The sequence below is a fragment of the Dromiciops gliroides genome, chromosome 2, assembly GCF_019393635.1.
Source record: "Dromiciops gliroides isolate mDroGli1 chromosome 2, mDroGli1.pri, whole genome shotgun sequence".
NCBI classification, from domain to species: Eukaryota; Metazoa; Chordata; class Mammalia; order Microbiotheria; family Microbiotheriidae; genus Dromiciops; species Dromiciops gliroides.
This window is the reverse complement of record NC_057862.1, coordinates 698,496,019-698,637,935: the sequence shown is the minus strand read 5'-3', so window position 1 is coordinate 698,637,935 and position 141,917 is coordinate 698,496,019. Positions and strand designations below refer to the sequence as shown.

The 141,917-nt window shown below is 49.3% G+C and overlaps 2 protein-coding genes across 5 annotated transcripts; one reads left to right on the top strand and one right to left on the bottom strand.

The window, feature by feature from the left end:
* The first annotated feature begins 38,694 nt into the window (after positions 1–38,694).
* On the top strand, positions 38,695–107,942 carry LDAH (lipid droplet associated hydrolase). Of its 4 annotated transcripts, none has more exons than XM_043988948.1 (7): positions 38,695–38,763; positions 49,740–49,896; positions 52,765–52,911; positions 66,189–66,361; positions 93,962–94,205; positions 104,806–104,888; positions 106,491–107,942. In XM_043988948.1, exons 2-7 carry the CDS (start codon positions 49,743–49,745, stop codon positions 106,680–106,682), a joined length of 993 nt encoding a protein of 330 aa, XP_043844883.1. In that variant the 5' UTR covers positions 38,695–38,763; positions 49,740–49,742; the 3' UTR covers positions 106,683–107,942. The 4 variants fall into 4 exon arrangements, with proteins under 4 accessions (XP_043844883.1, XP_043844885.1, XP_043844882.1 ...); XM_043988950.1 differs by having other exon boundaries at positions 38,761–38,889; XM_043988947.1 differs by lacking the exon at positions 38,695–38,763 and adding an exon at positions 40,300–40,437.
* Positions 107,943–131,752: 23,810 nt separating this feature from the next.
* GDF7 (growth differentiation factor 7) lies at positions 131,753–136,462 on the bottom strand. Its single transcript, XM_043990215.1, has 3 exons — positions 136,021–136,462; positions 132,617–132,741; positions 131,753–132,574 (listed from the first exon to the last, which is right to left on the bottom strand). Exons 1-3 carry the CDS (start codon positions 136,460–136,462, stop codon positions 131,753–131,755), a joined length of 1,389 nt encoding a protein of 462 aa, XP_043846150.1.
* Positions 136,463–141,917: the final 5,455 nt, after the last annotated feature.

Sequence of the window (141,917 nt, the reverse complement as noted above, 5' to 3'; positions counted from 1 at the left end):
AAGCAGAATTGTTCCAGCATGGTAGACATTTCCAGACAGAAATGGAAGCCTGCAATGGGGTTTATGCAAGGCCACAAAGGGTTAATCTACTTATCCAACAGATGGAGATAAGCTTCTTTCCTAGCCCTGAGAATTCACCTGATCTAAACTCCATTGAAAACTTATAAATAATGGTCAAGGTCGGACTTGGGAAAATGTATTCTTATTTTAAAAAAAAAGAAATGACGAGGAGGATTATTTCAGAAAAACCTGGACTCGTATGAACTGATGTATAGTAGTGAAGTGAGCGGAAACTGAAGAATGTTGTGCACAGTAACAGCAATATTGTTTGATGAACTGTGAAGGACTTAACTATTCTCAGCAGTACAATGATCTCAGACAACCCCAAAGGACTCATGATAAAAAATGCTATCTGCCTGCAGAGAAAGAACTGATATCTGAATACAGATTGAAGCATACTACTTCTATCTTTCCTTCTTTCTTTCTTTCTTTCTTTCTTCCTTTCTTTCTTTCTACCTTCCTTCCTTCCTTCCCTCCTTCCTTCCCTCCTTCCTTTCTTCATCTTCTTGCACAAAATAACTAATATGGAAGTGTTTTACAAGATTGCACAACAACAATCTATATCAGATTTCTTACCATCTCAGTGAAAAGGAAAAAGAGGGAGGGAGGGATAGAATTTGGAACCCAAAACTTAAAAAAGAAAGTTAACATTTGTTTTTACATGTAATTGGGAGGAAATAAAATATTTTTAAAAAGAAAAGGAAAAGTAGACGCTTCATCAAATGTGTGCTTAAAATTTAATGAGCTAAAGATGTAGATTCAAGATGAAAATTAACAAACATGTGTCAAAATCTTGTGAATTCGATGCCAAATCATATAAAAATAATACTGCAGACAAGGGAGGACACATTGCACATAAAAGATGTAACAAGTTGTACGATTTACTGTCCAAATTTTTAATTGTTTTACTGGGTCCCATTAAATCTTCACTGAGCTGTAGGTGAAGTCCTATACTCAAGTTAGAAAATCACTGACCCAAGGACAAGATTGAGAAGATGCAGCTGGAAATGAGTTCCTTAAAAAAAATTACCTGGGAGTTTTAATGAGCTACCATTGTGAGAGGGGAGCCCAACCGAAGATGGAGAGGAATTAAGAGAAATGTAGTGCCCAGGAATGCAGAGATGGCGGCAGGGCTTACTTCTTCAGTTCTTGGGATTGGGTTCCATCGTGTGACAGCACATTTTAGGCAGGACAGCGCTGTTGAACGTCCTGGGTCAGGCCTATGGAAGGACTGGATCCTGAAACATTGGGCATTTACCCTGGATAAAAGAGAACTTGGGGAGGAGCTGCTAGCTGCCTACAGTAGTCAAAGGCTGTCCTGTAGAAGAAGCATTTGACTTTATTCTTGGCCCCAGAGAGCATTGCTAGGAGCAACATGGCAGATCTAGGTTGGATGTTCTGAAGAACTTTCTAATAATTAGAGCTCTTACAGAGAGGAACAGAGACCTTGGGAAGTAGCCAGCTTCTGGTTACTAGGGCTCTTCAAGAGACAATTAGGAGGTAGAGTAAATAGAGCAGGAGTCAGGATGACCTGAGTTCAAATCCTGCTCCAAACTCATAATGTTTGTGTAACCCTGGGAGGTTTGTCTCAGTCTCCTTATCTAGCAAATGGAGATGATCATAGCCCCTCACTCCCAGGGTTCTGGTGAGGACCAAATGAGATGACATTTTCAAAGCCCTGAGAAGTGCTGCCTCTCATTATGAACATTATTCAAGAGAAGGTGGGATGACCACTTAATGGAGACATTGTAGACATTCAGGTGGGGACGGGGTGGGGGTGTGGACTTGATCACCTCTGAGCTCTCTTCCTGCTCCCAGATCCCATGATCCTCCCAAGTTCCTGTGAAGAAACAATCCAGCTAATTGCCTGCAGTCCAGATGGCTCCCATCTGTCGGAAGAGGGTTCTCGGTCTACCTCCTCCCCCCGGGCAAGCCTCCTGAAGCCTCCTTCTAGCTTGAGACCACTGCTGGGGGTGAGCAGCCTCTCTCTACAGCTAGTGGACTTTCACTCCATTTGGTATATATCACTCCTTTGATAAACAGGATGATGGGGACAAGTGAACTAGGGAAGTCACTGCCTAGGCCAACTCCTCCATTCCTGGGCTGTGTGTATTGCTGTGTACGCCGTGTAGACAGGTGGAGGGCCAGCCTCAGCGGCAGAAAGATCTGGGTTCAGGTTTTGCCTCTCTCCCATCCTGGCTGGGTGCCTCTAGGAAAGCTCTCAGGGCCTGGCTACTCTCCACACAGTAACCTGCAAAGGAGACCACTCAACAAGCACTTGTTGGGCACCTCCAGCTAGCAGAAGTGAAGCTGAGCTGCAAGTCCAGGCCTGGCTCGCTGACTCCCCCTGGGACACATGCCATTTAAGTTACTTAGCACCTTAATGCCAGGAGCTCAACATGCTTCTTCACAAACATTGTTTAATTTTTCTTCATTTGAAAGAAAGAAAGAAAGAAAGAAAGAAAGAAAGAAAGAAAGAAAGAAAGAAAGAAAGAAAGAAAGAAAGAAAGAAAGAAAGAAAGAAAGAAAGAAAGAAAGAAAGAAAGAAAAGTGTTGGCAACATGCAATTTAATAACTACTCCACATGCTTCCAGTGCCATTCCACTCTCACCCATTTTTCTGCTCCTTCTCAGCAGTGTGTTTCACAAGAGCTTATTTTTTTTTACAGCAACCACAAGGGGAGATAAGTTATGAGAGTGGGAAGTCAAGGGCTCAAGGGTGATGTCACAAGAGGCAGAAAGCTGAGCCCTGGGGCAGAAGACAGCCCAAGATCTGGAGCCTCGTGTCCATAATTGATTTGATTGTTCTGTTCCATTGCTATTCGGTGTTGAACTTCCCAGTGATTATTCCAGGCACAGGTGGCAAACTTCCCCTAGAGGTGGGCTGAGACTTTGGGACCCACAAGCTGCTACAGCCAGAGAAGCTCTCTGCTGGTGACTGAGACCATAACCAGCACTTGTCTGAATGCATGACACCAAGACAGCAAGATGGCAGGAGTCAGCACAGCAGAGATGAGACCAGAAAGCCTGGGACTCCCACCTATTGAGAATCCCATTAACTGGGGAGGTACAGGTGAAAGACAGTTATTTCCCTCGACTTTTCTTGGCTTATAGTTTGTGACCATGAGATGGAACCAGAAATATCTTCCTTTAATCCCTTCAATGGGCTATGGGTAGGTCTTCCCTTCCCTTCCCACAAAGATGGGAGGCCAAGTGGGAAGCCATTTAAGGAGATGATTGGAGGCTGTCTTTTGGGAGTCTATTCTCAGGCACATTACAAAGAAGAACTGAGGTGGGTGGCTCTGATGATGTGTTTCCTTGCTGGACAACTAATATAATGCACTGTTCTGGAATGTCTCTGCAGGTCGACTACTGTTGTATGATGGCATAGCACTTGGATGTGACCCAGCCCATTCCAAGATGGCTCCTCTGAGCCAAGCTATCCTCATTTATGCATATTTATTATATTAGATAATAATAGTGTAAAGGTGGGGCCAAAATCACCTCCTTTAACTTTGATGCCTTGTAATCATAACCTAGTGTGGACTAGACCAGTCTACTGCCCTGAACCCATCAAAGCAAACAATCTGGATTGATTAAACACACACACACAAAAATGTGTGAGGGGCTGAGTCACACCCTAAACAACTTGTATGAAAGGGAAAACCTATCTTGGAATTTGGGAAGAAGGGGTTTTGAGCATCTGGGTTTCAAAGAGGAATAAAAATGGGGCAAAGAGAGGGGGGAGCTGTGGTAGAGAAGGGAGAGATTGAGGACAGTCATCTTGGAGGGGCTCTTTCCCCAACCTCCCCTCTCAAGATCTACCTATCCACAGGCCCTGTATCTGCTACTGTGTGACCCAAGTTTGTCCAGTAAACTGAATTTTACCTCTGCCACCAAGAGACCAGGGATTAACTAGAGACAGATCTCAATGTAAGGTTAGGCAAAGGGCCCGACCTCTTCCTAAATTGTTAGGAATTCTCCTGTAGGGGCTCAGAACAACTGTGCCTGAACTCATCACTTTTCACAAAAATAAACTCCATAAAGCTGAAGAGGAGACTACTAAGTGGACCTCAGGGGCCATTATGTTGCCCATGAGGCTTAAGATGAGCTAATGGTTGTAACAGTGTTAACAATACTATGGGGGGCAGCTAGGTGGTGCAGTGGATAGAGCACCAGCCCTGGAGTCAAGAGGACCCGAGTTCAAATCCGGCCTCAGACACTTGGCACTTACTAGCTGTGTGACCCTGGGCAAGTCACTTAACCCCAGTTGCCTCAACAAAAAAAAAAACAACAAATAAAAAAAAAACAATACTATGTAACATTCCCTGGAGACCCCAAATCATTGCATCAAAACACCCACCTGCTGACCCTTTATCCCGAGCTCTTTCCAGGGTCCCTATGCTAGTATATCGGAGGAGACTGTCAAAGAAGGCACAAGAACAATTCCAACTCCAGAAGCTGAGAGCTGGCCAGCAAGAATCTCTCCCCTCCGGGCCCCTCTCTCTGGAGCTGTATCCGGGCTTGCCCCTGGTCCATGACTTGACGAGGACAAAGGGGGGAAATGGGGAAGTTTGCTTCCCCTCTGCTTCCCCTGCTGTGCTGCCAGAGACCCCCTGGGTGACCTGTCCCTGAATTCAGTCTTCGCCATCACAGGTTATCCTCCGTTTTGGTCAGCTTGCTGCTAAAGACCAAGTGGCTTCTGCTGCTGCTGATTGTGCTGTTTATTTAGGGGGAGATGGAGAAGTCCCAAGCCTGTGGCTCACACCTAATTACCAGGACTTAATGAAAAGAGGAAAGGAAAAAATGACACAGCTTGGACAGCTCGTTCACATGCTGCTGGCCTCATTTCTCCTCTTAGTAAGCCCAGATATCTTTGTCATGGGGAGGGGAGGGGACAAGACATCTGGAAGGTGGAAAGTTCCAGCAAAGCTAAATGAGCCAGGTCAAACAAGGCTTTTTATTTTTATTTTAAAATGTCTGTTTTATGATGGACTCAGGAACAATCAACAAACACAAGCGTTCCAACTTCAAAAAAGAACAAGAAAGACGCTTGTCTGCGACACCGCGACCTGCTGTGAGCAGCCCAGGCTTTGTTTGCGAAGCACGTGTGAAATTGAACAAGCCAGTGCCGTGACCGATTTGCAGTCTGTGGCTGCTTCTGTATATTGAAATGTTTCATTGACGTCCTTTGCGTCTCAGCTACGCCCCATCCTGCAACACCGCAGCCCACTCCCCCAAGTCGGAGAGTCAAGCACAGCGCCCTGGTATGATCGTGTTGGCCCAGTCGGCCTGGGGCTCCTTCCATCCCGCCAGGTGCACTCCATGCATGGGCAGGCGCCCTGTGAAGTAACAACTGGACTCTGTCTTGTTTCGAGGCCTGGAGCCTCTCAGAATTGTTTTTCTTTCTTTTATTGTCATCCTCATGACATTATTCCTCCGGTTTTATTCCCATGCCTACATCAATTCATACAAGACAGAGGGACCTTTATGAAAGTGTGAGCGTGCCTCAGGGGATGCCGTGGGCACTGATTGCTTTGGTTCCAACTTGACCCTGTAGACTTGGAGAGAGCCCAGTACTGAGCCCAGTCTCGCCCCTCCCTGAATGAGAGAAGGGCCTCTGTAGCAAGCCCAAAGTGGCTTTGAAGACCTCCAAGCAGGGAGCACTCACCACCTCTCTGAGTAGCTCATTCTTCAGTGGCTCAGCTCACATTGTTCAAAGGTGCCATAGTCATGGTTCATTCTACTTATGGGTCCAAGTCAAGTGAGCATGCCAGAGCACTGGACAAGCACATGGCTTTCAATGTAAAGCATGTCACCCACAGCACAATGTCGAGAACAATTCATGGAAAACAGGACACTTTCCAGGGAGACTGTTTAGATCATAATGCTTTGGCCTCACCTGAAACTCATCATCTCTCCTAGATGGAGGTAAGTATGGCTTCCAAATTAAAGGAGGGGCACCAAAAAATTGAATTGTTCCTTAATGTATACAGATGACATCAAGCTATATAAACAGCTCCTCCATCTTATGAAATCCTTCTCCAGTGGCATCCAGTTGTCACTTGGCCTCAGTAAGTTTAACTTTATCAACAAGAAAACGATTGAGATTGAAGACTTCAAGATTAAAGCCAGAACTCAAATTGAACCAGTGAATGGAAGTGATGTCTACAAACACCATGGACTCCTGCAGGCAAGGTATGAAGTATAAACATACCACAAAGTAGACTGAGACTGAAAACATTGTTAGAATGTTGAAACCTCTGTTGAAAGAGAAGAATGCACTTAAAATCACTACAGCAGGGGCCGCTAGGTGGCGCAGTGGATAGAGCACTGGCCCTGGAGTCAGGAGGACCTGAGTTCAAATCCAGCCTCAGACACTCGAAACTTACTAGATGGGTGACCCTGGGCAAGTCACTTAACCCCAATTGCCTCACAAAAACAAACAAACAAACAATAAAATCATTACAGCAGTCTCAGGACCAACCTTAATGTAGACCTCCAGAATTATCAAATGGCTGTAATAAATTTGAAAAAAAAAAAAAACCTTAAAAAACACATAAAATACTAACAAAATGTGGGGCCCATCACCCTGAGTCAGCTTATGGGAAGATGAACGCTTGCTTCCATTCCAAAAAGGACAAAAGGATTGATATTTATTCTTAGAGCACATGAGAGACAGGTTAAAAACCCAAGAGGAACACTTTCAGAATGAGCAGACCTTGCTTCAGCAGGCAATAGCAGAGTCTGATAACAGCCAAATGCCACAGGGTTGGTCAAATGGAACTGGAAGCGTCTCACCTCCCTTACAGAGCTAATGAAACCCTTTAGATCCAAAACTGGAATCAAGAGGCCACCTGTGGGTGACATCCCATGAACTGAGTCAACAATGCAGCTCGAAAAGAAACAAATAACTAAATATATGTGTGTGTATATATGTCTGCATTGTATGCATACGTGCATGTATATGTGCATGTGAGTGCATGTGTGTCTGTATGCACGCATGTATGTGTCCTGCATTTTCTTATCTATTGACTGTGTTGTATCCTAGTAGAATATATTAATTTTTACCTAAAGTAAATGCTCATGGAATTGAATCGAATGTTCTTAAATTGCTCCAAAGAATAAGGCATCCTTTTTCATTTAAACATTATCCAATTTCTCTTCGTGTCAGGAAAGCCAAAGTCTCCCTCACCCCCAGACCACCTTTCTGGCTAAAGGCTTTCTGGATGCCTTTGGAAGGTCCCTCCTGAGTCGGGGTCTCTTGGATGTGAAGGCTGATTCTAGCAGGCCCCTTTTCTCACCAAGCTATAATCTGGACTCCTCCTTCAGGAAACTGCTTGAGGGCAGGGACTGTCTACTCATAGTTAACACTTAGTGAAGTGCCTGGCACGCACACAGTAAAAGCTTCATTATGCTAACTGCCTGGCTGAATACCGAAGTCATCAGCCATTAGACTTCTGCTCAAGAGGAAATGAGAAGCACAACCCAAGTGAATATTGCTCGGCCTGCCAACTTCTCAAAGCTCTTGGCAGGTTCAAATATACAGATTTGATCCCTGTCGTTGGGGCTGTTGTTATTTAGCATTTTCCAATAGGCTTTGCTTTTTGTCAGGCCCAATAAAAACCCAAGTGGGATGGATGAGCTGAGCCATCTTATCTCCAAGGGTGCATTCTGGGAACTGCTGAGGCTTGGATTCGAGACTGTGAAAGGGGAAGGAAGCGCTGACTTCAGACTTCATTCTCAGGAGGTCGATGAGGATTTAACAGAGAAAAAATGGCCAAGGGATGAGCATTATTCCAATCTGAAATGTTTCCTCCACCAGCTCTTTGTGTAATACAATATGATTGTTAGAAACCACATTAAAAAATTCAATCTTCTGAACCTTGTAGCTCATTTGGAAGGACAGAGTGGTTCCTGGTTTTTCTTGACTTTCTTGTGTCGGTTCTTGAACCCCCAGGCCTAGGCAGAGAAGATGGATGGCTAGTTTGCCCATATTCTCAATAAAATACAAGCATCCTAGCCTTACCAAACTGTCTGGGGCATCTCAGTGGCAAGAAGTCCCGAGATCAGACTACTCCAGGGAAGCCCAAATAAATCAGAACCTACCCAAACATCATTAGCTGAGAATCAAACTCCTCCCGGCTATACCTGAATAAACGCCTCTTTAACTGATGAAAAGCGTGGCCACTGATGGGCAGGGACTTCTTTAGAACTCTTCCATCTTCAGTTCCAAGTATTTAGGCAGGCCCCTCTCCGAAGAGTCCACCTGTGTGCAAGCGAACCTTGTTTGACTGAAAACTGAAATGAACTAATTTTGTTTGATTCGGAGCCTCGGTAAAGCTGGATATTGACATGGGAAAGGGACTGAAATCATTCCACCAGGGACGAGGGGAAGATGCTTAGCTAAGGGAAACCCACTCAACCTTTGGCTTTCTGTCAAGCGGAAGAAAAGTCCCAGAGAAGGACCGGTTTCTCCCATGGAGCTCAGTCCATTGGCCCTGCTCTCCTCCTGGGCTCAGTGGCCTCTTCAGAAACTCACTTTGGGGCATCTAATAAAGCCCTGCTTTTGTTTCAAATGTTGGGTCTGTCTGCATCTCTCTTGATCGTTCACCCCAATTTACAATGACAAATGGAGTGATGCCCACGGAGTCTCAAAGGTCAGCTGGTTCGACTCGTCTTTTTAAGAGAGGAGGAAGCTGAGGTTCAGAGAGGTTGTGCTTTGGCCCAGGTCCCACAGGTGGTAGAGAATCAGCTGGGACTCCAGCCAGAGTCCTCAGACTCCAGCTCCTTCCAACGATTCCACCCGAGACAGCCACAGGTTTTCCTTTTGCCCCTGAGTAGTGTGGGACCTCCCTGCGCCTGCCTTGGCTAGTCTGATGGTCATGAGGGGGAGCTATTGGAACTCATGTGGGGCTCCCTTCCCCTCCCCGCCCCTCCCCGCCCCTCCCCTCCCTTCTCTGGCCGCCAATGCAGGTGTGTGATCCGTGTCGAGGCCACGGCCTCTGCTGTGAACCCACTGCAAATGAGGCGGTCCGAAGGAGACCGCCCCCCCCCCACTTCCTCACTGACCTTCCGGAGCCTCCTGCACTCTCAGCACCAAGGCTTTGCTGGACCCCGAGCCTCCAAATGGTGCCAGTTCCTCCCTAGCTTCACGTTTGTGTCTCTTCTGGAGCAGTATTGGCTCCGGAGGAGGACAAGGAACAAAAGGCAAGGGTCTAAGGCCATTCAGGAATCCAGTCCATGGGGCAACAAGCATTTATTAAGCGCTTACTGTGTACCAGGCACTGTTCTAAGCATGGCGGATAGAGAGAAGGGCAAAACCAAGACTCCGGCTCTAGAGGAGCTCTCGGTCTGTCCAGTGGGGGAGAGCTCGTGTGAACAGCTCTGGACAGACTAGGCAGTGCCGGACTCCCAGGGAAGGTGCTAGCATCATGAAGGGTGTTCCAGGACAAATCTCCAGGAGAACGTGAGCCGAGCCTTGAAGCAAGCGAGGACAAACAGGGAGTGAGGAGGGAGGGCGTTCAAGGCGTGAGGAACGCTGGGTCACAGGGCGGGTCTCTGTCCTCGCGGGGCTCCCGGGCCAGGCGCCAGGAGCCAGGGCTCGCTCATTCTCCAGCACCAAAGGGCTGGGGCGGGGCAGTGTCAGCACCTGCATCCTCAGGATGAATCTGCCCCTGACAGAGAGGCCCAGTGCCAGGGCCCGAGAGGGGCTGTCCCTGTGCTAGTCCGCTCTGGTCCGAGCCTACCTGGGGCACTCACTGCATCGGGATCTAGGGGCTTCTGCTGGGCAGCAAACTGGGAAAGGGGCACAGGGCAGCCAGGTCTGGGGGAGGACTAAGCCACAGAGGGTTTGGCTACAGGAAAGGGGCACCCCCTCCTCCACAGGTTGAGCCTGGAAGGGAGAAGAGCAAGACGGGGCCTGGTGCGTGTCCGTAAATGTCTGGGGCGCTCTCACTGTCCTGGGGAAGAGATACCAAAGCTGGTCCTTTGGGGCCGGGAGGGAGGGAACCCCGGGCCCACCAGGCCCTTCTCCTTCCAGACCTCGTTTTGTTTCTCTCTCCCCTTCTCTCATTGTCTCCCTTCTGGCTTCCTTCCGGCTTATTGCTGGAGGGGAAGCTTGGGAAGGCCCCTGCACCCCTCCCCAGCCCTCCTTTTCTCCCCCTCTGCCCAATGAAACTACACACATTTCTGCATGCTTTCCTTCTAGACCGTCTTCTTCCGGGACCCATTCCCTCCTATATTCATTCCGTTGCCCTTTCCCTTGACCCATGGGCTTTCTTTCCTGCCGATAAATGAATGTGGATGGAGCCTGCTTGGCTGGAGGCCGGAAACTCTCCTTCCTGACCCCCAGCCCAAAGCCTCAGCCAGGGTTGGGTGGACCGACTGGGAGCGGCCTTGTCTCCCTGCCAGACTGACTAATTCGGCGGGTCAGAGGTTTGTGACTTGTTTCTTGTCGTTCCAAACTCTCGGTCAGGACGCCCTGCTGTTGAGTCGGCAGCGGGACCACTAGCTTCTTTAAATATTGTCCCAATGTCTGCACCGTTTACATCAATTGCATGGGAAAGCTATTTCAATGAAATCACGGTGACCATGCAAAATCTGCCTCTAAACTTTGACAGTTGACTGAGGTTGCTACTAAGTCTGTTTCTGGGGGCTTTGGAATCTCGTGCACTGGTGTGTGACTTGGCCCTCCCAGAGAGGCAGTGTGGGCCAGTGGTTAGAATTTGCTCACCTGGATACCTGTCTCAGAGACATCATTTACTGGCTGTGTGATCCTAGCCAGATTTGTTTGCCTCTCTGGGGCCTCAGTTTTGATCCCTTCCCTGTCAATCTCGTGGGCTTGTTATGAAGATCAACAGAGATAATGGCCGAGAAGGCTTGAAGTTACAAAGAGACTGATTTAGGCTCAATATCGTGAAAAGCCTTCCTGAGACGAGAACATCACAAAAGAGCTCAGGAGTTATTGGGGTCCCCCAGTGAAGGCCTTTAAGGGGATGATAGATGACCCCTTATATTGCAGAGGGGATTCTTGTGGAAGGAAGGGCTGGACTGGATGGGCCCCAAGCCCCCTCCTGCCATGGCAGAGTGGAGAAAGCAACAAGCCTTGGGGCCGGGAAGGGTTGGGCTCTAGTCCCACTGCAGACACTCTGTACTTGGTATGACTGTGGTCATCTTTTTACCTCTGGGCCTCAGTTTCCTCCCCTGTACATAGTATGCAGGCTCCATCTCAGGGCTCGTTAGAGCCAGCTGAGACTTGCTTGAGAGAAGCAACTGTTCATTTTTCCATCTGAGCATTTACACCTTGGAAGTCAGAAAACACTACAAATTGGGGTTTGAGGTGATGTCTCGCTGATTGTCTAGACTTGAGAAAGAGCCAGGGAAAATGCTTAAAGTGCAGGTTAAGTCTAAAAGTGGGTCCCGTGTTCATTTTTTATCCTGTAGCTCACTGCTGACTATTTCCCAGTGCCCAGCTCTGACCCCGCCCACTCAGGGTCAGGTTGGCTCCAACCCCCCCAGGCTCTTCCCTTTTTTCTGCCATGGGCTCAAGCCCCCATTGGTCCTTTTTTCCCCTCCCTACATTTGTTAGGGACCAGTGATTAGGGCCCCAAGCCATTGATCATCAAAAGCCTTGGGGGAGGGGGTAACCCTAAAGCCCTCCCCTCATCACGTGGTCTCACTGGACTCCATGAATGAAGGAGCGTGCTCACTCCCTCAAATACCAAATGAGATATTTGTAAAGTGCTCAGCCCAGTGCCTGGCACATAGTAGGCACCATATAAAAGTTTATTCCCTTCTCTTCTTCTTTTTCCCTCAGATGTGAATGCAGCAAAGAGACTCCCAGAGCTGACCCAAGCCCTTTCAAAGGGGCCGACAGTTACAGCTATGTGGCCAATGGAGAAGGGCCCCACCCAACCAAGCCCACTGGAACCAGTAACAGAAGGTCCGTGCATGTTCCAGGCATGAGGATTTTCCTGGCAGCGGCTCCCCAGCATCCTCCACAGAGAGACACCATGCCAGCAAGTCCATGGGAACTGCACATGTGCCAGATGCCCATGACATGTAAGCCAGAGGTAAGAGCAGCAGCTACCTCATTGGGGCTGTGGCCATTGATCGGGGAAGTTGGAGATGAGACAGCAGGTAAAACACCTTGAAAGCCTCGAAAGTAGGGGCAGCTAAGTGGCGCAGTGGATAAAGCACTAGCCTTGGATTCAGGAAGACCTGAGTTCAAATCTGGTCTCAGACACTTGACACTTAATAGCTGTGTGACCCTGGGCAAGTCACTTAACCCTCATTGCCCCACAAAACAAACAAACAAAAGAAATCCTCAAAGGTCTGAGAGCCCATGGGATTCTGTGGGCTTTGGAAAGCCCTCACAGAGTCACCTTCACACGGTGGGATGACTCTGGGGACCACAGATGCTCCCCACCTCTGGGCGGGACTCCTTCGATTTCAGGTGAACCAGCTCCAGAGGCACAGGGACCCGTCTCCAGGGCTCCAGGTTATGAAGGGCTTTCTGCAAAATCATTCTACAGGGCATGCCATGCAAAGAGCACTGCCCTGACTTTCCAGATGAAGAAATTGAGGCTCCTTTAGGGTAAAAGACTTGCCTGTGGCCGCACAGCTCACCAGGGTTGGGCTGCTTGGAACTCCAACCCAGTTCCCCGACCTCCTTCCCTGTCTGTGCTGATGGCAGGTTTGCCAGAGGAGGGGCTGGAAAGGTGAGGGCGATTTCAGATGTCCCCACCTGCACCAACAAAGGGAAAGGTGGAGGGGCCTAATCTCTGAGCCCTTTGAATGATGAGGTGTGGTTTGGCTCACCAACTGTCCCCCACAGAGATGGAAAAAATGCAGGAAATGCAAGGATCACCAAGCAGAGCAGGGGGAAATCAACTGGAAAATGAGTGATTTTATGCATTTTCTCAAGAATGAAGTTACTCGATCCAGTCCAGCCAACAGAGTAGCACTGCTTCCCAGCCCAGAGGGCAGGGACTGGGGGCGGGGCGAGCTGCTTAGAAGACTATGCCTGACTGACAGAGGGGCAAAGCCGGCCCTTCTGTGTCCCTCCAGAATGTCCCCGGAAGAATGGGAGAAGCAAGAGCTGGCTCCTGAGTGGGGCTCTTGCACAGGGGGAGGTCAGAGGAAGAGAAGGTCCTGGGGACCCTGATGAGGTGGGGGGGAGCCAGATGCTGGTGCAGACATTTCTCTTGAGGATCTGCCCAAAGGTATAGAGTGGCACCCATGACAAGGACCAGAGTTCCTATTTGAACATGGCCTCATGCCCCCTCCTCTTCTCCATAATGGTCACCTCCTCATCAACCTCCCTGTCTCAAGTCTCTCCCTACTCCAATCCATCCTCCATCAAAGGCAAACAACTGTGGAAATATCTCTGTCAACAAAGGATGGCGAAGACCACGCAGCCCCTTTAAATGTCCATGATGCGGTGATGCGGACGGCTTCTCTGACGAGGGGGCCGGGCACCACCCTCCTCACACAGATACCCTGTGAGTACTGTGGTGGTTTATCAAAGTCATGGCCTCGTGGCCAAACTGGGGCTGAGTCCTGGGCTCCCACGAAGCCCGAGCCTATAGTTGCCACCTCTCCGCCTTGGTACAATGTTCCAGAGCATGTGTCCTGCTAGCATGTCTCCTGGTAAGGAGGACTTGGGGAAAGAAAGCTCTTTTCTTTTTAAAAATGTTTGATGGATGCCATTCTTTTTTACAGACTGCCATTCTCTCCCAGTGACTCCATGCCCCCCACCATGGAACCCTCCCAAGGAACAAGAAAGCCCAGTTGAGCAAAGCAAATCCCCATGCTGGCTGTGCATAAATGTGTGTCTCAGTCTACTCCCTGATGTTAAGGGCTAAAATTCTAGCTAAACTGTCTAAAATATCTAATGAGTGGTCACCAATAAATTATAAGCTTTAGCAAGAGTTAGACTTTTAAGCATTTATTAAGGAGAATAAGAATTTGATAAAGAGAGAGAAAGGCCTAGATTCCTATCTATTAAAGGGAGAGCAGATTTCGAGCTCTGCTCTCCACCAGAGTCCAAAGGCCAGAGAGTCAGAGCGAGTGCCAGTCTCTTCCTTCCTCTTCCCACTAGCCCGAGTCACTTCCTGACGCCAAAGAAAAGACTCCTGGTCTTGCCCTCAAAGACCTTCGCTTCATGGGCGGAACTCTTCTACAGTAAGTCTCCAGCAGGTGGCGTCATTCCAATCGTTACACTGAGGACCCCAAAGATATGTTGTTACTTCATGCCTTTGCCCAGTGCCTTTCCACTCCCATAATGCCCTGCCTTGCTCCTCTCTGCCTGTCAGCACCGCACCCCCTTTTGAAGGACCAGTACAAAATGTCATCCCTTCTTGAAGCTTTCATTGATCACCCTGGTCAGAGGGGAGAGTGTGTGCAGAGGGTCCTGTGCTCCAGACTGGGAGAGAGAGGCAAAGCGAAGATAAGACATGACTCCCCCGCCAATAACTGAGCTTCTGGTCTAGTAGGAAAGCTCAGAGGTGGAGCCAAGATGGAGAAGGGAAACACCCTCTGCAAACCTTCTCTAAAAATACCTAGAAAATGCTCTAGACTGAACCCTGATTACAGGATTCACCATGTTATTCAGCAAGTCACAGCATGTTATTTCTGCAGGCCCAGTCAACAAAGAGGGACCAACAGAGATCTCTGGACACTGGGATGGAGTGGAGCCAGAAACATGTTGTGCCTAGAACACTGCAGTTCACAGGGACAGGCTGTGCACCCAGGCAAAAGGAGGTTCCAGACCCATGCCAGGGCACCTTGAAAGGGACAGGTGCCAACTGGCTGTTTTGCCACCCACTACCAGTTCTGGGTCACAGATCCAGGGCAAATTGATAAGGGCACCTGCACCTTAATGTAGGGATATGGGGGTAAAGGGGATGGAGTTTCAAGGTAGGGAGACCCTGGGCCTTGTACCCAGAAAGGAGGAAGTTGAGAAGCTAGCAGCAGTCATGTGTCTCAGACCTCAGGAGCAGAGCAGGCTCTCAGTTCCAATTCCAGTCTGTGGAGGAAAAGCCAGGGCAGGAACCCCAGACCAAAGGGAAGCCTGTAGTTCTTACTCTGATTCAGCAAGCCTCTCAACTAGCTGATAGGGCCTGAGTCCACAAGCATCTACTCAGCCCCAAAGTCAGGTCAGGAATTTTCAGACCTCATTTCAGGGAGGCAGCAACCAGACTTTGTCCTGGATCAGACCACTTTGGGAAAAGGATCCTAAGCTGTCTCTGAGATCCTGAAATAACAACCCTCAAGGTCCTAAGAAAAGAGCAGGGGGCAGCTAGGTGGCACAGTGGATAAAGCACTGGCCCGGGATTCAGGGGGACCTGAGTTCAAGTCTGGCCTCAGACACTTGACACTTACTAGTTGTGTGATCCTGGGCAAGTCACTTAACCCCCATTGCCCCACAAAACAAACAAAACAAAAAGAAAAGAGCAAACAGGATGAGCCCAGACCTCCTCTCCAGAAAGGCTGAAGAGCTCAGCCCTAACAACAAGTCCAGAGTCAGAACACAGGCTGGAAGAATGGACAAAGGGGAAAAAAACACCATAAAGAGATTTTTATGGTGGCTGGGAAGAGAATGACTTCTAAATGTCCACAAGCAAAACCTCCAAGAAAAACTCAGCTTGAGTACAGACTCAACTAGAATTCTTGGAATAGATAAAGCAAGAGTTGGTGTGTGTTTTTTTAAAGTTTTAAAGTTGTTTAGTTTGGGGAGGGGGTTGGGGGAGTATCAAGAAAATGAGAAGAATAAAAAAAAAAAATAAAAACAAAGTGAATAAGCATTTGTATAACTCTACTATATGCCAAGCACTGTTAAATACTTTTTAAAAATATAATTTGATCCTCACAACAATGAGAATATCCCTATTTTAAATCCCTATTTTACAGTTCAGAAAAGAGTTTAAGTGACTTGCTCAGTATCACATAGCTAACAGGTATCTGAGAATAGATTTGAATTCAGGTCTCCCTGACTCCAGGCCCAGGACTCTGTCTATTGTACCATCATCTGTGTACAGAATACCTGAAGAAAAAAAAATGGATAGGTAACGAGAGTTCTATAATAAAGAATTAGAAAGGGAATGAACAGCTGAGCCCAAGAGGCACAAAAGTTGCTCAGTCAACAAAGTTTCTGAAAATCAGAATTGATCAAACAGAAGCCAAGGTCTCCATGAGACATATTTTTTATTTTATTCAAGTTTTCTTGTACAAAATGACTAATATGGTAATGTTTGACATAATTGCACAGGTATAACCTATATCTTATTACTTACCACCTCAGGGAGGAGTGAGGGGAGGGAAGAAAGGAGGGAAAGAATTTGGAACTCAAAAGTATAAAGAAAAGATATTATTATTATTATTATTATTATTATTATTATTTTAAAGAGTTTTCTTATTTTTGTTTTATTTATTGGATTTTTTTTTGTTTTTCTTTTTGGTTTGTTTTGGGGTTTTTTGGCAGGGCAATGGGAGTTAAGTGACTTGCCCAGGGTCACACAGCTAGTAAGTGTCAAGTGTCTGAGGCTGGATTTGAACTCAGGTCCTCCTGAATCCAGGTCCAGTGCTTTATCCACTGCGCTGCCTAGCTGCCCTAATTTTTATTATTTTTAAAAAGACCAATCAGCTATCACTGTCAAGGAGCCAAGAAAATGGAATGAGACATTCCAAAAGGCAAATGACAAAGGTCTACAATCAAGAATAATTTATCCAGAAAAAAAGGAATCTTACAAGGAAAATCCTTGTAATCCCATGAGAAAAAAATCAATTTGAAAATATTCCTTATGACCTCCCTCCCCCCTCCCCCAAAAAAACTGGAGTTGAAAAGGAATTTAAAAATATAAACAGGGAGAAGAAGAAAAAGGTAACTACAAGAAGGGTCTTTATATGGATGAGCTGTGACAGAGAAAGGGAAGGCTAAAAGGGTTCTTTGAGAATCTTAATGTGACAAAAAATCATAGAGGCAGTCAATTGAGAAAAAAATAAAAGAAAAAATGAACAATAGCATGCTTCAGTCTATGTTCAATTAATATCAGTTCTTCTTCTGGGGGTGGATCATATGTTTCATCAATAGTCCTTTGGATTTATCTTGGATCATTGTATTCCTGAGAATAGTTGTCATTCACAGTTCTTCATCCAAAAACATCGCTGTCACTGTGCACAATGTTTTCTTGGTTCTACTCACTTCACTATGCATCAGTTCCTACAAGTCTTTCCATGCTTTTCTGAAATCATACTGCTTGTCATTTCTTATTCCACAATAATATTTCATTACCATCATATACCACAGCTTGTTTAGCCATTCTCTAATCTATGGACATTCCTTTGATTTCCAATTCTTAGCCACTACAAAAAGAGTTGCTATATTTTTGTACAAATAAGTATTTTTCTCTTTTTAGTGATGTCTTTGGGATATAAACTTAGCCATAGTATTGCTGGATCAAAGGGTAGGCACAGTTTGATATCCCTTTGGGCATAGTTCCAAATTGCTCTCCAGAATGGTTGGATATTTTCACAACTCCACCAACAGTGCATGACTGTGGTTCCTCAATATTTGAGTTCTTTCTTCTTGGTTGTTTGCAGTATTTTTTCTTTTGTCCAGAAGCTCTTCATTTTGGCAATACTATTCCTGGGAGTTTTTATTTGGGGTTTTCTATCAGGACATAATTAGTGAATATTCTTCCTTTTTCACATTGCCACTTATTCCAATATGTCTGCGAAATTTTATTTAATGATTTCTTGAACTATCTCCAGGTTTCTTTTGTTGGTTATATATCTCAAGCAATCCTGTGATTCTTAGGTTATCTCTCCTTGATCCATTTTACAATTCAGTTGTTTTTGTCAGAAGATATCTTACATATTCCTCTATTTTCTCACTCTGTGGACTTTGCTTTAAGAACTCCTGTTATCTTCCTGAGTAATTAATTTCTGTTCAGTCCATTCTGATTTCTAGAGAGTCTATTACTGGTGTAAGGTTGTGTGTCTCTTCTTTTTAAAATTTTTTTAATTTTAATTTTTTTCCCAATTACATGTAAAGATTTTTTTATTCCAACTTTTTCTCCCACCTTCCCTTCCCTCCCCCTTCCCAAGGACAGCAAGCAATTTGATATAGGTTATACACTGCAATCATGTTAAACTTTTTTCCACATTAGTCCTGTTGTAAGAGAAGAATCAGAACAAAAGGGAAAAAATACAAGAAAGAATAAACAAGAACAAGAACAAAAAAAATCAACAACAAAAGTGAAAATAGTTTGCTTCAATATGCATTTAGACTCCATAGTTCTTTTTCTGAATGTGGAGAGCATTTTCCACCATAAGTCTTTTGGCATTGTCTTGGATCATTGTATTGCTGAGAAGAGTTAAGTCTATCACAGCTGATCATCATTGTGTATCTCTTCTATTAAGCCGGTGGTCTTTTTTCCAAATGTCTTCTCCAAAACTCACTTCTTTTATTATAACTTGTTTAAGTTTTGCATCATTTCTCACATAATTCTAATTGTTCTAGCAGGTAAGCAGCTTTTTCCCCTTTGATTAGAGGTGTTTTTGTTCAGTTTGCCTCAGTTTCTTCAACTGTAAAGTGGGGATAATAATACACCTCCCTCCTGGGGTTCTTGTGATAATAATTATAAAGTATCTGGTACATAGTAAACCCTATATAAATGTTAGCTATTATTATTGTTGTTAGGAAATGATAGGAAAATAGGGTCTAATACTTCTCTTTTTTCAATCAATGAGGTTGTCATCATTGTGAGCAAAATGAATCTGATGTCCAGTCAGAAGATGTGGGTCCACAGACCCCTTCCTGCCACTCACAACAAGGAACAGTTCTACTGTGGATTAATTAGACCAGCTGGCATTAATCTAAACCTTTAATATTTTAAAATCCTTCACACCTTCCCCTATTTTGAGCCTCAAAACAACCCTCTGAGGTGGATGCTAGAGTCATTATGGTGCCCATTTTACAGGTAAGGCAACTGAGGCTCAAAGCAGTTTAGTTGTTTGCCCCGAGTCACACAGTTAGGAACAGTCAGAAGCAGAATTCTCACCTGGGTCTTCCTGACTAAAAGTCCAGTGTTCCTTGCCTCTTCTTGGAAAGATTAAATGCTGTAATGAATGTAATGATAACTCTATTTCTGTTGGGCTTTGAGACTTATAAAACCCTTTCCTCCTGTAATATGCTATATGTATCAAGTTTAAATTTGTTCTATGTGGGTTATATTTTGAAGAACTCTCACTGTTTAATTTTATCACTGGCAATGCTATACTAAAGATCAGTGGAAATCCAGCAGTTAAACAGTTAAAGAAGTAAAAAGTATCCAGAGACAACCAGAATCCAGACTCCCTGATAGCATCTTAACACTCAACGAAGACAAGATTTCAGGGATTCCAAATGAACATTTTTGTTTTTTCCTTCTGTTATTATATACACCACATGTGATATGTATCTTCTGCAAAGGCTTTCCCTCTGCAGACATTGTCAAAGCGTGAGTCCATGAGGAATTGCCCCTCTGGGCAAAATTTTCCCTTTCTCCCTTTCCTATATTGTTATTAGCATATTGTTTGTTAGCATGGGTTATGATATTGTTATTTTTTACTGCTTGATCGAGGACATACCCCATGTTTCTTAACGAAGCACGGGGGGAATGTAAGGAATTAATTGTGATTCAGGGTTTCCATGACCCCATCTTTGCTTCATCATGGTCAGACTGAAAAGATATAATCTTGAAAAGCCCAAGAGAAGATGGGTGTGTACTTGAAGAGATTATAGAACAAACAACACAAAGAACATTTATTGAGTCAAAGTATGTAACTAAAGTACCTAAACCCCCACCTATAGTTCCCCCCTGCCCACATGGGCCTGGCTAAATTATAATGGGGTCAGACCAGGGGGTATGTTGAACTAATTGGAGACTCAACAGGGCTAAGAACCTCCCTTCTGGTGAGAGAGGCAGGAAGGAAGAAAGAGAGAGAGGAGGAGAGAGAGAGGAGCTGGTGTGTGTGATGGACCTTCGAACAGAACCAGGAGAGATTGTACAGCTGATTCTCCTCGGAACTACAGATCCCAGGTGGTGGTGAGTTTGTGTTGTTGAAGCGAGGCTGGCTCTTTGGGCTAGCTGGGCTGGAGGCAAGTTTAAGGTTTGAGTCAGTTTTTATTCGAGCCAACCTGTTGAGAAGAGCTGAGGAAGCAGAGCTTATTCAAGGTACCTGGGGGCCCTTTTACCCTAGAGATTTGGATTCTAACCATCTGGGAAGTGGGTCATATTTTCCCCTTTCTCATTGTCCCTGGCACTATTAACTTCACTTGTGTTGTAAATTTGTTCCCATTAATAAAACCTGATTTGTTTGTGGAAAAGAGGCTGTTAATCTCCTTTCTTGTCAGTTTGGGAGAAATAACTAAAGAAAAGGCAGTTTGGAAGAGAGGAAACTCTGGACCTAGAGGTCTCCCATTATTTTCTGAAACTCAATATTATGGTGAGCTGCCCAATTAACTCTCTCCATACTGAATTTGGCCCATGCATTCCCAACACCCATGGAGGGAGGTAATACAAATGTTAGTATACTCATTTGACAAATGAACAAATAGGGGCTCATCAAGGCCAAGTGAATTGCCAAGGACCACAAAGTTAGTAAGTGTTGGAACCAGAATCCAAACCCAGCTCTTCCCAAGTTCCAGTGGCTATCGGGCATTTATAGCCAAACCCAACCCTTCATTTTGAGAACAAAAGCATATCCTTGGCTCTTTGGTGGCCTTCCAGAAGAGATCCTCTGCTGTAGCTCCTGCTTCCTCCACCTGGGCCACTGTTGTCCACTGCCACAGACCAGGGGATTCTTCTTCCTTCCTTTTTTTTGTTTTTTTTTGGCAGGCAATGAGGGTTAAGTGACTTGCCCAGGGTCACACAGCTAGTAAGAGTCAACTGTCTGAGGCCGGATTTGAACTCAGGTACTCCTGAATCCAGGGCCGGTACTTTAATCACTGTGCCATCTAGCTGCCCCTTTCTTCTTCCTTCCAATCACACGAATACAGTGGTATTTTTTACATACCCTTTTCATTATTCTTAGCTTCCCTATGAACATCTGCTTCATTCTGAGCTTTGGCACTCCTGTTGCTATTTTTTTTCAATTACATGTAAAGACAATTTTCAACATTTACTTTTTGAAAGATTTTGGGTTCCAAATTTTTCTCCCTCCTTTCCCTTCCCCCTCCCAAGGTGGCAAGCAATCTGATATTGGTTAGACATATTCAATAAATGTAAAACCTATCTCCACATTAGACATGTAAAAGAAGAAACAGAACAAAAGGTGGGGGGTGAACCATGGAAAAAAACCCAAAGTGAATATTGTCTGCCTCAGTCTGCATTCAGATTCCATGGTTCTTCTTCTGGATGTGGAGAACATTTTCCATCACTAGTCCTTTGGAATTATCTTGGGTCATTGCACTGCTGAGAAGAGCCAAGTCTATCACAGCTGATCATCAAACAATGTTGCTGTTACTGTGCACAATATTCTCCTGGTTCTGTTCACTTCTCTCAGCACCTGAAGTTATTTTCAAAGAACCGAGATATATACTTAGGTTAATTCTTTGTTACCTGTCCCCTTTTCCATCTTCTTTCACTTAGCCTCTCAATCTCAGTTTCATCACCTGTAGAATGGAGATAATAATACCATCTACCTTAAAGGTTTGTTGTGAACATCAATTATGATAAAATTCTTTGTAAATCTTAAAGCACTATATGAATGCTGTATATTATCTATAATTACATATTTTGAAAATCCAAGTTGCTTAGTGAATTATGTGTGAATCCATATTCATCTCTTGAGACAAATACCATTTTTCTCCATCAGAATTGTTTCCTTTTGTATCTTTAGAATTTCATTCTTCAGCATCTCTCATTCTTCCAGAGTTGCCTTCCCTTGCAGAATGTTGGTCCATGGAGTCCTACCTTGCCTTTCTCTGAACTCTTTAGTCTGCTTTGCTAAAATTGAGAGTCTGTGTCAGACTATGCCCAAATCTCCTCTTCTTCTCCATCTCGGGCTCTAGGAAGGAATGGTCACTTCTCCCATCATTCTACCCTAGCAACCAATTCTTCCTTACAGTGAGAATTAGATCATAATTAAAATTTCTCTTTTTTGATTCCTTCACTTTTGAAGGGATATTAATTGCTCTGCATTCTTTTAGCTTTAACTAACTTTTGTCTGTTTGTTTGTTTGGGGGGGGGCAATGAGGGTTAAGTGACTTGCCCAAGGTCACACAGCCAGTAAGTGTCAAATGTCCGAGGTCAGATTTGAACTCAGGTCCTCCTGAAGCCAGGGCCTGTGCTTTATCCACGGTGCCACCTAGCTGCCCAGCTTTAACTGACTTTTGAATAATTGAAGTCTCCCATCAATATTCTATCATCTGTCTGTGCCAGACTTAGGATCTCTTTCCCAAACTCATCTATTTTCTGCTTCTGTCCAGGTGATATGTAATACAAAGCCATTTCTATTTCTCTTTCCTCTTCAGCCAGATTCTCCATCAGTCTTCTCCCCTTCAGTTCCTGGGCTTGATCAATAAGCTTACTTTCTGAATATTCATGGTTATGCTAACCCCCTTCTTCTTACCCATCTGCTTATCCAAAGCCATAGACCAGTTGTGTCTTCATCCCATCATATCTCAGTGATGGGCACAAGGTCAGAGTTGCTGAGTTGCTTCCTTTTATATTCTTCTCAGCCTTAGCTAGCTGCACTCATCACTTGGCAAGAGTTTCAACTTCCTGTGTTCTAAACTATGGGGCCGAAATCCAAGTCCAATCATCAGAAAAATCACAACCTGGTGTTCACCTGCCAAATCAGGTTTTTTTGGGGGGAGTTGTTTTGCTTTCTTTACCTGCACATGAGGGTGAAAGGTGGCCCCTGGCAGCTCTTCCCAGCTTCTCTATTTAATGAGGGAGCCCAGGATACTTGCCTCCTCATTTCCCATTGGGCTATAGAACACATTCTGCTCCTGCTCCAGGTACCCTCTCTCCATCTTTCTCAGCTTCCTTTCTGTGTTATCTTTCCCATTAGAAAGGCTGTGAGTGCCTCAAGGGCAGGGACTGTCTTTGGCCTTTTTCTGTAGCCTTAGCAGAGTGCCTGACACATAGTAGGTGCTTAATAAATGTTGACTGACTTACTAATATGTGGCTCTATGGTCTGATTTTTTTCAGTTCCTTTTCCTTTTTTTCTTTCTCTTTGTAACTTTCTTCTCCTCTACAACCTCCTGACAAGTATCTGATTTCCCCTCTGCCTTTTCAGATCCTTCTCTTTTTCCCATTAAGTCCCCCAATAATCTGGAGTGTGAAGAGACTGCCCTTTGGTCACTTTGTTGTCCTTTACCTTCTCCTTTGGGTGGGAGATCAAGTTACACTTGGGACATAAAGAGTCGCCTGGCCAGAGCAGATGTGTGAACATTTGCCCACTCCATGCAGATCTCTCTACAAGCCTGTCCCTGTTCTCCAAACTGGCTGTGGGGTGTTGGTGTTTTTTCCTGTTTGCCAGTTTTTATAATTAACACCCAAGTCCTCAGTTAAGCCTCTTGAAGCCTTGGTCACCCCCGAATAGCCACATCCAACTTCCTTTCCTTAGTGTAAATAAGTCTTCAGCCACACTCTACCTGCCTTCTTCCTCTTTCACAAACATGCTTTGCCTGTCAGTTGCTTCTACTAACCTTTCTTAGCTTTCCTTACCAACTACTTTCTCTTGTTCTCATATCTTTCTCCTTGAGTCTCTCTCTAAGACCTTACTTCCCATTTTCCTTCGCCGCTCTCCTTTAACCTTCCTTCACAGAATCTGGATCTGGTAATTCTCCTCCAAGTTTTCTTCAATTCCTTCCAAATCTCTCCTCTTCCAGTTTCAATCTCTTCGCCTCTGCACGACACACCGCACAAGCCCAAAGCACAGTGTCCAGCTCCTTATTGGGTTCTGTTTGTCTCTTTTCCCATGCCTCCAACAAGCCTTCCCTAGAGTTAACAGAGGGGAATTTTTATTAGGCATATGCTAGGTAGCAACGTGTGCTGTTGTCTAACTCATTTGTCATTTTACAAAGTTATTTATTATAAACCACACTTAACATTAAGATAATCAATTAAATATGATTGATGCAACAAGTACTCAAATGGAACTTTAAGCTCATCTAATTGGATGTGCCCTTCAACAAAACGGATTGCAGCCCATCTGCCTGACTCTGCTGTGGGGCTCTTGTCCCTGGCCAGTAAGTTGGTCACCGATAAGGGGGACCACCCAGTGTGCTAGAGCCCTTCCTTGCCTTCGCCTAACTTTGTAGGCTACTAGTGGGAAACGCAGGCTGCCTGTCAGCTTATCTCCTGAAATGATGGGCCCATCTTTTTTGATCATATGGTTAGTTCTCTAATGAGATAATTTGTTGTGGCAAACATCATCCCGTATTTGTTATATGTGTCAGCCTGCTCATACCCACCATGTTTGGTGACCAGGGTAACTCAGTTAGGAAAGTTTCTAAACCAAAAGAACATTGTGCACAGAGACAGCAATATTGTTTGATGAAGAACTGTGAATGACTTAGCTATTCTCAGAAATACAGAGATCCAAGAAAATCTCAAAGGACTAATGATTAAACAAAGTATTCACTTCCAAAGAAAGAACTGATATTGATGGAACACAGACTGAAGCAGGCTGTTTTTCACTTTCTTTCATTTTTTTCTTTTATTCATTTTCTTATGTAAAATGACTGATATTGTCATGTTTTACATAATTGTACATGTATAATCCATATCTGATTGCTTACTGCCTCAGGAAGGGAGAGGGGAGGGAGGGGAGGGAGGGGAGGAGGGATAAAAATTGGAACCCAAAACTATAAATAAAAATGTTTATTACTTAAAAAAAAAGAAAAGAAAGTTTCTAAAGCAAGATGTACTCTTGGGTCTCCTCTACTCTGCTAAAGCTGCCTTTTAAAATTCCTTTTTAATTCATATGAAACTCTACCAATCCATGATGATACCTATCATATTGCCATTTATGTTTTCATATGAATATCCCTTCCTTGTATCCAAAAGAATTCAGGAACTTGTCTGATCATTCTCTTTTATGTCCCCATGAGCCTTGTCAATGCACAGGAACCGTCCGCCTAGTGGAGCTGATGAGGGGTTGGTGAAACTCCTCATAGAGAGTATTGACCCAGCCTCACCTCTCTAGCAAAAGCACCTTCAGACACGCCCACTAGCAGTGAAGAGGATGCACTCTTGCCTCCAGCTCCTCATAGTTCTGAATGGAAAGATTCATGGAATTACAGGCAGATCTAGAAGAAATGAGCATAGGGGAAAGCACAAGGAGTGAAAATAAAAGGAGGTTCCCTGGTAACCTTGGGAAGGGTGCTACCAGGCCTCAGAGAAAACAGGTCTGGATTCTAGCCCAGCCTTCCCTAGCTGTGCAACCTTGGGCAAGTCTCTTAAATTTAAAGCCTCAGTTTCCCTTTATGTAAAATGAGTGCATTAGACCAGATCATCTCTAAGGTGCTTTCCAGCACAAAGTCCTTTTTATGAATGGTTCAGTGTGGGGGAGGGAGGTTTGGGGGGGCGGGGATAGTCTCCAAATCTTCACAAAACAAACAAAAAAACAGACTCATTAAAAGGTGAGAATGAACTGCAGAGTTGAGTAATAAATGTCCCATCTTGGCTGTGCTAAGAACAAGGCCAGGAACAAGATTAAAAAACCATAGCAATCCTCTTCCCCTCACTCTGCTCTCTCCTTTTGTTCTGTCTCTGTCTCTGTCTTTCTGTCTCCCTCTGTCTCTGTCTGTCTCTGTCTGTCTCTGTCTGTCTCTGTCTCTCTGTATCTCTCTCTGTAATTGCTATCTCCCCCTCAACATAATGGATGGCCAATTTTTGCATCAAAAACCATTTTTAGGATCAAAGACTAGTGCACATTTTCCTGTTCTCTGGTATGTAAGTTATCTTGCAACATCATAGGGCCAGGAGTGTTCAACTCAAATTAGTCACTGCATTCCCTGTTAGTCTAAAAGAGTCAAAGGCCTCGAAATCCTGGAAAAAAATAACGATATTTTCAGGATTTTTTTTTTCTCTTCACTAGAGGAAGTCTTAATGAGAGACAGGCCTTCCAACAGCCCAGGGACAGTGAGAGGGCTGCGTGAAGCCACAGAAAATAAGGCTATTTTCAAATGTCAGCCCCAGCATGGAAGGAAAGCTCAGACCATGATCAAGAGAAGACAATTCCGGAGTGATTTCTTCTGAACTCGGTGATATTAGTGATTGAAATATTGTTGCTAATGATAACAATGTGGAGAATCATTACTTGGCCGGTAATAATAATGCGAATCATATGGCCCAGATTCTGTGACTGCCTTGGGCAGGGTGGTTACCAGGCACTTTGGTCTGCTAAATCGGAAGATGGGGTTTCCTGAGCCAAGGTTTGTACCCAGGACTTTGACATTTGGGTGGGCAAAGGACTGAACCCACAAGACCCCAGGGATGCTCTCTTTGTGCCATGTGCTCTGTAAAATATTGAGGTGGACAGTGAAGATAGAAAGCAAAGAACAGCTGTGGGACACAGGCCGACTCTGCAGCCGCTGAGCTGCTCTGGCTTTTCATCTCATTTCTGGAGGACTGGGGCATGGAATGTTGGGAAATGTCACAGCTTGTATTCAGATAAACGTCTGCAAGCCTAAGGGGTCATGAGATGACTTCTTGGTTTGGGAAGAGAAGGTTTATCCACTCTAACCGCAGCGTGTGTTTCCTTGCCTTTTCAGGAAACTCCGGAATTACTTTTGTAAAGAATTGTGTGGGTACAAAGTGTCTCCATTTACAAACCCTAAGAACCATATCTGTTGCGGTCTAAGGATACATTGTCCATCACCTCCAAGTGGAGTTACTATATAGTGAGTCAGGAGCCACTTTTTTCTGACTTTGAAAAGAAAATCAATTCTGCTCGTGTTCAGCACGAAGGGACTGAATCAATATTGGTTGGATTTCATTCATTCAAAAATGACTCACTCTACAATCCGGCCAAATTGGCTTCCTAGCTTTTGTCCAGAGACGTTATCCCATCTCCCTTCTCCATGCCTTTATATCAGCCGCCCTCTATGACTGGAACATCCTCTCTCGCCTTGGCCTCTCAGGATCCCTAATGTCTTCAAAGCTCAGCTCAGGTACCCCCGCTTCCATGAAGCCTTCTATAACCTCCCCAGGTTCTAGTGCTCCTTTCCCCATTGCCTTGAATTTATTTTGAGGGTACTTAGTCTATACTTCCATACACACATGGACCAAGTGCTTTCTGGGCTCACACACTCAGAGTCTGGCTAGTTGCATATCCCTCTTAGGGTCCTGGGGCACCACTGAGGAGAGGGAGTGACTTTAATGCTATTGGCCCAAGTCCCCATTCTTGGTACACTCCCTCCCTTGCTGGCCCTAGTTCCATTTAACTCCTTAACTTCAATTAGCTTTTACAAAGTATATTTCTTCTGAGAAAGAGCGAGAACAAGCATACAGTCACTTCCCCTGCACACTATCTCCCTTCTTTCTTACATAACTTTCTTTTTTTTTTTGGTGAGGCAATTGGGGTTAAGTGACTTGCCCAAGGTCACACAGCTAATACCAAGTGTCTGAGGCCGAATTTGAACTCAGGTCCTCCTGAATCCAGAGCCGGTGCTTTATCCACTGCACCACCTAGCTGCCCTCCTTCTTTCTTATCAGTATGGGGAGAATAGGCTCAGACCCAACACAGTCTCTCCATGGCCCACCTACTTTGGTCCCACCAAAGTCACAAAAGAAAGCTTGATTTTCTTACTGTTTGCCACACTGAAACCTTGTACCCCCCAATTTAGAATTTCATTTTATACTGTCTTGTAGACAAGGGTTCATCTCCCTCCTGCTGGTGGTCAGTTAGACCAAGGGTTCTCAGAAGGCAGGGACTTAATCCCCAGCTCAAAGTCTACCTTCTGTGAGGCCCCAACCCCTGGTACTTACCCCTCTAAGGCTACTCTATCTCCTTTGTAAGTACTTTGGGGGTACCTGTTATTATGTCATCTCCCCCATCAGACTGTCATCTCCTTGAGGGCTTAGCCCAGCCCACCCAATTCATATCTTTGTATCTCTAGGAAGGGGCTTCACTATGATTACATATCAGTCAATAAGCATTTATTAAGCACCACTGTGTGCCTGGCACTCGATATGTAGTGAGGGGCAGAGCTGAGATTCAGACCAAAGTATCCCCTTGCTGAGTCAGTCTCTTCTTCTGCACCTTGTTGCAGTAGCCTGTAAAGGAGAGAAGTGGGGACAGCTGGAGTGACCAGAGAAGGATTTGTGTGGGAGACTAGCCCGGAACAAGCCTTGATGTAATATCAGGATCACATGAGGCAGAGGAGAGGGAGAGGGGTGACGGAATGCAAGCCACTGGCAAGAGCATAGAGCATGGGGGCGGGTCACAGAAAGGCGCAGACACACAAGACCCCGAGGGCTCTAAGGAGCCCCAGGGAATGACAGGAGGTTTTGGAAGGGAGGAAGGGGCAGTTGTGTGATGGACAGATTGGAGAGACTGGGGCTGGACATTGGCTGGAACGATGTTGCAGCGAGCCAGGTGACGGGGTCATGACTGGAGAGAAGGGGATGGAGGAGGAGGAACGGCCACAGTCAAGAGGCACTTAAGACGCGACCAACCATTGGCTATGGGGAATGGGGACAAGGAGGTGGGCTTTCTGTTGTCCTAGACATTCTGGTGTCATTAGCAAATGGCTCTGGCCTCACTTTCTTTTAAAATGAAGGAAAGATCCACATGGTTCTCCAGCTGCATGAGCTCACCCTATGGCTGAGAGGACTCTGCCAAGCATGCCAAGCCCTGCGGTGCCTGGCACGGAGCCCAGCACACAACCTGAGATTCATAAATGCCCAAGGATTGCTTGTTTAAGGAACTCAGCACTTCCTTTTGGTGTCCTGTTCCCTGGACTCCATGTGCATAGGCTGAGATTTAGAGGAAAGAGAAAGAACAAGCTTAGTACTAGTTCCCAATCCCTTAGGCCTTCTCCTTCCTGAGTGAAATATCCTTGATATCTTCAAGCAGCCCCACTTCTGTGGCCCCTTCTGGCTGCTCTCCAGGTGGGTACTGTCTGCTGGCCAAATCCATCACTATTCTCTGAACATTCTCTGGCCTGGCTGAGGCACAGGACATCACATCTATGCCCCTTCTCCTCAAACCCATGTCTCATGGTCCAGCCTAAAATCTCAGTCACTGCTCCATGGTAGAGGAGATAGAGCAGACTGTGCCCAAGATGACAGACCTGCCCAAGTTCAAATCCTACCAGACACATGGAACCAACATCCTCTGGCCTTGCAGCCTCAGTTTCCTTACTTGTAAGAGGGGGGGTGACAACAATAATAATAATAGCTCCTACCTCATATCCAGCCTCTGACACTTGACACTTATTAGCTGTGTGACCCTAGAGAAGTCAACTAACCCCTTTTTGCCTCATTTTCTTCACCTGTAAAATGGGAATCACAATAGCTCCCACCTCCTGGGGTTGTGAAAATCAAATGAGATCTCACCCTTCATGTAAATCACCAAACACTTTCCCTATTTCCCTCAATGGCTGGAAACATTAGCCTTGTTTCTTTTTTTTTTTCTTTTTCTTTTTTTGCGGGGCAATGGGGGTTAAGTGACTTGCCCAGGGTCACACAGCTAGTAAGTGTTAAGTGTCTGAGGCTGGATTTGAACTCAGGTCCTCCTGAATCCAGGGCCGGTGCTTTATCCACTGTGCCACCTAGCCGCCCCCAGCCTTGTTTCTTAAAACTATTTGTGGGCATTTGTACCTCAACCATTTAGATGCCTGAAACTCAGTGTCTAAAATAGAACTCATTGACCTTTCTCCCAAACTCTCCCTACATGCCCTCCCAATTATTTTTGAGGGCAACACTATGTTCTCAGTCCCTCAGGATCACAACCTAGGGGTCATCCTGGATGCCTCCCTCTCTTTCTCACCCTGCCACCCCCATCCCCCAGATCTAAGCTGTGGCCAGGGTCTGTGATTTCACTGCTGCAGCACCTCTGGTCCATTTCACCTCTGAGGCATCTTTCCAATACTTCCCTTTCTCTCCTCTGACCTTGCCTTCACCCTGATGCTGACCCTCATCTCTTCACATCTGGACTATTGCTATAAGTACTGGGGGTTGGGTGTAATAAGGGGGGAGGGGGTGTCTGTCTGTCTCTCTAGTCTCTCCCTCCTCCAGTCTAATAAAGTGATTGCCCTAAAGTTCAGGTCTGACAATATCCCATGCACCCCACCCCCACCCCAACTCAGCAAATTCCAGTGACTCCCAATTGCCTTGAGGATAAAATACAAAATGCTCTTTTGGGCATTAAAATGTTTCCAATCTCCCCCCACCCCCAAATGCCCGGAGTGGGGTGATGGAGGTCTCAGACACTTAACACTTACTAGCTGTGTGACCCTGGGCAAGTCACTTAACTCCAATTGCCTTAAACTTCCAGGGCCATCTCCAGTTTTCTGTTTTCTAGTGTGTGTTTTTTTTAAACAGAAATGGGTACTGTATTTTGTCCAAAGCTTTTTCTACAAATATGTATAAAAATCACATGGTTTTTGTTATTATTAGCATGGTTAATTTAGTTTGAAGTTTTCCTAATAATAAAACCAACCTTGCATATTTGGTATAAATCCAGCCTGATCATAGTGTATAATCTTTTTTTAGCCTCTCTGCTGATATATTCTTTCAAATTTTTACATCACTGTTCCTTAGGGATAGTGGTCTATGCTCCATGGTTTTCATTTTCTGTTTTGATTGTCTTTGGTTTATATGTCAGGATCACATCTGTGTCATGGAATGATTTGGGTAGCATCCCTTCTTTTGCTATTTTTGCAAATGGTTTATATAATATTGGAATCAATTGATCTTTAAATGTTTGACAGAAGACTGGGTCCAGTGGTTTTTTCTTTTGGAAGTTCATTTTATGGCTTGATCAATTTCTTCCACTGAAATTGAGTTGTTCAAATTCGTTATTTCTTGTTCTGTTAATCTGAGCATTACATTTTTCTAATGTAATTGGGACTCCCATGGTTCACACTGACAGACCAGATACGTTATTTTCACTTCTCTCCCAGGGCTTTCTAATACCCTTAAGGTATCAGAGGTATGTTAGAGGGTGTCTAGTCTCTGCCAGTGCCTCTAACTTAACTGATACAATTTTAGGAGTCCCTTGTGCACCAGTTCCATTTAACCTCTTAACCATGGACTAGCTTCAACAAAGGGCTATTTCCTTTAAAGGTAAAGCAAGAGCAAACATTCTAACATTCTCCTTCACACTTGGAGGACACAATCCCCACCCCTGTACCACCTCGGTTCTGGGAAGGGGAAGGGCATTGGGTTCACAGCTTAGCCCAGTGCCTATTTAGCACAGTCCTATGATGTTCCAAGTCCAAAGTCCCCCGTGGTCACATCCTGGCTCCCTCGCTCCCATGCTGGGTTGACCCAACATCTGCCCTGGAATCCTGCCTCCAAGTTTTCCATGGCTTGAAGCCAGAAGCCTTGGGGTTCTACTCCTAGTAAAAGATCCATGAAACAGACCCATATCCCAAGCTCTTTCTCAGGGGCCACAGGATCTAAAAGGGAACGAAGGTAGCTTCCCTCCTCCCAGTTAGTGCTTGACTCCTATGCCATGGATGAACAGAACTTTCACTCCCTTGGAATAAGCAGAAAAGAGAGCAAGACTTTCCATCTGCTCATCTTAAAGATGCAGTCACCCCCAGCTCCACAGCCAATGGCAAAAAAAGGTTACCGCCATGGTAGGAGAGCGCAGACTTTCTCCCAGAAGTGTCCTTGTATCCTGGGTGATCTGAACATGTGTTACAGCAAATATTCCTGAATTTCATTTAAGTTTTAGGTTTGATTGACATGTGCTTGGGCAGAATAGTTTCTAAAATACACTTGATTTTTCTTTATTTGTTGTAAATTAAAAACAATTTTGATACTGGTAACTTATTTTTCTATTTTCCTCTTAATTAAATTAAGTTATGGTTTGTCTATTCTATTCTGTTCTATTGTTTATGGGTTTTTTTTAAGCATTTAGCTGCTTCTCATTGTAGTTACATTGGTTTTGTTTGTGCAAAACCTTTTTAATTTTATGTAATCAAAACTATCCATTTTGCTTCCTGTGATCCTCTGTATCTCTTATATGGTCGTGAACTCTTCCCCATCCATAGATTTGTCAGGTAATTTCTTCCTTGTTTTGTGTATGATTTATGCTTCCTTAGTATCTAAGTCATGTACCCAATTGGAACTATATCTTGGGATACAGAGCAAGATCTTGACCTCTATCTAATTTCTGCCAGACTGTTTTCCCAACAGTTTTTGTCAAATAGTTAAGTTCTTATCCCTGGGATCTTTAGGTTTATCAAACATGCAGGTACTGTGCTTGTTTGCTTCTTTATATTGTGACTCTAATCTATTCTACTGATCAAATTCCATTTTTTAGCCAGTACCAACATTTTTGATAATTACTGCTTTGTACTATAGTTTGAGATCTGGTACTGCTAGGACCTTCCTTCCCATTATTTTCCCATTATTTTCCTTGAAATTTTTTACCTCTCCAGATCAATCTTGTTACTTTTTTTCCTAGCTCTATAAAGCAATTCTCTGATAGTTTGAATGCTAAGGCACTGAATAAATAAATTAACTTTATTAATGTTGTCATTTTTATTGTGTTGGCTTGTCTTACCCATGAGCAATTCATCTTTCTCCAATTATTTATACTGGATATGCCCATGTGTCTGTGGCCAGAGCCAGTTGCCAGTGTCCAAAGATCTTTCTGTCTGACTCCCTATGTTTACCTGAGCTGCAAATACTGCTCACTGTGATTTTTTTCTTGAATTTCCCAATCAGGACTCAATTTGGGGTGTTTTCTAGGTCTTTGTGGAGGATTTTGTACTTCTTCCTGCTGCTTCACCATGTTGGATCCACTTTGTTTAATACAATTTTTATTGCATTGTGGGCAATAAAAGATTTATATTATTTATGCTTTTCTGAATTTTGTGAGATTTTATGTCCTAAGACATGATCAATTTTTGTAAAGGTGATGTGCAGAGCTAAGAAGTATGTATGCTATTTTCAATTTCTATTAAATAATGACCAAATAGCTATATCTAATTTTTCTAAAATTCTATTCTGGCCTCTAACTTTTTTCTTGTTTATTTTTTTGTTTGTTTAGATTTGCTTAGGGCTGATAAGGATAAGTTGATATCCCCCACAATAATATTATACACTCTTGTGGTGTTACTATTTCTCCTTGTAATTAATTTAATTTTAAAAAACATATATAGATGGCAAAGAATTGGAAATTGAGAGAATGCCCATCAATGGGGTAATGGCTAAACAAGTTGTGGTATATGAATGTAATGGAATACTATTGTGCTGTAAGAAACAATGAGCAGGAGGAGTTCAGAGAAACCTGGAAGGATTTACATGAACTGATGCTGACTGAGAGGAGCAGAACCAGGAGAACATTGTACACAGTAACAGCAACATTGTGTGATGAACAATGGATATAGACTTGGCTCTTCTCAGCAGTGCAACAATCCACAACAGTTTCAAAGAACTAGTGATAGAAAATGTTCTCAACATCCAGAAAAAAGAACTGTGAATTATGAATGCAGATTGAATCATACTGTTTCTACTTTTGGACTGTTTTTTTTTTTCTTTTTGTTTGAGGTTTTTCCTTTGTGCTCTGATTCTTCTTTCACAAGATGACTAATGTAGAAATATGTTTGATGTGATTGTACATATACAACCTATATCAGACTGCTTTCTGTATTGGGGAGGAGGGAGGGAAGGGGGGGCTGGAGAAAAGAAAAATGTGGAACTAAAAATCCAGTGAAAACAAATGTTGAAAACTACCCTTATATGTAATATGTAACTGGAAAATAAAAACATATATAAAAGCTTTGCCATTCAGTGCAGGTATGTTAAGTATTGGAATTGATTCATTGTCACCTTTCAGCAAAATGCTGTTTCCCTATTTATTTCCTTTAATTAAATTGATTTGTACTATAGCTTTATCTGAAATTATAATTGTTACCCTTAGTTTTTTGCATTGAGTTGAGGCATAAAAGATTTCTAACACCCCATTTTAATAATAAGTAGAATTGATATAGCACTCCAAGATTTGCAGGGCACTTTACAAATATTTCATTTTGTTCTCACAACAACCCTTTGGAGTAGATGTTATTATTATCCCCATTTTACAGATAGGGAAAGTAAGGGAGAGGGAGGTTATGTGACTTGCCTGGGGTCTCATGGCTAGTTAAGTGACATAGGCAGGATTTGAATTCAGATCTTCCTGACTCTCATTCGAATCTACTCCATTGCCTAGCTGCTTCTTACATATCTTGAGTTTGTTTCTTATAGACAATAGTATATTAGATTTTGCTTTCTAATCTATTCTGCTAATCTCCTCTTTTATGGGTGAGTTCATCCCATTCACATTCATTTATGATAGTAAATTATTTCTTTCCATCCATATTTCTCTTCTTCTTCTTCTCTATACTATTAGATTCACATTTATTTTATTACTTTTTCATTTTTTCCTCTTTAACCTTTCCCTTCACCAGCCTCTTTCCAAGCTTAAGGTTTGTTTTGCTTATAATAATCTCTCTCTGACTACCAGAAAAAGAGTAGGCAGCTTTCAAAGATATAATGTATGGCACTGCACAAAATACTCACAAACATTCAGATTGGTTTAATGAAAATGATGGGGAAATTCAGAAGCTGATAAATGAAAAATGAAAATTTCACAAGGTCTACCAGCAGAATAGTTTATCTGCCTCTAAAAAAGCAGCATTTAACTCCATCAAAAGTAAAGTGAAAGTGCAACATGACTCATGTGGAAATATGTTTAACATGATCATACATGTATAACCTATCAGATTGCTTATTGCCGCAGGGAGGGGGGAGGAGAGGGAGGGAGAAAAATTTGGAACTCAAAAATTAAAAAAATATATAAAAATATAAAAATGAATGTTGATGCCAGCAATATTGTTTGATGAAGAACTGTGAATGACTTAACTGTTTTCAGCAATACAATGATCTAAAACAATCCTAAAGGACTAATGATGAAGCATACTATCCACTTCCAAAGAAAGAACTCATATTGATGGAAGGCAGACTGAAGCATGCTATCTTTCACTTTCTTTCTTTCTTCTTTTATTTGAGTCTTCTTATATAAAATGACTAATATGGAAATGTTTTACATAATTGCACATGTATAACCTATATATGATTGCTTACTGCCTCAAGGAGGGGAGAGAGGAGGGAAGGAAGGATAGAATTTGGAACTCAGGGCAGCTAGGTGGCGCAGTGGATAGAGCACCGGCCCTGGAGTCAGGAGTACCTGAGTTCAAATCTGGCCTCAGACACTTAACACTCACTAGCTGTGTGACCCTGGGCAAGCCACTTAACCCCAATTGCCTCACTAAAAAAAAAAAAAAAAAAAAAGAATTTGGAACTCAAAACTTTAAATATGTTTGATGTGATTGTACATATATAACCTTTATCAGATTACTTGCTGTCTTGGGGAGGGGGGAGAGAGGGGAAGGAGGGAGAAAAATTTGAAACTAGAAATATTATAAAAAAAACAACTGTTGGAAACTATCTCTACATGTAACTGGAAAATAATAAAATACTTTTATAGAAAAAAGAAAACAACAAAAAAACCTTTAAATAAAATTGAGTGTTTTTTTTTTTTAAAAAAAGAGATGTGTATGCATGTGTCCAGAAGAAAGGAGATAAAAATCTTCTTGTTCTTTGTTTTTGTCAATCCACATTTGAAGCACTGTGATCATTTCTGGTCACTATACTTTAAGAAAGACCCAGTAAGCTCTAGAGGGCAACTACAGAAAGGTGAACAGGAGAGTGAAGGGGAACTGGAAACCATACGATAAAAAGGTCATCTGGAATACATGAAAACGTTTCATCCAAAAAATGAATGTTGAAAACTATCTTTACATGTAATTGGAAAAAATAAAATACTATTTAGTAGAAAAAAGTAAAGTACAAGCAAAGCTTGGAGGGATGCAGGACTCTCGACTCAGTAAGGAGGCAGATGAAATAAAGTTTGACACTGACAGTAACAACCCAAAGCACTTTGATTATGTCCTGAAGGCTATTCATGGACCAAAGACCTTTGGTGCTTGTCTGGGTTCTAGATAATGGACAATACTCTCATACTTTCCCAGTCACCAATGGAGTGAAGCAGGGCCATGTGCTTCCTGCCATACTGATGTTTTCAGTCATGTTGTCAGATGCCTTCAACAAGGATGAAAACAGCATCAAAATCAGCTACGGACGGTAAATTATTTGACTTGAAAAGGCTACAAGCCAAGACTAAAGTGGACAAAGAGTTGGCTATGACTTTTTGTTCACAAATGATTGTTCATTCAACGCATCCTCTGAGGCCAAAATGCAAGAGTATGGCTCAATTCTCTACCACTTGTGCTAATTTTGGTCTAACAATCAACACCAAGAAAACACAGGTGTTCCACCAGCCAGCACCACACCATCCATACATGGAGCCATCCATTAGAGCAAATAGAGAAGTATCAAATGCTGTGGACAAGTTCACTTACCTTGGCAGCATGATTTCCAGCGATATTCACTAGATGATGAGATTAACACCTCCATTACCAGACTAGCTCAGTGTTTGGGAGGCTCCAAAGGAGAGGTGGGAGAGAAAAGGTAATAGACTGTCAACAGAGCCATTGTGCTGACTCAGTGTTGTATGCCTCTGAAAGCTGGACAGTCTACCAGTCCCATCTGAATTGTCTTAGGAAGATTCTGACCATCACCTGACAAGATAAAGTCACTAGGGTCCTTTTGGCCAAACTGCCAAGCAACTCCAGGGCTGGCGGCGTTGTTCAAATGCCAAAAGTACACTTGCCTAAAAGACTATTTGATGGAGAACTCACACAGAGCAAGCACTCACATATAGGTCAGATGAAGCGATAGAAGGACACTCTCAAGATCTCTCTGAAGAACTTTGTGTGACATGGGAGACACTGGTGCTGTGTTCTATGAGCAAAGCAGAATTGCAGTAGCTCAAAAGAAAAGAGAAGCAAATTTGGGAACATGTGCGCTCCAAGTGCTCATATGGACTATTTGTGCCAACCTGTGCTAAATTAGCCTTCGGAGCTTGTCTGATCAGGCACAGTCAGATCCACCCCAAACGTAGTGATGTCATTTTGGCCTTCTTCATGAATGGACAGCAACCAACCTAATGATCTGACGAGAAAGGACCCCTGTTCTACACACTCTGCTTGGTGATCACTCCCCTTTATGGTCTCCACTGGGGATTTTCAGGTCTCTTTATTCAGCTTCTATCCAGGGTCGCTACACCGAGGGTCTTACAGCTCCCAGACATCTTGAACCCAACACTTCTGAAACTGAACTCATTCTTCCCCCTTCCCCTGCCCAAACGGGCTTCTCTTCTGAACTTCCTGGGACTGTCGAGGACCGCTTCACCTTCCCTTAGCCTGCTGGGATCCTCGACTCGACTCTTCCCCCTCCCCTCGCCCCCATCCAATCGGTCGTGGGTCCTGTTCCAGTTCCACAACATCTCTCCAGTGTGTCTCCTCCTCTACTCTGGCGCTGCCACCCCCGGTGCCTGAAGCCCCGACAAACCCTTGTGCTGGTCAGGTTCTCCCTTTGCTCCGACCAGTGGTCCTCTTCTGACCTTCACATCAACCTGGGAACACTGGGGGCAGAGGGAAGAGGGGGGCAGCCCCCGCCCTGCGGCGGCCTCGGCTGAGGCTCAGCCTCCAGGCCCGCTAGGATCGCTCAGCGTGATCTCCGTGGGGTCTTGGGTGCACAGCTGGATGACTCATCTCCAGGAAATCGGCAGCTCCTGGGGGGTCAGGGTGGGGGGAGGGGGTTTTCGCTTCTGCCTCGGTATCTCCGAGCGCTTAGTGTTCATGAATGAAGGTTAAGATGAGCAAACCTCTCTGGGCAGTGTGTGAAGCACCTACTATGTGCGCCAGGCATGTGCTCGGCGCGGGAGGGGGGGGGGGAGGAGGGGGGGGTGCAAGTGTGAACAAAGAAAGCCCTGCCCTCAAGAAGCTTACAATCTAATGAGCGAAGACCAAACACAAAAGGGGCAGAAGTCAGCCAGAGCTGACGCCCAGGGGAGCGCGGCCAGGTGAGTGGTGCGATATCTGAACGGGGAGCCCTCCTGGAGCGCAGATTGGGGGTTCATGGGGGCAGTGATGGGGTCATCCCCACAGCCATCTTCTTGGGGAGAAAGCAGAGAGGTCCCGAGGCAGCACAGCTCTTAGGGATCCGGTACACAGTAGGCGCTCAATTGGTGCAGGCTGGGAGTTGAATAACGGGCAAGTTCCTCCGACAGAGAGAGCGAGCAGTGCCCGGCGCCGGTTGTGAGAGGCGCATGCGCACCGGCCGCCGAGAGGACCGACCTCTCGCCCTTCGGCCCCGGCTCCGCCGCCTTCGGGAAGATTCCCCGCCCCGCCCCCTCCCAAGGCTCCTCCCCTGGCTCTTCTCCGCCCCGCCCGCGGCGACGTCGCCGAGCGCGCTGGGCGTGCTGACGTCATAGTGGGCGGGGCCCGCGACTGCGCCGGGAGCGCTCGTGGCGGGGGCGGGAATCGCTGCCGGCGGCGGAGCGGGCGGTGTCCCAGGTGAGGAGCCCGAGCCTGGTGCGGAGAGGGGCAGGGGGGATCCCGGCTCCTAGGACGCTGCTGCACGGATTAAGCGCCTACTGTGTACGCGGCAGGCCGAACCCCGGGACAGGGGCACCGAGAAAGGTGCTCCCTCGTGCACGTGACCTCCCGCAGCCAGCACTTATTAGGCGCCGGCTGTGTGCTGGGCCGCGATCCCCAGAGAACCCTCCAAGTGGGAGCCCCGACCTGGGCACACCCAGTGCCCCGGGAGGACCGCCGGGAGGGGAGGGGAGGCCTCCATGAAGCACCCCCCCTCGGGGACCTGGAGGGGGCCGTCCTGGAGGGGCCTGGGTCCCATGATGGGGGGATCTTCCCCTGTCCCCCTCCCCCTATAGAGGGGCTGCTTCCCCTTTCCTGGCCAAGGACCAAGGGGCCAGAGCCGCCCCTCCTGCCACCAGCTCCACTGTACCCCGAAGCAAGGGCGCTCAGCAGAGAGCACTTATCTAGTGCCTACTGCATGCGCACCCGGGTACAGAGCAGGGGGCGGGGGCATGGCCCTGGTCTGCCCAGTCCCAGCCACAGGAAACTTTGCCCCCGCGCACTCCCTGCCCCTTCTCCCCTTAGAGTATGGGGGGGGGCAGCCTTTGCCTCTCTGGGCCTCTCAGACTGGTGTCGGTGTCCGGCTAAGGGCCTGACTGGTCATTGTTGACTGGCTGGCTGACTGGTGGACAGATGGAGGGATAGACAGCCAGATGGACTGCCAGGGGCTGAGTGTGGAGCCCATAACCTGAAGTACCAGCCTGAGAGGGGCAAAGATTTTGTGCCTGGTGGTGGGTTCCAGGAACTTATGCAGTGCCTGCAGTATGACTGGGTGCTTAATAAGTGCTTGCTGGTGGATTGTGTGTGTATGGGGGGGGGGGGTGGAAGCACATAGTCATTTCCTTTGCAAACAGTTGCCTCCACCATCAGACTTACTCTTTCTGTGCCCCCTAGGGCTGGGAGAGGAATGGGGGCCCCCTCAGTGCACAAAAGACATCTGCACACACTCACTTCCCTGTCCTGTATTTCAGATCACTGACCCCCCCCCCTTTTAAGCCTACTTCAGAGGCAGGGGAGGCCCTTCTTACCTCCCTCTCCTGAACCCTGAAACTGCCATCTTCCCCAGCACCCCGCTTCTCCCTGACTCCTCATCCACTGGCGGCTTCCCTTTGGCCATCATTCTAGTGCCTTCACCCAGGCTTCTCCCCCCACCCTCACCAGCAGTCATACCCCCCTACCTCCTCTGGTTGGAATATCCCTTCAAGTTCGGCTGAAGCCGGACCCCTCTCAGCCCCCTCCCCTCCCGAATCCTTGGCCCACACTTTGTATTTAACTCGAGGCTTCCCTTCTGCCAGTCCATTGTAGCCTTCTTGAGGGAGGGGAGCGTTTTATCTTTGTCTTTGGGGGGGGGATCATTAAGTGCCCGCAGTGTGCCACTCACTGTGCCCAGAGCCTTACAAATGGTTTCTCACAACCTCTGTGGGAGGTGGGGGAGGTTATGATCCCCAGACAAGACCCATGCAGAGGGTATTCCTCAAAATCCCTTCTCACCAAAAAAGTCAAGTTCTACTTTGGAGCAGCTGGATAACAAAAATTGGTTTGAGGAAGGACTTTAGGCTCTGGAAGGACTCTATCTACACTGGCTCCTCTAAGGTAAGTGCTCTGGGTATTATCATCTCCATTTTATCAGGGGGGAAACTGAGGCTGGGAGTGGTGATCTGCCTAGGGCCACCCCTCTGGCTGGGAGCATTGTGAGATTGTTTATTTTGGACCTTTGGTGTCATTTCCATGAGGAAATTGGGTCTTGACCCCACTCCCTCCGGCCAGATCCAGGGCTGGGGGGGAGGGGGGGTCTTGGCCTTTTCCTTGGCCAGCCTTAGCCTGGCACAGAATGTCTTCTTGTTATAGGAATGAAAAGGCATTTATTGAGTTTGCTCTAAGGCCCTGCCCTCAGGGACCTTTCCTTCTATAGGGAAAAACAAACCCTGGTGGGGGGGTGCACTTTGGCCTGGCTTTACACAGAACCCCCATTCAGGGGCTGTAGCCCCCAGGCCTCCCCAGGGTTCCTGGCTTTAGCACTGCCTGGAAAGCTGTCAGGAGGCCGCAGCCTGCTGGGAGGTGGGTGGCGCCTGACGCAGTGCCTGGGAGGAGGTGACTTGGGGCCACAGTGTTGGCAGAGGGTGAGGCCTCCCCTAGGAAGGCCCCAGGTGTCCCTGCCTCCCCACAGGCCTCCACTGTCATCCTACCCAGTTGCTCCCTGGAGGGGAGGGGCTTTTAGATGGGGCCACTTCCCTTGCTCCAAGCCCCTTTCCCCAGCCCTGGTGCTGCTAGCACAGGCGCTGCCCACAGCGGGCATCGTCTTGGGAGGCCCTGGGGAGGGGGAGGGGAGAGGAAGGGAGGCGGAGTCCACCCCTTTTAAAGGCTGCTCTCCTGGGACAGAAGGGAGGCAGGCACTGAGGGTGCCGAGAACAGCAGCGTCTTGGTGATCTGCATCTCTCAGTGAGGGGGTATGTGTGAGGGGGGCTTATATGGGGTGGGTGGGCATGTGGTGTGTCCACTGGGTGTCTGTGCACTCACATGCATGTCCTGCCGTGGTTGCAGAAATGCGCATGGAACCGGGCTGGGCATCCCTGGGCAGAGGCTGGTGGCTGTGAGGCCAAGGGGGCTGCGGGCACCCAGTTGGCTCAGATGAGATCATGTTTGTAAAGGTGCCCCACCCTGGCCCTGGCACACGGTGGGCCCTGGCACACAGTGGGCTCTATCCCATGTTTATTCCCTTCGCTGACCAGCTGGGGACCTAACCCTAAATGCTCTTTTTTTAACCACCCCCCAGTCATTTGAATGATGACTGTTTATGGTATGAGATCTGGTGCTTGTGGGTCCCCTTTCTTCCCCCTTTTCCTTCGTATTTTTACCCTTGAGAGTGAGTCGCTGTATGAATTGTGCTCTTGTTTTGTCTAGCTCTGTGAAACATCCTGTCATTTTTATTATGTTGGATCGACCCACCTATGAGCAATTACTGTTTCTCCCTTAGATTCATCTTTCTCGTACTCAGAACCGTCTTTATTTCTGCAGAGAGTTTTCTGGAAAGACTTCTATAGCATCGAGGTGAATCTTAGGATACCCACTCTTCAGTATGTTATAGCTTCTGCAGGGATTTTGAATGTAATTTCCCATTCTGGCCCTTCTCTCTGGGTTTTGTTGGTCCTAGGGAGGCACACTGATGATTTGTGTCGATTCATCTCCTCCTGAGACTTTGCTATTTAGTGAATTGTTTGAAATAATATTTTAGTTGGCTTCCAAGAGCTAGGGCACCATATCCCTGCTACAAGGAGTCATTTTGTTTCCTCTGCCTGGTTCGTTCCCTCAATTTCTTTTTCTTGTCTTATTGCTGAGCCAGCATTATTCCTAGTGGGGATGGGGACGATGGAAAGGCCTCTAACTTTTCTCTGTGTATCATGTGCTCGTGGGTCTGGAGAAGTAAAACAGACAATCAGTTGCATTATGTGGCCTGGTCGGCCCAGTCCAGCCTCTGCCTTGGGGCATTCATTCCCACCCTTTGCTGCCTTTGCTCCTACACAGGGGGTGCTGAGGGATCCTCTACAAAGTGGTGTTACACCCCCTGTCCCCTCCCCTGGGCCCTCACTGCCGCTGCCCGGCTCAGACCCCCATCCCACCGCTCCCCCACCACCGGTCTCACCTGATGCCCCAGAGATCCCGGCCTGGCCCCTCCCACAGGTGGCCCCTCTGTCATCCTCTCTCCTTCGCTTGCCATCAGACACCAGAAGGGACGTCCAGGAGACATCTAGAATGTAACAGAACTCGTGATCTTTCCCCTCAACCCCCCCCTCTCATCCTCCCCCTCCTTCTGGCCCCCAACCCCAGGAGGTGCCCTGGGCTGCTCACCATCTCCCACTCCCCCCACATCTAAGCTGTTTCAAGGACCTGTGATTTCACCTTTGCAGCATCTCCCCAATCTGCCCCCTCCCTCCCCAAGGCTCCCACCTTGCACCTGCACTCCCTGCGGGGAGCCAGGGGGAAAGGAAGGGGTCTACCTACCTCTGGTCTGTCCCCACTCCAGTCACTAACGGGAGCTTTTTCCCCCTCTCTCCCCACCCATCCCCCTACTCAGTCCCCTTCAGTGGCTCTGTTTGGCATTCCAGGCCTTCAGAAGCCCACCCTCTCCCCCCTTGCCAGCCTCCTTACACTTTACTCCCCAGCATGCTCTGCCTTCCACCGCAGACCCACCTTCTCTCTGCTCGTCCCCCTGCCTGGCCTTGCTCTCGCTCCTCATGTCTGTCTCCTGACTTTGGCTTCCTGTAAGTGCCAACTCCAGTCCGACCTTGTCCAGGAAGGCGCCTCTTCGCTCCAGGGCCTTCTTCCTTCTCCTGTGTAGAGCTTGTTCACAGACAGATGTTTGCGTGTTGTCTCCCCCCATTGTGAGCTCCAGCCCTTCCCTTAAGATGGTAAGTGCTGACTATCTCTCAAAGGACGATATTAAGGTAAGGTCCATCTATTCTTAGGATGTCTGGGATTTTGTCAGTATGTGCCTAGCCTCACTGGATTCCTTAATAGACGTAGAAGTGGCCTAGAAGCGTGCCACTTTAGCGGTGGTCAGGTGGCACTGTCTGCCAGGGGCAAGGGGAGCATGCCTTCCTTCACTCCTCAGTGCTCTAAGCAGGATACTGGGCTTTGCCCCGGCTCCTCATGTGTCTTGTGCCCTGAGCCAGGCCCCTCACTCCGCTCGGGGAGACACAGATGAGAGCCTGCCCTTCCTGGCCCTCCAGAAGCCTACGAGCGACCATCAGGATGCAGGCTCCGAAGCCGGCATTGCCCCTCCAGCAAACCTTTCTGTGAGCGGGCAGAGGCCCTTGTGAGAGAAAGGAGAGATAGGTTAAAAAAGAACTTGGTTGAGCACACCCAACCTTGGACGCGCTGAACTTTACATCGTTTCCTTTCTTGGTGTTTAAAACAAACCACTGCAGACCTGACTCAGAAACATTTGGGCTCGGGCTCTAACACTCTCTGCCGCTGCCTCTGTGTCCACCTCAGGAGGCCGCAGACGTCCTTCCTTGTCCTTCGTTGTCCTTGGTCACTTGAGTTAGCAGCAGCTCAGCGCCCAGCCAGAATGGCAACTTTCTCGGTTTTTCCATTACTATAACCCTTCTTCCTGTTTCCTGCCCTCCCTTGTAACAGATAACTAGAATCAAGCAAAACCAGTCTGCACATTAGCCACGGTCTACCGTGACCCTCCAGGCCACTGCTGTTCTGCCAAGGAGTGGGCAGTCAGTGTCTTCCTTAGGGTTAGGATGTTCTCTGGAAGTCATGATTGGTCATTGTGTAAATTGCTCCTCTGGTTCTGCTCATTGTGTGCACCCCAGTTCTTAGAAGTCTTCTCAGCTCTCTTAGAATCCACCTCTTTCCACATTTTTATGGTGTGGCGATACCCTGTCTCAGTCACATATCCTAATTTTTGTTCAGCTGTTCTAATTTGATGGCCACATTTCCGCCTAGTTCTGTAACAAAAAGTGCTACAAAGATATTTTTGTACATGTGGGCATTTTGCCAGTGTTTCTGACCTCTGGGTTATCCTAGGAGGGGTGACAGGGTGCCCCTGAGGCATGTACAGGCTAGTAACTTCCTGGGCAGACTTCCAAAGTGTTTTCCAGTTCATACCTCTGCCCACAGTTAGTCTGTGAGCCTGTCTGTCCTCCCAAGGCTCCTGCAACTGTTGTCATTTTCCTCTCGTCATTCTTGCCAATCTCATGAGTATGAGATAGGAGCTCAGAGTTGTTGTCGTGTGTGTATCTCTAATAATCTTTTATTGTTATCGTCTGGGATGCTTATTGGTGACTCGCATTTCTTCATTTGAGAACTGCCCATTAATATCCTCTTAGCACTCTCAGCCTATTGGAGAATGATTCTCATTCATATATATTTATGTCAGTTATTTGTGAATCTCGAATCCTTTACCAGGGACGTTTTTTATGAAGATCTTTGAAGGAATTCTGTCTTTCTAAATCTTGCTGCACTTATTTTCCTTGTATGGATGCTTTTCAATTTTCTGTTAGCCGAATTACTCATTTTATCTTCTTTGACCATCTCCATTCCTCGTTGAGACAAGCCCCATCTAGCCACAGGTGTGCAAGGCATCTCTTTGTCCTCTCATTTTTTGGGGGGGCGGGGAGTAATCTTTCCTTTTAGCTCACATATCTATTGGGAGATAGTTGTTGTGTGTGTGGCATAAGATAGTAGAATAACCCTCTTGCTAGATAGTTGTGGAAGCCCATTTTCTGCCAGACTGAGTTCTAGTTTTCCCTGGAGCTTTTGTTCAATAGGGGAGTCTACCTCAGTACTTGGTGTCCTTGGGTTTAGGGAGACGAGGGAGTTTGCCTCAGTGGGTGAGGCAGCTCTCTTCTCTAGACCCCCCTCCAGAGCTTCTTATCCTTTTCAGCCTTCTTCTCTATTCACCCCCCTTTGTTAGTGTTGGTTTTGCTTACCCATCCCTGCCTTACTGCCCTCTCCTCTCCTTATTCTCCTCTATGCTCTTCCCCCTTTCTCCTCCTTCCCTTCTGTTTCCTGTTGAGTAAAACGTATTTCTGCGTGTGTGTGTGTGTGTATGTGTGTGTGTGTGTGTCCTCCTTCGACCAGTGAAGATGAGAGGGAGGTTCAAATATAACCTGCTTCCCCCTAACTCTTCCTCCTTGTTTCTATAGTCTTCTAGTTAGTCACTCCTATTATTTGGTATTATTTGATATATATTTCTCACAGGGTATTCCTTTTCTTTCTTCTTTTGTTAGCATTCTATCCAAACATTAAAAAACCACTTGCAGGCCCTCTCTCTATCTTACAGCTCTTAGGGGATGCATGTATCATCTCCCCATAGGAAAGTGTAAACTCTTCATCTTTTTAACTTACTTCCTTATAATGACTTGTTGCTATTTACCTTTTTTGTTTCTCTCGTCATCCCTTTTTTTAAACTTAAACATTTCTCTGCTCCCTTTATTGGGTTTTTTGGAAATCCTCCATTTCCCCTGCTACAGGGTTATACTCAGTTTTGCTGGCTAAACAAAACGCTTCTGAATGTTTGCTTTCTGCAATGTCCTATTTCAGCGCTGCTGCTCCTTGATAGTGGTGGCTGCTAAATACTGCGGGATTCCGCCTGAAGCTGGGTCCTTCTTCCTGGCTGCTGGAGGTGTTTCCCTTTGGCCAGGAAGCTCAGGATTTGGGCTGTGGTGTGCTTGGGGGCTTCTCCCACGAGTCGGCATCCCCACGCTGCCTTCGGTTTCTAGGAAGTCTGGACCGTTTCTTTTCTCGTTGCTTGAGAGATGCTGTCTAGGCTTTCATTTTCATTTTTTTGGTCCAGGTTTTCAGATAGCCAGCTGGACAGCTCTGCAGGTTCAGAGTCACAGAACTGCACCCCCACCCGCCAGGTGGTCTGGGACTTCTGCCCCAGGCTCAGAGCCACCGGCTGGCGCATCTCCCTATTCCCTGCACAGTCAGGCTTTGCCGTGCTGGGCCTGGGGCTCCTTCTTGCATGGGGAGGTCGTTGTTCTGTTCCTGCACACGTATGTAGCAGTTTTTGACTAGACTCCATTGCCAGGGTTCATAGACCTCACTCCTAGCCTGAGCTAGGCTGGAAAAATGACTCACTGAGGCAAAAGATGGCCTAGTTTGCCTATGCAAAACAATCAACAACAGAGAGAAGGCAGAGGTTTTCAACTCTGACCTCGTCTCTATGATCTCTGCCAAGGAGAGTGACCTTTACACAGGAAATAACAGAACAAAAATGTCTTAATAGGGACTTGATGCCCAGGGTAGATAAGGAGAACTTGGCTTACCTTGACGAACTCAAGGCTCCTGATCCAGACGGCAGATGTTGGCAGATAGCACGGCTGAGTCCCTGTCGGTGAGGAAATGGAGAGAGGAACCACAGGATAGAAGGAGGGTAAATGTCCCGATTTAGAAAATGACAAGAGAACAACAGTTTTCCAGATGTATTTTAGTAAGGTTAAATTTGATTCTGGAAAGTTCTAAAATAGAAGCTTAAAGAGAATGGGGAATGAGAGTTAGAAAAGAAAAAAGGGATTACAGAGTCATCGTGACTTCATCGACCACAGGATTAATAAACCAGTGCATTCTGGGAGAGGAGAGTTGGCTTCACTTGGATGCTTGTGTCCTCAGTGCCTTGTATGCATGGTACTGTGTCGGGACAGTGCTCAGTGAACGCTTGCTGGTTGACTGATCAGTAAATGAGAAGAATCTAGTTTATGGAGATCTGGTGAAGAACTTGATAGTGTCTCAGAGAATTCTTGTAGAGACGTGGAGCCGCTGATCATACGATTAGACAAAGTCGAGACCGAGTTGCTGTTGATTGCTCGTGCCAGTGTGACAGCAGGTCTCCAGTGCAGCACATCCGGACTCTTTTGTCCATCATCCACGATAGATGAAAAAACAACCCTAACAGCCGTGACAGCTGGTCCCACCTTGTAGAGGAAGCCTTTCCCGGCCCCTCTTCAGCCCTACACCTGCCCTCTGCTGATGAACGGTCTACTTGCCGTGCACATAGTTGGTTGCATGTTGTCTCCCCATTAGATTGTGAGCCCCTCATGACCAGCCCATAGACAGAAGGAATCCTCGCCTAACCAGCCTGAGAAGTAGAAGTGGCTCTCTGTCCTCATCTGGAGGACTGGGGTCAGTTCTGGGACCCATTGTTTAAGACGGACACTATTACGCTGGAGAGTCTAGAAGGGAGTCACCAGGGTGATAAGAGGCTTTGGGTTCATTGTTGGGAGGACCACTCGGAGGGACTGTGAGCGTTTCGCCTAGAAAAGAGAAGATTCAGGGAGGTGTGATGGCTGCCTTCAGGCACTGTGGAGGAGTGATTAACTCAATACATTCGATTCAATGAGCATTTATTAAGCACCTACTATGTGCCAGGCACTGGCTGTGCTAAGGATATTTTGTTGTTCAGTTGTTTTCAGTCCTATCTGACTCTTTGTGACCTGATTTAGGATCTTCTTGGCAAAGAGATTGGTGTGGTTGGCCATTTCCTTCTGCAGCTCATTTTGCCGATGAGAAAACTGAGGCAAACAGGGTGAAGTGACTTGCCCAGGGTCACACACCTACTTAGTGTCTGCCATGTTCTCATTTCATTTATAAAAACAGTCTTTAATTTTTAAAAATTCTCGCTTCATCTCTTCCAGAAATTCTAGTTGAATCTGTATCCAAGCCTTGCTTTTCTTGGAGGTTTTGCCTGAAGATGTTTTGGAGTCATTCTCTTCTTGTGACTTTGTGTCTTCAGCATCCTTTTCGCCATCATAGCTTTTTTTTGTGGTGGGACTCTTTTTTTGGCTTGCTCATTTTTCCAGGCATTTTCTGAGTTTACCATAGGGGCGGGCTTTTCTGGCTGCATCCCTCAGTTGTGCCCTCTCCAGTGATCACTTCTTACAGCACAGGAAGGTGCGGTTATGGTTGCCTGACATGCTGAGCCATCTCTGTGCCCAGGTCTTTGCCCCCGAAGCCATGGGGCCCCTCTTCCTGTCTTCAGCCTCCTTGGTCCTGAGATCCACAGTCATGAGGGACGGGCACTTTAGACAGTTCTCTGCGACGGTTTGGCCAGTGCTCAGCTGCACCCACACCATAGGAGTGGGCGTGGTTTTCTCTCTCCCTCCCACTTGGGCTGTTTCCACACTTTGTCATCTTTGTTGAGCGTGAGGTGAAGCCCCATAGCTTGGTTGGTTGGGTCTTTTTGGTTTTGTTTGAGGGGGGAGTATATTTCTCTTCTTGTTAAATGGGAGTCTTGTGAAGATCAAATGAGATAATGGATGTGTAAAGCAGTTTGCAGACCTTAAGAACTCCATAAATGTCATGACTAGCATTCCTTAAATATTGACCATCAAAAGCGGGGAATAGACGGCAGAGATGATGTCAGTGTGGACAGCCATGATTTCTTCCAGGAGTTCCACCAGTGTACATTAATTGTGTACTGAGGGAGCCGCAGCGTCTCACACGGCCAAAGACAACACTGGGTCAAAGGTATTTGTGGTGGTAAAACTTGATGAAGAACGATGAGGGGCAGTTGTGAGTAGAACAGTCTCATATGGATCAAGCTCTGAACATTGATGAACCACCTACTGTGCGCCGGCTGCTAGTGGGTGAGACAACAGCAAATGGATGTACAGGATTAATCAGTAATAATTCATACGGGGAAGGAGCTCCAATTCAGAGGTGCTGGGGAAGGTTTAAAAGAGCTTATCAGAACATCAAGCAACAACATCAGCCAAAGGAGAGTTAAAAAAGAAAAGAAAAGAATGAAAGAAGCACTTGTTAGTGTTGGCTGAGTGCTGGGCACACTAATACAGCCAAGTGAGGCCACCTCTGCCCTCAAAGGCTCCACCTAGGGCCAGAGTTGGAAGCCTTTGCACTTGACTGCAGTGGGGTGGTGGGGTAACACCTGTGCCTCAGGGTGACTGGCGCAGCTGCTGAGGGGAGGAGGGAGAGAACAAGATTAAAATCACAGACTTTCGGGTTAAAGGGAGGGATGGCAGCGGACGGTCCAGATGCCCATTGGTGTCCTCAGCACTTCACCGGAGGACTGGGAGCAGTGTCACAGCCCGTGCTGGGGGAGGGCAGCTGGGTCTAGGGCCCTCTGTGCTCTGTCTCTGCAGGGAGGCTGAGCATGGTGGTCCGGGACCTTTGCACTGGGGAAGGGAATGAAGGTACCTTCTCACTTGCTCCTTTTCCTTCCGTTCTTCCTCCCGCCGTTGGGATGCTCTGGTGTTGTCCTGTTCTTAGCTTGGGTGCCCGGGTTCTCGGGGAGCTCGGTAGAGCAGGGCCCCCCCCAAGCACTTTCTCTTCCCTCGAGCCAGTGTCTGCCTGAGCCATTCAGACTTATCTCGGAGTCCGGCTCGTTCTCCTTGAGTGACCTTTTTGTTCTTGCTTTTCCTCATTAGGAAATGGACGTGCAGGCAAATGAAGACGTCCCATTGCATGACGAGTTTCTGGTCTGTGGCGAAGTTGTGACCCACGTGCTGAAATGTGGGCCTTGGTCGGACCTCTTCAACACTGAGGATCACAGCAGCCCGAAGCTGCTGGTCCTCGTCGTTACAGGTGAGTGGCCCAGGAAGGTAGTGCCACACATGCAAAAGGACCGGCTTTGTCCCCGGACCCACTCTTCAATTAGATGGCTTTTGCCTGCTTCTGCAGCTACACGGCATTAAGGATCGAGGGCGTCAGGAGGCATAAAAAGTGCTCAGTAGTACCCGACAGCAGGGCTGCCTCCCCTGTTTTCAGTCTCCAAAGGAGGGTTTTGTGGAGCTTTTAAACTGGAATGATTATTGAAATTGGGTTTTCATGTGGTCTTGGGTCAGAAGTAAACCGAGGTGACCGATCACAAGTTCTGAATTGTCACATGTCCATTTAGAGGCTGGAAAGTTTCTTTGTAGATGCAGAACATACATCAGTCCCTCAGTCGTGATGACGGTTTAAAGTTGTTCTAAAACGAACTTAAAACTTTTTAATGTTTATTGTTACCTTGGGTTTTCCATCACTCTCATTTTTCATTTTTCAGAAAGCCATTTCTTTAAATAAAAACTGAAAAGGGACCTGGGGGTGCAGCACACCACACTCATATCCCCCCACCTCTCCAGGGGAAGAAGGGAGGGGCATTTCCTCCTCTTTTGGGGGGGGCAAGCTTGGTCATTAGAATTGTGTAATGTTCAGTTTATTCCTTGTTCTTTCCATTTACACGGTTGGAGTCAGTTAGTCAGTAAACCTTTATTAAGCCTCTGCCATGTCCCAGGCTTTTAATGAGGGGGAAGCAGCACATCAGAGTGGGGTAGCCTGAGAGTGGGGGGAAGGGGTCAGTATCTGAAGGTAGCACTGCTGGGGAGGAGGGCAGCCTCGGGGTCCAGCCAGGGACCCTCTAGTCAGAGGGGAGGGGCACAGGGCAGAGGCAGCTCCATGAGCCCCAGAGGTGGGAACATCTGGAGAGTGACAAGAAGTCCCATGAGAGAGAATGTCCAAGACTTCGTTATTGAGGGCATGATCTGCCCAAAAAGACGGGAAGAATAACCCAGGGCTTGTCCAATCCATGAGCCCCAACTGCTGCGGGACTCCCGGCTGATCGAAGTTAGGTTCAGAGCCATCGCTCATCCATGCCACGTGCCAGTCAGTACCAGCTGGAGACGCGTCCCATGTAGAAGAGATCACATCATCCTATGACGAGAAGGGACAAGACGATGCCTCACCTCCTACACAGGGCTCCAAGAGCAGTCGTGGCCAGGGCATAGAGGCCGTCACAGAAGATAGAACGGAGACTGGCGATTCCTTAAAGGTTCTTTCTGCATGGTTGGTGACGTTGGACTTGAAAAGGGAATGGTTACCTTGGGGAAAGTCTTGGCAGCAGTTTCTCTGATAATGGTCTCCTATCCAGCACACATAAGGAAGTGATTCAAATGGATAAGAACAAGAACCATTCCCGGTAGATAAATGGTCAAAGGAAGAAATCCAGGCTATTGAACCGCCAGGTGAATCAATGCTCCAAATGGCTAATCCTAGAAGAAATGCACATTCAAGCAACCGAGGTTCCACCTTCCAACTGAAAGATCCACAAAGACGAGGAGAGGAGAACAGCAGTTGTTAGAGAGGCTGTGGGAGGATGCGTATTCTAATGCACTTGGGTTTTTTGTTTGTTTGTTTGGGGGTTTGGGGGGGGGGGTTGCAGGGCAATGAGGGTTAAGTGACTCGCCCAGGGTCACACATCTAGTACCTGTCAAGTGTCTGAGGCTGGATTTGAACTCAGGTCCTCCTGAATCCAGGGCCAGTGATTTATCTACTGTGCCACCTAGCTGCCCCCAATGCACTTGTTTTTAAAAATATTTTTATTTAAAGTTTTGAGTTTCAAATTGTATCCCTCCTTCCCTCCCTCCCCTTCCCCTTCCCCCTCCCTAAGTTGATAAGCAGATATGGGTTATACATGCACAATTATCTAAAACATTTCCATATTAGTTATTTTTTATGAGAAGATTCAAATTAAAAAAAAGAAAGGAAGTAAAAAATAGCAAGTTGCAGTCTGTGTTCAATATCGGTTCTTTTGTTAGAGGCGGACAGTATATTTCAGTAGTCCTTTGGGACTGTCTTGGATCATTGTATTGTTGAGAATAGTTAAGTCTTTCACAATTCTTCATCAAACAATATTGTTGAGGCACTAGGTGGTGCAGTGGATAAAGCACCCGCCCTGGATTCAGGAGGACCTGAGTTCAAATCCAGCCTCAGATACTTGGCACCTACTAGCTGTGTGACCCTGGGCAAGTCACTTAACCTTCATTGCCCTGAAAAAAAAAATAAAAACAGAAACAAACAAAAAGAAAGTGACATGTTTTCAAAAAATGAGAGCCGCACATAACGGATTCATGGTTCCAGCTGTCTTCTGTCTGTAAGGTGATGATTGTGCTTGATGTTTGTCAAATATAGAATAAGAAGAAAATGAAAGATAGGCAGGGGCCGCCGCAGAGGCTTTGTAGAGGAGGGGGTGGGGCGTGGCGCCTGGGTCTTTGGAGGCAGAGAGGAAGGGAGAAGGGCCGCCCAGGGCACTGGGCCTCTGTTTTCTCCAGATAAGAGGCAAGGTCTCCTGCTTGAGAGAAGACAAGGTTCAGAGCCATCATCACGGGAGCGATGCTTTAGGAAGGGGACAGTGAAGTCTCCGTTTGAAGTGGACCCGGCGGCATGAGCTGCTTGACTTCCTCAGGGGAAGGAGAGGGATCTTGAGTTTGGCAAATCCTTGCACAAAGTGTGTTGGGACCAGATGTCTCTTTTTCTCCTGCTATTTACTTGGGGTCTGCATTTTTAGGACCTAGCCCCCTGCTAAATTAGATCATTGCCACAGGGCGTTCAGTCACTCCTTCTGTCCCCTGCGTGGCTGCTGCCCCTGCCGGTGAATCCCCAGCAACATCAATGACTGGGTCGTTCTTTTTGCAGGTAATCCGGGGATTCCTGCCTTCTATGCGGAGTTTGTGAAGGCTTTATACCTTAGCCTGGAGAAGCGCTACCCGGTGTGGGTCATAAGCCATGCCGGCCATGTTTCTGTCCCCCATGGTGCCAAGGTGGACGAGGAGAGGCCGGAAGGTAAGAGGAATGTGCAGTGATTGGTGTTGTCAGTCATAAGTGATGAGCTCCTCTGAAGGCCCAGCCCGGTGCCTCATGAAGGAAGTCTCTTAGCAGGGCTTTGGGCCGGCTCTGTCCCCTTCCTCGGGACCGCCAGGCTCACTGGCACTTCAGGGCCCTTGCGAAGCTCTGCGGGGCTCATGCGGACGGTATTGGGAAAGGCCCTGTCCTTAGTGGAATGCAGCTGCATTTCCTAGGGCCCCGGGCTGGACTCGAAGGCTTTCGGTCACTGACCCCCTGAGTGACTGGGCAAGTTGTTCCTTTAAGGAAGATGAGCGTTTCTATTTATTAATCAGTGAATCCGTCAACACTTCTTGGGTACCTCCTATGTGTCGGGCCCTGGGTGAAGCAGTGAGGGCCTATGGCACAGCCACATAGTCCTGAATCCCAGCCAAGCTCACAGCCTCCCTGGGGAGGTGTGGAAGAGGGAGAGCAAGTTCAGGATGGACATGGTGGTCTGGTCTGTGAGAGAAATCGGGGGTTCTGTGCTTTAGCCACTGGGGGCCAGGAGGATGGAGTTCATGCCCAGAAAGATCGATGGGGGCATTTTGGGTGGTAACCAGATACTCTGGTGGGTGTGGATCTCATTAGGAATGAACAAATGAATGCATCATGAAAAAGCATTCCCGGGGCATCGAGGTGGCACAGCGGATAGAGCACCGGCCCTGGATTCAGGAAGACCTGAGTTCAAATCCGGCCTCAGACGCTTGACACTTACTAGCTGTGTGACCCTGGGCAAGTCACTTAACCCCAATTGCCCCGCAAACAAACAAACCAAAAAAAGCATTCCCTAAGTGCTAAGCTCCCGGAATACAAATGCAGAGGCCACATGTGTTCGCCAGGACTCCCATTCTCATAGGAGAGACCACATAGGAGATTTCAGCTCTAAGCCAACGAGAAGGCTTTTTTTTAAAAAAGGATTTTAATTTTATTTTTAGCATCCATTAAAAAATATGGGGGGGGGTTCCAAATTCTTTTCCCCCTTCCATCTCACCCCCATCCATTGAGAAAGCAAACAATATGATACCCATTATGTATGCGAGGTCATCCAAAATATTTCCATACTGATCATGCTACATAAACAAACAAACATAAATTAATTAATTAGTAAATAAGCGGATGAATAGCAAGAAACATGAGAAAGTGAAGAAAGTCTCTTTCAGTCAGCATTTTTCATCGTGGGCCCTTTGGAATTGTTTTGGATCATTGTCTTGATCGGAGCAGCTCAGTCTAATCATTGTACAATATTGTTGTTACTGTGCGCCACATTCTCCTGGTTCTGCTCGCTTCACTTTGCATCGGTTCATGTGAGTCTTTCCAGGCCTTTCTGAAGTCATCCTGCTTATCATTTCTTAGAGCACAATAATATTCCACCACAAACATATGCCACAACTTACTCAGCTATTTCCCAGCATCCCCTCAATTTCCAATTCTTAGCCACCACAAAATATTTTGTACAAATAGACCTGTTCCTATCTCTTTGGCATAGATACTTAGTAGTGGTATTACTGGATCGAGGGTATGCACAATTTTATAGCCCTTTCCAAATTGTCTTCCAGAATGGTTGGATCAATTCACAACTCCATTAACAGGGCATTAGTTTTCCCACATCCCCTCCAACAACAGTTTTTTAAATTTGCATTTCTCTAATCCAAAGCTTCTTAAATTGTGGGTCTCAACCTCATAAGGGGATCCATAACTGAATGTGGGTGTTGCAAAAAATTTGGTAATAGTAAAAGGTTTATATATACCTGGGGTTCTGTGAAAATTTCTAGAGTGAAAAGAGGTCATGAGTGCTAAACATTTAAGAAGCCCTGCTCTAATCAGTAGTGATTTAGAGCATTTTTTCATATGACTATAGATAGCTTTAATTTCTTTGTCTGAAAACTGCCTGATTATGACCTTTGGCCATTTATCAATTGGGGAATGGCTTGTATGCTTATAAATTCAACTCAATTCTCTAGGTACTTGAGAAATGAAGCCCTTATCAGGGATACTTGCTATAAACAATTTTGCCTCAGTTTTTGTTTTCCTTCTAATTTTGGCTGCATTGGTTTTGTTTGTGCAAAAACATTATAATTTTATATAATCAGAATTATTCTTTTTTGTAATTCTCTTTAAATCTTGTTTGGTCCTAAATTTTTCTATTACCCATAGATCTGATAGGTAAACTATTCTTTGCTCTCCTAACTTGCTTATAGTATCACCCTTTATTTGTAAATCATGTGTCCATTTTGATCTTATCTTGTGTGACCTTCAAAGGGTTCAAGAGACATAATTTCTGGGTAATTTAGTCATTTTATTAATAAGACCAGCAAGTTATTCATAAAAGGATGGTCATTCGGCAGGTTCTCTTAGACCAAAGAGAGTCCTGGCACAGGGCTCACAGTTTATATACCCTTTTCAGTAAGGAACTGAGGGTGACCTCATGTCACCCTTGGACAGGGAAATTATCTTTATACTTAGGGTACAGCTGCCTTGGGCTATCTAGACGAAAGGATCTGTCTCTACCCAAGCTTGAGTAGAACTCAAAGTGCTTTCTCCAATCTTAGATTAAATTCCTTGTGAAGTTGGGTGTGGTCTGAACTAGACTGAGGAGAATTAATTCAATCTTATTATCGGTAATGTCCTTCAAGAGACTGAACTTTTTAAAATCAGGACTTTGGAAGAAGGGGAAAGCTTTGAATCTCTCCAAGATGTTGGTTATTAATAATCATTTCTCTGCCTTGGTATACGGTGAGAGATGTTGGTCTGTACCTAGTTTATGCCAAGCTGCTTTCCAGTTTGCCTAGTAATTTTTGTCATATTACTTACTGTGGTCACTTACCACTGTGTGTTGTGTATCTACTGTCTTCCCCTGACCCACCACTCTATTTCTTAGCCAGTACCAGATTGTTTTGGTGATTTCTGCTTTGTAATATAGTTTGACATAGGCACTGCTAAACCACCTTCTTTCACTTTTTTTTTCATTGATTTCCTTGCTATTCTTGGCCTTTTGTTCTTCCAGATGAATTTACCATTTTTTCTAGCCCTATAAAATAATTCTTTGGTAGTTTGGTTTTGATGTGGGATAGATTTAGGGTCAAATTGATGGTGAGTCATCCCAAAAGAATTACAAGACTCAGTGACTCAGTTTCTCAAGCTTTATTGCAACACTGTGGGTGACTACAGGGAGAGAACCAGAATAGTGGAAAGGTATCTCTCGAATAGTGAAAGAAGAGACAGTTATATTTATAGTATGGATAAATTGATTGTCAGACTCATTATAATAATCTCCTCCTTGACTTGTATTCATGAAGACTCAAGTCTGAAGTTATCCATTAGCTGGGCTCTGAATCCCTCTTGGAGCTAATATCTGCATTAGAGCTTGGGTCTTAGGCTTTTCTGTTACCCCTTTTTTGCCTCCTACATCAGTTTGGTACTGAATATAAGCAAATTAATTTAGGTAGAATTGTCATTTTTATTATATTGGCTCAATCGATTCATAAGTAATGAATATTTCTCCAGTTGTTAATTCTCTTTTCATAATTTTCTTCTGTAGCTTTCATTTGGTTTTAAAAATCATTTTTAGCTCTTTAAAAAAAAAACAACCCCCTTCTAGAATTCTTATTGGACTTCTGTCCAATCCACATTTTCCTTTGAGGCTTTTCTTGCAGATGTTTTCAAGTCACTGTCTTCTTCTTTGTTTAAGTCTTGAGCTTATCAGTCACCACAGGGGCTCATTCTTCTGGCCTGATTCCTTATTTTGGACTTTAATATTTGTGCTGGGTTCTGCTCACCTCTTGGGTGAGGTCTGACCTGAGCTGCTTTCATAGCTCAGTCTAGGGCCTACAAGGTTTCAGTGTTCTCATGAGCCAGGGAGGCCCAAGAACCTCCTCTTCCGCCACCCTGGTGGGCTCCTTCTCTGCAGGTGGTCTGTGTCAGACAAACTCGGTGCCTTGCCAGACCCTCACGACGCTGAGGTTATAGTCTGATTCATAGACTCTTGGCTGCTGAATTCCTGTGATTCTATACTAATGACATAGGTGGGAGGGGCTGAGGAGGCATCAAAGCTGTGGTTGTGACTGGTGGGAGCACAGAGAGGACCCATGAAGGACGTCATAAGGGAAAGTCTGTTCAGGCAGCACGTCCTGTGGTTGTGCCCACTGCTGTGAATGGATGTCAGGGCAGAACAACTTTGAATCCAGCCTCCTCGCTCCCCTTCAGCTCTACACCTGATCGCTCCTGCTGTGGCTCCCCACTCTCTTGGGAATCCACGGGAGCTCTGTCTCCTCTGACGTGTGATCGCATTCCCTCGGGCTTGGAATATTTCGTTGGACTCCTTCAGATGCCCTCTCCTCTGCTGATTGAGCCCTTGTCCGAGCATTGCTCCTGAGATTCCATTGCCCTTTGACTCCTCACACTTTGCCGATCCCTCGGGGGCTGGACGTCAGGCCTGGCTCCCCCAGCAGGCAGTTCCCTCCCCACTGGCCCAGGTGATGTAGCCCCCTTTGCTTCCGGCCTGGTGCAGCTTCACTTGCGGGCTGATCCAGACAGACGGTGCTCCTCCTCCAGGCGGGGGGTGGGCAGGGCTGAGGCCCAGATTAGTGGGGTGAAGGCGAGTGTGTCAAGAAGGATCCATTCGGCCCTTCTTCTGTAGCAGCACTCTACTCTGTGGGTCAGCAGCAGCCAGCACCTGGCTGAGTGGGTCCCTGGCCATGAAGCCTGGGGCCAGGCTGGCTGCCCTTCCACAACTGGGGGGCAGGGGCTAAGGGAGCGAGCTCAGGGTCAGGGTTCAGTTTTCTCTGTCGTTCATCCATTAGGTTGTTGCCTGGTTGGACTTCACTGCCTGCTGTGCATGCGTGCTTCCTGGCTACAGTGGGCATTCGGAGAGTTTGGGAGGGCCAGAGAAGGTGGTTCATGGTCACAGGGCATGGGCCTCTGACCCTGGCCTGTCAGCAAGTCTCCCATTCCTGTCTCCTCCTCTCCTCCTGCTGTCTCCCACCCCCTGGGTTCAGGCGCCCTCCACAGACGCTCTCTGCCTTTCGGTCCAGCCCCAGCTTCCTGCCAGGGTGGTCTCACTCGTGGACAGCCACTGCCTGGCCACGTCTCCCCTTCTGCTTTCCCAATTCTGATAGAAGTACCCCTGTGCTCCTGAGGCCTTCTTTTCTCGCAGTCCTTAGCCAGAGGAGGGCGAGAAAAGAAGACCTCAGGAGCACAGGTGATGAAGCCGGTGCAGGGTCACTGTGTGACCCTGGGTAGGTCACTTCACCCTGTCTGCCTCCATTTCCTTATCTGTAAAATGAGCTGGAGAACAAAATGGCAAACCCCTCTTGTATCCTGGTCAAGAAAGCCCCCAGTGAGGTCACGGAGAGTCAGACACAACTGAAACGACTGAAAAGGACCTACGAGATGCCAGGAAATCTAGTTCCAATCCAGGGCTTTCTTTACCGAAGCCTCCGACAGGCGAAAAGGGGAATAGTTAGGTGGGTAAGCAGGGGGGACATATTGGTGAAACACAAAGGAGGTCTTCGTTTGGGGGTCGGGGTGCAGCTGTGCCTGTGGAGGTGTTGGGACCCAAGAAGGGAATTGGAGCAGCATCGTCGGACTATTCAGAGGCCAGAGTGGGTGCCCCGGAAACTTGCCAACTTAGGTTTTTGAAAATGTACCAGAGGAGAAGTCTGGGCCGGCCCCGGGTGTGGGCATGAACGGGACAGCGGGGCGCCGTCCTGCTGCAGAACAAGGGAGGCCTCGAGGAAGCCCAGGGCACCAGGCGTCTTGCCTCAGGCCTGTGTTTTTAAAGGTAGCTGGGGAGAAAAAGCAGGATCAAAGTGGAGAGATGTAAGATGGCCGCTGCTTGAAGTGGGCGGGTCATGACACCAGAAACACCTGAGGAAGGGCTGTTCAGTCTTTATCTTGAGGGTGACTTTTGCTCTAGACATGACCAATGGGAAGGGATGCCCAGGATAAGTTAGGAGTCAGGACGTTGCCTCGGCTGACCTGGAGTCCACATGCCCTTGCCTGGATGGGCCAATAGAACGGCCCTTCACCTTTTAGGGATACTTGATAGATTATGCACCATATAAAAGGGACCCCCAGATTAGAGAAAGGTGAGTGTCCTGGTTCCCCCTCCCCTCCCCGCCCAAAAGAAGAAAACGAAGTCTTTCAGCGAGAATGGATGAAGCCCTTAACGTGTGTCAGGCTCTGTGCTGAAGCGTGGGGATGCCAGGCAAGGCACAAGCATGATCCCTGCCCTCAGAGGACTCCCATTCTGCGGCAGGAGAAGGCGCACACACAGCTGTGCCCATATCAGAGATAGAACGTCAGTGTACGAGGCAGAGAGGAGGCACCCAAAAGACCATAGGCCTGTGCGCTTGGCTTCGGTTCTTGGGGACGTTCTAGACTAGATCATTAAAGAGATAGGGGTGAACGTCTAGAAAGGGGTAGGATGCGGTGATCCCAGAGAGCCCTGGGCTATGCCAAGCACAGGCCCTGCCACACAATATCCTCTTGGGACAGGATTATCACTGGTAGATGAGGGGAATGGGGAGGAGATGATTGGTCTAGATTTTAATAATGTGTTTGATACGGGATCTCATACTTTTATTGTGGAAAATAACGGAAAGACGTGGATTGAGCCAGAAGATAACTCGTTGGATGGCCCGACTTGAAGAGTGTGACTGGTGGTCTCCAGTGTGGACCCCAGGGACCATGCTTGTCCCTTTGCTGCTGAACATTTCGATCAGCGACTTGGATAAAAGTCCAGATGATGACTCGCCACAGAGTTCAGAGGAATTGCTGACACGGGATCCGAAAGTCAGGACCTCGACGGGCAGGAAGGACTTTTATGGACTAGGCTAGCCCACAGATTGATGTCAGTGGTGGATTTAACCCTCGACTCTGTTGTGTTCAGAAGTTCTCACACGGCCTGTGGCTTGGCCATCCTCTGCTCTCTTCACCCATTGCGTTTCTTCTACAAAATGTCGGGCCTGTCAGAATATATGGGGGTGCCTATGTTCTAGGTTTTAGGGAACTTAGCTGTGGTTTCTAATATATTGCTATTTATAAGTTAGAGGCTATAGCACCAGTCTTTGGCATTAAGCACTTATTAAATCGTATTAAATATTAGTAAAGCGTGGCTCTGAAAGTTCAGAAGCCCTACGTTACCTAGGATAGAGAGCCAGGGGAGGGGACGTGCATAGTGTGTCTGTCTCCTCTAGAGTCCCGGGCCAAGAAGGAGAGTGAGGGGAAGAGAGAGAGTGACCCCCTCTCCCCAAGGATTTCATCCTCTCTCAGGTGGAAGCAGGTCACTGCACCTTGACCCAAGCTAATTGGCCAGTAACATTCAAGTCCATTGATTGGCACAACTTGAGGGTGGTCCATATCAGAATGAGCAGTGCCCTGCTGCTCAGGGTCTGTGAAAGACAGACCTTCTGAGGGCAAAGCTTTTAGGTAGGTGTGGGTCCAATCTCTGTTGTCCCTACTCAGAGTCTGAGCTCCAACTGACTCTGGGCTGGCCTTAAAAGAGGTCAGGCAAGGCTCCCTCAAGTCAGGTGGCCTCTGGGTCCCCATTGTTTTCTCACAAGATGAAGAAATCAAAGCTATCACTATATGAAAAAATTCTCTAAATCACTATTGATTAGAAAAATGCAAATGAAAACAACTCTGAGGCACCACCTGACACCTATCAGATTGGTTAATATGACAAAAAAGGGAAATTACAAATGTTGGGCAACCTGTGGAAAAATTGACACTAATGGTGTTGATGGAGTTGTGAACTTATCCAGCCATTCTGGAGAGCAATTTGTAACTGCCCAAAGGGCTATGAGACTGCAATACTGCTGCTAGATCTGTATCCCAAAGAGATCGTAGCAGAAGGAAAAGGACCCACGTGTACAAAAATATTTCTAGTAGCTCTCTCTGTGGTGGCAAAGAATTGGAAATCAAGGGAATGACCATCAACTAGGGAATGGCTGGACAAGCTGTGGTCTATGAATGTCATGCAATTCTATTGTGCTATAAGGAACGATGAGCAGGAGGAGTTCAGAGAAACCTGGAAGGACTGGCATGAACTGATGCTGAGGGAAAGGAGCATTGGTCACACTAACAGCAACATTGTGTGGTGACCAACCCTGACAGACTTAGCTCTTCTCAGCAAAATAATGATCCAAGACTATTCCAAAGGACTCATGGTGGACAATGCTCTTCACCTCCAGAACTACAGAATCTAAATGCAGATTGAACCATGCTGTTTCTACTTTTGTTTTTGTTTTTTCTTGTTGAAGTTTTCCCTTCTGTTCTGATTCTTCTTCCACAGGATGTGTTTAATGTGATTGTACATATATAACCTATATCAGATTGCTTGCTGTCTTGGGGAGGGGGAGGGAGAAAAATTTCGAACTAGAAATCCTATGAAAACCAAAACCAAAAAAAAGATAGTCCCTGTTGTCAAGGAGCTCAGAAAACATTCCAACAACTATGTACACACAAGCTGCATACAGGGTACACTGGAAATAATCAACAGAGGGAAGGCACTGGCATTAAACAAGATCAGGAGGGCTTCCCGTGGAAGGTGGCGTTTTAGCTGAGACTTGAAGGAAGCCAGGGAAGTTTGTGGTCAGAATTAAGGAGGGAAAGCATTCTAGGCCAGAAGAACAGCCACAGAAAAGTGCCCAGAGGTCAGGAAGTCAGAGAGTAGCCATGGGTCCAGTGTCCCTGGATCGAGGAGCACCTGTGTGGGGGGGGGGGTATAAGAAGAGGGAAACGGGGCGCTTTGAATGCCAGGCAGAGGGCTTTCTGTTTGTCCCTGGAGGTAATAGGGAGCCGCAGGAATTTCTAGAGGAGAGGAGTAACACAGTCAAATATGGAATTATGTTGATTATAGTGAATAGAGTTTTGAACTTGGACTTAACAGAGGCTGTTCCTCACATACCCTTCTTGGCAGAGAAGGCCTGACTGGCTTCCTTGAGTCCCTGACTTCCATGGGGCGGCCTCCTGTGGGGAGTCTGTTTTTACCCTCCTGTTCTTTATTCTCACTCCTTTTTTTTTTTTTTCAATTTTTATAGTATTTTCTTTTTTCTAATTACATTTAAAAAATTTTCCCCCCTCTCTTCTACAACCAAGATAGTAAACAATTGGATATAGGTTATAGGTATATATATATATATATATATATATATATATATATATATATATATATATGAGATTTAAAAATTGACTATAAGAGCATTTAACTCCCCCTTTTAACTTTTCCATTATATATCTCCCAGACCAATAAGAAAAGAAGCCTCTGAGCTTTAATGAGAGGGATTAGCCTTTATTGTTTAGACAACAAACAGGTGATACCAAATAGGGAAATAGGAAAGTAGAAATACAAATGAATAGTCTTAGATCTAAGCTTAGTCTATATTCTTTTATAAAACTCATCAAATCCCAAAACTGCCTCTCAGGCTGAAAACCAGAGTCAAACGTGTGCCACCACAGAGAACCAGAGCCCATCACCAGAATGTACCATCACCGCTAAACTCAGAAGCCTGCATGTGCAAGCCAAGCCAGAACTTCCGTTTTACTACTCAGTTTTAAGCTGGCGTCCCGGAAGTATGGCGTGCTTGGCCATGCTCTCCAGGGCAGCAGCAGGCGCACAGCTGTTCCTCACGGTCTCCTTCCCAAAAGGGCGGTCCTTCAAAAACCGTTTCGGTAGTATGCATTCAACTCTTAAATTTCAGTTAAAAGTTCTATTTTTTTGCATATATATATGCAATCATGTATTATGTAAATTCTTTTTTTTTTTCATTTATTTTTTCTTTGAATAGAGCTTTATTTTCCAAAATATATGTAAAAACAAAATTTTAACATCAATTTTTAAAAAATTTTGTGTTCCAACTTCTCTTCCCCCCTCCATTCCCACCCCCCACCCACAAGAACTCAAGCAATTCAAAATAAGTTATAAATGAGTAGTCATGGAAAAATTCCCATATTAGCTAGTTGTGAGAGAAAACAGTCAAAAAAACCAAAACTTCAGATTAAGGAATTGTCAAAGAGGAAAAGAAAAAAAAATTTTTTTAATGTGTTTCCATCTGTTTTCAGATACTATCAGTTCTTTCTCTGCAGTTGGGCTGCAATCTTCCTAAGTCCCTCAGGGTTATATTGGGTCATTGCCTTGCTGAAAATAATCACGTGCTTCCCAGCAGATCATCCCCCACTATTGCTGTTATTTTGTATACAGTACATGCCACTCTGCTTCAGTTCATGTAGGTCTTTCCAGGTTTTTCTGATAGTATCCTGTTCATCATAACCTGTATATAGTACCTTAAGCTTGACAGAGAGTTTTCTTCATAAAAGCCCAGCAAAGTAGGTACCATACATTTTGCCATTATAATCAATCATCATAACTATTTCCCTCCATCCCACTCCCTTCCCATGACATTTACTCTATCTTCTTTTTGCCTATTCCTCCTCAAAAGTGTTTTACTTCTGACTATCCTCTCCCTCGCTCTGCACTCCCTTTTTTACCCTTCCTTCCTTAGCCTCTTCCCCTCCTATTTTCCTGCAGGGTTAAATAGATTGCTCCTCCCAATTGGGTATGAATGCTATTCCCTCCATGAGCCCACTCCAATGAGATCAGGGTCCCTGAGCTAATTCTCTGTTCTAATTTTTTCTTCCTTCCTCCCTCCTCAACCCTCTCTATGAGATCAAGCAATTCAATATGTCATACTTGTGCAGTAATGCAGAACATCTTCATCTTCCTTGAAAGTGTTTTGCTTTTTACTGCTCTCTCCCCCAATCTGCCCTTTCCTCCTTCCCTTCTTCCCCCCCCCCTTTTCTCCCTCCCCTCCCTCAGGGCAAAAATATATTACTATACCTACTTGAATAGGCATGTTAGTCCTTCTTTGAGCCAATTCTGATGATATTAAGGTTCACTCACTCCCCAACTCCTTCCCCTCTTCTATTCTCCTCCATAAGCTTTTTTCTTGTTTCCTTCATGTGAACTACCTCTCCTTAGACCATCTCTCTCCTTCTCCCTCCCCCAGTTTATTCCTCCTACACCTCAACCCTATTTTAATGATGTCATCATGGATTATTTAGGTGGCACAATGGACAAAGCACCAGCCCTGGACCCAGAAGGCCCCCCAAGCTCAAATCCAGCCCCAGACCAAAGACACCCCTCCCCATCTGCCCTACAAAGAACAAAACATAAATGCTTTACAGATATCATCCCTTCATATTCAGTTCAGACCTGTGTCTTCTGAGTTTCTTACTGAGATAGTTCTTATCATTTTTAAGTATTATCTTCCCATGTAGGAATGTAAACAGTTTGATATTTTAATATCCCTCATGAAATCTTTTTCCTGTTTACCTTTTTATGCTTCTCCAGGATCTTGTATTTGAAAGTCAAATTTTCTATTCAGTCCAGGTCTTTTCATCACAAATGCTTGAAAGACCTCTTTCTCATTGAAATCCCATTTTTTCCTCTGAAAGATTATACTCAGTTTTGCTGGGTACATGATTTTGGGCTGAAGTCCCAGTTCCTTTGCCCTCTGGAATATCATATTCCATGCCCTCCGGTCCTTTAATGTAGAAGCTGCTAGATCTTGCTTTATCCTTATTGGAACTCCATAGTATTTGAATTCCTTTTTTCTGGATGCTTGCAGTATTTTCTCCTTGACCTGGGAGTTCTGGAATTTGGCTATAATATTCCTGGAGGTTTTCCTTTTGGGATCTCTTTCAGGAGGTGATGGGTGGATTCTTTCAATTTCTATTTTAGCTTCTGCTTCTAGAATATCAGGGCAATTTTCCCCCACAATCTCTTGGAGGATGGTGTCTAAGCTTTTGTTTTGGTCATGGTTTTCAGGTAGTCCAATGATTTTCAAATTATCTCTCCTGGATTTATTTTCCAGGTCAGCTGTTTTTCCGAGGAGATATTTCACACTGCCCTCTATTTTTTCATTCAATTGGATTTGCTTTACCGTGTCTTGGTTTCTCATAAGGTCACTAGCTTCCATTTGTTCAATCCTAATTCTTAGGCAGTTATTTTCATCAGACAGTTTTTTAATCTCCTTTTCCATTTGGCTTTTCACATCACTTAAATTCTTAAGATACATGAGGAATGTTTTAAGCCAGGGCAGAAGTTGTTCTAGATGGGTAAAATTAAAGCAAGTTTTTCTCTCAATTTTACTTTGTTCTCCTCTGTCACCTCAGTCATCAAGGAGCATGATTTGTCCTCTCTCCTCACCAAACCTCCCCCATTTCAGGCTGCCTTCAAGTCACTATTTTGTGGCTATACTCACTCCTTCTTGAAATGACTTGTTCTATATGCATGTTATCTAATCAACACATTCCCCCTCTGTCCTCCAATGAGAACATGGCCTCCCTGTTTTCCTCCAGTCCCCAGCATTGAATATTGCGCCTGGGTCCTCGGCGGTGCTGAATTGAATTGAATTGGGCACTGTCTATAATAGAAAAAAGTCAGAGACGGTTCTTGTCCTTCAGTAGTGTGCAGCCCATCAGGGAGATGGGGTGATTGAGGGAGGACCTGAGAGAGCCTTGACTGCCGGGGACCATGAGTGACCCTGTGTGGGCTTACTGAGGATGCTGAGGGCCGTGCATGACACATCACACAGGGGACAGTCAGTCCCCTTTGCCCTCCTCCTCCTCCTGGGTGGGGGAGCTCATGCCTCCTGAGAGGTAACCACCACCCTTTGGTCCTGGGAGCCCGCCACAGGGGAGCCCCAGCAAAGGCTGAGAGGGGGAGTGGAGCTGGGGGGAAGGAAGGGGGTGTGCTCTGGGTGGCAGACATCCTCCGTAAGGAGCAGAAAATGTGGCAGTCTGGCTGCATTGTGGCGGTCATGGAGGAAGGGAATGTGCAAGAAAGGATGCTGAACAAAGACTTAGTGTGCCCATCACTGTGCCAAGCTCTGGGATCCAGATGGGGAAGGGGGGCAGTCCACAAACTCCCACTCTCCTTGGACCCTCCTCCACATGCAAAAGAGCAGGGAGGGTGGCAGGGGCTTACCTGCCAAACGGGCATTTGTGTTTGGCCGTGGGAAGAATAGGGAGGGATCCAAGGGGAGGGCTCCTGCTGTGGGGGGGGCATGTGCCATCCCTCCCCGGCACCTTTGTGCCGGGGCTGTGCCCGTCTTCTTGGGGAAGCCCCAGGGCATGGTTGTGGGCCCAGTGCCGCAGTGTGCGGTTCGGGGTTGGTGAAGGGCCCCTCCTCTAAGCCCCCCCCCCCAAAGCCCTTTTCTGTGTTTCCTCCTCAGATCCAAGTGGCAGCAAACTGGACGAGGATGCCTTTGGACTCGAAGGGCAGGTGGAACACAAGCTGGCCTTCCTGAGGAGGCACGTGCCGGCCACCCTGAAGCTGGTGCTTATCGGCCACTCGGTGGGCAGCTACATGCTGCTGGAGATGATGAAGCGCGCCCCTCAGCTTCCGGTGGGTAGCCGCGTGGCCCTGGCATGAGCGGTAACGGTATTGGGGAATGCAGTCCCCCGATGGGGGAGAACGTGAGCCCTCTGGCTGGTGGGTGTCAGAGGTGGGATCTGAACTCAGGCTTGACTTCGAGCCCAGGAAACAGACACCAAGAAGGTGGCATGGCTCCGGGCGTCAGCCACAGTTCTGGAGAGTCCTCAGCTGGTCCACAGTGCTTTGTTTGAGCCCTTCTGGATCCCAGGCTCAGCGCTAGCTCCAAGGCCAAAGAAGAATGCCATTCCTGCCCCCCACAGCTTCCCCTCTCACAAAGTCACGCCAAACACCAATACATACGTGGGGTCAGTGACTGCGATGTCCGTGCAGCCGCTGGCTGCGGGGCTGCTCAGGAAGGGGAGTGGGAAAGGCTTCTTGCGTACAGAGCCCGGTGCTGGAGCTCTCCAGTCCCAGAGTGCCATGATGGGAAGTGGAAAGTCATTGGCACGGGCTGGGATGAGCTCGGGAGAGTTGGCTTGAGGCCCAGATGGGTGTGAGAGCACGTCTGGAAGGACCTGGGGTCAGTGTCCTCCCGAATGGCTGCTGGTGAATTATTCCGGGCACGGGCAGGAGAGGCCACGTGAATAACCAGCGGGTGCTGGTGGTCCCATATTCCTGCCTCCCATGTCAGAGCCACGTTTTCACGTGGCCTCCGTGACTATGGCTGTGCGCTGCTGTCCCTCAAGGCACTTCCCGTTCCTGGGCACCCCACGGAAGAGTAAAGCACTCCCTGTGCCTTCTCTGCATATTTCCATTGTTGTGCCCCAAAGCTGGCGAGAGGCCTTTGGGCTCCACGTCTAGGCGTGCAAGGTCAGTGGCAGCTCAGCAGAAATGAAGGTGCCAGGATGTCTGCATTGGTGTTAAGGGGGGAGGTATGTGTGGTGCGCAGACCTCGGGTTAGAGCCAGTGGCGCCTGTCAGAAACCAGGCTTTGGTCTTTCGGTGTGAGCACAGAAGCTCGCAGAATTCTCAGGAGCTGCTAGTGAGAAGAACCTCTCTGCACGTTCACCCACTTGACTTTCTGTGCTGCGCTTTATGGGTTATTTCATGGTTGTTGTGTGAGGAAAAGTGCGTTTTATCAGAATTAATGTTGTGTCATAAAGAACTGTGGGTGCTGGGTGGTACAGTGGATAGTGCGCCAGGCCTCGCGTCAGGAAGACTCAGACACTCACTAGCTGTGTGATCCTGGGCAAGGCGCTCCACCCCATTGGCCTCAGTGTCCTCCTCTGTCAAATGAGCTGGAGAAGGAAATGGCCAACAGAAGACCCAGTAAGGGCGTGGCCCATGGGGTCACAAAGAGACAGGTATGACCCCACAAGGACAGGCGCCTTGGGGATGTCGGAAAGAAGGAAAAGGCTGTCCTGCGATCACCGAGCTCACAGTCTAATGCGGGAGACGATGCAGACAAAGCCACCCAGCGGGCGAGTGAGTCAGCAGGGAGGCCCTGTGGGGCAGGCTGCCTGTGGAAAGGGCGATTTTAGCCAGGCTTCAAAGGAAGCCGGGATCAGGGTTGCGCAAGGAGAGCATTGGAGGCCTGGGGAACAGCCAGAGAAAGCCCCCCCCCCCCAGCCCAGAGATGCGGGGTCTGTTGGAGGAGCAGCAGGAGGCCAGGACAGACTGCAAAGGGAAGGGGGACAGCTTAGGAAGCTACCAAAGGTAGCCCTATGGGTACAATTTAACCCTCTTTACCCACAACTGCCTTCACAGAGAGTCGGGAAATTAGTTGTTCTCCCTAGAGCCATTTTTGCAGGAAGCACCAACCACTAAACCAGGGCTAGGACTGGCATTTGGAAGTCATAGCTTCATTTTCATTTTTATTAAAAGAGAACTTACATTCTCAAGAAGGTAAAAATGCATAGATCACATCATGGGATCCTGGATTGGAAACTACACAGGACCTTAAAGGCCATCTCTTCTAACCCCCTCATCATATACTGATGAGGAAACTGAGGCACAGAGAGGTGTTGGTCACTTGCCCAAGGTCACACCAGTTAAGTGTAAATGGCAGGATTCGAACCCAGATCTTCTGGCTCCAATTCCAGTTCTCTTTCCACTGTACCACCCTGCCTCTAATTTCCCGGAGAGAAAAAAGGCTAGAAATGGAGCCGAGAATCCTCAAGTCACTTGGCACTTCGTTTAGCCAAAAATGCTTCTGGTTGTGCTAAGAGCTACAGGCAGACGCTAAAGCTTTGAATTCGGGGAGGTCCCCTTTTTCTGCTGAGCTTCCTCCTCCAAAACTCCTTCAAACACTAGAACAAAGCCAAGGAATCATTTTGGCAGCCCAGCTCAGCATAGAAAAGACAGAGGTCTGAGATGCTGAGGACAGAGAAGTGCTCCAGGCCCCAAGGAGTGACTGTGTGCCGGAGCAGGAGGAGGCACCGGGCAGACTGAGGAGAAGACCTACGCACAGGGGTGCAGAGCAAGGAGAAAGAACAGGAGCAGAGCAGGGTGGCAGCTCCAGCTTCTAGCCCAGACCGAAGGCTGCATCCAGCAGCTGTGTAGTCCCTCAGACCACAACCCAGGTCTGGGACTGGCCAAGCTCAGACCGGAGTATCAGACTGGAGATCCCTGCATCTGATCCCTTTGATAGCACTGAAAGCTCAAAGGTGTCCGGCATGTCCCCAAAAGCCTGCAGTAATATCGCTTCCTTACCCAAAGAAAGCAGCAACAGGATGTGTAGAGGCCAGTCTTGACATCAGGCCTGGAGGCAGAAGGTGAGTTGGAAGGATGAGAATCCCACCCTAAAGAGCTGCAGGGCCAACAGAGACACCCAAGACACAGGCCCAGGAAAACATCTCCAAGCAAAGCCCCCAAGAAGAACCCAGCCAGGATTCCTAGAAGAGATGAAGCTAGAATTCTTTTTATCATCATAAAAGTATTTTATTATTTTCTAATTACATGGAGACATCATTTTCGACATTGGTTTTTATAGGATTTCTGGTTCCAGATGTTTCTCCCTTCCCTCCCCCCTCCCCAAGACAGCAAGCAATCTGATATAGGTTATGTATGTACAATCACATTAAACATATTTCCGCATTAGTCGTGCTGTAACAAAACAGGAAAAACCTCCAAAAAGAACAACAAAAAAAGTAGAAATTGTAGGGTTCAATCTGCATCTAGATCCCACAGTTCTTTTTTCTGGATTTGGAGAGCATTTTCCATCATGAGTCCTTTGGAACGATCTCAGACCATTGTATTGCTGAGAAGAGTCAAGTCTGTCACAGTTGATCAACACAATGTTGATGATACTGTGTACAGTGTTCTCCTGGTTCTGCTCCTCTCACTCAGCATCAGTTCATGTAAGTCCTTCCAGGTTTCTCTGAAATCTGCCCGCTCCTCGTTTCTTACAGCACGATAGTATTCCATTACATTCATATGTTGTTCAGCCATTCCCCAATTGATGGGAAGCCCCACAATTTCTCCCCCACCCCCCGCCTCAAGGCAGTGAGGGTTAAATGATTTCTCCAGGGTTACTGAAACTAGAATTCTTAAAGAGGAGTTGTGGAATGAGAGGGAGATCTTTGGAAGAAAGAATTGGAAAGTTTGGCACAAGAGGCACAAAATCTGCCCAAGCAACACACTCCCAGGAAATTAGACTGGACCAAAGAGAAGCCAGTGGCCCCAAGAGGCAACAAGAAATAGTCAAGTCAAAAGACTAAAGACATTGAAGAAAATGTAAGGTATCTCATAGCAAAAAAACGCTGACCTGGAAAACAGATTGAGGCGAACTAATTTAGGAATCATTGGACTGTCTGAAAGTCATTTCCAGGAAAAAGAGCCTGGCCATCATATATCAGGAGGTTGTGAAATAAAGACCCCGTAACCAGAGGACAGAGTGGGAGCAGAAAGAAGCCATGGAGTTCTTTCTGATCTGAGAGAAATGTCATAAGCAGCCAGAAAGAAATCATTCAGGTGCATAGGATTTAGCAACCACCAATACAAAGAAAGGAGCAGAGAGCTGAGAATATGATATTCCAGAAGGCAAAGAATTTCACTGAAAGCCAAGAATAACTTAGCAAAAAAACTGAGCATAAGGGAAGTGACATTCTAATGAAATGGAGGGCTTCTAAGCATTCCTGATGGAAAGACCACAGTTCTGTAGAAACTGGGGTTCCAGCACAGGAGTTAAGAGAAGCATAAAGAATAAACAATCATAAGGGACTGAAGAATGAACTCCCCTTCTCCAAATATGGGCAGATGGTACACATGTTCTCTCTGAACCCTTTCATCACCAGGGCTCCTAGAGGAAGTCTGATTAGACTGTCTAGTTGGGCAGCCAGAAGGCACAGAGGGTAGAGTGCAGGCCCTGGAGTCAGGAGGACCTGTGTTCAGATCTGGCCTCATGCATTTACTAGCTGTGTGACCCAGGGCAAGTCGCTTAACACCTCACCTCATCTGTAAAATGATTTGGAGAAGGAAATGGTAAACCATTCCAGTATCTTTGCCAAGAAAACCCTAAATGGGGTCAGAGTCAAACACGACCGAAACAATTCAACAATTAGACAGAGGGCCCAAGAGTGGTTCTGTTCCTCTTGATCTTAAAAGAAGAATTGAAAGAGAGGGAAAGAGGAGTATGGGGGGGTAGAGAGAATGATGTCACATAATTGAGGTACACAAGTAGAAGTCTGTAGAAACAAGGAAGAAGGGATGGCCGACACTTGAACCTGCCTCTCATCCACACTGGCCAAAGGAGAGAAGAATTTATGCTCACAGTAGGTACAGAAATATATTTCATTCAGCAGAGAAACAGAAAGGAAAGGGGAGAAGGAAGAATTCAAGGGAGAGGAGATTAAGGGGAGAGATACCCAAAATATTTCTAGCTCTTGTGACAGCAAAAAATGGGACTCTGAGGGGGTGCCCAGCAGTTAGAGAATGGATGAAGGAGTGAAGATTCAATCCAGTAAGTAGTTATTGAGCATGTATTCTGTGCTGTCTCCAATCTACCCTGTATAGATCTATCCTTGTTTGCATATTGCCTCCCCATTAGAAAGGGACCCCTCATAAGCACAGACTAGGTTTTTGCCTTTATTTTTAAATTTTGTTTTGCAACATTTATTTTTTTTTCCATTTACATGTAAGGGTAGTTTTCATCATTCATTTTCATAAGATTTAAATTTCCAAATTTTTCTCCCTCCCTCCCTTTCCTCTCCCCTTCACAAGACAGCAACCAATCTGGTATAGGTTATATATGTTCAATCTACAAGTGCTCTTTTTATCAGTTCTTTCTATGGGGGTGGATAGTATGCTTCGTCATTAGTCCCTGGGGATTGTCTTGGATCATTGTATTGCTGAGAGTAAAGTCATTCACAATTGCTCATTGAACAGTACTGCTGTTACTATGCTTAATGTCCTCCCAGCTCTGCTCACTTCGCTATATATCAGTTCATATGAATCTTTCCAGGTTTTTCTGGGATCATCCTGTTTGTCATTTCCTGTAGCACAATAACATTCCACTACAATCATATACCACAGCTTCTTCTCTCATTCCCCAGTTGATGGACATTCCCTTGATTCTCAATTCTTAGCCACCACAAAGAGTTGCTATAAATATTTTTTGTACAATTTCCCCCTTTTCTCTTTTTCATGATTACTATTGTTAACTTTCCCTCCATCCTATTCCCTTCCCCATGATATTTACTCTATTATCCATCTTCTTTCACCCTGTCCCTCTTCAAAAGGGATTTCCTTCTGTCTGTCCCCTCCCCCAATCTGCCCTCCCTTCTTTTGCCCCTCTCTCTTTATCCCCTTCTCCTCCTATTTTCCTACAGGGTTAGAGAGATTACTCCACCCAATTGGGTGTGTATGTTAATCCCTCCTTGAGCCAACTCTGATGATATTAAGGTCTTTGAGCCAATTCTGATGAGTGTTAGGCTCATTTACCACCCAGATTAAATAGATTACTCCACCCAATTGGGTTTGTGTTAACCCCTCCTTGAGCCAACTCTGATGAGATTAAGGTTTTTGAGTTTATTCTGATGAGTGCGAAGTTCATTTACTGCCCTGTTCCTCCCCCATCTCTTCCCCCACTCCATAAGCCCTTTCCTGTTTCATGTGGGATTTCACCCCCATGCTACCTCTACCCTTCCCCTCTCCCCCAGTGCATTCCTCTCACCTCTCAATTTTACACTAAAGATGTCATCATGGGGCAGCTAGGTGACCCAGTGGACAAAGCATCCACCCTGGTCCCAGGGGGACCGCAGCCAAAATCTGGCCTCAGACACAAGACAGTCACCAATGAATGACCCCAGGTATGTCCCCCAGCTCCAAAATTTTTTTTTTCTTTTTAAGTGAGGCAATTGGGGTTAAGTGACTTGCCCAGGGTCACACAGCTAGTAAGTATTAAGTGTCTGAGGCCGGATTTGAACTCGGGTACTCCTGACTCCAGGGCTGGTGCTCTATCCACTGCGCCACCTAGCTGCCCCCCAGCTCCAATTTTTTATGGTTCTCTAGGGTCTTGTATTTGAAAGTCACATTTGCCATTCAGTTCATGTCTTTTCATCACAAATACCTGAAAGTTCTCTTTTTCATTGAAGTCCCATTTTTTTCCTCTGAAAGATTATGCAACAGTTTTGCTAGATACATGATTCTTGGTTGTAATCCCATTTCCTTTGCCCTCTGGAATATCATCTTCCATGCCTTCCGGTCCTTTAATGTAGAAGCTGCCAGATCTTGTGCTATCCTGACTGGGGCTCCACGGTACTTGAATTCTTTCTTTTTGGCAGCTTGCAATATTTTCTCCTTGACCTGAGAGCTCTGGAATTTGGCTATAATATTCCTGGAAGTTTTCCTTTTTGAGATCTCTTTCTGGAGGTGATCGGTGGATTCTTTCAATTTCTATTTAACCTTCTGCTTCTAGAATAACAGGGCAATTTTCCCTGACAATTTCTTGGAAGATGATCTCTAAGCTCTTTCCTTGATCATGGTCATCAGGTAGACTGATAATTTTCAAATTCTCTCTCCTGGAGCTATTTTCCAGGTCAGCAGTTTTCCCCAGAAGATATTTCACATTGCCCTCTATTTTTTTATTCATTTGGATTTGCTTTATTGTGTCTTGGTTTCACATAAAGTCACTGGCTTCCATTTGTTCAGTCCTAATTCTTAGGTAATTATTTTTGTCAGAGAACTTTTCCATTTGGCTTTTCAAGCTGTTGACTTTCTTCTCATGTCTTTCCTGCATCACCCTCATTTCTCTTTCCATTTTTTCCTCTACCTCTCTAATTCTGTCTTCAAAGTCCTTTTTGAGCCCCTCTATGGCCTGAGACCAATTCATATTTTTCTTGGAAGCTTTAGATATAGGGGCCCTGACACCGACAGCTTCCTCTGAGGGTGTACCTCAATCGTTTTTATCACTAAAGAAACGTTCTGTGGTCCTCACCTTTCTTTTTCTGCTCATCTTGCCTTTCTTTTACTTGTCTTTTAGCTCCTTAAAGTGGGGCACTGTTTCCAGGCTGCAGTATCCCAAGCTTCAGAAGTCCCAGGTGGTATGATTTAAGGAGGATCAGGTTCTTCCCTCGCCCAGCCTGTTCCCTGGTCCTAGATGACCCCAGACCAACTTGCTAATCAACCAGCTTTGTGTGTTGTGGTTGTCGGCTCTGATGAGCCTGTGCCCCTCCCCCACCTGGGCCACTGCTACTCCAGCCTACCCCCTGGTTCTCAGCAGGGGTGTAAAATCCAAGTTCTGCCTCAGCACCAGCAGAGACCCCTGTAGTCTCCCCCCTGCTCAGGGCTCAGCCCACTCACCAGACTGAGCTTAGTTCCAGACAACACTGGCGCTTCAGCTGATTCAGAGGCTCTGGGGGTCTCTTTCTCTGGTGAGGCCGTCCTGGGACTGGATCTGTGTCAGGGTGACGGTGGGGCTGGGCTCGACTCCTGTCTCAGCACAGCAGCTCCCTCCTTCTGACCTTTTAGAAGATGATTTCAGCACATTCTTCTGTGGGTTTTGCTGCTCCAGGCATTTTCCTATGGCGTTATTTGGATGTTTTTTTGGAGCGATTGTGTCATGAGTTCGAGAGCTCACTGCCTTTCCTCCACCATCTTGGCTCCACCCCAAAAGTCTCCGGGTTCTTGCCTTTCACACAGTGTAGCAGATGCAGTATGTGCTTAATCATTGACACCCACCCCTCTCCTGAATTTCCCTATTTCTTAAAAGGGCCCCTTTTAGTCACCAAGGTTCTCAACCTCAGTTTACCCCGCACAGCCAGTCAGTTGCCATTCAGATTCTGCCTTCAGAACAACTCTTGAAACTGCCCCCTCCTCCAGCCCCCCAGTCCAGGCCCTAGGCCCCTCTGGCCTGGACTGGTATAAGAAGTTGCCTGATGAGCCCCCATTGAGGACTTAGAAGAAGGAAGTCATGAGAAAGCTCAGACATGCAAAGGCTTCACCTTTGGGGCTTCTCTAGAATGAGCCGTTGAAACAAGGTGGGACTTTCTGTGGTGGGGCTTTCTTTCTCCCCCCTCTGCTGTTTGGGGGCGAGTGTCATGCAAGGCATCAGGTATCATCCTTGTAACAGTCTCTTTATGTCCTGAGTGTCCCGCCTGGCCCTCGAAGGCCAGGGCTCCCTCATTACGCCCACCACAGACAGGCCTTCACTCACTCGGCTAGAAAACCACACGGAAAGTACACACCCTGGAGTTCAGGACTGGGCTTGAGGTGGCCGAGCTCCCTCCGGCCTTCACACAAGAGCTGGCTCCATTTCCAGTGGAGTGACTCTCCTCCCAGGCTCTTCCTGGAGGTACCTTGGTGGGCCTGCCACTGAGGGGTCAGCGGTCACCAGGAACTGTTCTGTGTCTTCTGCAGAGGCTCCCAGAGCCAGCAGCCTGGAATTCCTAACATGTAGTAACATTTAAGTATTGCTCCTTCCATGACTGGGCCTTGCACATCCTCTACTCCACCTGGCCCCGTTACAAGACCTGCTTCCTGTTTCTGCACTGCCTTCTGTCCATCTTTGCCAGGTGCCTGAACTGGCTCTGCTGTCCGCCCCTCCTAGAGTCTCTGTGCTTTATTCTGACATGTTGACCTTTCTGACATCTCGTTTGCTGAGCTCATGTTAAGGAACTCACTCCTTCGTCTGACAATGGCCTTGTACAGCATTGTGCTGCCTGACCAGGACCTGGGGACTGTCCCAGTGGAAGCCCTTTCACAGGTGTGCCTGGCTCTCTGAGCTCAAGGTGGGCTTCTCACAAAGAAACCTGCTGACATGCCATCACCTCACCCCTCGGGGCCAGAGGGGAGAGCTTTGCATCTTCATATGGTTAACTCAGGTTTCTATTATTGCAGTTTAGAATCCTGTGTGAATAGCCGTTCCCCCACCCTTTGCTTTGTTCAGGATGAAGAAAAAAGTGTCTTTGGCAGTAGAAATGAGAATTCCTGGAGAATTCTTTTTTTTTTCTTTTCTTTTTATTACAAAAGTATTTTATTATTTTCTAGTAACAGGTGGACATAGTTTTCAACATTTGTTTTTATAAGATTTCTAGTTCCAAATTTTTCTCCTTCCCTCTCCTCTCCCCAAGACAGCAAGCAATCTGATATAGGTTATATATGTCCAATCACATTAAATATTTCTGCATTAGTCACGCTGTGAAAGAAGAATCAGAACAAAAGGGAAAACCTCAAAAAAACAAAAAAGTAGAAATAGTATGGCTCAATCTGCACCTAGATTCCACAGTTCTTTTTTTCTGGATTTGGAGAGCATTTTCCATCATGAGTCCTTTGGAACTATCTTGGACCGTTGTATTGCTGAGAAGAGTTGAGTATCACAGTTGACCATCACACAGTGTTGTTGATACTGTGTACAGTGTTCTACTGGTTCTGTTCATCTCACTCAGCATCAGTTCATGTAATTCCTTCCAGGTTTCTCTGAAATTCACCTGCTCATCATTTCCTACAGTACAATTGTATTCCATTAAATTCATATACCACAACATGTTTGGCCATTCCCCAATGGATGGGCAGCCCCTCAATTTCCAATTCTTTGCCACCACAAAAAGAGCAGCTATAAATATTTTTGTACATCCAGGTCCTTTTCCCTTTTTTATGATCTTTTTGGGATAAAGACCTGATAGTGGTATTACTGGGTCAAAGGGTATGTACAGCCCCATCACCCTTTGGGCATAGTTCCAAGTTGTTCTCCAGAATAGTTGGATCAGTTCACAGCTCCACCAACAATACATTAGTGTTCCAATTTTTCCACAGCTTCTCCAACATTTATTATTTTCCTTTTTTGTCATATTAGCCAATCTGATAGATATCAGGTGGTACCTCAGAGTTGTTTTAATTTGCATTTCTCTAATCAATAGTGATTTAGAGCATTTTTTCAATATGGCAATAGATTTGATTTCTTCATCTGAAAACTGTCTGTTCGTATCCTTTGACCATTTCTCAATTGGGGAATGACTTGAATTCTTATCAATTTGATTTAGTTCCCTATGTATTTTAGAAATGAGGCCTGGCTGTAAAAATTGTTCCCCAGCTTTCTGCCTCCCTTCTAATTTTGGCTGCATTACTTATGTTTATACAAAAACTTTTAAATTTAATTTAATGTAATCAAAATCATCCATTTTGCATTTCATAATATTCTCTCTCTTGTTTGATCATTTTGACTTTAATTATATGGTGTAAGATGTCTGTGCCTAGTTTCTGCTATACTGTCTTCCAGTTTTCCCAGCAGTTTTTGTCAAATACTGAGTTCCTATCCCATAAGCTGGAGTCTTTGGGTTTATCAAACAGTAGATCACTACAGTCATTTACTACTGTGTCTTCTGTGCCTAACCTATTCCATTGATCCACCACTCTATTTCTTAGCCAGTACCAAATGGGTAATTCACTTTAACCTCATCTTACCTCAACCTGTTCTAGCTGGTGTTCTTTGATTTTTTCTCTTTTAATGAAAAGATACACTTGATTGCATTTAGAGATGTGAGGAAGTGCACACAATCACTTAACCCAAAACAAAAATCTCACCAGGCTGCATCGGTTCTAAATGTGGGAGCTAAGACGGTCCAATGCATGTAAACAGGTGCTGTTACCTTGTCATTCAGCATGAGGAGCCAGAGTTACTGATGTGCCCAGCACTTTAGGAAAAGCCCTTTTGTGGACCATAGTAGCATGGGTGGAGAAGACAGGATAGGCTACAACCTGTGTGACTGGAGGGGATGCTCACCCCAATTCCTAGATGCATCTGGGTACAAAATAATTTAAAATGGAGGCATTTTCCCTAAAAACAAAAAGGTTTCCTTGTCAGTCAAGTGCTCTATCATATAATTCATCTTACCTCGTCCCCCCTCCAAAATAAAAGCCTCCCGTTTCACTGTGACATTCACCCAATTGAACACATCCTCAATTTTCCTAGTCTCATTTCCTTTTTCCTCTTCCCTCTTCCTTAGGCAGCCATTTGTCAGGTCTGGTGGGTTGGAGTGTTGTAGGGAGGACATGCATACGCAGGAGGGGGAAGGACCTTGAGGCCCCGCCCAGTGAGGATCAGTTAAATTAGGTGGCTGTGTTTAGCCTTAGAAGAGATATAGAAATCACCCTTGAAACTCTGGAAAGACCCTCATCTGGAAGAGGGATTAGACCCTGGTGCTTAAGATGCTGGAGGAGCCCATTTCCCACTGAGCCACCATCAAAGGAAGCCGGAGAGAAGCAGTGGTAAGACTCACCCTCTGTTCTGGGGCTGAACCAGAAGTCAGCCAGAAGCCTATGGTCCTTCTGAGCCAACAGAGTGACCCTCAAGGCAGCCGTCCACAGCCCAGGGGCTCTCCAGGGGATCTGAAATCAACACCCTGGTCAGAGGACCTTGCAGGGAAGCTGGAAGGAGCCCCATCTATAACCTCTGCTTGGGGCTGATCAAGGACACAGTCAGGGATGCTGCCAACTTTATACTTGGCAATGACACCAGGAGGAGGAGGCAGAGACAGGCCCAGGCGCCTAGGCGTTGTCCTGCCCATCCAAAACTTCAGGAGCGTCCAGACTCCGGAGGGGGCAGGACCGAACAGAGCCTGCCACAGCCATCTGTGAATCTGAGATGGACTGGATTAGAACTCATGGACCGAGTCCCAACCCTGAATGTGAAGCCTGAATAATGAATAACAGAACAAGCCACACATGGAAATGAAAAAAGCAATAAAATCAACAAACTGTTAGTTAATTTGATTAAAAAGAAAGGAAAATCAAATTACTAGTGTCAAAAACGAATTCACAACAAATGAAGAAATGAAGACTGTTATTAGAAACTGTTTTGCCCAATTATATGCCAATGAAACCTATAACTTAAATGAAATAAATGAATATTTACAAAAATATGAAATACTCAGATTAATGGAACAAGAAATAACCCATTTTCATAGTAAGAAATTGGACAGTCTACAAATGAACTTCCAAAGAAAAAAACTCCAGAACTAGATGAATTCACAAGTGAATTCCATCAGACATCCAAAGAACAAATAAATCTAATATTACTGTAAACTTTTGCAAAAAGGATCATACCAAATTCCTTCTATGACACAGATATGGGTGAGGGGAAGAAAAGAGACGGAGGGAGGGGGAAAGAGAGAAACAGAAAGACAACAGAGAGGAAAGAAAGCTAACGAAATTTGAAATTAAATATTAGCAAAGAGACTTAACATATCAGAAAGATTATACGCTGTGATCAGGTCAGTTTGTACCAGGAATTCAAGATTGGTTTAATATTAGGAAAACCTAACCATATTCATAACAAAATAGCTGTAAAAAGGGCTTTTTGACAAAATACAGCACTCATGTTGGTTAAAACCACTAGGAAACATGGGAATAAATGGGTCTTTTCTTAAAATGATAAATAATGTATGTATAGACCCCAGAACTACCGTTCTATGTAATGAAGATGAGTAAGAATCCTTTCCAAAACAATCAGGGGTGAGACAAGGACGTCCATTCTTGCTACCTCCATCTAACAGTACCAAAAATGTTGGCTGGAGCCATAGGATAAGAAAAACAAATAGAAAGAGTAGGACAGCCTTAGCACAGACAAAGAAAAAATGATTACTTTTTACAGATGATAGGCTCCTTTCTTTCTTAAAGAACCTGAAGACTCCATTAAAAAAGTAATTGAGGGGCAGCTAGGTGGCTCAGCAGATAGAGAACTGGCCCTGGATTCAGGAGGACCTAAGTTCAAATCCAGCCTCAGACCCTTGACACTTACTAGCTGTGTGATCCTGGGCAAGTCACTTAACCCCAATTGCCTCACTTAAAAAAAAAAATTAATTGAAACAACTTCAGCAGACTTGGGGGATATATAAAGAAAATCCACATAAATCTTCAGCAATTCTGTGTCATACCAATAAAAGGAAAGAAAGTTCATTTAAACTAATGAGTTATTTTATCCATATATAACTGTGTATAAGATACTTAGAAGTCTACCCACAAGAACTATATAAATGCAGGTACTATTGTGTACAGAAATAGCCCTAAATAACTAGAAAATTATGAATTGCTCATGGGTAGGTGGGCTAAGCCAATCAATATGAAAAAATAAAAATGCTACCTAAATAAATTTCCATATTCAGTGTCACACCAATCAGACTACTAAAGAATTACAGGCAAAATTCAGCTTTATTGCAGATTCAGCTCCAGGCCACCACAGTAAAGTAAGTATTGCAATGAAATAAGGCACATGAATTTTTTGGTTTCCCATGTGTATCAAATTTATACTATACTGTAATAAGTGTGCAATAGTATCATATCTAAAAAACAATGTATACCCCTTAATTTCAAAAAACTTTTATTGTTAAAAATGCTAACCATCATCTGAGCCTTCAGCCAATGGTAATCTCTTTGCCGGTGGAGGGTCTTGCCTCAGTGTTGATGGGTGCTGATTGATGAGGGCAATGGGTGCCAAAGGTTGGGGTAGCTGTGGCAGTTTCTTAAAAATAAGACAATGATGCTCTTCCTTTCACTTTTGAACACTTAGAGGCCATTGTAGCGTTATTAATTGACCCAGTTTCAATATTGCTGTGTCTCAGGGAATAGGAAGGCTCAAGGAGATGGAGAGAGATGGGGGAATGGCGGATCATGGGACAGTCAGAACACACCCACCACTAAGTTTGTGGTCTTTTGTGGGTGCAGTTTGTGGTGCCCCAAAACAGTAGTAACAGAGGGGATAGATAGGTAGTGTCATGAAAACAATGAGCATGGAACTAGACCAACTTCTAATGACAGTGGAGGAGAGGAGGGCCTGGTGTGCTTTGGTCCACAATCAGACATGACTGAACAACAAGAGGTCTTGCCGGCCCAGTGTTGGCTATGTGTTTGATCCCTCTGGCCTAGGGACTTGAGAAAGCAATTCTCAAGGAAAGAAACCCCAGGCTATCTTCTAGCCATTGGGCAGGCGGGTGGGGTGTCCTCCAAGCCATTGCTAGAGAAGGGTAAATTGGAGCATTTCTAAGATTCTGCCTGACATTCAGCAGACGAGAAAGATAAACGATAGATGTTGAAGTGAGGAGGCTATAGGAAAACAGGGGCATCGATGCCTCACTGGTGGTCCTGTGAGTGGGTCCAGCCATTCCACAAAGTGATTAGAATTATAATAAAATGTTGTTATTATTATTTTAGTTTGTTATGTTTCATTTCTCCTCATTTTCCACTATTAGACTACCAAGTGGGGGAGGGGGGGATTTCTACATGGTTTCTACATAAAAATGCCACAAAACGGTTGTGGTTCTTAACTCTCTCCCCATAATAAATAAGTATATCCTAGCAAAAACAAATTTGAGTTGTTTTGGTCATACCTGAAAACTTGTCTCATTCTGTTCCTATAGTCCATTGCCTTTCTGTGAAGAGGTGGGAGGCCTGCTTCAGAATCAGACTTCTGAAACCCTGGTGAATCATGGCATTGACCAGAGTTCTTAAGCCTTTCAAAGTTGCCCTTTGCAATATTGAGCTGGTATAGAAATTGCTCTCTTGCTTCTGCTCACTTCACTCCTCATCAGTACATACAAGTCCTCCCAGGTTTCTCTGAATATATCTCTTACATTAAACAAAATGTTACTAAATAATATGTGCCCTTTGACCCAGGTGTACCTGTAAGACCTGTGCCCAAAACAGACCAAAGAAAGAGGGAAAAAACTATTTATTGCAAGCTCTTTTTGTGGTAGGAACCACGTCTGTCCACTGAGGAATGGATTGAATAAATTATGTATGAATGTAATGGGTGCTGCTATGTCATTGATCTCAAAGAGACCTGAAAAGATTTCTATAAATGGATGCAGAAGGAATGGAGCTAGACCCAAAGAGCTACTTATACTGTAACATCTATTTAATAAAAATGGACAACAGGGCAGCTAGGTGGCGCAGTGGATAGAGCACCGGCCCTGGAGTCAGGAGGACCTGAGTTCAAATCCAGCCTCAGACACTTAACACTTACTAGCTGTGTGACCCTGGGCAAGTCACTTAACCCCAACTGCCTCACTAAAAAAAAAAAAAAATGGACAACAGAAGATTCTGGGAAGATGGTAGAGTGGGCCAGAACACTTGGCACTGCGAATTTCCTCCACAGAAAAAGACAGAACACAGCCTCAGAGCAACAGGAATAAACTTGGGGCAGAGCAGATGTCCTCCTGGGACAATCTGAGAAGACCCCAGGAAAGACCCAACTTCTAGGGGCAGAGGTTCTGTCTGCTCAAAGCAAAACATAAATAAATAAAAACGAGCAAACAGAGGAGAAAGAATCCAATCATAGATAGCTACTATGGGGATAAAGAAGATATAGGTTTGAATTCAGAGGAAGATAATGGGGCTTAAAAAGCCACTCCTTTTTCCATGAAAAACATAAGATGGTCCCAAGCACGGAATGAGTTCTCGAAAGAACTTTAAAAAAAGAAACAAACGACTCTCCCCAGTGCTACTGAGTGAAGATCCACTGCCGTAGCCTCTCCTGTCCCAGGAACCATGGCTTCTGGAGTAAACGTGAATGATGAAGTAATCAAAGTTTTTAACGACATGAAAGTAGGGAAATCTACACAAGAGGAGGCCAAAAAAAGAAAGCAGTTCTCTTCTGTTTAAGTGATAACAAAAGAAAACAAATAATTGTAGAGGAAGCAAAGCAAATCTTGGTGGGTGACACGAGTGATACTGTAGAGGACCCCTACCCATCTTTTGTGAAGTCACTACCTCTGCATGATTGCCGATGTGCTTTGTATAATGCCACATATGAGACAAAAGAGTCTAAGAAAGAGGATCTGGTTTTTATATTCTGGGCTCCTCAATATGCACCTTTAAAAAGCAAGATGATTTGTGTTAGCTCTAAAGAGGCCATTAAAAGTACATTTACCAGTATTAAACACAAGTGGCTAGTAAATGGCTTGGATGATATTAATGATCACTCAATGCTTGGAGACAAATTGGGAGGCAATGTAGTAGCTTCACTTGAAGGAAGACCTTGTAGCAAGTAAAACTATATGTGGTCGCCTTACTTCTGTCTCAAGTTTAGGAAAAATTAGCTGGGGTTTCTAATATATTTGTTCCTTGTCATTAGAAGCTTCAGCATCAGTTTGGGACATTAAACATTTATTAAAGTATATTAAATATTAATAAAGAGAGCACACGTGGCTCTTAAAGATAGGAAAGCTAGGATCTAGGGGAGAGAGAGAGAACTTGGTGCGTGGCTCCCTTTCCATGTTCCTAAGCCAAAAAGAGCAAGTGTCTGTGCAAGCTTGCTGAGAGCAGGAGCAGAGCCCACCCATACACATTGCTCAAAGCTAATTGGCTAGCATCACTCAAATCTGTTGGTTCACTGGATTTGAGGGCGATTCAGCACAGTCATGTTGATATCAGAGCCCAGAGAACAGGTCCTCTGGTGGGAATAGGGCTTTCAGGTAGGTGTGGTTTTGAGTGAGTTAACTTCCTGACCCTGGGCTGACCTTAAGAAAGGTCAGGCCAACCTCTGGGGGAAAGGGGGGGAAGCCCCTGGAAGTCCCACAACCCCTATTATTAATAATTTTCTCACAAAACATTTAAAATAGTATAAAATGCCTGAACATATACTTGCCAAAACAGAGGAACTATCCAAAAATAAACATAAAATATTTTTATACAAATAAATTCAGATCCAGATAATTGAAGTAATATTTGCTGTTCATGGGTAGCTAAAGCCAATATAATTTTTAAAATAACTAATCTACAGAATTGTCACCCCAGTTAAGTTACTAAAAAATTCTTTTACTGGGTTAGAACAAAATAATAAAGTTCATTTGGAAGGACAAAAGGTCAGGAGCTTCAAAGAAACCAGGAAAAAATATGTCAAGGAAGTAGTTTTAGCAGTATCGGACCTTAAACTATATTATAAGGTAATAGCATTGTTGAAGTGTAAAGTGGATCGTTTTCATTATTTTAAATTAAAGTTTTCTTGTATAAGTAAAACCTATGTAGCCAAGAAAAGAAGGAATGCAGAAAATTGGGGGGGGGGGACTTTTGTGGACAATGGACATGGATGTGATTGGGTTGGAATATTGTGTAGGTGATGAGCTAATTCACCTGGAAAAGCATGGAAAACCTTGGGCTCATGAAGGAAGATGCAATTATCCATCTTCAGAGAAACGGATGACAAGTAGAAATAAGCACAACACGCTCTTACATATATGTGTAGGAGGGTCTTTGTGTCTGTATGGGTGTGTGTGCCCATACTTAATTGCAGCCTCCTTTAGGGTGGGGAAGGGGGGAAACAAAGTAAAAAGTTCTCAGTAGAGAACAAAAGAAAACCAATGAGCAGCAAAGTGGGACAGGTTTGAAAACAAGGTATTTGTTAGCTAGATTTTCTTGAAATGGAAATTTATCGTTTTATACATGGCAATGTCCCCCCCCCCCGCCCCTTCTCACTTTGTACTTAAGTTCAAGATAAAAAATAAGTTATAAAAAGAAAAATGGACAGGCCAGTTTTGAGGACTCTTACAAACTGATGAAGCATGAAGTGAACAGAACCAAGAGAACAGTTTCTATAACAAGAACACTGTAAGATAATCAACTTTGAAGGATGAGAGAATGAGGGTCAATACTGTGACCAGCAACTACCTGTGATGGAACATGTGACCCACCTCCAGACAAAGGTGGCAGATTTAGGGTGTGGAATGAGGATTTTGTGTATTCTTTAATACAGCCAATAAGGGAATCTATTTCTCTTAACTGCATATTTGTTATAAGAACTTTGTTTCTAGGAAAATAGAATTTAAAATAAGTAGGCTTTTCAAGCACCAAAGTCCACCCCCCTCCCTCAGGCCCCATTCAATGTAAGGTCCTCATCTCCCTTCACCCATAGGAGCATCAATCAGTGGAACTCCCTCCCACCTCTGGAGTAAGGTGTCCTCCCCCCTGCTCACCTTCTCCCCTTTAGACTCTTCTCTTTCTGGGTCGCTTTCCCCTCATTACTGGTCCTTGATTTGACCCCAGCACATCACTCCCTTTTCTCTGTCCCCTCCCTCCCTGCTTGTATGTGCCTTCCTGGGCTGTAAAGTTGTCCCACAAAAGCATCGCCACCCCTAGGCAGGGTGTGCTGTTTCTGTCCGCGATGCCCCCGTCTCCTTGTGCACATTTGGAAAAAGGCTTCTTTCTGGCCTCTCTGTTGTTGCTCTGTTTTATTCATTTCTGCAGTTCTGTTGTCTGGGTTGCTTGAGAGGCAAATAATCTCTCCAGGTTTGCTTTTCTTTCTTTTTTTAATTTTTTTTTTTTTTTTAGTGAGGCAATTGGGGTAAAGTGACTTGCCCAGGGTCACACAGCTAGTAAGTGTTAAGTGTCTGAGGTCAGATTTGAACTCAGGTACTCCTGACTCCAGGGCCAGTGCTCTATCCACTGTGCCACCTAGCTGCCCCTGCTTTTCTTTCTAAAAATGTTTCAAGCTGCTTGGCTTTGTAGCTTAGGTCACCCTGGGCTGAATGCTGAGCTCCAGGGCTCTTCAGAACGCACTCTTCCATTCCCTCTTCAATTTCCTAGTGAGTGCAGAGTCGTCCTGTATTGTTTGAGTTTCTGCCTCTTTGTATTTGTAGCCTTTCTCCTGATGGCTTGAAGAACTTGTTTCTGAATTGAATTGTCAAAGCTAACCACTGAACATCTTGGAGACTTCAGCCTTGGGTTGTTTCTAGGAGGCGATCCATGAATTCTTTCCATTAGGGTTTCATTTTCTATGTTCGGTAGTTCTGGCAAATTCTCTATGACTCCCTTCATTAGGATATTAAGGTGTTTTTGTCCTGTCGTGTTCTTCTGGGGGACACGTGATCCTTAGGTTGTGTCTGTGCACGCTGTCCTCAAGATCATGTGTTTTGCCGTCCTGGTGAGCAGATTCCCCGTTAATGACCTTGGGTTTTGCTCCTCTCCTCCTCGGTGGTCCTTCACTTCTGTGTATTTGCAGTCTGTCTGTTGTTCTCTCTTTGTTTCTTTGGTGAGACTGGCCCTGGCGGATTCCACTCTGGCTGTTCTGCTCACACAGTCCTCATTTCTCTTTTAAACCACTCAGGAGCAGCTCACTGTGGTCCGTGTTCTCCTCACAGTCCATGGGGTCCTTGTTCTCATCAAGCGTTGGCTCCTTTCCCTTCCTTTTACAGTCTTGATTCCTCGGTGCCTAATCTGGAGGCCACATTTCTTCTGACATCCATGTTTCCCTTGTACTTATTTGTCTGCTTATGGTCAAGGTCCCAGAGTTTTCTTTTTCCTGAGATCTTTGGATCGGGATGCCTCCTTTTCCCCTATCAGCCCTCAGAACAGAACCCTCAGTATTCTCTTTGAAGATGGGGAGCTTCCGAAGGGATGCTGCTTTCTTCTCCCCCAATAGAACATCAGTGTGGCGGCCTCCCTGTGGGGACCACGTCTTCCTAGAGCTCAAATGAACCTTCCCTTCCAGGTTTCCCTGCATTCTTTGGTTTGTCTTTCAAAGTTCCCACTTGGCTCTGGTCTATAATAAGAATGATGATGACTATTGTTGTGTTTCGATAATAAGTAGCACTTATGTAGTACCTACTTTGTGCCAGATATGGTGATAAGCACTTCACAAAGACTATCTTATGTGATCCTTACAACAATTTTGAGGAGTCGGTGCTACTGATCCCCATTTTACAGTTGAAACTGAGGCAGACAGAACTGAAATGACTTGCCCAGGGTCACAGAGCTCATGTCTGGAGCTAGATTTGAATTCAGATCTTCCTGATTTCTGTGCCCCTCACACCTCTCCTCCCCTCCAAAAATGTCCAAAAGATATTCCCTCCCTGTCCACTTCCAGGTTTTTTGATGTTGTTTATGTTGACTGATGTCCAACTCTTCATGAACCCATTTGGAGTTTTCTTGGCAGGGTTACTGAGGTAGTTTGCCAGCTCCTTCTCCAGCTCATTTTACAAATAAGGGAACTAAGGAAGGTACAAATAAGTGACTTGCCCCAGGGTCTGAGGCCAGATTTGAACTCAGCAAGGTGAGTCTTTCTGATTCCAAGTCCACTTCTCTGTGTACTGTGGCACCACCAAGCTGCCCCTTTCCCAGGATTATACTTAGTTTTTCAGAGAAAGTTGTTCTTTGTTGTAAACCTCTATATTTTGCCTTTGAGAATATTGTATTCCAAGATCACCTCCCATTTTTGTTACAAACTGCAACGTCTTGTGTGATCCCCACTATGGTCCCTTGATGCTTTTTTTTTTTAAGTATTTTATTACTTTCCAGTTACATATAAGGATGGTTTTCAACATTTGTGTTCATAGGATGTTTAGTTTCAAATTTTTCTCCCGCCCTCCCCAAGACGGAAAGCAGTCTGATGTAAGTTATGTATGTGCAACCCGGATACCTCTTGAACAGCCCCTTTCTGGGTGCTCTGGCCTTTGGCTCTGACCCTTCTGCAAATGCGTAAGCAGGCTCCCTTGTAGGAGGCAGTTGGCAGATTCTTTCTATCTTGACCCACTCATGCTAATCATTTATGATGCCTTGAAATAGGCTGCTCAGGTTTGTTCGTTTGTTTTTTTAATTGTGATTTTCTAGGAGTCCACAGTTATCACTCCTTGACCTTTTTTTCCAGTTGTTATTTTTCAATCAGATATCTTATTCTTTTTTTTTTTAATCTCAATTTTATTGATATTTCTTGTTAGCCCATGGAAGCACTGATTTCTGTTTGGTCTATTGTTTGCATGGAGTTCATTTATGGGGTAAGATTTACCACTTTGAACCCTTGGCCCAGTTCCTGGGACACAGTAGGTGCTTAATAAATGCTTATTGACTGACTCTCTTAAGCTTAGAACAGTGTCTGGCATATAGTAGGTACTATATACTTATTCCCTTCCCTTTCCCTTATCCCCATGTAATTTTTTACTATAGAACTTTTATTTTTTAAAAATCCATTGCTTGCTGTGTGACCCTGGGCAAGTCACAACCCTCACTGCCCCACCTCCCCCCCCCAAAAAAAAAATCCATTGCTTAACAATGATATCAGTAGCTTTTTTTTTTAAGCCTTTGATAAAGTGCAACACTCTTTTTGGTTGAAAAGCATAAGGATAAAGAGACCTCCATAATATGGTAAAGAGCATCCATCTAAAACCCCAAGTGGTGTTATTTGTAATGAAGAAACACTAGTGGCCCTTTCAGTAAGATTAAAGGTGAAGCGAGGATTCTCTTGTCACCGCTCTCATTGGATTTCAATCTAGAAGTAGTATCTGCAGCAATAAGATCAAGAGAAATTGAGGGAACAAGCATGGGGAGAGAGGAAACCAGATGGTTCTTTCTTGTAGATGATGTATATAATAGCTTACTTAGAGAAAGAAACCAAAAGTTTTAGCTAAAATATTTATCAAAACAGTTAACTTCAACAATAGCCACACAAATTAACCTTTCTATAGATGATGAACGAAAGCTAGCAAGATGAGAGAAAAGCAAATTTCTTTTAACGTAACTACAGAATATATAAAGCATCTGATAGACCATTTACCAAGACTCACACAGGAGTTATATGAATACAACCACAAAGCATTCTTAACAGAAATAAAGGCAAGCTTAATAATCAGAGAAATTTTCATTGTACATGGTTAGTATGCCAATATAATAAAATGACAATACTTCCTAAATTAATTCAAGAATTAAACTGCCAAATAATTCATTTATAGAACTTGAAAAGATAAAAACAAAATCCCTCTGGAGGAACAAAAGGTCAAGAATCTCCAGGAAAATAATGAAAACCAGGAGGGGGCCGGGGGGGGGCGGGGGGGGGGGTTTGAAAGTACCAGACATCTCAAATTATAAAACAAAGCCCTAATCATCAAAGCTCTGTGGTATTGGTTAAAACTGATCAGTAGAACATCTTCATCATCTTCATTGCATAAGATGAGAGAAGCAATTCAGCATAGTATCAGTGTTTGATAAACCCAAGCCTAATTCCTTGACTAGACATACTCTGACAAAAACTCAGGAAGGGCTGGAAAGCACTGTGTGCACAAGACCTGGATATAAACACGTAAATTAGAAGAGCGTGAAGGGGGCAGCTAGGTGGCACAGTGGATAGAGCACCGGCCCTGGAATCGGGAGTACCTGAGTTCAAATCTGGCCTCAGACACTTAACACTTAACTAGCTGTGTGACCCTGGGCAAGTCACTTAACCCCAATTGCCTCACTAAAAAAAAAAAAAAAAAAAAGAAGAGCGTGAAGAAGAATCCTCTCACAACGATGGAGAGGGAACGCGTTCTTGGCCAGGCAGTGGGTAGAGAGGATCATAGGAGATAATATGGAAAGCTTTGATTACATGAAAATGAAAAACTTTTGTCCAGTCAATGCAAATAAAATTAGAAGGGAAAAGAACAAGCATTTACTGAGTCTGCTATGTGCCAGATACTGTGTTAAGCAAGGTGGGTACTATCATTATCCCCATTTTATAATTGAGGAAACCGAGGCCAGTAGTGGGTAAGTGACTTGCCCAAGGTCATACCGTGACTATGTTATCCAAGACCAGATTTGAAATCCACTGTTTCTGACTCCAGGATGTTCATTCTGTTGTACCAGCAGCTGCTTTCGTTAACTTTTCTCAGTCAGCGAAGAAAACGACCTATTCAGGCAACTTCTCCAATGGAGATTTCTGTGAAAAATAAGTGAAGAGCCATTCATTACCCAGCCCACAAGGGCCAGGATGCAGATGAGCCGAGGTTCTCCAGAGTAGAAGGCCAAGGTGTCTAGAGCCTCCTGGAAAGCGTGTCCCTAATCCCTGGCGGTAAAAACCCAGATTCCAACTCTCAGAGCTGCTGCCTCACGCCCAGGGCGTGTATCGGGGGACAAGCTTGCTCCTGAGCTGCTGTTGGGGCTGTGAATTCATCCAGTGCTTCTGGTAAGGAATTTGGAATCATTCAAGGCTAGGCAGTGAGCATTTATTAAGTGCTTACTGTGTTTCAGACACTGTGCTGAGCTTTGGAGAGAGAAAGGAAGACAAAAACAACCCCTGTCACCAGAGGGCCTCTGGTGATACCACACACGCGCACGCACACACCCCTTCATCCATCACCACTAGCACAAGGCATAGGCCTCCGGAACAATCAAAGAAAGAGGCAAAGACTGCCCGGGATCAGAGGGAACCCTCTCTGTGGCTCCCGTGTAGCCTCTTTGTTCCTGACGTGCTCTTGTCCTCATCCCCTTCACTTCTCCGTCTTCCTTCGAGTCTCAAAGTCACCCCTCCATCTCGAAGCCTTTCTCAGGCCTCCTTTATCTCAGCATCACCCCCCCACCCCCACCCCCACCCCCGCCCAAACCATCCCCAATGTATCCTGTTCAGAGCTTGTTTGTACCTGGGTGTTTTGTGTTGTCTCCCCGTCCAACTGAGCTCCTAGAGAGTTGGGACTATCTTTTGCCTTTCTTTGTATCCCCAGCACTTAGCACAGTAGCTAGCACACAGTAGGCACTTAATAAATGCTTACTGGTTAGTTGGTTGTTAGGTTGTGTGCGTGGCTGTCTGCATCTTGGACGTCCCCCATTTGACTCAAGAACTGGGACCATCTTTGGCATCGATTACTGTGGCTTCCTGATAAATACTAGGGGACCAACTACAAGTACCCACATGTGCAAAGCTGTTCGTACCAGCAGTAGTCCATGCCACAGAGAGCCAAACGAATGAGGGTCCATGGGTGTAGTGCGATGTGACTGTGCCACACCTGCCAGATGAAGAAAGGATTCCATTCAGAAACACTTAGGAGGAAAGCGGTTTGTCTGATGACTTCAGCCTCATGAAGGGAAGCTGTGGGACCCTGGAGGGGGTGGAGAGGCGGCGGCCTGGAGGTGCCGTGTGAGCACGAGACCCACATTCTAGGGATGGCCCGCGTGTGGGCTGTGCCGTCTGTGCCCATTTGTCACAGCCGAGGGATTTCTCCAAGGTAGGGAAGACTTATGGGGGACAGTGGTCTCGACACAGAAAGTGCATTTGTGAAGTTTCCAAAAACTCGCCCTGGGGGGAGCAGAAGGATGGATGGTCGGGATGTGGCTGAAACAGCATCTTCTGCATGAAGCAGGCAGGGGTTTACATCTGGCCCTAGAAGGAACAGCCACAGATCTTCATTAAGCAGAATGGCTTTAAGAAGACGGACCAGAGTAGGGAAAGACAGGGCAGGCAGTCCAGGGGAAGGCTGCTGCAGTGGTGCAGGCAGAGAGGGCCTGACCTCCAGGGGCAGCTGTGCCAGTGGAGAGTGCATGGATGGCGTGGAAAATTGCTTGGCAGAATTGGCCGTGGAGTGGGCACGAGGGGGAGCTTGCCAAGCTGGGGCTGGCTACCTCTGTGGCTGCCTAGGAGTCTCGCTTTATTGGGCAGTCTGATGAGTGACGCACCCCACAAGCTTCCCCAGGGCAGAAACCGCCTCCTCTCTGGCCCCTGTCCACCTCTCGGTGCCTTCGTCTCAGCCTGCGTGAAGTGCTTTGTAGGAAGAGTCTTGGAGACCCCGTCAGTCTCCTGAATCAGATGCTTTTTATAATCAGTAAACGGCCTCCCCCAGTGGAAGCCTGGCTTTCCCAGCTCATCCCTGAGAGACCGTGGATGCTGTTATTGTATCTCTGGGAAGGAATGGCTTCTTGGGGAGTGACCATCTTTGAGGCCGAGTCACCTGTGCCACCTGAGGCCAAGGGAGGTACTGAGGGAAAGGAGCAAAAGGAATTCTTCCTGGAGAGCCCGAACATCCTTTAGTCTCCTCTTGTGAAGAAACTCTGATGGGGAGAATTGTCGAGGTGTTTGACTGCCCTCCAGAGAGAGCAGGAGGCAGAATTGGGGGCAAGGGGTCAGCAGAGGCATCGATGGACCAGTCTTTCCTACCTCCAGGGTGCTAGTTAATTGCCTTGTGTCGATCCTGCCTATGCTCGCACACGGGCTTGTTGTTGGCCTACGGGCCAACCCCGAGAGCTTAGCATACAGTGTTGGGGTGGTGACCAAGTCCTGAGGATCAGTTTGGCTTTTGTCTTTGCCATTAGTTGTCCCAGTACGACTACTGCTCAGTGCTTGGCCCGTGGATCCGTGTCATCTTCTAAATAGCTGCTTATGCCTCTTTTTTATGGTTGGATGTGCTGCTCATACATTGCGTAGACATTGACCCTTGACTTGATGTTTATTTAAGCCTGATGTTGTCATGGAACCTGTCCTCGAGTCAGGAAGACCTCGGTCCAAATCCAGCTTCAGACACTTACTAGCGGAGTCACCCTGGGCAAGTCACTTCACCCTGTTGGCCCCAGTTTGCTCATCTATAAAATGAGCTGAAGAAGGAAATGGCAAAGCAGTCCAGCATCTTTGCCTAGAAGACCCCGAATGCGATCACAAAGGGTCAGACATGACTGAAGTGACTGAACAAAACACACACACACAACACTCAACTTGTGTAAATAACCCTGCAGCAGGCCCTTGTCCATTTGTGACTCTCTTACCTCCCTAGGACGTGTCTTCCATATTCCAGGTGAGCCATTTACCAAAATAAGGTCAAAATGGGTACAGGTACACAATTTAGACATAAAGGGTGATACCGTAGGCAAATTAGGAGAGAAAGGAAAAGTTTGCTTCTCCGATCTATGGAGAGAAGAATTTATGACCCACCAAGAGATAGAGAATATTATGAAATGCAAAACGGATCATTTTGATTACATTAAATTAAAAAGGGTTTCTACAAATAAAACCGAGGCAGCCAAGATTAAGAAGGGAAGTGGAAACCTGGCTGTAAGAAACAAGGAGCAGGGACAGCTAGATGGCGCAGTGGATAGAGCACCGGCCCTGGAGTCAGGAGGACCTGAGTTCAAATCCGGCCTCAGACACTTAACACTTACTAGCTGTGTGACCCTGGGCAAGTCACTTAACCCCAATTGCCTCACTTAAAAAAAAAAAGAAAAGAAACAAGGAGCAGGCAGATTTCAGAGAAACCTGGAAAGACTTAAGTGGACTGATTCAGTGAAGTGAGCAAAGCCAGAAGAACATTGTACACAGACAGTAACAGCAACATTGTGTAATGGTCAGCCGTGATAGACTTAGCTCTTCTCAGCAATACAATGATCCAAGACAATTCCAAAGGATTCATGGTGGAAAATGTTCTCCACATCCAGAAAAAGAACTGTGGAGTCTGAATGCAGACTAATTTTACTGGTTTCTTTCCTTTTTTGAGGTTTTTTTCCCTTCTGTTCTGATTCTTTTCACAACATGACTAATGGAGAAATGTGTTTAATGTGATTGTACATAACCTATATCAGATTGCTTTCTGTCTGGGGGAAGGGGGGGAGGGGAGGGATGGAGAAAAAATTGGAACTAAAAATATTGTGAAAGTGAATATTAAAAATTATCTTTACATGTAACTGGAAAAAATACTATTAAGATTGGGAAAAAACCCCAGGCGAGCCTGGTCCCCCCCCCCGTGGAGAGTGTCTCTAGCCCTGAACTCTTCTCCTGTCTGTGTGTACAGCAGTGCCTGGCATTCCTTGAAAGCCCGCGGGCACGCGTGGGCAAGATGCTCTCATTTGGTGGTTTTTCCCGTTTCTCCGCATTGGGCGAGTTCTGGCCTCGGTCTTCATCTCGGCGGTCCCACTTGTCTGCGTGCAGCCTCCGTTAGAGCAACACGGAGCCATCTTTCACAGTTATTTTTGTTTTGTTGAAGGACGCCAGTGAGTAGAATAACTTCTTAGGGAGCGGGGGCACAGAGGACTAGAAAAACCTGTTGCTGAAAGTCATGCTGAGCAGGGAACGTTCTTTTTTTGGTGTGCTGCCCTCTCGTGGCCCCTCCTTTAATCATCCCCACTGTGTAATCGCTTTAGGAACAAATCAGCCTCCATTGCAGACATGCACGGATTCCAGGGGTTTATTTTGGGAAGTTGGTGCTGCATCTGAGGCGAGCGCTTGTGGCTGTAGAATCCCAGTGGACTCAGAATCTTGGGAATGTGGTTATCCACCTCGTGTACTTACGAAGAAGGCCGGAAGCGGCCCATTGCTCCCCCACTCACAAGCCAGTGAAGCGGAGGGGGCGGGGGGGCCAAGAGATGATGGGCATGGGATGTCTGCCTGTGCTGTGCAAAGCCCACTGGGAATGGCGCTGCTCACCACGGCTGCTGTCGGGCTCAGCTGGAACACAGCGCTCACGGTGCTGCTCTCTGGTCCTAGGTTCTCCGCTGCTTCCTGCTGTTTCCAACCATAGAGAGAATAGCGAAGTCGCCCAACGGCAAGGTGATGACTCCTCTCCTCTGCTGGCTTCGATACGCCCTTTACGTGCCCATCTACATTGGCCTTAGCTTAGTCCCGGCCAAAGTCCTGACCATGTTGGCCAGCGTGTTTCTTCAGAGGCTCAAATTGAAGAATGAAATCACATCTCGACACGTGCTGAACTCACTCAACGTGAGCTGCATTGGTGAGCAGATGACAAAGCTGGTTTGGTTTGGTTTTCTGCGTGGTGGGGGGAGGGCTGTGGGAGGCGCACTGGGCGGCCAAGGCTCGGGGAGGGACGGATGGGAGCACACAGAGGTCAGCCCTAAAACACCCCACGCGCATCCGTCTGCCCCACTCACCTTCCTCCCAGGTAAGCGGCAGCCAGGATGGGGAGCCAGGACGGCATGATCTGCGGATGGGCATGGCTGCCATGGCTGGGAGCCCCACATAAGGCCCCCCTCCCCCAGGGTTCTGGGAAGCTCTCCAGGACGGTCAGTCCCATCAGCCAGCGCGATGACGGTGCCCCCTTAGCGAGCACTTTCCTCAGTCTTCCGGCCACTCTTCCCTCCTGGTTCCCCTCCTCCATCTCCTTGGCTCCTCCAGACTGTGCCCTCTAACCCTTGGGGTCCCTGGGCTCTGTCCCGGGCCCTCTGCTCCTCTCTCTGTATGGACTCTTCCCTTGGGGGTCTCATCGACTCCCGTGGATTCAGTCTGTGAAAACGCCTCAGCCCTGACCTTGCTCCTGACTCCCAGTCTGCGTCTCCATCGTGCCCACAGCTGGACTCCGCATCCCTGCCTCCAAACCCTCCCCCCTTGCTGGGTCCTTGGTCACTCTCCATGGCATCGCCTCCTCCCTCCCCAGGGGCCGTCCTCACCCACCCCCAGATCCAGTCTGTTGGCAAGTCCTGTCCATTCCTTCTTTTGTGTGTGTGTGTGGGGGGGGGCAATAGGGGTTAAGTGACTTGCCCAGGGCCACACAGCTAGTAAGTGTCAAGTGTCTGAGGCCAGATTTGAACTCAGGTCTTCCTGACTCCAGGGCCAGTGCTTTATCCACTGCGCCACCCAGCTGCCCCTGTCCATTCCTTCTTACATTCTTTTTCTTTTTTCTTTTTGTGGGGCAATGAGGGTTAAGTGACTTGTCCAGGGTCACACAGCTAGTAAGTGTCAAGTGTCTGAAGCAGGATTTGAACTCAGGTCCTCCTGAATCCAGGGCCAGTGCTTTATCCACTGCGCCACCCAGCTGCCCCTGTCCATTCCTTCTTACATTCTTTTTCTTTTTTCTTTTTGTGGGGCAATGAGGGTTAAGTGACTTGCCCAGGGTCACACAGCTAGTAAGTGTCAAGTGTCTGAAGCAGGATTTGAACTCAGGTCCTCCTGAATCCAGGGCCAGTGCTTTATCCACTGCACCACCTAGCTTCCCCCTGTCCATTCCTTCTTCACAACATCTCTCTCAGAAGCCCCCTTCTCTCCTCTGGCCTTAGCCCGGGGCAGCCCCTTGCCCCTCAGGCCTAGCCCATGACAAGTTTGCCTCAGCCTCTCCCCTCCGTCAGCCACCAAAGGGAGGTTCTGAAGCATAGTTGTGACTATCAGTGTGATTCCCCCCCTGGGGGATCAGATGGAAACTTCTCTGATGTTCTCAGACCCTCCTACTCTCTTCCACATATCCTTCAGTCTAGACTTCGCCCTACCGAAGGGCCAGCATGTGTGCTTGCGCACTCTCCCTCTCTCTCGCTCTCTCTCACAGACACACACACACACACACTCACACCCCAGAACCCTGGCCTTCCTTTGAGCAGACTAGGCATGACTCCTTCAGCACCTAGCACTGTAACACTCAGGCTGGAGGTCTCTTAAGAAGGAAGAAAGAGAATAATTGAGGATTGCTCCCTTCCCTTGGTGGGAGTCTCTGGCGTGGCAGTGGGGAGGGCATGCTGTCCTTGTGCCAGCTGCTATCTCAGCTTCCTTGGCAGCAAAGTAGCTGCCACATTCACTGAGCAGGCAACGCAGCACTGAAGCTTCACCAGCGAGAGTCCGGCTCCCCAGAGAAACCCCTGTCTGGGCTCTGGGGAGTCTTGGTCTGTCTGGAGCCGTGCTGTCCTCATGGCCATGACCTCAGACCTCCCTGCCCCGCTCTCTCAAAGGGCCTCCAGTGTTTGCCCATTATGTCACGTCTGTGTTCTGGTGGAAATCTCACGGAAACAAATGGAGGAAGTTTGCCGGTTACTCTCATGGACGATCCGTCCTCCCTTATCTGGATGTTGGCTGGGTTTCTTCTCACATTTTTCACTGAGGAATCATTTGTAGATTCTGAAAGACTCGAGTGATCAAGATATTCCAGTCACTTGAATGCTATCACTGTGCTAACAAATCCTTCCTGCTGCTTGTGTTCTCTGTGTTCGACCCGCGTCCCCGCTGTCCAGAAGACCAGCTGTGAGGTCCCTGTGTGAGCAGGCGCCACATCTGGTGCCCAGTGGACTTGAGTGTGGGCTCAGGGATGCGGGTCTCCAGTGGAAATGCCCAAGACACGTCCCCAGGCGTCCTGGAGGCATCCAGAGTCCTGCCAAGGAGACCCCGTCACTGGGCTTCTGCCCCGAGGAGGCCATTGAGAAGAAGAAAGTGCCCCTGACACCAGTGTTTGCAGCGGCGCTTTTTGTGACAGGGAAGACTTGTCCGAGAAGTGGGTGCCCATCGATTGGGGAACAACAAAACAAACTGGGGCGTGAAGGAGCCAGGAGATTCCTGGGCTGGAAGAGATGCCATGTGAGGAAGCTGAGAACCCTGGAGAGAAGACGCCCACACTCTCACACTGGGAGGGGAGTGTGGGGCAGCAGGGAGAGCCAGGGGCCTCAGTTCAAATCCAGCCCCCGATACGTGACCTGTCTGTGTGACCCTGGACGAGTCACTTCACCCTGATGGCTTTCCGAAAGACGAACACGACGCCAGGGCAGAATGCTGCCCATCAGGGGGGGGAGGAGGTGGGGGGGTGGCAGCAGGTCGCCCCCGGCTCCCCCTCAGGGGCTGGCCGTCTCTCAGGCTTTTGTCAGTGTATCCAGTCGTTTAGGCTGATCTTCCCCTGGGGGAGCAGGAGGAGAGGGCGGGGGAGGCACACGTGGCCTTGAGGGTATGAGGCAAGGAGAGGCACAAGCCCCCCCTTGGTCCTCACAAGTAGTTGTTTCATCCGGGTGTTGGCAACCTCGGCACCTCAGATGATGTGCGGCACACAGTAGGAGCATAATCAGTGCTGCTGCCTCATCATGTGTCCTAGGTGAGGGGAGCTGGCACGCCTGAAGGGCAGGACTGTGTGATGAGCCTGGATCAGAGGCAGCAAAGCCAAGTGTGAAGGAATCGGGGAGAGAATGTGTGTCCTCCAGCCTCTCCTCCTGAGGTCGTTGTGATGGGGAGAAGCGGGGCCTTGGAGTCTCCGGAAAGGAGTGACTGAGAGCTGAGAGCCGGCCGCTGTGGCCCCACCCCGAGCACCCCCCCCCCCAAGCCTGCCACCCCTTCTCCCCCGCCGGCTCCTCCCTCCTCCTGCCTCACACCCTCCAGGGTGCGGATCCCTTCCCCATGCCCCCTTCCCAGCCCTTTGCTTTTCTGCCCCTCTACTGGCCTGGCTTTGTATCCCTGGCACTTGGCACAGTGCCCAGCACACAGTGAGCCCTTCATCATACTCGTGACCTTGACCCGGAGGCTGCTAGAAGGCAGCAGAAGAGACCTGGGTGGGGTGACCAGTGGCAGCACTAGGGAGCCCGGACAGATGCCCGCCCCGGACAAGCAGGGGAGGAGGCTCTTGGGAAAGGGGCAGTATTGGGAAAAGCCGGAATAAGTGTGAAAACACAAGGTCTGGGACAGAAGAGAGGCTGCTGGAGAAGACGAGGCTTTGGGGGTCTAAGGGGAGAAAGGCCCAAGGCTGAGAGCCACCAATGGGGAGGCCTGGCTACGCCCCACCTGCTGTGAGCTCAGCAGGAAATAGTGCTTGACAGGGTGAGCCCAGCAAGGAGGCTGACCCCAAAGCTCTCCTGTTCTTCCTGAGGACAGAGGCCGACGTGGACAGCACCTGACCTCTTCCTGGGCTGGGGTCTTTCGGTCTGGCCTGTGGGTCAGGGCCCTGGCCTTCTGGGGTCACGAGAGGCGTGGCGTTTCCGCTTTCCAGCAAGGAAGATTCTCACTCAGTTCATTTTCCACAACATCTTTTTCACGAAACTTGTTGTGAATGTGTCTCATCCCATTTCTCTGAGGTGGAAAATTCTGACGCCATTTACCCATTGAGAAGCAGCGACCTTGAAGCCTCTTGTGATAGCGTGGGAGATGGAGGCCTTGACCCAGCCAGCCACAGTGGCCTGGGAGCCCTTGGGGGCCTCTACTTCCTTCCCCCCAGGTGATCCATCCACCAGCTGGTGCAGTGTATGGCAAGCCAGGCCTGGCGTGAGGAAGACTCGGCTTCATGAACTCAAATCCCACCTCAGACCCCAGCTGTGTGACGCTGGGCAAGTCATTTCACCCTGTTTGCCTCGGTTTCCCCATCTGTAAAATGAACTGGACACGGAAATGGCAAATCCTCCAGGATCTGCCAGGAAAGCCCCAAATGGGGTCACGGAGAATCGGACACTGAGCGAGGCATTGTGGGCCACTGCACGGAGCAGGACCCACACTGGCGCCTCCCTCACAGGGAAGACCTTCCAAAGAGCCCGACACTGCTTCATCCTTCCTTACCAGGAGTTCCGGGGCTTCTTTATCCCTCTGCAGCAGCGTTCCCAGAGTCCAGGCTTCACCTCCAACTCTAGGGAGCAGAATGACCACCTGGGGTGATTCTATATACACCGTCAGTGTCCCCAAGTCAGACCCCCTCGCAGGAGCCAGAAGGAACCCTGAGGGAGGGGCTGCCCTGGCCTGGTCCTGCCCTCCCCAGCCCCCTTGGTCCGATCCGCCTCTGGTGACCATGCCCACAGCATCTCCAAGCTCGTTGTTGGCAGCGATGTCCAAGAGAAAGCGTTTTCCTCTTAGGAAAGGACCCTACTCTTTGGCATTCTTGTTTCTTTCCGCCCCAAGGAGGCTCTTCTGAAGAATGGCAGAGGTGACCTCGGTGGCAAAGGCTCAGCGGGAAAGAAAACTTCTGTTATGGTCCCAAAGAGCCCAGCCCCGAGATGGGCGAGTTCCCAGGAAAGCAGGTCCTTCCGGAAGCCGTCAGCTGACTTTTCCTGGCAGGGGGGTGAGCGCATCTCAGTGGGACTTGGCAGCAGCCTCACCCTCTGGCGGGCCAAGACAAGACGTCCTGATTGCCTTGGGCTAGTGATTCTGTGTTAGAAGAACCCTCTTGTGGGACTCTCAGAAATCTCCCTGGCAGAATTCCAGATGGGAGGGAGGAAGACTAAGCCCCCCAGCCCAGTAGCTGCTGGGGCTTTTCCGGAGGAGTGTTGGTCGTGTCATCTTGGGTCATGGAGGTCGTCTTCCTTAGGGTTTGGCCAGAGTTTGGATCTTAGGAAAACCCTGACAGTCGGAGCCCTGCTCGAGTGGGGAGGGGCAGGGGCAGGGCTCTTGTCCAGGGAGGGCAGCTTGCACGGCACAGCCTCTGACACCCCTGCCAGTGCTGGGCTCCCTCTGCGTGCTCTTACGGCCGTGGAGCTTCATTTTCCTCCCCTGTGTCAGCTTCAGAATGGCGGCGGCCCGAGGAGGGTCCCTGCTGGTTTCTCCCGTCCGTCCACTCCCAGCCATTCATCACTCGCCCACCCAATGGGACCATTGTCCATGCTGGGGTGTGTGACCGTCTCTGCTGCCGGCAACATGGGCTGGGAGGAGCCCAGGAGAGATGGCGAGAGGGGGAGAGGGCGGCTGTCATTGACCACATGGAACACTGAACACGTTTCTCCACAAATGTTTGTCGTCCAGAGTTCCTTCCTCTCGAAATGAGGGCCTCCGGACTTGACTTGGCTGGCCTTAATCCTCTCATCCCAGAGGGGCCTGCCCCACAGAGACCTTGGTCTCCCCCTGCTGATGGGAAGTCCTGGTGCCAGGTGGTGTGGGTCTGTCTGTTGTTTTCTGCCAGAGCTGGATGGAATATTTGAGGTGGCCAAGAGTGAGGGAAGGGGGTGGCCGTGGACACAAGGTCGGGGGCCCTGGGCCTGGGGTTAGCACAGCCTGAGGTCGGTTCTCTTGAAAAAAGCACACCAAGTAAGACAAAGTCACGATTCGTGTGGGAGAGCCCTAGCCATGGGAGCCCTCGGGAGAGGCGTCCTGGCAGGCAGGGCGGGTACCCCGGGCTGGGCTCTTTTGTGGACAGCCCCCAGGACGTCTCTGGATGGATGGATTGGATCCTGCAGAAATGGACTAGGCCAAGGGATACGACTAAGGGAGAAATATTTGAGGAAAGAGCCAAAGAAGTGGGCACCAAGTGACCTCGTCTCCAGGCCTCAGCCCAGGCCCCCTCTCCGGCAGAAGCCTTTCCCTCCCTCCCTCCCAGACCTGCCCTCTTAGCCTGCAAAGATCTTGTGGGCACGTTGCTCCCCACTAGGTGGAGCCCCTGGAGAGCAGGGGCTGGTTGTGCCTTTCTTTGCGTCACCGGGCTTAGCGCAGCGACTAGCACACAGTAGGTGCTCCACAAACACCAATTAGCCGACTGTCTTCTGAGAGAGATGGAGTCAGTGCCGAGGGAGGCACCTGTTCTTTGGCCACAGCCATGGCAGGAATGTGTTTGTCTTGATGACACACGAGGATGGAAGGGAGAGAAAATCGATGTCATTGAAAAAGACGTGTCATTTCTTAGAAGACAAGAAAGGCTCTGCAGGCTGAAGTTCCTGATTTCCAGAAAGGGGGAAAATGAACTTGGCAAAACGTCGATTTGGGCCCCAAACAGCGTAAACCGTTCCTTGGGACAAAGACCCCAAGGGCTCGAGCAGAGCAGGCACAGAAGCATCCGAGCGTTGGGCTTTTCATCCTGGATGCCCTCGGCCTCCAGAACTGGAGGGGGAGCGGGAGTCACTCCATGCTGGGCAGAATTAGGGCTTCCAAAGCGGAAGGATGGAGACGGCCGATCACAGCATCACTGGGCAGCCGTTGCTGTCTGTAGAGGGCTGTGGACCTGTGGGACCTTGGCCTTGTCACGCACAGAGGTGCCCTTGGAAGCTGGAGAGAGTCCACAGCCTTGGCCCATGCTCCAGGCTCTGTAAGATGAATCAAGTGAGCCGGGAGCTGACCAAGCCCACGGCTGCTCTTGTCAGGGAGGTATGGAAGCCGAGGCTTCAAGACATGGCGTGGCTTCTTTAGGGTCCCACAGCCAGCAGGTATCTGAGGCCAGATTCAAACACTCTGTGTGCACAGCACTCGGCATGGTGGCATTGGCTGCCTAGGTCAGGGATCTCAATGTGGAGATGATTCACCCTGATTGCCTTTGGCTCTCTACAGCCCAAGGCCTTCTTCAAGCTTCATGTGGTGCCAAGACACTGTGCCCACAATCCTTCATCTGCCATCCCTCCTTCTGTGGGACCAACCCAGGCTGTTCTTGGTGGGCAGGTCATTGTGGGATATCGTCCCCAGGATGCTGGCCACCCATAAAACAAAAGGAAGCGCCCCAATGACTGTCCATCCCACACACTCCGTTTACCATCTGCAGGGATGGAGGCACTCGCCATGGAAACTTCGACTACAAGATTGACAGGGGATGATGGGAAATCTTTCCCTACTTGGCATCGTGCAGACACTTGGACAAGGCCTCCGAGGAGCAGCAGGCATCCAGTTCCTTCCTTTGTGGAACTCAGGGAGTCTGGGTCTTCAGCCAGTGGACAGCGCAAAGTGTCCTAACACGCCGTGTATTCACTGAGACGTGGGCTCTGTGCCCGCCTACGCTGAGGAGAGCTCAGAACCTCTCGCTCTCTGCCGTCATCCAGGTTTGGGGGCTTTTCCCGGCTCCTCGGCTTCTTTGTCCTCTCTAAGTGTGAAGAAGGCAGACTGCTCCACTGTGCACGTGAGCGCTCTGGGTTTTGAGGCGCCCGAAGCCCTCCTGAGATGGGGTGTAACCTAAAGGAGGTGGCTGCTGCATGGGACAGGCTGTATTTGAGGGCAGGAGGCCCCTGGGTGCTCTGTGCATGCAGAAAGGACGGGGGCCCGATGCTCTGCAAGAATCCCCCCCCATTCTCTCCGCTCAGCCAGCCACGCCTGCATGCCCACCCTCCCCCACTTCCCTCCAGACAACCACGGGGGCCTTGGTCTCACCTCGCTCTGATCGCCCCTCTAAGAGCGGCCAGTGATCTCAGTAAAGCAAAAAGCTGACCGTATATTTTCATTTTCCCACCGAAGAATCTCAATAGTCCCAGAGCTTTGGAAGTCAAAGGGGTCCCAGTGAACTCTGGTCCAGCCTACACCCTCCCAAAGAGGCTACGACCCCATCGGGTCGTCCGGCCTCAGCTTCCCTGCAGGGCCGCCCATTTGTGCTGAAGAACCCTCTGTAACTTCTGCCCATATCTCCTGCTGGCCTAGGATTCTCCGCAGCTCATCCTTCAACACGCATGTGCCAAGTGCTTACCAGGAGCCGGGCACTGTGCCAGGAAGAGATGAGAGCATGTGGAACTCCACTGGAAGGCCTGGGACCACGTCCTTTGTGAGGGGTCCCTCCAGGACCCTCCGGCCCTCCTGACTGCTCCCTGGCCTTGCCTCCCTCTTCCTTTCAGAATCCCCATGTCCCCATGTGTTGGCAAGTTCCCTACCCATCCATGGTGGTCTCTCTCATTTTTCCTCCTTGTGAGGATGTGGAGTTTCTTTGGGGGGGGGGGCGGGGGGGGGATGAGGGTTAAGTGACTTGCCCAGGATCACACAGCTAGTAAGTGTCAAGTGTCTGAGACCAGATTTGAACTCAGGTCCTCCTGAATCCAGCACTGATGTTTTATCCACAGCACCACCTAGCTGCCCCTGGATATGAAGTTTCTTTTGGGGGGGGGGGGCGGGGGACAATGAGGATTAAGTGACTTGCCCAGGATCACACAGCTAGTAAGTGTGAAGTGTCTGAGACCAGATTTGAACTCAGGTCCTCCTGAATCCAGGACCCGTGTTTTATCCACAGCACCATCTAGCTGCCCCCGGATGTGGAGTTTCATGCTTGAGTGTTTTCCATCAACTGGGGTGACTGAGAGTGTGAGGTCACGGGCTCCTCTCCTTCCTCCGAACTCTGAAATCTGCTCTCCCCATTCTCCAGTGGCTAAGTGGTCAGAGGGTATGAGTGCGTTGTTCTCAAGGGAAGGACTGTAGACCCTACGACCACAGATTCACCCCCAGCATCTTGGCAGCAAGCCGCCATGTTGGAGGAGCTGAGGGAAGCAGGCTCCCTAAGATTCTGGTGGAAGTGGGTGCTGTGCTGCTCCCCACATGCTGCAGAGGACCTTTGGCTCAGCATCCTGCAGTAGCTAAGATGCCCATCGCCCCTGAGCCCTGCCAGGGGAGGCTCCTGTGGCCACCGGAATATTCGTGGTCCTCTCGGTAACCCGGGTTAATCCTGACTGTTGCTTAGACGTGTCCTGTGAGAAGACAAGGGCCTCCCCAGTGCTTGTACCATATGCTGAACATCCCGAGGGCCCCCCCATGAGTCTGCTCCTCCCCTCCTGGTTGATGTCTCCCCTGTGGCCACTGGGCCACCTTCTGCCCCACAGCCTCCTCGACTTCAGATCTGGTGCTTCTGTCCGGTGAAAACCTCAGCGCCGTCCCGGAGAGGCGGCACCCCGGCCCTTTCTGGAAGGGAGAGCAGCCACCAACGATGACGGCAGAGAGGCCAGCCTGGCTCCCTCGGTTCTGCTTGGGGTTCCCCTCCTGCAGGGGCCCGTCCAGCCTTCAGTCTCGCTTTGTACATTATCGGCTGGACGCCGTCCTGCCCAATCGGTTGTAATGTCCTCGGGCCTGGCTTCTGCTTCACTTTGTCTCCTAAGGGCTTCACCTAGGGCCTGACGTGCAGTTGGCGCTCCATAAATGTTGGTTAGCAGTCTGACAGTAGACTCTTCCTGGATGTTTGTTAGACTGAATAGAACTAAGCCTGCCCGCCCATGGCTAAGCCAGCATGGGGTGGGGGGGTACCCAGACCGAGAACACTGACGTCCGAGGAGACCGGGGAAGGTTTTCTGGAGGCTGGGGTTAGAGTCGGGGGCATGCCTTTCAGGTGACTCCGGATAGGAGCCTGGAAGGAAGGTACCAAAGGATCCCTCTGCCCCAGACACCCTGGGGCAGCCCTCAGGGCACATGGGCACACACGCAGGCACATGAACATGTATATGTCACTGACCTTGAGCGCTCGTCATTTGTGTGATGGGAGGACGGGGACCCACTTGGTGCCCCTTGGACACTTGTGGCCTTGAAGTTCCCCCATCTCTGAGCCTGTGACCCTGGCACTGCCAGGTCTCCAGCCGGGGCACTAGCACACACTTGCCACCCGAGAATGGTCTGGCTGGTGGAGAGGCTGTTCCCAGCTACTTGGCATTTGTCTGCATCTCCCCACACTGGGGTCCAAGAGCCTGCTGCCGAGCAGAGCCTGAGGACCCCAGCTCTAAAAAGCTCTCCGGGTCTCCATATTTCACCATGATCCCTTCCCTTCGTGCGCCGCGTGTTGTAGTTTACACATTTAAAGGGCCGCCCCCTCCCCGCTTGGCCATCTGGGGAGCCTCCCAGAAGGCGCAGTGGCCGATCCGAGTCACAGACAAGGAGACTTCTAGAGAGGGATGAAGGGGTCAGGGAAGGCTCCCCGGGCCCCCCTCGGCCAAGCGCCCTCGGCTCTGGGTTTGCCTTTTGCTCCAGAAAGCGTTGATTGGCTTGTTTTGTGCTTTGTGCCCCTTCAGCCAATGCCATGTATCTGGGAAGCCAAGAGATGAGGGCCATTTTGGAGAGAGACAACTGTACCATCCAGAAGCACTTACAGAAGGTGAGAAGGCGGGCCGCAGGGCGGGGTGGGACGGGGAGCTGGAGTGGCGCCTCCTTCTGGGTCCGCCTCCTCTGGTGCCCTTGTAGCTGAAGGATGTGAGTGGAACATTAAATGTGTGGTCGCCTTATTTCTGTCCCAGGTTTGGGGAAGATGAGCTGGGGTTTCTAATGTAGTTGTTACTTATACATTAGAAGCTTTAGCACCGGCTTTGGGGAAGTCTCCATTTATTAAAGCATACCAGGTGTTAGTAAAGAGAGACCAGCTGGCTCAGGCCCTTACAACAAGGCCTGTCTAGCCTGGAGCTCAGCTGGGCCTGCTCCTTCCCCCAGAGACGGACTGAGTGGAAGCTCCCTCTGTGTCCGGAGGAGAGGTGGTCCTTCCACACTGCTTCAAGCTCATTGGTCAGCATCACCCAAATCCATTGGTTCACTGGACTTGAGGGAGGTCCATGAGCAGAATGTGTGAGGTCAGAGAGCCCACACCTCAGGCAGGTGTGGCTTCCATCAGTCAACTTCAAGGGAATCCATCAGCGGTCAGTGCAGCCCACCCCCTCCTGGGCCTTTGGGCGTCCAAAACCCGCTATTCTCTCACAATGGGAAGCTGCAGTCTTGACCCTGGCCCTGCCCTGATGTTTGGTCCGGCCCGCTTCAAAGGGGTCTTGCCGGCCTTTGCCTCCAAAGGTTTTCTTCTGCTTTACAAGGCCAGAAACTTTCTGTCAGTTCAGGTGGCCCACAGAATGTCAGGTGTGGGGTGGGGCTCAAGGCAGGGGCTGAGGTGGGGCCTGGGTCGGGGGCTGAGTGGGGAAGCTGAAGAGGAGGGCCTGGGGGGGGGGCAAGGGCAGGGTGGGAATGGGGGCAGCGGGGAGGGGGCAGGCTTGAGACTTAGAGAATATCGGCCCAGACAATGTGGAAGGTCAGGACTGGGGGAAACTTGGCTGCAGTCTCCTCCGGGCCATTGAGGCAGCCGGCACACCCACCCAGTCTTCTTTCCATGGAGCTCTTGTGCCCGCTCAGAGGTGCCCGGTGCCGTGTCACCGGCAGCCTTGCTAACTAGCAGGGCAGAGTTGAAGTGCCTGCCTCTGGGCCCGCTGATAGCCTGGTGTGTGGGCAGCAGGCGGGTCTGCACCATCAGCCGCCTGCCGTTAGCCTTGTGGCGTCAGATTGTAGGAGGGTAAGTAGTGTTGGTGCCAGAAATCACCAAGGGTTGTGAGCCAGGGGCAGTCAGTGAAGCCCTGAGGCCACAGACTGTGTTTCCCCCTGTGATGGGTCAAGGCGCTCTGGGCCCATCCTCTTGGTAGATTTCTGCACCCACGGCTGGCTGGCTGGCAGGCCCTCAGCAACAGTGGGCGTCTCAGGCTCTGCACATTTCATCAGAGTAATGTGCCACTGGTGGTGATCCAGACTGGCAAGCCCAGGGCGCCTCGGAGGACTTTGGACCTGGGACATTGTTAAGGCTTCCTGGGCAGGCACCAAGTCCTCTCTACTTGAGGAGTCTTCTGAGAGTAACCCCAAAACCAGCCAGCCCGCCCCTGCCCTCAGGCCATGTGTGCTTGTGTGGACAGGGGACGGCTTCTGACTCCACGGTCTTTTCTTGGTCTTCTAGCTGACGTTTTACTACGGAAGCTCAGACGCGTGGTGCCCGGTCCAGTACTATGAAGACCTCAAGAAGGATTTCCCCGGTGGGGACATTAAGCTCTGTGAGAAGGGCATCGAGCACGCCTTCATCATGTCTTCCAACCAGGAGATGGCGGCCATGGTCGCGGGCTGGCTGGAAGATGACCTGTCCAAGCTCTAGCTGGGAGGACGGGAGCGGCGGTGAGGGGGGCTCCGTGGGAAGTGGGTAGCTAAGGAAATCTTCACCGGGTGATTCTCGTGGGGAGGGGGCAGCTTAGAAGGAGGGGCTTCCTGGAACAGAGCCCCCAGTGGGAATCTCTCCTCAAGGACCAGGCAAGCAGCAAGACTTGACTTCTCTAGGGAATGGGAAGCACACATTCCATTCCGTGACAACCCAGTGAGTAGATGCAGGACCCTCCGGGAGGGTCAGTAAAGTTCTCAAAATTCAGAATTAGGAAATAGAAACCTGTGGCTTCTTGTGTATCATCAGTGAGAATGTGTCCCATGGCGTGTGTAGGAGACGCCCCTGGGAAGCCTTTTGGGCCGGCCCAGCCGAGGGAGTTCAAAGCAGAGCCAGCGCTTACATTTTCACAGGAGGGCTCGGTCAGGCATCGCCCTGGCGGGGCTGTTTGAGAAGGTGGTGTCGGCCTGGGACGAGCCCGGCCAGGGAGTTAGGAGCTGGGGGCCCCGGAGACAGCCCCTCTTCCTCCTCAGCTGGAAAAGGAACGCTTAGGTAGACCAGGGGAGCTCGAAGACCCCTCCCTGCTCTGGAAAAGAAGACAGCGGCCGCTCAGGCCTGGGAGGCCGATGCTTGGTTTGCCTCCCAAGTGGGGAGCCTTGACAAAGGGCCGAGTGCCCTAAACTGGCCACAGAAGACCCACCTCCCCTCCTCTCTGAGCTTTGGCTCCTTGTCCACAAAACGTGGGCCTCCCCGTGCCGAGGGCTGCGCTATGACTGTAACCGTGACCCCTCCCCCTCCATCTCCAGACGTCTGTTTTCTGTCCATGTGAGTGCAGGGCTCCAAGGTTAACACGTAGTGAGGCCGGGGCAGCTGGGTGGCGTAGTAGATAAAGCACCAGCCCTGGATTCAGGAGTACCTGAGTTCAAATCCAGCCTCAGACACTTGACACTTACTAGCTGTGTGACCCTGGGCAAGTCACTTAACCCCCATTGCCCCGCAAAAAAAAAAAAACAAAAACCATGTAGCGAGGCCTCTGGGGCCTGTGACGCTTGGGCCCAGCCTCAGACCCACGCCCACCAGGGGAGGAGCACAGTCCTCCAGGAACCTTCGTACTCACCACATGACGTGAGATGGAGTGTCAGGACATCGTGGGGCACCGTCTCCTTTTGGCTGTGGCTTCATGGTGCAGTTTTAGCGTGCTGAATTAAAGACCAAGAAAGCTCCTGAATCACCCAATAATAAATGCATCACACTTTGAAATGTGCCTGCTTTTCTGCAGCCGGGCCAGTGTCCTGAGGGCGCCCTCGATGCCTCATCACAGGGGGACGCGAGCCTTGGCTCCCTTGTCCTAAAGGCAGGATGTCAGGGGAGAGCCGCAGCAATCCCCAGCACTTGAAGTCCATTAGCAATAAGCTCCCTGGACGGCGCGGTGTCCACACCTCCAAAGGGAAGGGACAGCACTGGAGGACGGGCAGCGCTTCTACCCGTTGAGCAATACAAGATTGGCAGAAAGGCTGCCTGGAAAATCGGGGGTCTCGCCCTGGCGGGAGGGGTCTTGGGGAAGTCAGAGAAGAGCCTACATGCTCTCCACCTGGGACAGCTGGTGTCAGAGCACAGGGCCCGGAGTCGACTGCCCTGAGGTCAGGTCCAGCCTCAGACCATAACTAGCCGTGTGACCCTGGGCAAGTCATCTAGCCTCGGTCTGTGTCATCTTCCTCAAGTATAAAATGAGAGTAATAAAAACACCCACCTCCCACAGCTGTTGAGAGGATCAGATGAGATAATGGTGGTAAAGGCCTCACCACAGTGCCAGGCACGTGGTAGCCACTTCACAAATGCTTCCTTTCTTCCTCCCTCCCTCCTTTCCTCCCTCACTCCCTCCCTTCTTTCCTCCCTCCCTCCTTTCCTCCCTCACTCCCTTCTTTCCTCCCTCCCTTCCTCACTCCCTCCTTTCCTCCCTCACTCCCTCCCTCCTTTCCTCCCTCACTCCCTTCCTTCTTTTCTCCCTCACTCCCTTCTTTCCTCCCTCCCTCCCTCCTTTCCTCCCTCACTCCCCTCCTTTCCTCCCTCACTCCCCTCTTTCTTTCTCCCTCACTCCCTTCTTTTCTCCCTCACTCCCTTCTTTCTCCCTCACTCCCTTCTTTTCTCCCTCACTCCCTTCTTTCCTCCCTCCCTCCTTCCTTTCCTCCCTCACTCCCTCCCTTCCTCACTCCCTCCCTCCTTTCCTCCCTTACTCCCTCCCTCCTTTCCTCCCTCACTCCCTCCCTCCTTTCCTCCCTCACTCCCTCCCTCCTTTCCTCCCTCCCTCCCTTCCTCACTCCCTCCCTCCTTTCCTCCCTCCCTCCCTCCCTTCTTTCCTCCCTCACTTCCTCCCCTTTCCTTCCTTGCTTTGTCCCTTCCTCTCACAGTGGTATTAGGGCTTGGCTCTCATGAGGGGTAACTCCTAATCTGTTTCTCTGGCCCCAGCCTCCGTCTTGCATCCCATTTACAGCTGGATGCCCTCTGGGGCAGCTGAAAGTCGGCCTTTCCAAAGCAGAGCTCATCCGCTTTCCTCCTGCCTTCCTGGTTCTTTTGAAGGCAGCATCCTTCTGTCCGTCACCCAGGTTTGCGCTCCCTCATCCCATACATCATCAGCTTCCACTTCAAACCCATTCTTTCCCTCCCACTTCTCCTTCATCCCTCTCCTCGCCATCAAAGAGCCGCCCCCTGAGTTCACAACCTCATCACCTCTCTCATGACCTGCAGTAGCTTCTCACTCTTTCCCCTTCCTCAGGTCTCTCTCCAGTCTGCCCTCCACACAGCTGCCAAAGTAATCATACTAAGGTTAGGGCTGACCACATCACCCCTCGCCCGGTGACCTTTAATAGCTGCAGAATCAAGTGTAGACTCCTCTGCTTAACATTTAAAGCTCTTCACAAATATTAACTGCTCATGGGTAGGCTGAGCCAATATGATAAAAATGACAACACTACCTATAGTAATTTACTTATTCAGTACCTTACCAATCAAATGACCTAAGACTAACTTTATAAAGTTAGAAAATAAATAACAAAATTCTTCTGGAGGAACAGAAGGTCAAGACTCTCAAGAGAAATAACAAAAACTAGAAAAGCAGAAGGTGGAGGACTTAGCCAGTCAGTTAATAAACATAAGTGCCTTCTATGTGCTAGGCACTTTGCTAAGTGCCACAGATACAAAAGGGGGGGGGCAGTCCCTGCCCTCAAAAGCTAGCAGTCTGATAGGAGAGGAGGTAGAGCACTGGGTGGCTGGGTTTATACTCCCACCCAGGGGGGATGTCGACCCTCTACCCTTTCTAGTCAGAGAGAGAGGAGTGCCTGGTGCGAGGGGTTGAGGCGGTGGGTGGTGGTGGTGGTGTTGACATCATTTTTCAGGAGGACGAGTTTCTGGATCCAATGGTGAAGACCAGGTGAGCAGCCAGGTGGAAAGCAGTTAAGTACCCAAACCATTCATTCAGTACTGGTTAAAAAATCCAGAGGCCAGTGGATGGGAGAGATTTGGTGCACGAGATACAGCAGTAAATGAACGAGTAGCTGCCTCCAGCCACAGGAGTAAGGCAACTGCTGCAAAGGCTGGAAAACCCTCTGACAGAAATGAGGTTTAGACCAACACTTCACACCAAGTCACCAGTTTAGTTCCAAATGTATTCATGATGTGGGTGTGAAATGTTACGTGACAAACAGATTAGAGCAGCAAGGAAGATGTTTCCTTTCACATCTACAGACAGGGAAGAGTTCGTGACCAAGCAAGAAATAGAGGGGATCACAGAAGGTAAAATGGATCATTTGGGTTTACATCGAATTAAAAAGGCTTTGCACAATGAAGATGAAATTAAAAGGGAAACAGATAACTGGGGGGACGGATTCATAATAATAAAATTATAAATTGATAAGTGGTCAGAGGATATAAACAGGCAGTTCTCAGAGGCAGACACCCAAGCTATCAGTGACTATCAAAAAAAAAAAAAAATTCCAAATCACTGATAGAGAAATGTACATTAAAGGAACTCTAAGGTTCCACCTATGAGATTGGATGCAGAGGGGCTACAGGAAAATAAATACACTGGTGCATTGTTGGTGGAGCAGTGGATTGGAAAGATATTTGGAATTCTGCCACAAAAGCTATTAAACTGCGTCTACCCGGGGATGCAGCTACCAGTCTATACCCCCAAAGAGATCACAGAGAGAGGAAAAATGTCTATAGCAGCTCCTTTTGTGGTACAAAAGAACTGGAAACTAAGGGTGCCCATCGATCAGTGAATGGCCCAGTAAATTAATAGGATTATAACCAAAGTCTTTGTGTGTCTTAAATGACCAAAGGGATGGGTTTATATATGTGGGGGAGGTAGAGGATATAACAACAGCAGCAGCTAACATTTATTAAGCACCTACAGTATACCAGGGACTGTATAATTGTTATTTCATTGGGTCCTCACACCAGCCCTGGGACATAGGTACTGTGATGATCCCCATTTTCTAGATGAAGAAACTGAGACAGATCAAATGACTGACCCAGGGTCACACAGTAAGTGTCTGAGGCTGAATTTGAACTCGAGTCTTCCTGACCCCAGGCTCAGTGCTCTAGCTTCCCAGCAGCTAACAACAATATTAGATAAGTTGTGAAAAACAAGAGCTGTGGTTATTTCAGTGACTCACAATGATGCCAGGGAACAGCTGATGATGCAGAAAGACACATTTTTGGACTTGGGCCATGAAGAAGTATTGGTTCTACTTGTTTGTCTCTATTTGCTTGTTTGCTACAAGGACTTTTTTCCCTTTTTTAAAAAAAACATCTAAATGGAGGGATAAGAGAAATTAAATGCTTATTAATTGAAAACTGAAATAAAACAACCAGTCGATTGAAACTTATCGTAATTGTTGTTGGGTTTGGGATTTTTTTGTTTTGGGGGGGCAGGAGGGTTAAGGCATTTGAGACTGAGTGACTTGCCAGAGTCACAGCTAGTATCTGCGGTCAGATTTGAACTTGGGTCCTCCTGACTCCAGGGCCAGTGCTCTGTGCACTATGGCGCCCCCTAGCTGCCTCTCATGATTGTCCTTTAGAGCTATGGGAAGGAAGAAAGTTTTCCTTAGCATTGCACGATGGGTGCTTCCCAAAGCCTAGCAAGAGCAGGTGCTGGTTAGCTTCATGAGGACCCCTCCTCCCTTTCCATCCCTAATGCTCCTCCCCCTTCCCAGATCACTTCAGGGTCTGGCCTCCAGACCCCCTTTCCTATCTCTGTTACTTTAAATCTCACCTTCCGCCTCCTCTGCCACCCTCCGCTGGTGCCTTCCCATTACCTGATCAGGGGACCAAATCAGGTGTCTCCTGCTCTAGATTGGGAGCCCCTTGAGGGCAGGGGTGGCTTTTGCCTTTGTGTCCCCGGCACTTACACTGCCCAGCGCACAGTAGGTGCTTCATCCGTGCTGGCTGGTTTATGGAATGACTGATAGATGGCTCCACACCATGTTTGTGTTCCGCCTAGGAAGGCCCACAGTGCAGCCAAGATCAGGGTCAGAGAGTCGTTGATGCTAGGTGTCATTCTCAACGTTAGAAGGGGCACTTACAACTTTTCTTTGAACTCCTCCCTCTGGGCACTGAATGCCCACGCAGCGGCTTCTTGTAAGAAATGGTGTGGCAAGCGGCTTTTTTTTTTTTAATAATGGAGGGGAGGGAGAGGAAGAAAATCAACCTTTTTTTTTTTTTTTTGCGGGGCAATGGGGGTTAAGTGACTTGCCCAGGGTCACACAGCTAGTAAGTGCCAAGTGTCTGAGGCCGGATTTGAACTCAGGTACTCCTGAATCCAGGGCCGGTGCTTTATCCACTGCGCCACCTAGCCGCCCCCAAAAATCAACTTTTGTTAACAAAACAATTTAAGAAGAAAATCAATTTTAGAATGAGTCTGTTTCTGTGTTATGTTCTTCCTCCGCAAACCCCCCAGTGTGTGAGCACAGTGCCTAGTGCAGCCCTCCATAATCCCCTCCCCCAGGCATCCAGGCCTCCCACCCAATGAATGGGTGGGTTTCTCGGCTTGCCAGAAAGCATCCCTGCGTGACCAGAGGCATTCATGGAGAAGCTCAAGTCCCCTAGTGGTGTGGATGATACCTGGGTCAGTCAGAGCCCTAGAGGCCAACCACTGGGCTCTGTGGTCCTGGGGGTGAGGGACCTGCCCGGAGGCCTTGAACAAGGCACCTAATCCTCGGCCCCTCAGATCCTCAACTGTGAAACAGCTGCCAGGCTCCCCTCTGAGAGGACTTTAGCCCTGCTGCCTCTTCCCAGAGGGACGTGGAAAAGACTCCCTTCTCACCTGCTAACAACTCACAGACAGAACTAGAGAGTTGGAAGGGGCCACCTAGTCCAGCCCCAGCCTGACCTGGTTATCCAGCTTCTTGAAGCCTTCACCTCCCCCCTTCGTGCCTCACCAGGACAAAGAAATAGCCTTCAGGCTCCTCTCTCAACCTCAAGCATCTTCCCCCCTCCACTCAGCTGCCCAACATCTTGTGGCATCTGGGTGGCTCAGAAGGTAGAGCTGGGAGTCGGGAAGTCCTGAGTTCAAATTGGACCTCAGAGACTTCTCAGCTCTGTGACCCTGTGTAAGCCTCAAGCTCTCAGTGCCTAATAATAGCATCTACTTCCAGGGTTTTTGTACAGATAAAATGACCCGATATTTGTAAAGCACTTTGCAAACCTTAAGGCACTATATAAATGGTGTTGTTCTATTGCATCTGACTCTTTGAGACCCCGTTTGGGGTTTTCTTGGCAGAGGCCAACAGGGTGAAGTGACGTGCCCAAGATCACATAGCTAGTAAGTGTCTGATACCAGATTTGAACTCAGGAAAATGAGTTCTGACTTCAGGTGCAGCGCTCTATCCACAGTGCCACCCAGCTGCCCATATTAATGCCAGCTAACAACAAAGCTCATTGCAGGTCTGACCATGTCACCCCCCTTATTACCCAGGTGGCTGCCTATTACCTAGAAGATCAAACATAACATTCTCTCTTTGCCTTTCAAGGCCCTCCCTAATTTGCACACGTGCACACGTTTGTTTTCAGAGGACCAGTGACATCATGAGGTGATGTGCTGACTTGAGTGTGACTTGGGTTTGCATGCGGCAGCGCTGCACAGTCATCAGCCTCACTCTCTCAGGGGGAGGACAAAAGTCAACATGACTGGGGGTGGCCCAGGGCGCAGTAGGGGACCGTGTTGTCTGGGATGTCTGACCGAGCTCTGAGGGCTCCACAGCGACCCCTTCAGCCGCCTTCACGGCCATTAGAACACACTTCTCCCCTGTCCTTTCTGCCAGGGAAGTCTTCCTGTGTCTGGGATGAGCACCTCTCGGGGGCTGCTCATGCCCCTGACTCTCACTGTGAGCAGTGGCCACAGCCCTGCTGCTGCTCTGCCCATCCAGGTTCATACCCACCTTCTCGACCCCGCTTAATGCGACTCAGTGATGCTGCTCTCCTTGCCCTCCTCCCCTTGGTGACGGCTGCCCTCCACAGCTGGCACGCTTGCCCTCATTTCCCATCCTGGCTTCCCTGGCTGCCTCCATGCTCCCCCTTCTGCAAGGGGCCTTGCCTGAGCTCCCCCCTCGCCCCATCCTCTTCCATCCCTTGAAGATAACCTCCCATTCAGCCTGTGACGTGTATGGACATTGTCATTCACGTGTGATCTCTTGAAGGCAGGGACTGACCTTTTACTTCTCTATATCCCCATTGCTTAACACAGTGCCTGGCATATAGTAGGAGCTTAATAAATGCTCGCCGACCTGCTGAGGAGGAACCCGCCGCCTCTCAGGGTTAGCCTGTTCCACTGTAACGTGTTCTCTTATCCCTGCCAAGGAGGGTGACCTTGGCACTGAGATGTCCCACAGGAGGCAATGCCTGAGCTGCAGGAGGGTATCCCCGAGGCCAGAGAATAGCGCGGGTCTTGTTGGAGTCCTCATGGATGATCCGGACAGACCTGGAGGGAGCTCTTGAAAAGCGTCATGAGCCATGTGGCACCTCCTGGCCTAAGCTCTGGGGAGCACATAGAAAGTCAGGCGCGTGGGCAGAAAGCCTGCATCAACAGGGCAGTGACTGAGGGCCGCCTGCTAGCCGGGAGCCTCAGTGGAGGCGGAGAGGAAACCAGCTCCTCCTCCTGGGAAGAGCTTCGGTAGATGAGGGGGTCGCCTGCCGGCCTCTTCCTGCCCTTCTCCTCACGTCCCCGAGGTCGCCGACAAACAGCTGCAGAATAGGCAGTTTATTGGAGGTGGAGGACCCAACCTGGGCACCCACCAGGGAATTTGTGCAACAACAGAAAAGGCACACTCTGGGCCAATGAGGGTTTTTTATTTTATATTAAATTCCTCCAGGATTGTGACCTCTGTGTAGAGCCAGATTTCCTTCCCATGGACGGTGCTGGGAAACTCAGCTAGGAATGTGACCCATGTCAGAGACATGCCCTGGGAGCAGGGAGCACCTGTAGACCCCCACCCCCACCCCTCCTCTAGAAACCCGGCCCAACACCTGGCTTTCTCTTGGTTCGCCTTTGCAGAAGTGCCGGGCTTAGCGCCTGACTCTGCTCAGAGCAGTCCTTTGGCCATTCCAAGGACCACCTGCCCAGAGCTCCTTCCTTCCACCGTGCAGCCCACTCACTCTCTGGGTTGGAAGGAGAGCAGCCAGTTCTCACCTCAGCCCCTGGGCAATGCCAGCAGCCAGGGAGTGTCCCGGCGTCCAAGCCTTCGGGGAGGGAGACTCAGATGAGAGGCAGAGAAATCCAAGCCAGAGGAGGAGACAGAAGCAGGGTCTTGGCCTCCCTGGACTGGAGGAGGTGCGCCTTGGGACACCCCACGTGCCCTTCAGCGGCCACCAACTCCATCCAAAGGGAAGAAGGAACAGGTCCATAAACGTCTGCTGAATTGAGCAGGTTAAGAAGCAAGCCATGGGGGGCAGCTAGGTGGTGCAATGGATAGAGCACCAGCACTGAATTCAGGAGGACCTGAGTTCAAATCTGACTTCAGACATTTGACACTTACTAGCTGTCTGACCCTGGGCAAGTCACTTAACCCCAATTGCCACACACACACACACACACACACACACACACACACAAAGTAAAGAAAAACAAATACTTTATTTGGGGGCAGCTAGATGGCACAGTAGATAAAGCACTGGCCTTGGATTCAGGAGGACCTGAGTTCAAATCCAGCCTCAGACACTTGACACTTGCTAGCTGTGTGACCCTGGGCAAGTCACTCAACCCTCATTGCCCCTAAAAAAAAAAATTAAAAATAAAAAAAAAATTGGAGCCATATTTCCCCTTAATCTGCGGGGAAACAAGCGTTTCCTAGAAAGTTTAGGGACAGGGGGAGGGGGACTCCAGCGGGTCGGCAGGTCCAGGGGCTCTGAGAAAGAATAGGCTGGATTTTACTGGTGGCAGGAGATGGACTTTCCTCATTGTTTACAGAAGAGGGAAGAGAGGTGAAGGGAGAGGAAGAAAAGGGAGGAGGAGGAGAAGGGAGAAGAGGAGGGGGAGGAAGAGGAGAAGAGCAAGGAGGAGGGAGAGGAGAGGGGGGAGGAGGACGGCGAGGAAGAGGAAGAGGGAGGGATTGGCACTTGTTGGAGCACTCACCGCTGGCTTGGTTTTCTCACAGATAGTTCTGAGGTTTGAGGTCCGCCCCCCGGGGGCTGCAGCAGCACTCCTGGCCTCGGGGTCGGGTTCCTCCCCAGTGCCAGGGCTCCCAGTAGCCCTAAAGAAGCCAGATCTGCCTGGCAGGCAGCACTGTTTGGATTTCCCTTGTTTCCGGAAAGACAGAACGGACCGTGACAAATGGCTGCCTGCGTTCCTGAGGGGAACAAAAGTTTCCGTTGCATTCTGGCCCGTCTGTTTTCTCTGGCCCCTGCTGGACCTCTTTACCTTCCGGCACAGGCCAGTGAGGGACTCCAGGGGCCGGCATGTGCCCGCTGCCCTCGGTGTCCTGGACCAATGCTGATGCCCAGGATCAAACTATGCGGTCCCCTGCTGCCATGGCCATGAGCTCCAAGCAGAGAGGGTCTTTGTGCCAGCACCGGGCACGTAGTAGGTGCTCAGAAAATGTTTGTTGACGGAGGAAAGACCAAGGGCAAGGGGAGCTGTCTGGTGCTATCAGGAGTGCCCAGCTGGCCATAGAGGGTCAATGCCCAGTGGCCAGGGTCCTGGCCGTGGAGTCAGGATGACCTAAGTTCCAATCTCACCCTCAACACTTAGAAGCTGGGTGGCCCCGGGCAAGTCAAGCAGTAGCCCAACAAGCGCCTACTATGCGCCAGGTTCTAGGGACACCAGTGCAGTGGACCAATCAATCCCTATTTGCCATGAACTTACATTCTAATAGAGGAGACAACAAAGTCGTGTGAAAATGCAAATAGCATCAAAGAAAATGAAGAAATGCAGGTACATACAAGATGGGTCAAGCCAAGGAAGCCGAGGGAGGGGTTGGGGGAGGGCGCTGGGCGTGGATCCAGGAAAGGCTTCCAGCCACATACGGTTCTTAAAGGAAGAGGATTCCATGATTCGAGCTCAGGAGGAGTCCTCCAGGCGGAGGGGATAGCCGGTGCAAAGGCCTGGTGATGGATGCTGCCAGAACGAGAGCCGGCGCTTTCTCCTCGAGGCAGTGGGGTGTGACTAGGGGGTCCTGAGAGGAGAGCGATCGGGTCAGACAGGAGGCTCTGGCTGGGAGAAGCTTGAGGCAAGCAGACCCAGGGGGAGGCTGTCATCCCGCTAAGGAGCCGGGAGCCTGAGCCAAGGGGGCTTGGGGCTTGTGTGAGTCTAGAGCAGATCTTGTGGCACCTTGTCAGAGGTGGGGGGTGAGGCAGTGATGACATGGAGAAGCAAGAAGGGTGGTGGCCCCTTTGACAGAAACGTGGGACTTTGGGAAAGGGGAAGGAAATATGTTGATGAAACACGCTGCCCACCTCCTGATAGAGGGGCTAGACACAGTGGAGGCCAAGAGATGTTTTCTTTGGACAGGGCCAGTGTCGGAATTTGTTTTACTTGACTAGACATGTTTGTAACAAGGAATTTTGTTTTTCTTGCTTTCTCAATGGGGGCAGGGGTAGGAGGGGGGGGGGAAGGCAAATCTTTGAAAACAAAATAAAATGTAATTTAAAAAAAAAAGAGAGAACTAGTCCAGTTTTAGACACGCTAGGGTTAAGGCATGTAGAGACATCCAGTTTGAAATGTCCAGGAGGCAGTGGGAGCTCAGGAGAAAGCTTGGGGCTGGATATATAGGTGTGAGGGTCTGCGTGAAGATCCTAATTGAACCCAGATTGTGTGGAGGGAAAGTGCGGGACAGAACCTTGGCGAATCCCCCAGGTAGAAGGCGTGACTCACGGCAGACGGTATAGCCAGTGCTGGGGATGAGAGGCCGGCGGCCAGTCGTAATACCATCGGAAGGGAGGCAGAGAGATGGACAGACTCCAGGATGAAGGGAGTCAGTTCACTGTGGACATGCATGCAGGGCTAGGGGAAGGACTGGGCAGGCGGAGAGGCTGGGGAGTGGGAGGAGAGAGCGTGAAGAGAGGGCTGCGAGCCGTGTTCCTCTAAGTGACTAGTGACAGGGCCCTGCGTGATAGGCCGGGAAGCTCAGCCTCCAGGAGGCTCGGAGGGAGGAGTGGGGGCCAGGCTTCCCGGTGGGTGGTTGTAGAGGAGTGGTTCCGGGAGGGAAGACCATGGGACCCTCATCGGGCAGAGGGCATTGAGCGGGGTCAGGCCTTGTGGGGTGCAGATGTTCCTGCTGGTCCCATCTGTAAAGTGGGGGCAATAATGGCACAGTGCATAGGGTTGTTGTCTGCATTGGGCTAGATGGCTTCTGGCTTAGGTACGATTGCACTGTACCGAAGGTCTGTGAGCTCCAGAATCCTGATACAAATGACAAGATGAGACCCAACATCAGTGGGAGGGAGCGAGGGAGGGAAAGAAGACAGAAGGAAGGAAACAAGCATCCGTGAAGCAACCAGTGTGTGCCGGGCACTGTGCTAGGCACTTCACAATTATCGTCTCATTTCGTCCTCACAACAAGCCTTCATGGTAGGTGCTCTTATGGTTCCCATTGTACAGACGATTAAACGGATGCAAACAGAGGTTAAGTGACTTGCCCAGGGCCCCACAACCAGTAGACTTCTGAGGTTAGATTAGAACTCCAGACCCCGTGTTAGAAATGTACAAAAGTGCATGATGGGAAGAGCAGGGCAGCTGGGATTGGAGGGTTTGTGTTCCTTGAGCTCTGGCTTTGACTGAAATGTGGTTGTCAAGGTTTTTTGAGATTATCAGATGGTTGAGTTTTCGAGACCATGCAGACAGGGCACATCAGTGCAGTTTTAAGCTCATCAACCTTAAAACGTCGCTAAGATTTTTCTGAGACAAAAGTGTTCTTTTTTAGGACAGAAGGAAGTTAGTGCTGGTGCCTTCCTCCTGAGCTGGTCCTCTTGGGCTCACATAGGTGTTGGCCTGCTGCCTGTCCCTTTAGCCCAGGAGAGTCCTCCGGGAGGATACAAGTCAGGTCTTCGGTAAAGTGTTGAATACATTTATCAGGACAAACTGTTGAAGGGTCAGTGAATACACAAGCCTGTTTATTTTTTACATATGGGGGGGGGGGCCCACTGCAGTTACATGTCATTATATATATGCATTATATATGTCAGATTTGTCTGTGTATGGGTCAGTTTTACTGAATTATTTCCCTTTGTTGTTTTGTTTTGGGGGGGTGGGGTTTTTTTTGCGGGGCAATGAGAGTTAAGTGACTTGCCCAGGGTCACACAGCTAGTAAGTGTCAAGTGTCTGAGGTCGGATTTGAACTCGGGTCCTCCTGACTCCAGGGCCCGTGCTCTATCCATTGTGCCACCTGGCTCCCCCCCCCCACTTTGTTGTTGTTGTTTTGTTTTGTCTTTGGGGGGTTTGGGGGGGGTTGCGAGGCAATGAGGATTAAGTGACTTGCCCAGGGTCACACAGCTAATAAGTGTCAAGAGTCTGAGGCCATATTTGAACTCGGGTCCTCCTGACTCCAGGGCCGGTGCTCTATCCACTGCGCAACCTGGCTGCCCCCCCCCTTTGTTCTCTTAAACCCATTCTTTGTTCTAGGGGATTGCTGTGGGGGGGGGCGGTCCAGGCTGGTATCTAGGTGCTGCCATGAAGAAGCTCCTCGGCCCACCACGGAGCAGTCTGCATTCGTGCCTGGGCCGCACCTAAGTCCGGTGGTATGGGGGAGGGGCCGAAGAAGGGGGCTGCAGTGCGGTAGCCGCCCCTCCTCCCCTCGGCTGGAGGAAGTCTCTGAGCACTAGGGGCAGTAGGTCAGTTGGGGCGGGCGGAGAGCGGAACAGGATCCCAAAGCCAGGAGGATGAGCCCTTGCTTCAGACTCCCCAGAGCCCCGTCTGCCAACAAGGGGCAGGCTGGGCAGGCTGGGCACGTTGGCTCGGGAGTGGGCAGCCTCGACCTCCCAGGCCGGCGACCCTCCCTCCCAGGAGTGACCGAATGTCCGAGACCACCCGGCAGTGCCAGGGGGCGCTGTCCGGGCTCTTCCGAATTCCTGGTCGTTTGCTAAAAATGCAAGTTACCGTCAGAATGCTAATGCTCGTTAAATACCCTTCAGTCAGAAACAAGACGGTACCGGACTCTCCGAGCAACTGAACTGGGGGGTCCTGAGGAGTCCCGAGAGAAACAACGAAGGAGCCCACAGCGAGGGGCGGGGGAGGAGGGTGCTGAGCGCGGTGTACAGTATAGAAACCCACCCCCTCGGAGCCTCTCTGGCCGGGGAGCAGGGCGCTGTGCGAGACCTGGGTCCCCAGCACGCCCCGCCCTTTACTGTCGGCCCTCTGCATAAACCCTCTGCCCCGGTGACTTCGCTCTGCAGCTTACACAAGTCCGGTTACGGCCACTTTGGACCACGGAGTCACCTCCCCAAACTGAGAATCCTCGGGGCACCTCCAAAGTCCTCAAGGCCAACTGGCCCATTTTAGAGAGGAGGAGACTGAGCAACTCCTTCCATCTCTGCCGAAGTCCCAGGGACGGGCCCCCCTCCTCCCTCCCTGCCTTTCCCTCCCCCCACCTCCCCAGTTACATGTAGCTTCTGTATACAGGAAGGTTCTAATCTGTGTGCTTCTGACGGGATGTGTTTCCTTCCAACTCGGCAGAACGGCATTTTGTGGAAGCAGGGCCCGGAGGAGGCTCTGCTCCAGACTTTTTCTTTTTTTCTGAAACAGGAAATCTCTTATTTGTCATCCAGAAACCGATTGGAGCCCCAAAAGGCTTAGCTTTAGCTTAAGGTTGACTCAGGTAGTGTCTGAGTAAGCTCTATGGAAGAAAGAAAGGAGGGAGGAAGGGAGGGAGGAAGGAAAGAAGAAAGAAAGGAGGGAGGAAGGGAGGGAGGGTAGAAGGAAGGAGGGAAAGAAAGAAGAAGGAGAAAGGGAGGGAGGGAGGAAGGAAGGAGGGAAGGGAGGAAGGAAGGGAGGGAGAGTAGAAGGAAGGAGGGAAAGAAAGAAGAAGGGAGGAAGAAAGAAAGGAAGGGAGGGAGGAAGGAAGGAAGAAAGAAAGGAAGGGAGGGAGGAAGGGGGAGGGTGGAAGGAAGGAGGGAAGGAAGGAAGGAAGGAGAGGAAGAAGGAGAAAGGGAGGGAGGGAGGAAGGGAGGGAGGGAAGGTGGGAAGGAAGGAAGGCAGGAAAGAAAGAAGGAATGGAGGAAGGAAGGAGGGAGTGAGGAAAAATAAATATTTATTAAGCTCCTACTATATGCCATGGTGTGGATGAAGAACAAAATTAGGAAGAACAAATGATGGGGATTATGACCTTATTAAGATTTTAGTACTGGGGGCAGCTAGGTAGCACAGTAGATAGAGCACTGGCCCTGGATTCAGGAGGACTTGAGTTCAAATCCAGCCTCAGGCTCTTGACACTTACTAGCTATGTGACCCTGAGCAAGTAAGTCACTTAACCCTCATTGCCCCCCCCAAAAAAAAAAATCTTAGGACTAAGCTCTGATGACTTTAAGGATTATTATAAATCAAGGTATTTCAGAGGTGGTGAGCATGCAGGGAAGCCCTAGTGGGTGAGGACAGCTGGATCAGCCACATCTCTGTGGGTAGCTGAGGTTGGGTGGAGGAGGTACCAAGGGGGAAATGAGTGAACTGAGGGATGGGTCGGTTCAATGTACATTTTGATGTTCCCTGGTAGGAGGGCAAGAGGGGGAAGGACATTAAAGTCATTGAGTAGGGAAGGAGAATGTTCATGACCCTCCTGCAGCCTGACCCACCTCTGTAGTCATGGGGCAGGCCCCAAAGGCAAACCCTCATATGTCTATAGGCATCAGTCTTCTAAAATCAGGATGCAAGGAGAAGGAAGGAAACAAGCATTTATTATGTGCCTGTTGTATGCAAGGCACTGTGCTAAGCCCTTTACGAGTATCTCATGTGATCCCGACAACAACCCTGGGAAGTAGGTGCTGTTATTAAACCCATTTCATAATTGAGGAAACTGAGGCAAACATGTTAAGTGACTTAGAGTCAACCAACTAAAATGTGTCTGAGGCTAGATTTGAACTCACATCTTTGTGACTCCAGGCCCAATGCTCCATTCACTGCTGCACCAGCTGCCTCTAAATGAAGGATTGAACCCCTGGCCTGGCCTTCCCAAAGGAGTGGGTCTGAGAATATCACCCAAGAGCAGTTTTCAGTGGCACTGGCTGGCAGGTAGAGATCGAGCACTGACTTTGCACCCAGCAGTTTCAAGACTGCCCCGCTGCACATGCACCTCTCACCCCTGTGGCATTGCCCTGGCGCAGCCAGGACAAGGTGGGAGGCCCATCCCTCTGCATCCTGTGGAGGCGTGGTCCCTCTGCTGTCTCCCTGTGGCTTCACCCCTTTGGGCATGAGTCACCTGTATCATCTGAATGGGGCCTCCAAGAGCTACTCCATTCGAAGCTTCCCCCAGAAGGGTTCAGCAGGGGTGGGAGGTGCCTGACTGAGGGGTCAGGAAGGTGGTCTAAGAATAGAAACATTCCTCCTCAGCCCCAGGAAAGTGGTTTGGACGCCTGGTCCTGAGCCTCAGAAGGCTGCCTGGGCCATCCCAGACGCCTCCTGACCTCATTCAAGCACCTGCAATGAATGGTCCTGGCGCAGGGATGGTCTTCAAGGTTCCAAGACAAACAAGACCATCCCTCCCCAAAAGAACTTCTGCTTTGTACCACCGAGCCCCTTACGGTCCATAGCTCTCCTGTGCTATTGTCACTGAATGGAGTTTTCCCCGTGGATGTCAGTCTTTTAGGGTGAGTATTCCATGTTCCTCCTGAGCTGGGTTATCAGCCACGTGCAGCCTCACCAAACAACTGCCTCAATGCTTGTGATTCCCAATGCCAAAGGCCCGAGGGATTCCAGGGAGGAGGAGCAATGGGGAAGGCACCAAGACAGCAGGATCAGGCCCCAAGTCCTTTTGCAACTCCTTTTTTTTTCTTTTGGTGGGGGAATGGGGGTTAAGTGACTTGCCCAGGGTCACACAGCTAGTACGTGTCAAGTGTCTGAGGCTGGATTTGAACTCAGGTCCTCCTGAATCCAGGGCCAGTGTTTTATCCACTGTGCCACCTAGCTGCGCCCCCTCCAAGTCCTTTTGTAGAGACTGGCCTGCAAAGCCTAGAGAAGCTTTGAGCTCCCCAAGAACCAGCCTAGAACCCAATGGACTGGAGGCTAGTCGTGAGACAGCGGAGGAAAGTGAGAGGCGTGCCCACCAGCTGGTATCCAGTGTGACAAGAGAAAGAAGGCTGGTCTCACAGACTCATGATGCCCCTTCGAGTTCCCAGGGCCCTGGATCCTCTCTGCCCCAGACAAGGGGAGGGCCCTGCTCAAATGGCACCTCTTCCAGAAAGCCTTCCCTGATTGCTCAGTAAGAAAAAGGGAATCCATGTCACCGGCCTTCCAGTTCTCTTGTTATCTTTGGAGTATAAATTACCTGCTTCTGTCTCATTCCCAAGTACATTCGAAGCCTCTTAAGGGCAGAGATTCTTAGCTAGACTTTGTCTTCCCCCCAGAGTGGAGCCTGGGGCTTTGCACACAGCTGGTGCTTTCTGAGTATTGGGGGTAGTGGGCATGAGCCCCATGCCCCTCCAGAGGAATCTTCCAGTCTCTCTCTCTCTCTCTCTCTCTCTCTCTCTCTCTGTCTCTCTCTGTCTCTCTCTCTCTGTGTGTCTCTCTCTCTCTCTCTGTCTCTCATCCTGCTAGAGGACAGTGGGGGCAGAAGGTGCTGCCTTAGACATCAAAGGTCCGGGTCTAAACCCTGCCTCGGATACCTGTCTGCCAGCCCTGAGGCCTCCCTTTGCTCCTCTGCACAGTGAGAGCACAGGAGCCTCGGTTAGCTCTGGGGTGACAAGCCTGTGAACAGAGGTGGCCCCTCTCTGCAAAGCCAAGAGACCAGAAGGCAGCCCAAAGCATGTCCTTGGTCCCAGCGCCTGCCCTTTTCCTGCTTCCCCCTGTGTTGTTAATACGATCTCCAAATGTTCACAGAAGCCGGGCTTAGGCCGAGAAAGAGAAGCCAGGGCCGGCTCCTTCCTGGGCAGCTGGTTGGCTGTGGGCGCTGAAACCAGATATGGGCAACACTCAGGAAGCCCCACCTCCCGCTCCTGGGGTGGGGGTGGGGGAGCACATCAGCAGGCCACGGATCCTCTCACAGGAAAGCTCCCCCATCCCCAGCTCTCCCTGCCCACTCTCCTGCCACACACTCCCTTGGCTCCCAGGAGGCACAGGGGCCCAAAGGCTGATCACCTCAACCACATCCCCGGCAGTGACACCGGGGTCACTGGGAAGGCTGCTCTGCGGGTGCTTTGAGGGGCCACCAGATCTCCAGGCCCCATGAAGATGCCCCCAACATCTATGTGGTTGAGGAGTGGGCAGCCTTTCCCTGCACATAGAAGCCCTACCTGCCCCTGCCCCCAGCCCTACTCTGAGAAGCTGCCCCGATACTTCCAGAACTAACCACAAGAGGGCAAGGCACCTGGGGTCGATGGTGGTGCCTTCGAGTATGTCTGCAATGATTTTGGTTTTTTGTTTGTTTGTTTTTCCCACAAATACTGGCCTCTGTTGTATGAAAGACTGGCTACAGATCTTGCCCCATGAAGTACCCCAGAAAAGAAGAAGCCAAACTGAGACCAAGTTCAGGGGCTTCTCTCCATTGTTACCTGGTCATTCATTCAACAAACACTTATTAAGCCCTCTCTTCCTCTTCCCTCTCAAAAACGAACAAACACATCTACCCTTGTCAGCTGCCGGCCAGCGTGATCCCTTGAATGTGTCTGTGTTCACAGTGCCCCTCCCCCCAGCTCACCCCAAGGTTTTGTTTTTCTCCACACGAGTCCCCTCTCCCATCTTAGAACCAGCAAGAGCAAATCCATCTGATTTTTGTTCTTGCTCTACCTGCTTCATAAATAGGGAGAGTGGGGGCTCTGAGCTGAGCAAACTCCCTCTGCCCGTCCCCCTCTGCAACCTATAGTCTTAGACTTCCCTAGAGCACTGGGTGGAGGGTGGGGGTGAGTAAGGGCCAGTCTGCAGCAGAGGTGCGAGTTAAACCCAGCTCTGCCTGGCTCTGAGCTCTCTCTCTCTACATTCACTATACCAAGTTGCTTTTTGTTTCACAAATACCTTTTCTAAGTGAATTAAGTCCTCCTGGTGATCAATGGGAAGCTGGCTGGTGGAGGCTTGTAGCAGTACTAGAACTCTCCAGTGCCTGAGGGTTACCCTGAGTGGGAATCATCCCAGCTGCCCTCGGGGGGCCCAGCCTATCCGAGGGAAAGCAAGTTGGGGGAGTGAGCCCAGAGGGCACGCTACATGCCTGGGCCTTGGAAAAGCCTCAGCGACTGTTGTTCTAAGACTGTCCTCCAATCATATTGTGATTTCTGTTCCTGAAAGGCACTCACTCAATTTCTCCTCGATCCTTTTATCGCCTTCAAGATGGAGCAGGGAAGGGAGGTTGGACCTGTTCCAGGCACATAGAAGAAACCTGCATTTCCTCCTCTTTTCCATAGCAATGAAATGAAGTCCAACAGCTCTGGCTGTGGGGGCAGCTGCTGGGGTACTGACTCTGGGGCTGGAGGCCTGGCCTTCAAACCCTACCTTTGACACTTCCCGCCTGAGCACCCTTGGGCTGGTCTCTCAGCCTCGGTTCCCTCCTCTGTCTATGAGGGACTGAATCCGATGCCCCAGTAGACTGAGAAGCCTAGGAGGGTTGGCACCTCATCCAATGACTGGTCTCCATTTCCTGGCTGAGGGCATGGTTGTCCCCCACACCTGGATACGCTCTCTCATACCTCTCCCTCCTGAACTCCCCAGCTTCCTTCAAGACTAGGACTCCTCCACCCCTCCTCCATCCCTCCCTCTGAGGTTATCTCCAAGGTAGGTTCTCTATCTTGTATGCTGCCTCCAGTATCAGAATGGATGTTCCCTGAAGGCAGGGACAGTTCTTGCCTTTCTTCATTTTCCTACACTCAGCACAGTGCCTGGCACCTGCTAAACACTTGGTAGAAACTTGTTGACCATATGAATAATTGTTAACAAGCGTCTAAGATGGGTGAACAATTTCGCTCAGTGTCAGGCCTAATTCTTACACGTGGGTGACTATCAGCACCCGGGAGGGTCTGAAAGAGGAGAATGGCTCCCAGCAAGAGGTCCCAGCTAAGCCAAGGTTCTTTTGTTCACCTCGAAATAACAAGAAATACAATCAATCGATTAAGTTAGAGAATAACAAAACCCGAAAAATCGGGGAGGAAATGTAGCACTTAAAAAACAGGAAAAAAAGAATGAAAAATATTACTTAAAAACCTGGCCCTGCAAATACAATGAAAATTATGAATTAGAAATTGAGGTGAACCCCTCCCCCGCCATGGTGCTTAGTAAGTATTCTGTTCATTCATTCGGAATCAGGTGGGAAATCACCCAGTAGAGAAATGCACAGGAAACACTCCAAGGTTCTGTCTCCCACTCATCAGATCGACAAAGTGGACCCAAAAAGGATCATGACAAGCGTTAGAGACACTCCTAGAAAATAGGCGAACTCATGCACTGTTGGTGGAACTGTGAAATTGGTCCAGCCATTCCGGAAATCAATTTCTGGAATTTCCAGTGTCCCCAAAGTCACTGAACTGTATGTAGCCTTTGTCCCAGCCCTACCTATCTATACCCCAAAGAGATTAAAGAGGAAAAGGACCCATGTGTACAACAATATTTATAGCAGTTCTTTGTGTGCTAAGAAATGGAAACTCAGAGAGTGCCCATCTCTTGGCGGCACAGTGGATAGAGTACCCAGCCTGCAGTCAGAAAAACTTCTCTTCATGAGTTCCAATCTGGCCTCAGTCACTTGCTACCTGTGTGACCCTGGGAAAGTCACTTAACTACTCTCTGCCTCGGTTTCCTCATCTGTAAAATGGGCTGGAGAAGGAAATGGCAAAGCTCTCCAGCATCTCTGCCGAGAAAACCCCAAATAGAATCACCAGGAGTCAGACATGACTGAACAACGTTGTTCCGTTAGAAATGATGAAGACGGTGGCTTTAGAGAAACCTGGAAAGATTTGTATGGACTGATGCAGAGGGAAGTGGGCAGAACCCAGAGAACAATTTAAAGAGTGACAACGTTGTAAAGACAACTCAACAACCAAAGCACTCTGATCAATTCAAGGACCAACCCTGATTCCAGAGGACCAATGACGATATAGGCTGCTTACCTTCCAACAAGAAAGGTGATAGACTCAGATTGCAGAGAACATGTATTTTGGGCACTGCTACTATGGGAATGTGTATTGCTTGATTTGGCATATGTTTTACAAGGGTTTTCTTTCCCTTTTCCCTCCCAGAGGTGGGAGGGCACGAAAATGGAGTTTTGTTCACTCAAAACATTAAATAAGAAAGACAAAATAAGGGTGGAAATTAGAACTCTTGGAAAGGATTTTAAAAGATCAGAAACAACTGTTTAGAATAAATGGTGAAGGGCAGCTAGGTGGTGCAGTGGATAAAGCACTGGCCCTGGATTCAGGAGTACCTGAGTTCAAACCCGGCCACAGACACTTGACATTTACTAGCTGTGTGACCCTAGGCAAGTCACTTAACCCTCATTGCCCTGCAAAAAACAAAAAACAAAAAACAAAAAACAAAACAGAATAAATGGTGAAAACTTTCATTGAGCAGTAGATACCTTGCAAAAATTCAGAACTCAAAGATGCAGGGATGGAACGAGGAATTCAAAACAAGACACCTCTGGGGCAGCTAGATGGCGCAGTGGATAGAGCACCGGCCCTGGAGTCAGGAGTACCTGAGTTCAAATCTGGCCTCAGACACTTAACACTTACTGACTGTGTGACCCTGGGCACTTAACCCCAATTGCCTCACCAAAAAAAACAAAACAAAAAAAACAAGACACCTCTGAGGAGAGAGGACACTTTGAGAACAAGGGCTGGAATCCAGAGTCTGAGCTGAAATACAGGTTCTGCCCCCTGAGGGACCCTGGGCAAGTCCTCCCAAAGTGGGGGGAGGTTGGATGACCTCTGAGGTCTCCTCCTGCTCTGTGATTTGATGATCTCGGGGCCTTTGTCCCAAATAAGAGAATTCAAGTGATTAAAGCAACATCACCTTTACCTCCCCCCCCCCATTTCGAGCATTGTATATGGGCTTAAAGCAGACTCAGAGCTCAGAGGACCCCAGCTCCTGCCCATCCTAGCTTCGTGACCCTGGGAGAGTCACTTCTGTGACACTGGGTGTATGTGGCCAAGCAGTTGGAGAAGGGCCTTGGTATGGGAGGGCCCACACCACAGAAATCACAGGTCCAGACAAAAATAAATATTCAAAGCAATTTAGCAAGTTTAATTGGAGCAAAACCGTGTCCCCGGGGCCAGGGTGGCAGGAAATCAGTACTGCATTGACACTCTCCCCCAGGGTCAGCCTCCAGGACCCACGGCTGAGTCAGGACCCAGGCCAGGCAGAGCTGACCAGGGTCCATTGCCTTGTGAGGGGCCAGGTCAGACAGGCGTGGCTGAGGTGGGGTCCAGGCCAGGCTCGGCTGGATGCCTGGTGCTGTGGTCTGCAGCCCTCAAGCCAGATAGCCCTGATCGGGCTGCTGCTGATGCGAACTGGGCAGTGGTGGTGGGAGAGGGAATGGCAGGTGATGGACAAGGGTCCCTGCCTCAGCTAGGCCACTGAGTGCTGGCTCCTGCTGGGCTGGGGATGCTCCACAGAGCTTTGGCAGAAGCCCTAGAGAACTTCCTGAAAGCTCAAGACCCCCCAGATAGCTCCAGAACATCCCCAGAGAAGACAGGCATGCTTCATTTCAATGGAGGAGCAAAGGGGCCCTTTGGAGGGGCCTGCCGCCCCTCCCCTTTCCCCCTGCCTGTGCTGGGGCTCGGTGCCCAGGTCTTCCCACATCCGGCCTGTGAGCCAGCACCTTTGCCCAGGCCCGTGTGAGCAATGAAGGCTGCTCCCTGAGCCTCAGGCTCCCCCCTCTGCCAGAGAGAGGAAAGTGTCGGGCCCCCCAGGGCTTTCCTGTCACTTCTGCCTGACCTCCCCCCTGTACCCTGGGCTGCAGAGTGCCTGCCCAGACAAACAAGCTGGGGCTTCCACACCAGACTAGTGTTGGACAGGAAGATGAACAACCAGAGGAGCCGGAACCCGCCTCTGGCCAGCCCAAGCTCTAAGCCCAACCCGGCCCCAGATGCCAAGTCCAGCGCCGAGGAAGAGCCCCTTTGGCCCTCGGAGCAACACAGCCAGGAAGGCATTTTCAGGCTGGGGGTAAGGGTCCGATGTCATGTGTGTCTGGCTCCGCCTGGCACAGCGGGGCTGGCTCTAAAAAGATTTCCTCCCATCCCTCCAGAGGAAAGAAATTTTAGAGGGGGCAAGGGGCACCTCCACATTTTCTGTTCCCGTTCTTTCAAGACACCCACAGAGTTCCCAGGGATTGTTTCTTCTATCATTAAAAAAAAGGCTCGTCAAATCAGGAGTTTTCCCGGAAACAAACCCATGTCCTTGGCCTTAAGAAGTTTCCCAATATCTCCTTAGCTACTTAATCATTTCTACTCCTGGGGAAATTTTCACTTTTGTTTTTAGGAGTCTCCCGACCACCACCCCCCCTCAGAACTCGTAAAACCCAGCTTAGACCTGTTGGCATTTTAATGCCTGGGGATGTGATGCTCACATCAAATGGGATTCGTCATCAGGTCCTGACTAAATTATCCTACGATATCAAGGGGCTTCGCAGAGCCCAAATCCAAGCCCGAGGTCCGTGCCGCTCAACGCCCAGCTCCTCCGGGAGTCCCGGCTGCTCCAGCCGCTCCCTCCCTCGGGCGCCGAGGGCTCCAGTCTGCGGGCCTCAGAAACAGTCAATCGCACGTCCGCACTGCTGTCTCGGCACACACCAGAGGAGTCGGCGACCCGAAGTTTCCAATTCATTTAAAGGAAGGGGGTTAGCGCTTCCCTCCCTGCTCCTTCCTTCCTTTCCAATTTCCGATTGGATTTCAGCTGCTTGTACCTTTATATCTCTCCTTCCACGCTACACCAACTAAAGCTCAGACCCCTTAAAGAGGCAGGGCGCGGGCTGGAGGAATGAGGGAGCCGAGTACGGAGGAAAAAGCAGAGGCACGTTAAGGACGAAGGTCTGGAGACCAGCCACAGAAGGGGAACTCTGGCTGGCTCTCTGTAAGCCCTGCTCCCCGAGTGCAGGGGTCTCCTTCCCTTTCACCTCATCCTCGGAGCTGCACCGACCCCGACCCCGAGTCCCTCGGGACTGCGGGATGTCAAGGCAGCCGAAGCTCGGGAGGGAGATGAAGGAAACTGGGAGTGGAGAAGAGCAGTTAGCGTCCGGCAGCCAGCCCTGTCGAGCCTCCCCTGCTGCATCACACACAGCTCAGAGGCGCTGCAGACTTGGTCACCCCTTCCCCCGTCTGTCTTTTCTTCAGTCGGGCCCAGCAGTAGCCACGATCGCGGGGCTGATGCCCGGACAGGGACGCCCCGCCATCCTCCCACTTTCTCCCCAGGGCCAGCAGAACTGAGCCCTCTGAGCCCCACGGACCCCTTTCCTCCGCGTTCTCCCGCCTAGTCCCCATATCTCACCCCCTCTCTACCCCCCCCACCAATAATCCAACCATTCCAACTCCAAGGTCTACCCGGCTGGCATCTCCTGGCCTCCGAATCAGTTACAGCTTTAGGCTGTTCAAAAGCCGTTTCCTGCCTGTCCTGAGAGGACAAGGGAAATGGAAAGAAAGGCCCTGTTTAAACTGTCCGGAGTTCCCCAAGTTCTGGAGAAAGCGGGAACAGCCAATACTCTGTGAGCCTCTAAAAGGGATTCTGGTTTGGGGGAAGTGCCCTCAAAACAAAGAAAGGAAGCCCTGGAGATGTATTTACTTCCAAACGTGAAAACTCACCGGAAGGCAGGGCGGCGTAGGATCGGGGCCTAGCACTACCTAGCTGAGCGACTTTAGGCGAGACCCCACCCTGCTCACCTGTAAAACCCGTGGTGGCCGAGATGAGTGCTCAGTCAGCCCCGAGGGGAGAACCTCTGCGCCCCCTCGGCCCTCCGCACACTTCTGCCCACATTCGAATTGGCATTCGCGGGCCGCCGCCGGGCAGAGCACCGCCTGAAGCTCGCTGCAGCCCGAGGGCACTAGGATCAGCGAGCATCTCCCCCAGACTCCGCTAGACAGGACGCGCTTTGTCCAATCGCAACTCCCCTCCCTCCCCCGCCCCTGGCAGTCCCTTCCCTTAAAAAAAAAAGCAAGTGAGATTCAGTAGCATGCAGACACTGTACCCGTGGGGGTCTGAAGGCTGGCAGGCAGGCAGACAGGGAGCGAGCCGCGCGCGCGCGCGCGCGTGTGTGTGTGTGTGTGTGTGTGTGTGTGTGTGTGTGTGCGGGGCGTCCCTTCAGGGGCTGGGGGCTGGAGGCTTCAGGCCGCTGGGCTCCAGGGAGACAAAGCCCGCGGGCCCGACTCGTCCGGCTCCCCTCTTTTCCACTGTCCCGAGGTCCAGGGCCCTAGACCGTGGGCCTGCCTGCCTTGCCCGCAGGACCCGGAGAGCTGGCTGGGCTCCGGGCTCCGGGGCGCTACCTGCAGCCGCACGCCTCCACCACCATGTCCTCGTACTGTTTGTAGACCACGTTGTTGCCCGCGTCTATGTACAGGATGCTGATGGGGCTGAGCTTGGCAGGCACGCAGCAGCTGGGCGGCGCGGCCTCGGGCGCCATGGAGTTCACGAGCGTTTGGACGATGGCATGATTGGTGGGCTCCAGGTGCGAGCGCAGCGGAAAGTCGCACACTCCCTCACAGTGATACGCCTCGTAGTCCAGGGGAGCGATGATCCAGTCGTCCCAACCCAGCTCCTTGAAATCCACATGCAGAGGTTTGCGGCTGCACCGGCTTCGGCCCTTGCGCCCTGGGGCCCGCCCCGGGCCCGGGTTCCCGCTGCCCCCTCCAGGGCTCCCAGCTCCTCCCGCCGCCCGGACCCCGACCCCGGACCCAGCCCCCGGAGTCCGCCGCTTCCTTCGTCCCGCGGTGGCCGCGGCTCCCACCTTCCCCCGGGCCCGGCCCTTAGCCCCCAGCTCCTGGAAAAGGGTCTCTTTCCTGTGGGCGCGCGAGAAAACAACAAGGAGTGCCCTCTCATTGGGCGGCGGCCTCGGGCTCCCGGGTAGCCCCAAGCCCAGCAGCCTGAGGGCCAATGGGCTCCTGGAGGAGCCGCCCACGGCGCGCAGCACAAGGCAAAGGGGCTGCTCAGGGTGGTGCTGCCTCACAGCGTCCGACACGTCAAAAACTTCCCAGCGCGCTGAGGCCAAAGGGCTGGCGGGTCTCGAGGTCAGCAACCGAGGCCCACGGTCCGCGCCCGGGCACGTAGAAAGCAGGAGCAGGGCGAAGGGCTGGGCTGCCAGGGTCTCCCCGAACGTCCCCAGGGCCGCCTCCTCCTGTTTGGCCACCTGATCTCCCTGGGGGGCAGGCGCTCGGCGCAGGACCCGCAGCTCTGCTGCCACGACCTCGTCAGCGTCGGCCAAGCTGGACACGTCGAAAAGGAAACGCTGGCCTGTCTCTGCGGAAGCATCGTCTGCAAGGGAGATGGAGAAAGAGAGGGAGAGAGAGAGAGAGAGAGAGAGAGAGAGAGAGAGAGAGAGGTTGAGAAGGTCACGTGGTTCTCCCCCCCCCATCAAATTCCTCTCAGGGTGGAAAAACCCCACCCCCTCATTTGCCAGCTAGGGAAACTGAGAGAGACCCCCTCTTGGCCGCTACCTCGGTTGCCTGCATCTCCGATGCATCAGGACAAAAAGTGAAAGTGTAAACTGCTTCTCTCCAGCTTCAGTTAGATAAAAACGCCTCTGGAGCCCAGGCAGTTTCGGGCAGCGGGAGCAAGTCCCGCTAGCCTGCAGGGTCGAAGAGCAATGCCCCACATCCTCCCTGGGCCCTCTCCACTCATTAAGCAAACCGCCGCACTTGGGGAGAAAGGGGGCACAGACAAGGGCGCCCTAAATGCGCTCAGGTTAGGCCACGAGACAGCAGAAAAGCCCGGGGCTTCGGGCTCACCTCCGGTCGCAAGGCCCTCGTTCCCTATAAGGCGACTCAGACATTGGGGATCCCTTCCACTCCATTCTCAGGCTCAGGCCACATTCCTGGGGAGGCCAGGATCCCCTAAGAACGCCTCGGCGAGAGCTCTCCCCAATGGGGCAGCAAAATGCCCGACGTCGGGGGCGTCCTACGCTGGGACTGCAGGCACCGGGCCCAAGCCAAGGCATAAAAGCGAAGGGAGAGAGAGCCGCTGCGGGCACCCTGCCCTTATCTCTGGCCCGAGCCAGAGCCCTGTGACCACCCCACCCGGTAGGCCCGTCCGTGGGGAACCTGAGATCCCCTCCCACAGCCCCTCAGTCACTGTTTCTCTCGGTCGGAGCGGGAGGCTGAGACTTCAGAGTTTTGTATGGTTTTTTCCCTCTTTGAGTCCCAAAGAGATAAAAAGGGGGAGGGAGTAAGGGGAAGGGGGGAAGCTGGGGGAATTCCTCCAAGCAGCAGTGAAGGCGAACACTTTGAAGAGGTCATATGGTTTCATTTTGCCCCAGAGGCAGAGAGATCGTGCAGAAAGTTTGCCTGGCATGGTGGCATTCAGAGTTCGGGACCGGCCCGGCCACCCGAGCTATCTAGCCCATCGCTCAGGATAAGGTTCCTTCTGAGCCGCCGCTGGGGAGGAAGACAGAGGAGCACGGAGACGGAGGCCAGTGATGAGACCTGGCGCTGGGGGCGCAAAGGTCACAGGGGAAACTGCCCATCCAGGGGCCCTCCCTGTCCTCCTTGCTTCCTGCACCCCTTCTCCCAAAACAAGACCCAAAGAAGGAAGGGGAGACCAGAGGCGAGTGGGGAGCAAGGAGGGAGTGAGAAGAGAGACCGGCCAGAAGCGAACCGCTCTCTTCCGGCAGAAGACAATGCAGAGGGGACGTGACCTTGAGAATCCAGAGGCTCTGGCACGACTCACTGGGTGACCTTGGGCAAGCTCCTCGCCCGATCTGGGCCCACGCTCCTTCCACTGGAACACGAAGGGCCCTGGAAGCTGCTATTCTGGGAACATGGACCCCGGGAAGAACGAGGTCCGAGGACCAAGAAGAGAAGACAGTGAGACAGAAAGCGGAGCCCACGGAAAGGCCGAGCCGGAGTTTCTCTTCACGTGCCTTTGCCTGAGGACGCCCATGCCCCAAGCAGAGGCTTTTCTCCTTGTCCTGGGCGGTGCTGACGCTGGGGATAAATACGCCTCCCTCTCCAGGAGAGCTTGCGGACGGACGCTGCTCCTGGTCCGGCTTCCCTGCCCCCGACTCCACATGGCCGGGCGCCCAGTATAACTTAGCAGCCTGCTCTAAAGAGGGCAGGGCCTCTCCGGCCGCCTGTGCCAAGGGAGGGAGGTCGCCTTCTGAGAAGCCGACTAGCAGGGCAATGCCCAGCAGGGTGGGGTTGTGAAGGGGGCCCGAGAGGCATCAGAGAAGCCCCGTGAGAGCGCGCTTTCGATAGAAGCGAGAACCTTGGGATATGCGATCCCGTCCCCGAGGCCCTGTTTGTGGCTCTGCAGCATGCTCCAACCGGGCCAAGTCGGTCCCAGGCAGCTCTCCTTCAGGGGCTGAGGCTGGAGGGAATTAAGACCCAAGTTTACCGGAGTTTCTGCCTGAAATTAGTTACATGTCTCCTATCTGTCTGCCTTAATGACTTCAATAGAGATTAATAGAGTCCAGATGAGACGCACCCCGCCTCTCTCCCCCTCCTCACCAGGGAGACCCAGCCTCGCCCCAAAGGGACTCCGGCTTTGGGACCCGGGAGGGCAGCGCAGGGATGGGACGGAGAAGGAAGGCAGGCATCAGGCCTGGGTCTTAGAGAGAGCGATGAGGCCAGAATCCCTCCAGGTCCGACAGATCAGTGGTCGGGCCTGGGTCGAGAGAGAAGGGACGTGCAAAAGGACTGGGCGGGTCTAGAACGGAAGTACGAGGCCTTAGCTCAGCAGTCCAGAGGAAAGGTGCCTCGCTAGAGTCGGGCGGTGACCCCTGGCCTGACCCCAGCCCCACTTGGCCCTCCTGGCGTCCGGACCACGAGAGCCTTGGGTCACGGACTCGGGGCCTATCCACTCGGGGGATCCCTTCCTTGCCCAGGGAGCCTGTGCAACGCGACCCAACCCCAGCTGCTCTCCCACTGCGGGCTCAGACCCAGGGTCCAGAAGTTCCCTGAGAAGTCTCCCCGATACGAAAAGGCTTCAAACCTGCCCCCCCCCCCGAAAAAAAAGACTCCCGGGAAAAGCTGACACTACACAGACACATCGAGTGCACTCGGCATATGCTACCTCCCGCTTCCTGGCACCAGACAGATGGGCATACTCCAAGATGGGACAGAAGTGCTCCGGGAGAAGCTCCGAAGCACAGCAGCCCCATCAGGGGCTAGAGCTGGGGGAAGTTCTCTCTGCTCCCCATCTCCCCACTCCAAAACACACACACGCCCCCAAACGGAACGGCGCCCAAAGGGCCCCCACTAACCCATCCATGCAGAGTAGCCCGGGCCTCCTCGCTTCGGAGGATACCTCCTTCTTAACCTGAGCCCAGGGAAACCGGACTCTGGGCCCAGCCGCCCACGGACACGCTCACCCACACCCTCCTCCCGGCGTATCTGAGCAGCACGCTGCTGGCTCAAAGGAGACCTTGAGGCTCCTGGGCGATGCCGATTGCAAAGTTTACGGGGGCCGAGCCCGGACACACGCGCGCGCACACACCTAGAGACACACGCAGAGCCCCCCCAGACTGGCAGGACGGAGCAGACCCTGGGACTGAGAGGCACAGGGAGGGGGTGGCGGCCACCAGCCTTGCGAAGGTACCTGGGGGCGCCTGGTCAGCGAAGCCGGTGACAGTGTCAGCGAGAGCCCGTCGGTTGCTGCCCGCGGAGGAGGGGGCGGCGGCGGCAGGAGCGGGCGCCCCTCCAGGAGCGAGCGCCCTGCTGGTCAGGCTCCGGTAAAGGGACAACATGAATTGGTGCGGCACCACCGAGGGAGAGGAGCCGTTCCCCGCCGTCCAGCCCGCGCTGAGCCTGGGCGCTCTGGCCACCGACTCCACTGCCGACGGCGAGACGCGGTTGGCAGCCGCGCTCGTCGCCCCTGTCGGGCTCCGTCTAGCGCCGCCGCCGCCGCCGCCGCCGCCGCCCGGGTCCCCGCCCTGGTCGGCCCCCTGGGCCCTCAGCACGGCGGCCGCCTCGAGCCCGTCCCGGGGGCGGCAGGCGCTCAGGAGCCACAGGCAGAGCGCCGCGGCGGTGCCCAGGTCCATCGGCGGCTGCTCCTCCGTTGGCTGCGCGCTGCTCCGACAGCTGCCGCTGCTCTCGGCTGCGCTCGGCGCTCCGCTCCCCTCTCCGCCCGCTCGGGGTGAGCTGCGCTCGGGTGGCCTCAGCGCTCCCCTCTCGGCCCCTCTCCCTCCTCACGCCCCTCTCTTCCTCCGCTGCGCTCGGCCTGGCCCGGCCCCGTCAGTCAGTCGGTGCGCGCGCGGTGGCGGAGGGGTTTGGTGGCTCCGGGAACTCCCCCGTCGCCTTTTGAACATAGCGTTTAATAATCGGGGAAGTTTGCGGAGCGACCGCTGCCCCCCGCCCCCCCCACCCCACCCCCCTCCCCGCCTCTCCGGAACAGCGCCCCCTGCCTGAAGCTCGGCGAGCGCAGCAGCCCCCACCCCACCAGCAGCCCCAGCCCCCCAACCCCCCTTTGCCCAAACTCTGTTCCGGCTACTCACTCCTCAGTCACAGAATCCTCAGCCACTGCATCCTCCGCCAGTCAGCGCCACGATCGCAGCCGCGGCTTCTTCCTCTCCCCCGGCACTCTCTGCCCGGAGCCTGGCTCGGCCCGGGCCAGGCAAAGCCACCCCCGCCTCCACACTCCTACCCCCATGCCTTGGCCGGGTCCAGCTCCTCCCCTCCCCTCTGTGAGCTAAGGTTTCGGGAGTGCCCCGCCCGCCTCCGCGCTTCTCGCCTCCTCTACTAGATCAGATACCCGGAGCACTTTTACGCACGAGTCTGCGGCGCTAGCAGTGTTGCCCCGAAGGCTGGGGCATAGCCCGGGTTCGGCCGCAGCCTAGGATTCGGAGGAGAAATCCTGCCCCGGACCGACGACGTCCGGCAAAGAGGAAGGGACTGAGTGAGGAGGTGGAGCTGGGGGGGCGGGGGGTGGTGGGGAGAACCGGGGTGAGACAAACAGGGACAGAGACAGAAACAGAGAGGGCAGGCCGAGACACTGAGAAGAGATCGGGGCGAGGAAAGAGAATGGAAGGATGCAAGACAATCAGAAGGGTGAGAGGCAGTCAGAGAAGAGAAATCCTGAAGGCGAGGTAGCATGGTGGGCTGGCGCTGGCCCTCCTGGATTTGGAACTGGGGCGCCCGGCGACCCTCTTTCTTTACAGGAAGATACCGTCACCTCTCGGTCCGGCCCCCGATTTCTCACCTGTAAGAGTAGTACTGGAGGTGGATTAAATTCCCCCCCCCCCCCCCGCGAGAGCCCTGCCATCCGCCCTCCCTCTGAAGGGCAGGCCCGCGCGTGAAGTGGCAAAGCAATTCGGGAACCGGATTCTGCCGCAGGGTGCGGCGGGAAGAGCGGCGGGGTCCATGGCCCGAGAGCAGCAGGAAGGCCTCGACGCGCTCCGATTCTCCCGGAGCTGATAACGGAGCCAGCTGGCCGCTGCAGTCCCTTCCCAGACGCAGGCTGCGACCTGGAGGCTGTGTGGGTGCATGGGGGTGTGTTAGGGGGCGGGGCGCAGGCACGTCCTGCGGCCAGGTCAGCCTCTGTGCCTCGGGCCTGCCCGGCTAGATCTCCCGCTGGGCAGCAGGACTGCGGAGGGAATGGCCTGGGAGCCGTCGGAGCCTTCTTCCCGGTCGAGCGCCCTGCCTCAGCTCCCGGCGCAGTCCCGGGCCGGGAACGGGAGGGGCAAAGACGAACTTCCCGCCCCGGTACCGCGCTCCCTCCTCCTCCTCCCCGCAGGGTGGGGGCTGGGCTACGGAAAGGAGCCACGTCCACGCAAACATCGAATGTAAGAGAATTGCTTGGAGGGAGTGGGCGCCGCCTTCTCCTCATCCGGGCAGCCCAGAGTGGAACCGCTCTGCCCCTCTTCCGCCTCTGTGCTCGGGGGGTTAGGCCTCTTCCCTCCACATTGATCTCCAAGCGTCCTCCTTTTCCTGCCGTCTGAGTTCTGCTTCGCGCAGAAGTGGGGAGACCGTAGTCGGAATTGGTCCTAGGCCAGTTGCTACAGGAAACACCCCCTCACACACACACACACACACACACACACACACACACACACACACACACACACGCAGAAAACCCTCTACCCCCCAGGGGCCAAGGTTGATGTGGGTCTCCCGGACCGGCCCAGACTCCCAAATTCCTACCTCCAGGGGCGCTGGACTTCCTCGTGACTGTTCCCCCAGTGCCCCCAGGGCACAGGCAAGGCGGCCACCTTCGGGCGGGTGGCCCAGTGATCCCCAGGAATGTGTGGCCTCTGCCAAAGACTGTGAGGGCCGGGGCCTCCCTACCTGATCGCCAGCGTCCAGACTTCCCTTTGCTGGGCCTGCTGCAGCTGTGCATGCTAAACTCACCCATCTCTCACCCCTCCCTGCTCTGTAGAACCCCAGGTTACCCGCCGGGAGCAGGGCTTTCTTTCAAGGGCTAGGTTTTCAAAGCAGCAGCCACTGGGCAGGTAAGGTGCCTGGGTTCCAAGTGAGATCTGCTAGGTAGTGCCTAGGCAATCTTGCTCTGTGCCTCAGTTTCGCCGTGTGTAAAAGTGAGAGTGGGGCGAGACAGGCACGGTCGGACTAATCTGTTTCCAAGGATTCTGCCCCGCTGTGAGCCTGCAGCAGTCGGGCTGCGCGGGCCAACACAAGGATTTCTCCCCAGTGCTCACAAGCCGCAGCTCCAGTGACAAGAGCAGCAATCGTTTTGAAGGAGCCTGGACAAGAGTGGAATACAGGTCTAAATGCCTGGTTCGCCCTGCTCTGCAGCTGGGGGGAGGGGCGGGGATTAGACTTAGGGTCCAGTTAGTAAACCCTGACCCCGAGTACTTGTGTGGGCCCTCATTCATTTTTATTTTTATTTTATTTTTTTGCAGGGCAATGGGGGTTAAGTGACTTGCCCAGGGTCACACAGCTAGTAAGTGTCAAGTGTCTGAGGCCGGATTTGAACTCAGGTATTCCTGAATCCAGGGCCGGTGCTTTATCCACTGCACCACCTAGCCGCCCCCTTATTTTATTTTATTTTTTTTTTTTTGTGGGCCCTCATTCATGACAGAGCCAGTCCAGCCTGCAGCCTGACCCAGGCCCAGGGTCCAGCCCAGGCAGGGTCCTGAGGGCAAGTCAGCCCAGCAAGCAGGAATGCCTTTGGGGCACCAGGAGAGGCTGGGTAGATTCCCCTGCTCCCAGTCTGGTGTCCATCCCCAAATGCACTAATACTCATTCTTACCTCTGGGCCCTTCCTCCCTGAGATGGGCTTCACTGGTTTCCAAGCATCCTCAGTGTTCAATTGTCTGAGTTCTGCTTCAGGCAGAAGTGGGGAGACCAAAGGAGTCGAAAAGTAATTGCCGGGGGCCAACTGGTCCCAGGCCAGGTGTGACTGGAACCCCCCCCCCCACACACACACACACTAACAGAGCTCAGTGCCCCCCCAGGGGCCAAGGTCAGTCAGTCAGTCTGAGGGAGACATCCAAACAATACTGACAAGGTATAGATGGAGAAATTGAAGAAAATCAGTAGAAGGGAGGAAGTGAAAGTGAAGGGAGACTGAGGTAGGATTTTAGCTGGGACTTGAAGAAAGCTGAGGAGTGAGTATCCCAGGCACAGGGGACAGGCAGGGAAAATGCCAGAGTGAGGAGATGGGGGTCTCCCTCCAGAAATAGTGAGGAGGCCTTTGTTACTGGATCACAGAGTACATGGGGTGAGGGTGGGGTAACTAGAAAGGCAGGAAGGGGCCCCAGCATGGAGGGCTTTGGACAATCAACAGTCTGGAGGTTATGGGGAAACACGGGATTGAATGGGGGGAGTGGCGACACAGTCAGACCTGCAAGCGAGATTCACGAATTGGGGCCTGGGGAGAGGCTTAAGGAAGGTCCCCTTAGCCCCTAAAGGGGAGGTGAAGGGCACAAACAGTTGCTCCCATTTCTAGCCTGCCTTCTGGAATAAAGTGGCCAGGCCTCTTTCTTGAGTCATTCTATTCCCAGGCCCCACTGCCTTAACAGAGGGAAGAAAGTGCCTGGCTGAGCCAGGGCCAGAACAGAGGCTTCCTGGCCTCCCAGGAAGGGGAAGAGATGAGGGACACCCTGGGAGAAGCTGCCTGGGGCCCCCTTGACCTGACAGTTCATCTTGTTGAAATCAAATGATAACCAGCATCAGGAAGTGAAGGTCCTCCCAACCTCAAGCTCGCCAGCTTCCTCAAGTCTCTTCCCAACTGGAGAATGATGGGGCCCAATCCTGCACCTGGGGAGCCGTGGCCTTCACAGATAGCATTTCCCCAAGCTGTTGTTGCTTGTCTTTCATACTCGAACAGGTCTGTGACATTGGGGTGGTATTATGACTTGACTGAACTGGATTTAAGCAAGGGAGGGTTGTGCAAGGTTACCCACCTCACTCTCCTCCAGAGCCATCTGGGTCCAGTGACAAGAACCAATGGAGATGGCCTGTGATATTTAAGGCAATTAGGGTTAAGTGACTTGCCCAGGATCACAGTAAGTGTCTGAGGTGAGATTTGAACTCAGGTCCTTCCAACTTCAGGGACAGTGTTCTATCCAGTGCACCACCTAGCAGCCCTTATATAAGATGAAGGAGATTCCCCCAAGCAGGTTTAGCAGTATGGAGCACCTGTTGAAACCCATAGTCAGAGCACCTGATTCCTGGGCAGGCACCACAAGCCAGACTTAATGCTGGCTGGGGGTAGGGGAGGGAGAATCTGCTGGAGACAGCTCACAGTGGCTAGAGAGCCAGTTGTTAAATTTGCCGTGTGAGCTTTAACACCCAGGAAATCAGCCTATGCTTCCCAACAGGGCTTCCCTGATTGTTTGGCTACTTTTCTGGACTTAAGAAGGGACAGCTAGGTAGGTAGCTCTTCAGAGGACAGAGCTAGAGGCCTGGAGTCGGGAAGGCCTGAGTTCAAATCCAGCTTCAGACACTTATTAGCTGTGTGACACTAAGCACATCACCCTGTCTACCTCTATTCCATCTGTCAAATGAGCTGAGAAGGAAATGGCAAACCACTCCAGTATCTTTGCCAAGAAAACCCCAAATGGGGCAGCCAGGTCAGGCAGTGGATGGATAGAGCACCAGCCCTGAGTTCAAATCCGGCCTCAGACACTTAGCACTTACTAGCTGTGTGACCCTGAGCAAGTCACTTAACCCCAATTGCCTCACTAAAAAAAAAAAAAGAAAAAGAAAACCCCAAATGAGGTCACAAAGAGTCAGACAGGACTGAATGATAACAGATTTAAGAAAGAAAAGGAGAAAATGTTCACTATGTGCATTAAATTTAAAAGCGTTGTACACACACTTTTTGGAGAGCAGTTGTTAAACATTCACCAGCACCCCCTAGAAAGAAAAGCTCTCAGGGAGGCTGGAGGGATCTTCACTCGTTTCTAAGACTGTAAAGGGGTCCTGAGACCAAAAGTTTAAGACCTCCTATGCCTCGGGCTTCCTGGAGGGACTGTCCCCAAAGCCTCATGGGAAGGTGGGCGAAGGCCCAGCTCTGGGGCTCAAACAAATGTGTCC

Coding starts and splice junctions, on each gene's coding strand:
- LDAH (XM_043988947.1), top strand. CDS start 40,303: ATGCAGAGGGTATTCCTCAAAATCCCTTCTCACCAAAAAAGTCAAGTT. Junction 40,438..49,739: donor TCTACACTGGCTCCTCTAAG/GTAAGTGCTCTG, acceptor TTTCCTCATTAG/GAAATGGACGTGCAGGCAAA. Junction 66,362..93,961: donor AGCGCGCCCCTCAGCTTCCG/GTGGGTAGCCGC, acceptor CTCTGGTCCTAG/GTTCTCCGCTGCTTCCTGCT.
- GDF7 (XM_043990215.1), bottom strand. CDS start 136,462: ATGGACCTGGGCACCGCCGCGGCGCTCTGCCTGTGGCTCCTGAGCGCC. Junction 132,742..136,020: donor CGCTGACCAGGCGCCCCCAG/GTACCTTCGCAA, acceptor TCTCCCTTGCAG/ACGATGCTTCCGCAGAGACA. Junction 132,575..132,616: donor CTGCCCCCCAGGGAGATCAG/GTGGCCAAACAG, acceptor ACGTTCGGGGAG/ACCCTGGCAGCCCAGCCCTT.